General features: G+C 39.5%; 1 protein-coding gene across 1 annotated transcript; it reads right to left on the bottom strand.

Moving 5' to 3' along the window:
• Nucleotides 1–19,902: 19,902 nt before the first annotated feature.
• On the bottom strand, nt 19,903–125,439 carry Zc3h6 (zinc finger CCCH-type containing 6). The gene is made up of 12 exons (XM_045147271.1): nt 124,991–125,439; nt 83,975–84,146; nt 82,650–82,772; nt 78,635–78,905; nt 74,750–74,883; nt 55,791–55,907; nt 54,679–54,790; nt 31,160–31,269; nt 29,874–30,127; nt 26,960–27,456; nt 25,981–26,214; nt 19,903–22,370 (listed from the first exon to the last, which is right to left on the bottom strand). Exons 1-12 carry the CDS (start codon nt 125,020–125,022, stop codon nt 20,887–20,889), a joined length of 3,540 nt encoding a protein of 1,179 aa, XP_045003206.1. The 5' UTR covers nt 125,023–125,439; the 3' UTR covers nt 19,903–20,886.
• Nucleotides 125,440–131,421: the final 5,982 nt, after the last annotated feature.

Here is a 131,421-nt window from a genome sequence, read left to right as displayed (position 1 = left end):
TCTTTTAGCTAGCTTCCTCCCTGGATCTTAATTCCCCCTACAATAAACCTCATAATTTATAATTTTAAAAAAACAGGGCTGGAGAGATTGCCTAGTGGTTAAGGTACTTGCCTAAAAAGCCTAAAGACCCAGGTTTGATTCCCCAGTACCCAAGTGAGCCAGGTGCCACATGCATCTTGAGTTCACTTGCATCTTGAGTTCATTTACAGTGGCTAGAGGCCTTGGCACATCCATTCTCCCCTCCCCCCCCACACACCCCAAGTAAATAAATAAACTATTATTTTTAAAAAGAAGAAAACATTAAGAAAAAGAAGAAGAAGCCGGGCGTGGTGGCACACACCTTTAATCCCAGCACTTGGGAGGCAGAGGTAGGAGGATCACCATGAGTTCAAGGCCACCTTGAGATTATATAATGAATTCCAGGTCAGCCTGGGCTAGAGTGAGACCTTACTTTGAAAAACCAAAAAACAAAACAAAACAAAAAAAGTGAATGGGTTACAATTTCTGAAGAGAGGCATGTCCTTTTTGTTTCCTACTTGTTATATCCAGTCTTGATCTTTATCTCTTTTCTCCTTCACTTTGTTTTAAGCATTTTGGTAATTTATATATATAATGCATACACTTAAAGTATATACTCCAGTGCTGGAGAGATGGCTCAGTTGTTAAGATGCTTGCCTGCAAAACCTAAGGACCCAAGTTTGATCCCCCAGTACCTATGTAAAGCCAGATACACAAGGTGGTGCATACATCTGGATGTTTGTGGTGGCTAGAGGCCCATTCTCTCTATCTGTCTCTTCCTTTCTCTCATAAATAAATAAATAAAATATTTTTTAACAGCCATATGTTCCAGCCAGGTGTGGTGCCACATACCTTTAATCTCAGTACTTGGGAGGCAGATGTACAAGGATTGCTGTGAGTTCAAATCCAGCCTAAGACTACATAGTGAATTCCAGGTCAATCTGGGCTACAGCAAGACCCTACCTTAAAAAGAAAAAAAAAGTGTGGGCCTTGAGAGATGGCTTAGTTGTTAAGGCATTTGCCTGCAAAGCCAAAGGACCTAGGTTCCATTCTCCAGGACCTACATGAGCCAGATGCACAAGGGGGCCCACGCGTTTGTAGTTCACTTGCAGTGGCTAGAAAGTGGTGTGCCCATTCTCTCTCTCTCTTTCTCTCTCTCCCTCTTTCTCTCTCTCAAATAAATAAATAATAATAAAATATATACTGCAGGGGCTTTTATATAGTTTTATGCAAACATCACTACCATCAATTTCAGAACATTTTATCACACCCAAAAGAAACAGTTTAGCAAGAATCTCCTCCTGCTCCTGGCCTGAGTTACTTTCCTCGTTGCTATGACTAAATACCATAAAGTAGCTTAAGTGGATGCCTTTCCTTGGCTCTGTATTTTCCTCAGTAGATGTAATACTTGAGTAATTATCCTTCTCCTCCTTCTTTCATTTAATTCTTTGATTTGGGAGGTGGAGCCTTGCTGGAGGAGATGTGTTGTTGGAGGTGTGCTTATGGATGTTTTAACCAGTTTCCCCTAGCTAGAATCCAGGTTAGTCTCCTGCTACTGTTTTCCAACTGTTGTGGTAGCAAGAGATGTCCAGCCTCTGCTCATGGCATGTTTTCCCCTGCCATCATGAAACTTCTTAAGACTGTAAGCCAAAATAAAAGTTTCTTCCTATCAGCTGCCTTAAAAAAATATTTTATTTATTTATTTATTTCAGAGAGAAAGAGGTAGAGTGAGAGAGAGAGAGAGAGAGAGAGAAAGAATGGGCACACCAGGGCCTCCAGCCACATCAAACAAACTCCAGATGCATACACCTCCTTATGTGTCCAGTTTACGTGGTCCTGGAGCATTGAACTGGGGTCCTTAGGCTTCACAGGCAAATGCCTTAACAGCTAAGCCATCTCTCCAACCCTTTTTGTTTTGTTTTTAAGGTAGGGTCTAGTTATAGCTCAGGCTGACCTAGAATTCACTATGAAGTCTCAGGGTGGCTTTGAATTCATGGCGATCCTCCTAACTCTGCCTCCAAAGTGCTGGGACTAAAGGTGTGTGCCACAAAACCTGGCCCAGAACCATCAACTGCTTTTGGTCCTGTGCTCTGTCCCAGCAACAAGAGGATAATTACAACAGATAGAATGTGGGAGTGTGATGGGAGATAAAAGCCTGGGAGTGGGCTGTTCATGTTTTTCATGTAAGGGAACCCTATAGCCTCATGCTCGTCCAGGGATGGCATTGGTTGATTCCATGATGCTAGGCACTGATCACAACCCCTTTTATCCCATCATGTTGGGTCTACTGGGGAAACGATGACTCCTGTTTTGGCATGGTTCCAAGGAACAAAGTCAACCACTTTCACCATTTTGCTTCTCCTCAGTTGAATACCCTTGGGTTTCCCTGGTTTCTGCTTAGTGGTCATTTTATCCCATCATCAAGGGCATCTATGCCAGTGTCCAGGAGAATCAGGACATCATGCACAAATACTCTCATGTAAGCCTACCTGTCAGCCATGGGGCTTTTGCACCATCTCCTCCCAGAACCTCTTCAGAAGCAAAGTCCTCATTGTTTGCCACATTGAGAAAAAAAATTATGGATAACTATATCATCAATCTGTTCTTATTCTTTTTTTTTTTTTTTTTTGAGGTAGGGTCTCACTCTAGCTCAGGCTGACCTGGAATTCACTCTGTAGTCTCAGGGTGGCCTTGAACTCTCAGTGATCCTCCTACCTCTGCCTCCCAAGAGCTGGGATTAATCTGCTCTTATTCTTTTCTTTTTTCTCTCTTTCTCTCTCTCTCTTTCTTTCTTTCTTTCTTTTTGAGATAGGGTCTCACTCTGGCCCAGGCTGACCTGGAACTAACTATGTAGTCTCAAGGTAGCCTCAAACTGATGGCAATCCTCCTTCCTCTGCCTTCCGAGTGCTGGGATTAATCCATACCCAGCTCTCTCTTCTTTTAAAAAATATTTATTTACTAGTTAGAGAGAGAATGAATGGGTGCATCAGGGCCTCTAACCGCTGCAAATGAACTCCGGATGCATATGCCACCTTGTACATCTGATTTATGTGGGTCTTCTCGAATTGAACCTGGGTCCTTAAGCTTTGCAGGCAAGTGTTTTAGCTGTTAAGCCATCTCTCCAGCCCCATTCTTCTTCTTCTTTTTTAATTATTTATTTGCAAGCAGAGTGAGATAGAGAGGGAGAGAACTACAGAATGGATTCTCCAGTGCCTCCAGCCACTGCAAATGAACTACAGACCCATGTTCCACTCTGTGCATTTGGCTTTATATGGGTACTGAGGAATCAGACCCAGGTTTTTAGGCTTTGCAAGAAAGCACCCTTAACCACTGAGCGATCTCTTATTTCTTTTTTATTTTATTTTATTTATTTATTTTAAATTTTTTATAGCATTTTCCATGATTATAAAAAAAATCCTATGTTAATTCACTCCTCTTATTTCTTTTCTCTCAGTACTTTCCAAGGATAAAAAGGACTTCCATCCTTTAGCACATTCCATTTTGCTTAGTCTCCTTTAAGCAAAGTTCTGACTGAGATATACTGAAAGGGGGACAAACGAATTTACATAATCATTTCAAGCCAGGCTATGATCTTATTACAAGGTCAGTCCTTCAGTCCTGTCTCTGAGTATCAAAGCTGAATGTTACTTTCATTCTTTTTGAATTTTTTATTTATTTTTATTTTTAAATTTTTATTAACATTTTCCATGATTATAAAATATATCCCATGGTAATTCCCTCTCTCCCCACCCCACACTTTCCCCATTGAAATTCCATTCTACATCATATTACCTCCCCATTACAATCATTATAATTACATATATACAATATCAACTTATTAAGTATCCTCCTCCCTTCCTTTCTCTACCCTTTATGTCTCCTTTTTACCTTACTGGCCTCTGCTACTATTCTCACGCAGAAGCCCAATCATCTGTAGCTAAGATCCACATATGAGAGAGAACATGTGGCACTTGGCTTTCTGGGCCTGGGTTACCTCACTTAGTATAATACTTTCCAGGTCCATTCATTTTTCTGCAAGTTTCATAACTTCATTTTTCTTTACCGCTGAGTAGAACTCCATTGTAGAAATGTGCCACATCTTCATTATCCACTCATCTGTTGAGGGACATCTAGGCTGGTTCCATTTCCCAGCTATTATAAATTGAGCAGCAATAAACATGGTAGAGCACGTACTTCTAAGGAAATGAGATGAGTCCTTTGGATATATGCCTAGGAGTGCTATAGCAGGGTCATATGATAGATCAATCTTTAGCTGTTTTAGGAACCTCCACACTGTTTTCCACAATGGCAGGACCAGATTGCATTCCCACCAGCAGTGTAGAAGGGTTCCTTTTATTCCACATCCCTGCCAACATTTATGATCATTTGTTTTCATGACGGTGGCCAATCTGACAGGAGTGAGATGGAATCTCAATGTAGTTTTAATCTGCATTCCCTGACGACTAATGACATAGAACTTTTTTTAGATGCTTATATGCCATTCGTATTTCTTCCTTTGAGAATGCTCTATTTAGCTCCATAGCCCATTTTTTGATTGGCTTGTTTGATTCCTTATTATTGAACTTTTTGAGTTCTTTGTATATCCTAGATATTAATCCTCTATCAGATATATAGCTGGCAAAGATTTTTTTTTTCCCATTCTGTAGGTTGCCTCTTTGCTTTTTTCACTGTGTCCTTTGCAGTGCAAAATCTTTGTAATTTCATGAGGTCCCAGTGATTAGTCTGTGGTTTTATTGCCTGAGCAATTGGGGTTGTATTCATAAAGTCTTTGCCAAGACCAATATGTTGAAGGGTTTCCCCTACTTTTTCCTCTAGCAGTTTCAGAGTTTTAGGTGTGATGTTAAGGTCTTTAATCCACTTGGACTTAATTCTTGTGCATGGTGAGAGAGAAGAATCTATTTTCATCCTTCTGCAGATATATATCCAGTTTTCAAAACACCATTTGCTGAAGAGGCTGTCTCTTCTCCAATGAGTATTTTTGGCATTTTTATCGAATATCTGGTGGCTATAGATACTTGGGCTTACATCTGGGTCCTCTATTCTGCTCCACTGATCTACATGTCTGTTTTTGTGCCAGTACCATGCTGTTTTTGTTACTACGGCTCTGAAGTATAGGTTAAAATCAGGTATAGTGATACCACCAGCCTCTTTTTTGTTGCTCAGTATTATTTTAGATATTCAAGGTTTTTTGTGATTCCAAATGAATTTTTGGATTGTTTTTTTTCTATTTCCATGAAGAAAGCCTTTGGAATTTTGATAGGGATGGCATTAAATGTGTAGATTGCTTTAGGTAAGATTGCCATTTTCACAATATTGATTCTTCCAATCCAGGAACAAGGGATGTTTCTCCACTTTCTAGTGTCTTCTACAATTTCTCGCTTGAGTGTTTTAAAGTTCTCAATGTGGAGATTCTTTACTTCCTTGGTTAGGTTTATTCCATGGTACTTTATTTTTTTTGATGCAATTGTGAATGGGAGTGATTCTCTGATTTCATCCTCTGTGTGTTTGTTGTTAGTATATATGAGGCTACTGATTTCTGTGTATTTATTTTGTATCCTGCTACATGGCTATAGGTTTTGATCAGCTCTAACAGTTTCCTAGTAGAGTTTTTAGGGTCCTTTATGTATAGAATCATGTCATCTGCAAATAATGATAACTTGATCTCTTCCTTTCCAATTTGTATCCCTTTTATGTGTGTCTCTTGCCTTATTGCTATGGCTAAGACTTCCAGAACTATATTAAATAAAAGTGGGGACAGTGGACACCCTTGTCTTGTTCCTGATTTTAGTGGAAAAGCTTCCAGTTTTTCCCTGTTTAGTAATATGTTGGCTGTAGGCTTGTCATAAATAGCTTTTATTATATTGAGATATGTTCCTTCTATTCCCAGCCTCTGTAGGACTTTTATCATGAAGGGATGTTGGATTTTGTCAAATGCTTTCTCTGCGTCCAATGAGATGATCAAGTGATTTCTGTCCTTCAACCCATTTATATAATGTATTACATTTATAGATTTGCGTATATTGAACCATCTCTGCATCTCTGGGTTAAAGCCTACATGGTCAGGGTGAATGATCTTTTTGATATACTCTTGTATTCTGTTTGCCAATATTTTGTTGAGAATTTTTGCATCTATGTTCACGAGGGAGATTGGTCTGTAATTTTCTTTTTTTGTTCTATCTTTGCCTGGTTTTGGTATCAGGGTGATGCTGGCCTCATAGAAGGAGTTTGGTAGAATTCCTTCGTTTTCTATTTCCTAGAAAAGCTTAAGAAGCAATGGTGTTAGCTCTTCCTTAAAAGTCTGGTAAAATTCAGCAATGAATCCATCTGGGCCTGGGCTTTTTTTAGTTGGAAGATTATTGATAACTGTTCGGATCTCCATGTTTGTTATAGGTCTATTTAAGTGATTAATCTCATTTTGATTCAATTTAGGTAGGTCATATAACTGAAGGAAATCATCCATTTCTTTCAGATTTTCATACTTTGTGGAGTATATGCTTTTATATTATGACCCTATGTTTTTTTTAATTTCTCTGGAATCTGTTGTGATGTTACCTTGTTCATCTCTGATTTTATTAATTTGTGTCTCTTCTCTCTTTCGGTCAGATTTGCTAAGGGTTTATCAATCTTGTTTATCCTTTCAAAGAACCAACTCTTTGTTTCATTAATTCTTTGGATTGTTCTTTTTGTTTCTATTTCATTAATTTCTACCCTAATCTTTATTATTTCTTCCCGTCTACTGATTTTGGTTTGCCTTGTTCTTCTATTTCCAAGGCTTTAATGCGAAGCATTAGGTCGTTTACTTGCGACCTTTCTAATTTCTTAATATAGGCACTTAAGGCTATAAATTTACCTCTTAGAAATGCCTTCATTGTGTCCCAGATTGTGGTATGTTGTGTTCTCATTATCATTTGACTCTATAAATTTTTTGATTTCCTTCTTGATTTCTTCATTGACCCATTCATCCTTTAGTAGAGTTGTTTAGTTTCCATGATTTTGTGTATGCTCTATAGCCTTTCTTGCTACTGATTTGTAGTTTAATTCCATTGTGGTCAGACAGAATGCAAGGAATTATTTCAATTTTCCTGAATTTGTTAAGATTTGCTTTGTGTCCTAATCTATGGTCTATTTTATTTTTTATTTTTTATTTGTTTTTTATTTATTTATTTATTTTTTTTGTTTTTTCAAGGTAGGGTCTCTGGCTCAGGCTGACCTGGAATTCACTATGTAGTCTCAGGGTGGCCTCGAACTCTCGGCGATCCTCCTACCTCTGCCTCCCAAGTGCTGGGATTAAAGGCGTGCACCACCACGCCCTGCTTAGGGTCTATTTTCGAAAATGTTCCATGTGCTTTTCCTTTTCTGCAGCCTTTGGATGGAATGTCCTGTATATATCTGTTAGGTCCATTCCTTTTATGACCTCATTTAGTCCAGATGCCTCTTTGTTTATTTTTTCCCGGGATGACCTGTCAGTTGATGAGAGTGGGGTGTTAAAGTCACCCACCACCACTGTGTTTGGTGTTATCTGTGAACTTAGTTCTAAAAGTGTTTGTTTAACGAATTTGGGAGCCCCCATGTTAGGTGCATATATGTTTAGGATTGTAATGTCCTCCTGTTGGTGTGTGCCCTTAATCAATATAAAGTGTCCTTCCTTATCTTTCTTGACTAACGTTGGACTAAAGTCTACCTTGTCTGATATTAGGATAGCAACCCCTGCTTGTTTTCTAGGCCCATTTGCTTGAAACACCATCTTCCAACCTTTCACCCTAAGATAATGTCTATCCTTTGTAGAAAGGTGAGTTTCTTGGAGACAACAAATTGTAGGATCCTGCTTTTTAACCCAGTCTACGAATCTATGTCTTTTCGTTGTGGCATTGAGGCTGTTGATATTAAGAGATATTATTGAAAGGTGTGTATTTATGTTTGCCATTTTTTTTTTTTTTTTTTTTTTTTGTGGTTCTGGTTCTACCTGTGCTCTCTTCTGTTAACTAGTATTTGAGTATTGCTTGTTTTTTCTAGGTTCCTTATATGTGTGCTTTTCCTTTTCTTCAGCATGGAGAATTCTATCAAGTATTTTCTGTAGAGCTGGTTTTGTCTTCAAATACTCCTTTAACCTGCTTTTGTCATGGCATGTCCTTATTTCTCCATCTATTTGAATGGATAACTTTGCAGGATAAAGTAACCTTGGTTGACAGTTGTTATCTTTCAGAACTTGGAATATATTACTCCAAGCCCTTCTGGCTTTAAATGTTTGTGTTGAATAATCTGCTGTAATCCCAATGGGCTTGCTTTTGTAGGTAACATGATTTTTCTCTCTAACTGCTTTCAATATTTTTTTCTTTGGTGTGTGTGTTTGGAAGTTTGATTATAATATGGCGAGGAGAGGTTCTTTCCAGGTTTTGTCTGGCTGGGGTTCTAAAGGTTTCCTTTATCTCTATTGGCACCTCTTTCCCAATTTGGGGAAATTTTTCTTCTATGATTTTGTTGAAGACACCTACTATGCCTTTTGAGTGAAATTCTTCTTCTACTATGCCCTGAATTCTAATATTTGATCTTTTCATAGTGTCCCGAATATCTTGAAATTCCCACTCATACTTTTCTATAAGTTTGTCTTTCTCTTTGTTGGCCTGTATTAGATCTGCCACCTGGTCTTCTAGCTTAGATATTCTGTCCTCTCCTTTATCCATTCTACTGGTGGGATTTTCTACAGAATTTTTTATTTCTTTAACTGTGTTCTTCATTGCTAATAATTCTGACTGGTTTTTCTTTATTATTTCTATTTCCTTATTTATGTCTTGTATTGCCTTCTTTATTTCATAAAATTGGTGTCCTGCATCTTCTTTGATTCCTTTGATTTCCTCTTTAAGTTCCTCTTTGACTCCTTTGATTTGTTGTCTGACTTCTTTGAACATATTTACAATCATTCTTTTGAAATCTTTTTCAGGCATTTCCTCTAACTCGTTCTCACTGGAGGTCATTTCTGATGCATTATTACTTTTAGGTGGATTTATATCATCTTGCTTTTTAGTGTTTCTTGTGTTATAATGTATATATTTTTGCATCTTGGATTAAGTTAATGCTTGGATTTTCTAGCTAGCTGTGTATTCTCAGCTGTATCAATTGATTTGATGTTATATATTTTCAGGGTAGGATCTTAAGGTGTTAGATGTGGCTCTTAAGACTCTGAGAGTATCTACAAAGGTGCTCCTAGGGGTTGAGTTTCCCTGCTATGGGAGTATTCAAGTAGGCTGAGTGGAATAAAACACAGGTAGATTCTAAAAGTTAACTAAACACTCTACCCCTTCAGTCAAAAACAGCCCCAAGTATGTATGCCAGAGTAGTTATTATAACAAGCAGATCCTTTATCAACATAGAGGTTAATATTTCTGGTCTGTTGAGGGATCCCAGTCAGCTTGTGACCAAGTGAGACCCTTCCCTAGTGCAAACCCAGTTACCTTGGATGAGTTTGGTTTCAGTCCAGTTGCTGCCTGGGTCGTCGGGCTGCTGTTCTGATTTCTGGAGCTGGGCACTGGCTTTTCCTGGGGGGCAAACCAAGCCTGGCAACTGTGGCCCTGCAGATCGGCACCCCCACTGCTGGAAGTCCTGCTGCGAAAGCTGCCTCTGCTGAGTCTTTCAGCAGCTCAAGCTGCTCCTGCTGGGCCCACTGCTGCTGTTGCCTCTGCTGCTGCTGCTGCTGTAGCTGCCACTTCTGGAGCCACTGCTGTTGCTGAAGGTGCTGCTGCTGGGCGTGCCGCTGCTACCGCTTCTGGGTCTGCTGCTGCTGGGGCCGCTGGGACTGGTTCCGGAGCCACTGATGTTGCTGCCGAGCTCTGCTCCTGCTTGGGTCCCGCTGTCGGCTCAAGTTGGCGTGGCCAGATCCCGGGATGCTGCTCTGTTCAATGGAGGTGGGCTCAGGCGGTAGGTGAGGGGAGGGATCTGCAGTTGTTCTGGTTCTCTCACTGTTCCACGTGTTCTTCTATCTTGTGGTCTGCTCCTCCATTGCTCACTGCCACTCTCCCTTCACGTTTCCTGAGTTGTGGAGAGCCTAAGTTTTTATTTATTTGAGAGAGAGAGAGAAAGAGAAAATGAATGGGCACACCAGGGCCTTTGGCTGCTGCAAACAAACTCTAGATTTGTGTGTCCCCTTGTGCACCTGACTTATGTGGGTCCTTAAGAATCAAACCTGGGTCCTTGGGCTTTGTAGATCTTAATTGCTAAGTCATCTCTCCAGCCCTACTTTCATTCTCTTTGTACTCGTGGTAACAAATAATCATTAGTCTCTTTCCTTACTTTCCTCCACCATCCTTATTGAACAGTTGTCACAAGCTAATGAGGCTTCTTTTTGAAAGCTCAAAGAGAAAGGACTACTTACTAATAAGTTTTAAAGATGGCACACCTTTTAATGCCTATTCTAATGCTATTTAATGATATGAAGATTTCACAGATGAAGGGAAGGTTGTTTCACTTTTGGGAAAAATGCTTCCAGTGACAATTAGAGGCACTTTGGGTATCCTCAAAAGACCCAATGAATATTGCTGAAGACCGCACATACCTGGGCTGCAGGATCACTGAGAAATCCTGTTGGAACTAAACTGAAAGCCTCTTCCTCCATGTAAAGCAGCTGACAGAAAGCTGGAAGACACCATTCTGCAAGCAGTTTAATGGGAGAGAGAGAAATCACCAGTGAAGATACTCCGCAGTGGACACTGAAAGCCTTATATTTGGCCAAACAGGCTAAATGAGCCAATGGGTGCAATGGTGGCACATCTGTTTGGGGGAAACCAACTGCCCTCTAACTTGACTGGAGGAGATAATATATTCCTGATTCTGAAAACCTACAACAGGGGTAGTCATGAGCCCTAGGGGTGTAACATCTGCTGCTGTCTGGCTAAATGTATATACTATGCTCATCAAACTGCCCAGTAAGCACTTCTCTTAATGTTCATACCCATATGTTAATGCTACTCTCACTTTTTTCATTAGAGAACTTTTTCTTTTCAGATGGCAATGACCTTGGGATGACTCAGAAGGCATTACGCTGCTGAGAAGAAGTGACAGAGGAGTGCTCAGCATTGCAATATTTCTATCACACCTTCCAAGGCTTAGGGTCCATTGCAGAAGAGGTAGCGGAAATAATGTAAGAGCCTAAGGAAGGGTAGGACTCCTTATAACGTGCTCCTCCAGACACAAAATGGCTGGGATATGCATGACCTCACAGTGCCTGACACTACTTACACAAGACCATCATAACAGGAGGAAAAGATCATGACATCAAAATAAAAGAGAGACTGATTAAGAGGGGGAGAGGATATGATGGAGAGTGGAGTTTCAAAGGGAAAGTGGGGGGAGGGAGGGAATTACCATGGGATATTGTTTATGATAATGGAAGTTGTTAGTTATAAAAAATAAAAAAAAATTAAAAAGACCCAGTGAACTGCATACTTGTAAAATAAATGGCAACACAGCAGTCTTCAGTCGTAGCCAATGTATTCCACAGTGAATATCTTCTCTGCTTTATAGGAACATCTTGTCCCCACCCCCACTTTTGTAGATACCATCAGCTTTACAGTGGCATCCATAATTAATTGCTCTAATCCATGTGAGCAACTGGTTGATTTGAAAACCTCAAAGATCAGTCAGCATTCCTTCTTATTCACTCTATGTACTCAATGTACCATAGAAAATCATTACAATTATGTGAGCCTTCCCAAAGTCTCATTTTTAAAGTCTAAGTTGGAATTATTCAGTTACTAAACACTTAATTGGTGGGGGTTCCCCTAGTTATAGTGGGAAAAAAAGTAACTTGCATGCACATTTCGTGTTATCTAGTCTTTTATAATTGCGTTATATTTGTTTAATTCTGATTGGTCCCTTACCTTAGCATAAGTAAAACATAACCATCTGTGAGTTGAGCTGAGTAGCAAGTGCTACTTAAGACGCTGAGGCAGGTTGATCTGAAGTTCAAAGTTGGCCTGGGCTATATAGTGAAACCCTGTCTCCAAAAGAAAGCACAATCACTTGTATATACTTGGCTTATTTTTCCTAATCTTCCATTATCAGAAAAAAATGGGCCAGATGTGGTATGGGCCAGGTGTGATAGCACACACCTTTAATCCTAGCACTTGGGAGGCAGAGGTAGGTGTTACGTCAGGATAAAATGGAGTCGCCAAGGACAGCAGGAGGGCAACAGAGACATAAGGAAGTGGGTCATCCACATTCCTCAGGGAACCACCAAGCCATCAGCCCTTCCTTGCCTAACAATGCCCCAGGTCTAGCTTTCCTGCCCACTTCTCTCTCAGGTTACCTGGTCCATGCTAGCTATTTCCCTTCCTTGCCTTCCCCCAACTGAAGAACTCTATATAGCCCACTCTCTGTAATCTCGAAGTTGGCTGTACTCTGCTCTTGGGAGTCAGTCCTGGCAGCTTGTGTTTTTCCTGAATAAAAGCTTACGTCTTTGTCTGAGTGGTCTCCGTGGTTTTGGTCACTCTTGAACCTTACAGCAGGAGAATGTCTGTGAGTTTGAGGCCGGCCTGAGACTACATAATTAATTCCAGGTTAGCTTGGGCTAGACTGAGACTCTACCTTAAAAAAAAAAAAAAAAAAAAAAAAAGGAAGACTGAAGAGTTTGGTAAGAATATCCCTCACTTTGTGAAACCTTAGAGCATTGTTGAGAAATCTTGTTGCATGGGCAAAATCAAACTAATTTTGAACTAATGATATGCAAACATCCATTAAAAGGCGCTTGCCGACCATGGAGTATGGTCCTAAGAGTTATAACTGAAGTTGGTAATCACCTATGACTGTAAGAAAGCATTCCGTCATACAGTAAAGAATACTGGTTTGGGCACAGATATAGTGTGACCCTAGGCAAACCGCCTCTCCTCAGCACACTGTTTGCTCACTTTTGAAAGAAAACAAGGCCTGTCTCACTGGATTATCCTGAGACAAAGTAAATAGGTCCTGAGGACTATGGTTTTAATGAAATGATGCATACAGGTCCTGGAACACGTGTTTAGCATACATCCAGGTTTTCTTATAATTCTCTTAAATATCTTGGGGCTAAAGAATGCTGAGCAGCTTGATGCAACATTGCAAAGGTTGAAGCAAGAGGCAGAACCACTGCCAGTGTGAGGATGTTAGGAGACAGGCATGGCTATCTACCATACTTGTTTCTAGTCTCTCACTGTTTCTGAAACACACCTTTGAGTAGTTGCCATTTGATGTTCACCAACAAAGCAGTGTCACTTGTCTGTTTTAAGTCATTTTAAAAAAAGCAATACATCTTCTCCAGGATCTCTGGAACTCAGTATCTAATAGAGCAACTGTTCTAATGTGAACGAATGAGTCTGCATCTTGTAGATGGGGAACGTGATGCTCAGTGAAGGCTAGACCTGTCCAACATCACACTGCTCAGAAGTACCAGGATTAGCCCATATTGGCTTGAAAGAAGCTTCTCATGGTCAATTGCTGAATGATTAAAATGCAAGAATCAAGCAGGCTCCCTGAAGGCAGTGGGCTTCTAACCCCTAAGAGCAATTATCATGATGCTCCCTGATCTTGGAGAAGCCTGAGCAGCAGCTTCTCCTGAGATGAGATCCCATTTTGATTCTAATGAATTCCTGCTCTGCTTTAAGCAGCTCATTTTCTAGTAACCTGTCTGTCAGACCTTTTTGTACAAAGTTAATTTAAGCTAATATGAGAGTCTTCCTAAAAGTAATGTCAAGAAATGGAGCCTTAAGGGCTGTGGATCTATGTAAATCATAATCTCTCTGCACTAAGGACAAGATGAAGGGTGGTTGTGATGCTCCTCTTTGTTTTAGGCTCTTATAGGAGCACATGACTCCTCCGCATTCTATCCTTAAGTTCTGAAGACTCACTGAAGCAAAGCAGCACACTGCCAAGCATATGCTATTAGAAATGTTTTTAATTTAAATTCATACAATAGAAAAACATCACAGAAAAAGAATTACAGAAACTCACAATAACAGAATGCCACTTGGAAAATGTATTAGTAAATGAAAGCAAGATAAACCTGACTTTACCAGTCATTTGTTAGTCTTATAATTGAATAATTGGTCCACTCAGCAAAAGATAGCCTTGCTGGCATTTTTTAAAAAAACAAACTAACAACGTCATTAACCTTGTAAATTATCATATACTAATACCTTCTGAAATAAAATAGTTTAGGCAGAATTTCCCCTAGATGTGAGATCCAACTTAGGGAAATAAAATGACACTAGAAAATTAAAATAAAACCAACCACTTCCCAAGTAGTAACCTAGATCTCCACAGACAGTGCTTGTGGACCAGACAGGAAATAGTAACCACGCCTGGACACCTTGCTCCCATGACAGATCCCTGGGGTACTAGGGCCTTATGCAAGCACAGAATTCTGAACAGAAAATGATCTGGGCCCTGAATTTTGGATCTATACTGAGCCCCTTCTCTGGATCCTAGGTGGATGGGCAGGTTTGGTATAAGGAATGTAAAATTGTCCTGGAACTTTGGTAAGTATACAAACAACTATTTCTTGATTGTCACTTATATAAAGAAACATTACTTCTTGAAAAAAACATTCTTTTCTCCTATTTAACTTCTCTCTCAAGCAACTGGAGGGAAAAGTCCTATAAAACAGAGGTAGACTAAAACCTCTTACCTGTACTCATGGGTAGCAGCTCACTCTCTGTCTTCCTTGCTTATAAAGCATATAAAAGGTATAGTGCATCATTGACAACCCCAAGATATTGCTGGTCATGGAGGTCTGGATACAATGTTGTTGTTTTTTAAAAATTTGGTCCTTATTATTTTTTCTCTATAATAAATTATAGATCAGATCTCTGATAAAATATTACCAAATGCAAATTTAACTACTTCTTTCAACCTTACTATCTTCATGAAGGTACTATAATCAGTAATGAAGGGTTGGGAGCATAGCTCAGTGGTAGAGTGCTTGCCTAGCCTAGCACACTGAGGCTCCAGATTCAATCTCCAGCATTACAAAAACAATTGTATATAAAACCAGTAATGAGCCATGAAGTGTGATCATTAGCAATGTGTAGAGCTGATTTCTCTCTAAAATGTTATATATAGTGTATATTCACTTTTTTCTAAGCTCTTAAGTTTAACAAAAAGCAACTTAAGCATAACCAACACTATAAAATATTAGGGACAAACAGTCTTCTTTAAATAGATTTTCCTTATGGGTACAATGATGAACTATAGACCATTATTGTTCAGTTTAAAGTGCAATGAAGGTTGTTTAAAAACTAGACATAAGACCTTATGATTCAGTCCAGTCATAACTTAAAAGGGTGGGTTGTTTTTTTGTGACATTAGGATACAAGGAATTTGACAATTCATTGGGTCAAGCCTATCTTTATTGTTCTAGTAGATATTTTTGAGGTGGGTAGGAAAAAGAAAAATAAAAAACAAAATATGAGATTCCAGTTATACAGGTTCTTTTCTGGTTGCAAAAGAATACTTCATAAGCCTAGAGGGAAAAGTTATTGAGCTATCCAAACTTTCACTGTGGAGTAAAATTTATTCTTTAAATTGGAAGGCATCTTACAGTCATGTGCCTCATAGAAACGCTTACGTGAAATTGTCATAACCCTGCCTTCACATTGCCCAGGGCGCTACAATGACCAAGCTGCTCTTTTTGAATATAGTCATGGACCGCTATGCCACACCTGCTCCAAAAGTGGACAGCAACTGTAAAACTTATGCCTGGCGGTGTCCAATCAACAGTTAACAAAGCAACCACTATTTGCTCAGAACTATACCTTTTGCTACAGGAAAATTAAAAAAAAAAAAAAAAAAAAAAAAAAGAGACAGGTGGGTTCCACTTCCAAAAGCATAAAATACAGTTTAAAATGTACATTTTATTTCTTATTTAAAAATGCAAACTTCTAAGTCCTGTGCTAGTGTTAACCTAAAGCCCTCTCCATCTAAGAAATGCAGGTCAATCTGGGCTTTCTCATGACTGCAGACAGTGCTGGTGGACAGCACATTCAAACACAAACCCCAGCAATACAGTACTTAGTAGAAGTTGAAACTAGTCTACAAATTACATTACAGTGCTTTCGGGAAATGTGTCACATAAATGCTAAATCCTAACACAGTGAGAAAAACAGCTGTAAGTACATTTTGTCAAAGTTTTCTTAAAGTCTTATATAAACTAATTGTAGTTTCCTAATGCTTATATATTCTACTGCACTTAATTTTAGACATTACTATCAAGTACTGACAAACTACTACTGGAAACGTAATTAGGCCTGGGTTTCGAGGTGCATAGAAAGCTCACTTAAAAAAACCACAGTGGCCCTGCTTGACTACAGACCGACTAGTTCTCCAAGGCACAGTCTTAGAAGGATGAACTCCAGGAAAACATCTTCACCGAAAGATTCTGTGCCCCTTTGATACCTCACCTTTACATTCTTAGGAACTGCCTAATTTCCAATTGTCCCCAAAGGAAAATATCTTTTCAAACTAGTGTCCACTGAGAAACACCATGGTCACAGAAACAGGAATTCGTGTATCTGTTTCTGTCTGGAATGAACTGGCCACTGTTGTGCTATGAGTTAAGCAAACACGCCACACAAAGTAGCCTGTCACATTTAAGCCTCCATTAACATCCATCCTGTATTAAAATGGGCAGCAAGTCAGATCTTTCAGAGATACTACATGTGTATACACTTCTATAGTAGGAAGTTCTTTCTCACCCACCAAACATTTAAGAAAACTGCGAAGTTGATGAAGTCTTTGAAACAACTTCCAGGTAATTTCACTTAGGATTTCAGTGCATATCATCTGAAACTTCGCAAGACTGGCAAATCATGCAAACCATTCAACTATGCACAACTTAATATACCTTAATGGAAACATAAGGACTATGTTTGTCAAAGCTACAAAGCAACTTTACGTTTATTTATAAATACTATAGCAGACCTGTGATTTCTCAGGATTATCTATATTTCAGACATGGAATTAGACACTGAAACAACCAACTCAGAGTAAGAATATAAATTGTCTTTAAATTTCCAGCCCTAGAAAGTTCTTTCTTTCTTCTTTCTAATAAACTTAGCCTAAGCAAAATTTCTTAACTAATCAACAGTTCTCACTCTTAAAATAAGTAGGACCAGGGCTGGAGAGATGGCTTAGTGGTAAAGTGCTTGCCTATGAAGCCTAAGGACCCGGGTTCAAGGCTCAATTCCCCAGTACCCATGTTAGCCAGATGCACAAGGAGCCCATGCATCTGTTCACATGCTGTGGTTAGAGGCCCTGGTGCACCCATTCTCTCTCTCTGTATCTGCCTCTTTGTCTCTCTGTGGCTCTCAAATAAAAAAAAAAAAAAAAAAGTAGGGGGCTGGAGAAATGGCACTGTTAAGTGCTTGCCTGTGAAGCCTAAGAACCCGGGTTGGAGGATTGATTCCCCAGGACCCACGTTAGCCAGATGCACAAGGGGTGCACACATCTGGAGTTTGTTTGCAGTGGCTGGAGACCCTGGCGCACCCATTCTCTCTTTCTCTGTCACTCTCAACTCAATAAATAAAAATGAACAAACTTAAAAAAAATAAGTAGGACCAGTAAGAATCATATGATTTGAAGTCCTACGTCAAGTTAAAAGCTAAAAACCCAAGCACATGTCATTTCACAATAACAGCATTCCATAATCAACTGCTGCCCACTTCTGGGGTTCAGAGCATTGGCCAAAAACCACAAAGGGTCCATAGAGAAATAGATCCAATAACCTAGAAATTGGCAATCACCCTAACGTTTTTGTTTTCAAAGTTCAAAGTAAATCCTAGTCAAGATATGAAAGAAAAAAAAATTGCTAAATCTAAATGTCTTTTGGTGTCCCAATTTTATACTTCAACATATCCCATCCTTCAACATGAAAGTAAGCAGGTATAAAATATCTGTTGAAAGTCAGCATGAATACTTGAGTGATAGCTCAACTGATAAGCCTAGATGTACAGCTTTTAAGAATAATGACATGACTTAATTTTCAATGTGATAGTGTAAATTCTATGAATTCTAAAACACAAATATGTCTTACAAAAGAGCTTACCCACTGGGGGAAATAGCTACTTGTTAAATTTTTATGAGAAAATAGGGGAAAAATACTAAAAGAACCTGTTGACATGAACTGAAAGACATCCCTTATGCTAATATTGTCTCAATTTTTCAAAACTATGTGATAAATAAAACAACTACTTTAAACATATAACATTTTCACCCAAAATATATTGTCAAACTTGAGACTAAGACCAACATGCTTGTAAAAATGAAAGTATTCAGGGGGCTGGAGAGATGGCTTAGTGGTTAAGCGCTTGCTTGTGAAGCCTAAGGACCCTGGTTTGAGGCTCAATTCTCCATGTGCCTGGAGTTCGTTTGCAGTAGCTAGAGGCTCTGGTGTGCCCATCCTCTCTATCTGCCTCTTTCTGTCAGTCTCAAATAAATAAAAATAAACAAAATAAAAGCATTCAGGACAGTAATTAATATAACAGATGCTCAGGAATGCCAAATCAATGAATATATCACTTACAAAACATTATTTTTCTTTGTTTGTTTTGGTTTTTCAAGGTAGGGTCTCATTCTGGCCCAGCCTGACCTAGAATTCACTATGTAATCATAGGGTGGCCTTGAACTCACTGTGATCCTCCTACCTCTACCTTCCGAGTGTTGGGATTAAAGGTGTACGCAATCACAACTGGCCAAAGCATTACTTTCTAAATACTCTCCCAACATCCTATTTTTATAGTTAAAAAGAGAACTCCTGTTAAGAGTTTGAACAAGTCAAATTATCTCTTTTTTAAAATATGATATTAAAGTGTCAGCTGCTGGGATTATAGAAGCCCATGATGCCTTCTGGCTTTTTATGTGGGGTCTAGGGATTAAACTCTGGCACTCCAGCTCGATCTGGGAGCACTGAATCCACTGAGCTATTTTCCCAGCACTGTCTGATATTTAAAATGTAAACACTATTACTTAATACAATACTGATAAATGCATGAGCACAGCTAAAGATTTGCTAAAATTTTTGATTTACTGAAAACCAGCAACTAAACTTATTCATTTTTTTCATTTTGATAAAAAAAAAAGTAAATTAGGGCTGGAGAGATGGCTTAGCAGTTAAGGCATTTGCCTGCAAAGCCAAAGGACCCCGGTTGGATTCCCCAGGACCCATGTAAGCCAGATGCACAAGGGGGCACATGGTCTGGAGTTTGTTTGCAGTGCTTGGAGGCCCTGGCACACCCATTCTCTCTCCTCTCTCTGCATTTCTCTCTCTCTCAAATAAATAAACAAAAATTTAAAAACTAAAAAAAAATTTAAAAAACACAAATTATATTCCTTTGGAATTCATTTTCCTGTCACTTTTATCTATTTCATTGATTTTTTAAATTAACAGTAAAGCTCATTTGGATAGTAAGTCAGAAGATACTTTCTATGGTGGCATTAAGCAACATCCTTAGCCCCAAAATGTCATCCAGAGACATTTTAGGCACCAAATAAAAGCAAAAACACTTTGCTGTGTATTGTTAAAAGCACTTCTCAAGGGCAACTCCTTTTATCAAGGACTGATTTTGTTACCTAATTTATGTTTCATAATGAAATGCTGCTCTTCAAGCCACTTAATTGAGTTGTTGCCAGTAAATATTGTCATATGCCTGAAGTTCAAGGTATGTGTAGCAGTGTAATACTTTGTTATAAAGTATATGTCTAAAACAGAGTTGTCATGCAATCAACACAAAAGGATGAATATAAGTCATTTTATAAAAAAAATATGATTTCTAATTAGTTTGGAGTTATCAATTATGAGGATGGTGAGTAGAACACCATGTGATTCCCGTTACAGAACCAGTCAGGTAAGATCATGAAGATTGTTTATTGTAACCTTATACAGTTAACTACACCTGCCATCTGTGTTTTCTTGCTATGTACGAAAAAATATAGGGCCTAGAATTTAAGCATTTTCCATGTAATAACCACTACTGATTCACTGGATATTTTATGATTTTTGTTAAAAATAGCCAGTCATGATCAGTTATTACAGTTACATCATTTGAAAAATATAAATTATGCTGCTAATGACAAAAACACTTAAATACATAATCATCACAATATAACACAGAAGTAAACTCATACTATTCCATATGAAAAAAAATATTTAAAAGTTATGCTAGAAGACTTGGAAAATTTTCACTTTAGCAAAACATTTTATTTATATACCTCCAACGTCTATGATACAGTATACGATAAAATACTTTTAAAAGCTATGACATTTGAATGCTTCATTTACACAAATGGTATTGCCAATACTAATAAAAGTGATGCCCTTAAACATGAACTGTGCTGCTAATTATGATTAAAAATGTTCTCTTTATTTCATTACATGTTAGTGGTTGGCATTACATACTAATCAGTCCTTTGCTGACAAATAGGGTCCTAGTCAAAATACTGTTTCTCAAAAGTAACGTGTATCATCATATTGCTTGAATCTAATCAATAATATATAAAAGTGGTAATTATTTATATCTAAACATTAATTACAAAAGACAATTGGCATATATTCAGGCAGAGCATTGAATTCATGATGAATTATTTACAATAAAAGTACTTTTACTGAAGCTAGCATGATAATGTGTTTCTATACTACAGTCTTTTAAAGTTATAAAAATATTATATAAAATACCACAGGCTTTAGAGGATATAATTTCGTGTGGTTCTGATACTAGCAGCTGAAAAATGTTTATAATTTAAAAATAAATAAACTATAGAGGTAAACCTGTTACAAAACAGTAGAGAATTGCGAGTCACAGGAGGGAAAAGAACTGCTTGATTACATAATAGCTAACAAAATGGTGAAGCTGTTGGATCAAAAGTTTTAAAAACCTCTTTCAGAGACTTGTCGTCTGTTTCTCTACTGGGATCATTATCTAGAGTTGGGCTTACCTGCCCTGGCTGCCTTGCCTGTCTTGGATCACCATATGGGGGTCTAATTAAACCTGCCAAGGCTTGAATAGGAAGACTATGCACTGCTGGGACCTGAACCTTACTGGCACTCCTGAGTGTATCTGCCTGCATGTCAGCTGGCCCATCAAGGGGGACTTCCAAGTTTGGAGTGGCTTTCTGCGGTAGAATTGATTCTCCAGGAGAAGGTTCATTTTTGTCACTATGTTTTAAACCACCACTCTGTTTCTGGTTCTCTACATTTTCTCCTAAAGAAACTGTTGCTAGCTCTGCAGTAGATGATGAACCCTTCTCCCTAGGGTCATACAAACTAATACCACCAATTACAGAACTCGGAGTTCCCAGTGGAAGGCCAGTGGAAGAGGGGAGTTTAGGGGCATATGGAGGCAGAGCCCCAGGACTAGCATTACTAGTCACTGCTGTTGAGGACTGGGATGAGCTAGGGTTGGGTCTCGCTAAATGAGGGGCACTCTTTGATGTATGTGAGTCCTTCATAACTGGTTGATGAGACTCTGTGTTAGGCAGTCTGTGAAGCCTAGGATCAAAAGTTTTCTGAAGCCTTGGATTTCCTAATTTACTTCCTGAACTATGTAGGTCTCCAAATTGTTCTAAACAGCCTTCTCTGTTTGCTGGATTCATTTTGGCTTTAGCTGCTAATTTTGAATCAAGGGACAGGGTGCTTTGATGAAGATCACTTTTTGTATTCCATAACCTATTGAGCCTCTGGTCTGCTATAAGAGGAGGCAGAGGTAAATTGATTGAAGATACTGGATCCGGTTTAGGTAAAGGTACTGGAAGTAAGTCTTCTGGAGCCCACACAATGTGTTTTGCAAAGTTGGGTTTGGTTAGGATAATGTCCATTTTGATGTGACTGAACTGTCTTAACTGCGACCTTGGATCCTGGAGCACTACACCAGGGGAAGCATCAAAAGGTATTAAGAAGGCTTTTTCTCTCAGTTCCCTTTCTGTGTCTTCATCATCATCCTCTCCTTTTCTGTGTTTGAGACTTGTGCCAGAATTTGCATGGTGTCCATCAAGCTTGGCTCCACCAGCTGCAGAGCCTGTGTGTCCACTTGCATTTCCTCTTAGTTTCCTTGGATCCCACGCAAGTCTAAGATCCCCCGGGACAGACTCAGAAGGCTTTCTAACATCTTGCCTTGGGATGGTCCTAAGTCTAGGATCAACCACTTGATTTCCTTTACTTTTTTCTTTAGCAAGCCTTGGATCCGTAGGAGTGCTGAGTTCTGTGGAAGGCTGTTGCTGATTCCGTAAAGTTCTGGTTTGTTTCTGTAATGTCTTCAGTATTGACTTAACACCGCTTCCTTCTTCCTCTTCACTACTGGAATACCAGTTCACTGTATCATCTAAATGTAGACAAAAACTTACGGTAAAGAGCAAAGCATTCATATTTTACCTTTAATTAAGGTTAAAACAGATATTATTTTTGCAGTAAGTGTAATCTAACTTCAAGAAAAAACTATATAACCTTGAACTATAGTTTAAGGTTAGCCTGGCTGCAGAGTGAACCCTGGCCTCTAACTAATAATAATGATAATAATAATAAACCTAAAACAATAAAGTATCATATCTTAGGTTTTAATATTAAAATGTCTTGAGGTTAATTATCAATTCAGCTGCTACACTCTATCAAGGAAGAGGTAAATTATTAGAATATGTGTAACATCTTTCTACACAAAAAAAATTAGGGCTTTTGTTTCAGCTGGCCAAAGGGAACATTGAAATGTATGTGGTATGTGTGATAAGAGTTGCAGGGAGGAGGGAAAATACTCTTGTAAAGGCATCCAAAATGTTTTTTTTTTTTTTTTTTTTGAGGTAGGGCTTTGCAATAGCTCAGGCTGACCTGGAATTCACTATGTAATCTCAGGGTGGCCTCAAACTCATGGTGACCCTCCTACCTCTGCCACCCGCCCGGCTTTATTTATTTATTTATTTGAGAGCGACAGACACAGAGAGAAAGACAGATAGAGAGAGAGAATGGGCACGCCAGGGCTTCCAGCCTCTGCAAACAAACTCCAGACGCGTGCGCCCCCTTGTGCATCTGGCTAACGTAGGACCTGGGGAACTGAGCCTCGAACCGGGGTCCTTAGGCTTCACAGGCAAGCGCTTAACCGCTAAGCCATCTCTCCAGCCCTTTTTTTTTTTTAATTCAAGCAATCTTTGAACTTCATAGTTCTAAATTTATGAAAACAGGAAGGTACTGTAAAGAAAACAAATTAATAAGCACTGTTAGGGGAGCAATGTAAATTGAGCAAATGGACAAAATGGCAGAGGCCCTATTTATATTTTATTGTATTTTAGGTGTTTGATTTCAGTGAATGTATTATATAGAGTTCATTTGCAGCAGCTGGAGGCCCTGGTGCACCAATTCTGTCTTTTTCCTCCTCCCCTGCCCCCACTCTCTGATTGAAAAGAAAAAAAAAAGAAGAAACAGGCAAGATGTGCCCACTGATGGTATTGTGGCATGACTGTTGTGAGAGTAACCAACTGCTTCATGTTTCCTGATTGGATTTGAGGTCTGCTTCATTGAAGGGAATCTGTAACTGGTACTGAACAAAAACCCATGTCTGGGGAAAGGTTATAGGACCTAGTAGGGAAGCTACTAGTATTTCTTTTTTAAGAAAAATTATTTAAAATATTTTATTTATAGGTTGGTCATGGTGGTGCACGCCTTTAATCCCAGCACTTGGGAGGCGGAGGTAGGAGGATCACAGTGAGTTCGAGGCCACCCTGAGACTCCATAGTGAATTCCAGGTCAGCCTGAGCCAGAAAAAAAAATATTTATTTATTTATTTGTTTTGTTTTTTTGAGGTAGGGTCTCACTCTAGCCCAGGGATTAAAGGCATGTGCCACCACACCTGGCTTTATTTATGTAGTTATTTATTTATTAATTTTTTTGGTTTTTCAAGGTAGGGTCTCACTCTAGCCCAGGCTGACCTGGAATTCACTATGGAGTCTCAGGGTGGCCTCAAACTCATGGCAATCCTCCTACCTCTGCCTCCCGAGTGCTGGGATTAAAGGCATGTGCCATCACGCCCGGCTTATTTATGTATTTATTTATTTGAGAGAGAGCGATGCAGATAGAGAGCGAGAATGGGCACTCCAGGGCCTCTAGCCACTGCAAACAAACTCCAGATGCATGTACCACCTTGTACAGCTGGCTGACGTGGGTACTGGGAAATCAAACCTGGGTCCATGGCTTCACAGGCAAGCGCCTTAACCACTAAGCAATCTCTCCAGCCCTAAAACATTTTAAACTTATTTATTTTGCAAGGAGAATGAAAGAATGAATAAGAATGAGAAGGGTGCATCACATCCTCTTGTCACTGTAAACAAGCCCCAAATGCATGCACCACTTTGTGCATCTGACTTTATATGGGTACTGGGGACTTAAACCCAGGCTATTGAGCTTTTTTCTTTTTATGTTTCTTTAAAAATGGATTTGGAGTGCCTATCATACTGCCTCCTAAATATTTTTTTTGCCCATAGATCAGTGCTGGTTTCAGCTATGGTCAGGGAAGCTTTTTTTTTTTTTTTTTTTTGCAGTGAGAAGCAATTACTGTGGAGACTCAGAATTTGTCATTGTGCTGAGAATAATTGACTATTGAGTGCCAAGCCCTAGTTGGGATATGTATCTATCTCCCTCCAAGGCTAGGAAATATTGAGGAACAGAGGGCAAAAAGAATGTAAGAGCTGGAGGATAGAAAGGAGGGCTATGGGATGCTGTTTCTCAACTGGACATGACATGGCCATTGCAATCATAAACTCACAGAAACTATGGTTATTCTGCATAAGATTGGGCCTGTCAATATTCCATCATGGATGGTGGAGGAGTTCATGAGTACCCACCCTCCCTGAGGACTTGCTGGCAGTTAATGGTTGCTGGGGGAGGGCGAGACTTTTTTTTTCAGTGGAGGAGCCACTGCTCTGATAAATAATTCCCAACCCATGTAAGAACCCCATAAGAAAAAACATCAAAGTAGAAGCAGGGCTAGTTGGAGAAGAAATGATCCAGTAGACAAGATAACAGGGAGAGGTGAATATGATCAAAATACATTGTGTGTGAACAAAAACAAGAGAATAAGCAGAGCATCAGCATCCATCTCTCTCTGCTTCCTGACAATGGACTAAAAATGTGATCAGCTGCTTCATGCACCACATCTTCCTGACCTTGATGGACTGTATCCCCTTGAACTACAAGCCAACTCTTCCTCCTTAAATTGCTTTGCTCAGGTATTTTTTCATAGCAATGAAAAAGTTAACTAATGCACTTTTTTTTTCAAGGTAGGATCTCACTCTAGTCCAGGCTGACCTAGAGTTCACTATGTAGTCTCAGGGTGGCCTCAAACTTACCGTGATCCTCTTACCTCTGCTTCCTGAGTGCTGGGATTAAAGGCATGTGCCACTATGCCCAGCTAATGCACTTTTATATTATGAATAATATTTCTTAATAACATAGAAGAAATGTATACACTAGCCCATAAAATTGTTTTCTAGTAACTGAATCCTTTTGAACAAAAGCTCCTAGCTAAAAGGTATTCCTTTCCTATTCTTTTCTTTCTTTTCTTCTTTTTTTTTTGAGGTATGGTTTCACTCTAGTCCAGGCTGAGCTAGAATTCACTATGTAGTCTCAGAGTGGCTTCAAACTTAAGGAGATCCTCCTACCTCTGCCTCCTGAGTGCTGGAAATAAAGGCGTGTGCTACCGCACCTGGCACCCTTTCCTATTCTTTCTTCCCTTCTTGAATAATGAAAAATTTCAATTGCTTGCATGTCTGCTCACCTAGGCCTACTCGCTGGAGAAGTTAGACTTTTACAATTAATTATTACTAAAGAATTCATGTCATTGAAACCACAGACAATCCTCTGATGATGCTACAAGGTAAAATGGAAATTGGGTAGTTCAGAGGAATTCATTTTCACATCAAACCTATTCAATAGGTAAGATGCTGATATACCTTCTTCTTTGCTAGGTGCTCTGTGAGGCTGGGTGCTAGCAGGCTCTTCATCATCTTGGTGTCTCTGAGTCAGTCGGACAAAAAGCGCTCTCTGTACTGCAGGGAGGAGCCCTGCAGCAGACAAAGGGCAGTGGGCTGTCATGCTGCTGCTGGTGTCAGGCCCACTCCCAAGATTAAGTGAGTCCTGAACAATGGGAGGCTGCTGCTGGGCAAATTCCTCGTGCCATATCTCATCTACAGACATAAAGGAGAAGAGACTCAGAAAACATAAAGTCCACCAAATTATAGAAACAGAAACTCTAAAAAATTATCACATTGGATTCCTATGTCATAATTTTTCAAAAACTGTTGGTGTTTTTGTTGTTGTTGTTTTGTTTTTTGAGGTAGGTTCCCACTCTAGCCCGGGCAGGTCTGGAACTCACTCTGTAGTCCCTGGCTGGCCTTGAAACTCACAGAAATCCTACTCTGTCTCCCAAGTGCTGGGACTAAAGGCATGAGCCACTGTGTCCGGCAATTTTAAAGTATTTTTTAAAACTAAAGTTCTGGGCTTGAGAGATGGCTTAGTGGTTAAGTGCTTGCCTATGAAGCCTAAGAACCCTGGTTCAAGGCTCAATTCCCCAGGACCCATGTTAGCTAGATGCACAAGGGGGCACACGTGTCTAGAGTTTGTTTGCAGTGGCTGGAGGCCCTGGTGTGCCCATTCTCTCTCTCTCTCTATCTGCCTCTTTCTCTGTTTGTCACTCTCAAATAAATAAATAAAAATAAACAAAAAATTTAAAACTAGAGTTCTGTGATTTCAAAGGCTAGTATTTTGAAAATGAATATAAGGTTTTTTGTTTCTACAGCTTTTGAAGCTACTGAAAATATTTCAAGGTTTTAATTTTGTCAATTTTACTAAATTTAAAACATATATTTTATATAAAAGTGGCACTTTAAGTATTTTCAATTAGAAATGAGTTACTTCAAAAGGTAAACTTACCACCACAGTTGCTGGATGACTGAAAATTATGTACCACATGCTGTGAGTAGTAATCATTATAAAACTCAGATGGGTTTTGCAGGGACTCATAATTGGTGTTGAGCTGTATTTCACCAGGCATTTGCTGGTATGAAGAACCTGGAGAACAGTGATTCTCTCTGGGGACTTTCATCACATGTCCTGGGAAGCCTGGAGAATAACCTCCACCCATACTTGGTGGTGTATCCAGCTGAACAAGTCCTCCAGACTGACTGTGAGGGACAATTTCAGGTGGGCCAGTTGGCAAAGGTGGGCTGTGTTGTACTGGTAGACCAGAAGGTCCTACACACGAGTGATGTCCAGGGGAACCTGGGTGCATTTCAGGACTACTGCATCCCTGAGGCACATTAGGTCCAGGACCTGGACTTGACTCAGAACTGTACGTATGTTGTGCACATGGGCTGCTTTCCTGAAACTGTGGTCCTGGTGGTGAGGCACTATTATAAAATGCTGGTGGCCTGTAGAAAGAAAGATTAATATTTCTCAGTTCAAAGGGGAGACAAACAAGAATGTTATACTCCTAAATTGATATTTGTTAAGTATGACTTTTATATCTGATCAGATTCTACATATTTAAAAACGATTTCATGGGCTGGAGAGATGGCTTAGCAGTTAAGACGCCTTCATAGCCTACCGGCCAGTGTGTTCAGTTCCCCAAGTGCCCACATAAAGCCAGATACATAGTGGCATATGCATCTGGAGTTTGTTTGCAGTGGCTGGAGGCCCCTTGTGTGCCCATTCTCTTTTTGTCTTTCTTCTCTCTATCTCTCTGCTTGCAAATAATTAAGTAAAAATATTTTTAAAAAACTATTTCATATCATCTAAAGGTAGACATACACATCCTTTTCTTTCATTTCAGCAATAGTTTTCTTTCTTCCTCCCTTCCTTCCTTCCTTCCCTCCTTCCTTCCTTCCTTCCTTCCTTCCTTTCTTTTTTTTTTTTTTGTTGTTGTTTTTTGAGTAGGGTCTTACTCTAGCCCAGGCTGACCTGGAATTCACTATGTAATCTCAGGGTGGCCTCGAACGCACAGTGATCCACCTACCTCTGTCTCCCAAGTGCTGGGATTAAAGGTGTATGCCACCACACCCAGATAGTTTGCTTTTTTTTATTTAAAACTTTATTTTTATTTATTTGAGAGAAAGAGAACGAGGCGGAGAGAGGGAGAGCGAGACAATGGACATGCCAGGGCCTCTAGCCACTGCAAACGAACTGCAGATGCATGTGCTCCCTTGTACATCTGGCCATTGTGGATCCTGGGGAATAGAACCAAGGTCCTTTGGCTTTTCAGGCAAACACCTTAACCACTAAGCCATCTGTCCAGCCCTTATAGTTTCCTTAATGTTTCTACCAGGTGTTCTAAAACTCATTATAATATTTTGGAAAATGCTGAAAATAAATAAAAATCAGCTTGAATCCTATATGGAGAGAGAAATTTAATATTGCCTTTTTCCTAGCCCCCTCTTTAAGGTATACATAGACTTTTTTAAACAATAAAATCATAATCATACTATATAAATGTAAAATCTTTATTATAATACCAATGGGTTATCATACCACTGACATTTCTAGTAGTTTTGTCAGTTGATTTATTTGGATTTATTGAGGGAAATGGTCCAATAATGAGCCTCTCTTCCATTTCTAATCTTTATACTTTTTCCTCTTTCTCTTATTTAACTGACTAGGCTCTGACATAGGATATTAGCAAACAGTGGCTATACTTGTCTTAACTTTTGTGGGGCGGGATAAGGTTTCACTATGTTGCTCTGACTGGCCTTAAATTGCACAGTTTTATCTCAGCCTCCTGCTGGGGTCACAGTTGCATTTGTCTATGTGCCTGGTTTTCTGCTTAACTTTACCAAAAATACTCTTACTGGTTCACATGAACTGTGATGTTTACTGTAAGTTTCTCATCTGTCAATAGCTCATTGCTTCCCTGAGCATTGAGTGTTAAAAGAGCAATCAACAACAGTGGTCTATTACATATAACCTAAGGTCTGGGCAACAGGGCTGGAATGACATGGATAGAAAATTGAAATCTGGACCCAGATTACCCAAAGCTTTTCCTTTAATAGCCTAAGCAAGTATTTTTCAAAAAGAACCACTCATACTTTAATCCCAGGAGGTTGAAGTAGGATAATCAATGTCATCCTGGACTACAATGAGACCCTGGTTCAAAAGAACAAGCAAGCAAGCAAGAACCAAATGTACTGGGGACTTATTAGTCATAATTTGAAGACATCATCAATAAAATGCAAACCCATAGCCAGGCCTGAGGAATGCCAAAGCTATCCACTTAGCAGTATACTTCAGGATTACCATAAAAGGTATGCAAGAGCTATGTAAGGATTCTTTAGAGAAAAGTACTGATGGTGGGAAGTAGAGCCAGGGGGAAGCAATAATTGGAGTGCATTCCAGATATCTGCCATCTCTACCCAAGGTGTTTTTATTTGGGGAGGAGGGGTGTAAATTATATGTATGTATGTGTAGAAGTCTAAGGGCGTACATGCCATGGTGCACGTGTGACGTCTGAGGATAACAAGTATGTGGAGGTAGGAGGACTACACTGAGGATTGGTCCTAGCCTTCTACCTTGTTTGAGGCAAGGTCTCTTATTCACTGTGCGTTCTCCAAGCTAACTGGCCCATGAGCTTCTAGGGGGTTCTCCTCTCTCCAACCCTTCATCTAGCAATTGGCATGGTAGAATTAGAGCCATTTGTGTTACCACATCCAGCTTTTCTATAGGTTATGGGATCAAAACTCAGATGTCCACACTTGTAGTGAGCGGCAAGTACTTTATCCACAGAGCCATTTCCCTAGTCCCTTTACACAACTTTTTAGGGAAAAAAACTGCTGCTATTTTGAAAGTTTTCACTTACTTCTTCCCAATTTTATGTGCTAAATCCACAGTAGGTTTTACAACTATTTCAAAAAGAGATGGTATTTTCTTGAAATCATCAGAGAGATCTGTCTGAAAATCATCTTCAGGATCAGAAAAGGGGCAATGCTCTGGTGGGGTTGGCAGAAGCCCAACTCCTGGAGGTGGTTTAGGGAGTGGAGCTATGCCACGCTTTCTAAGTTCTTCTAATTCTCTTTCATCTTCATTGATGAGTTCTTCATCAGCATTCAACACCTAAAAAAATTGTAAAGATTACTATTTCAAAACAAACTTTATTCCTCACATTTAAAGCTTTGAAGACTTTAGCAAGTTAGTTTTGTTATTAGAAAAAATATTAAATATAAATGGATCAGAGATAATTCTATTAATAAACATGATAAAGCTTAAAGCCATTAAAAGTATTGTTCAAAATAAATTAGTTATTCTTTTTGTTGTTGTTGTTGTTGTTTTTCGAGGTAGGGTCTCACTCTGGCCCAGACTGACCTGGAATTCACTATGGAGTCTCAGGCTGGCCTTGAACTCATGGCGATCCTCCTACCTCTGCCTCCCGAGTGCTGGGATTAAAGGCATGCGCCACCACGCCCGGCTAAATTAGTTATTCTTAATTGTAAATGAGGGACATGAGCAAGATTCCTAGTTTCTACTCTAATAATAGTATTTTTAATATCTTAATTAGAATAAAACCTATGACTTCCTCAAATTGTTAGATTTTACCAAATGTATTTTTTTGTTTATTTTTATTTATTTGAAAGTGACAGAGACAGAGGCAGACAGAGAGAGAGAGAAATTGAGAAAGAATGGGCGTGCAGGGCCTCTGGCCACTGCAAACAAACTCCAGATGCATGTGCCCCCTTGTGCATCTGGCTAACGTGGGTCCTGGGGAATCGAGCCTTGAACTGTGGCCCTGAGGCTTCACAGGCAAGTACTTAACTGCAAAACCATCTCTCTAGCCCACCAAATGTATTTTATATATGACTCAAGTCAAATGAATCTAGGAGAGACATAATAAATGATGAAGATACAAAAATAAAACTTACAGGGTATAGAGAGATGGGTTAGCAGTTGAAATGCTTACCTGCAAAGCCTAAGGACCTAGGTTTGATTCCCCAGTACCCACATAAACCAGATGCACAAGGTGGTGCATGCATCTGGAGTTTGTTTGAAGTGGCCGGAGGCCCTGGTGCACCCATTCTCTCTTTCTTTATCTGCCTCTTTCTTTCTCTCTATCAAATAAATAAATAAAATATTTTTAAAAATTCTACTTACTTTGTCTAAAAGTTTCTTTGTTTCCTTGGTCAGCTCATCATGAGAAAATTTACAGTTGTCTCCTTGGTAACATTTTGCTCCACTGTGGTAAAACTTACATGGAAATTCACATGAACAAAAATATTAAGGAACAAAGTAAATTCAACATCTCATTATTTTTCTTTGAGGTAGGGCCTCATTCTACCCCAGGCTGACCTACAGCCCACTCTGTAGTCCAAGGCTGGTCTGGAACTTACAGCGATCCTCCTACCTCTTACCTAGTGCTGGGATTAAAGGCATGTACCACCATACCAGCTAATGTCTCATTTTTTATTTAAAAAAACACAAAACCATTATAAGGATAGTTAAGTTACAGATATCTGCTGTGTATGGCATTGTGTCTATAGTCAACATTACTGTGTTGTTTCTTTTTAAACATTGTTAAGAGAATAAATCATATATTGTTGTCCTACTGTTGCAGTCCGGATCACATGGCTGGTAGAAATCACCCAACCAAGAGCAGCTTCTGGGAAAAAAAGATTTATCTTGGCTCATAGGCTTGAGGGGAAGCTCCACGATGGCAGGGGAAAACGATGGCATGAGCAGAGGGTGGATATCACCCCCTGGCCAACATAAGATGGACCACAGCATCAGGAGAGTGTGCCAAACACTGGCATGGGGAAACTGCCTAAAAGACCCACAAGCCCACCCTGAAAAATACACTCCCTCCAAGAGGCATTAATTCCCAAATATCCATCAGCTGGGAACCTAGCATCCAGAACACCTAAGTTTATGGTGGACACCTGGCTCAAACCACCACATTCTACCTCTAGCCCCCATAAAGTGATAACCATACATGATATAAAATGCAATGCATTCATCTAACTTTAAAAGTCCCATAGTTTTAATCAATTCCAATGATGTTCATACATCCCTGTTACAGTCCGGTTCGCATTGCTGTTAGAAATCACCCAACCAAGAGCAGCTTCTGGGAAAAAGAGATTTATTTTGGTTTACAGGCTTGAGGGGAAGCCCCACGATGGCAGGGAAAAACGATGGCATGAGCAGAGGGTGGACATCACCCCCTGGCCAACATAAGGTGGATCACAGCAACAGGAGGGTGTGCCAAACACTGGCATGGGGAAACTGGCTATAAAGCCCATAAGCCCACCCCCAACAATACACTCCCTGCAGGAGGCATTAATTCCCAAATATCCATCAGCTGGGAACCTAGCATTCAGAACACCTAAGTTTATGGGGGACACCTGAATCAAACCACCACATTCCGCCCCTGGCCCCCATAAACTGATATCCATACATGATGTAAAATACAATGCTTTCAGTCTTACTTTAAAAGACCCCATAGTTTTTATCAATCTCAATGATGTTCATACATCCCCATAGTTCAAGATCTTTTAACTGAGCCATAATACCAAAATATAACCTCAAAAAACCCAGAATGGCACAGAATAAATATTCACACTGCAATAGATGGCATTGGGCATAGCAAAGAAACATTCAACCAATACAAGATTTAAAACAACCAGGGCACACATCAAACTCTGTAGCTTCAAGTCCAGCAACTCTAGCCAGTGACAAATCTTCAAGTCCGATCATTCTAACCAGCAACAAGTCTCTGGCATTCCATTTCCACCCCTCCAGCTAGGCTACTCACAGTCCTGGGAAACTTCATCGGGGCCAGCAGCTCCTCGGCAGCCATCTCATGGTCCCGGCATCTCCACTGGGTCTCCACTGCAAGCCACGGTTCATCCTCATGGCCCCATGGGGTCTCTATGCAGGCAACCAGCAAACCCGCTTCACAATACCCATGGCCATTTGCAAAACACAAGACCGTGTTGCAAACTCAATGACCCTCTTTCCAGCATTTCTTATACACCACGATACCAGGTAGGGTGCCAATTTGTTAATCCAGGGGGGAATAAAGCAGACTTTGAAGAACAAGACACTCCTTGAGCACTCAGGCTCCTTCAAAAGAGTCAACATTCTTTCTGTTGCCCCAGCACAGGTCAGCTAGCCCAGTCTCAAAAGTTGTAATCTCTCAGTTGCAGCTGAACGGGCAGTAGTTCACCCAAAGATTTTTCTTTCTGTGCCATATTCCTCTGCTCACATCAGTTCATTTCTACGCAAAGCAACCCTGCACAACTTCTCAGGACACGGGCACAAGAGCAAGCTTCTCACACAAACTGCTAGCCCAGTCCAGGCAAAAGCTCTTTCTCACCCTCATAAGCCAAACCTCACAGTCCATAGTTCTTACTGCATTCAGGTCTTGCAGCTCAGACCAGAACAGTCCATCAAGCTGTACTTACAGCACTGCAAGGCATCTCTTAGGTCAAGGTTTCAACTCCTTCCACATTCCTCTTGAAAACAAGCTCCAAAAGGCCAAAGCCACACAATCAGGTGTCTAGCAGCAACCCCACTCCTGGTACCACTTTACTGTTGCAGTCCGGTTCGCATTGCTGTTAGAAATCACCCAACCAAGAGCAGCTTCTGGGAAAAAGAGATTTATTTTGGTTTACAGGCTTGAGGGGAAGCCCCACGATGGCAGGGGAAAACGATGGCATGAGCAGAGGGTGGACATCACCCCCTGGCCAACATAAGGTGGATCACAGCAACAGGAGGGTGTGCCAAACACTGGCATGGGGAAACTGGCTATAAAGCCCATAAGCCCACCCCCAACAATACACTCCCTGCAGGAGGCATTAATTCCCAAATATCCATCAGCTGGGAACCTAGCATTCAGAACACCTAAGTTTATGGGGGACACCTGAATCAAACCACCACAATCCCTATAGTCCAAGATCTTTTAACTGAGCCATAATACCAAAAAATAACCTCAAAAAACCCCAAATGGCACAGAGTAAATATTCACACTGCAAAAGATGGCACTGGGCTTAGCAAAGAAACATTCAACCAATACAAGGTTTAAAACAACCAGGGCAAACATCAAACTGTAACTTCAAGTCCAACAACTCTAGCCAGTGACAAATCTCCAAGTACGATCATTCTAACCAGCAACAAGTCTCTGGGCATTCCAATTCCACCCCTCTAGCTAGGTTACCCACAGTCCTGAAAAACTTCATCGGGGCTGGCAGCTCTCCTTGACAGCCATCTCAAGGTCCCGGCATCTACACTGGGTCTGCACTGCAATTTATGGTTCATCCTCATGGCCCCATGGGGCCTCCATGCAGGCATCCAGCAAACCTGCTTCACACTGCTTTCCAAAAACACAAGACCGTGTTGCAAACTCAATGACCCTCTTTCCAGCATTTCTTATACTCCACAATACCAAGTAGGGTACCAATTTGTTAATCCAGGGAGGAATAAAGCAGACTTTGAAGAACAGGACACTCCTTGAGCATTCGGGCCCCTTCAAAAGAATCGACATTCTTACTGTTACCCCAGCGCAGGTCAGCTAGCCCAGTCTCAAAAGTTGTAATCTCTCAGTTGCAGCTGACGGGCAACGGTTCACCCAAAGACTTTTGTTTCTGTGCCATATCCCTCTACTCACATCAGTTCATTTCTACGTAAAGCAGCCCTGCACTTCTCAGGACATGGGCATAAGAGCAAGCTTCTCACATAAACTGCTAGCCCAGTCTAAGCAAAGCTCTTTCTCACTATCAATAAGCCAAACCTCACAGTCATAGTTCTTACTGTATTCAGATCTTGCAGCTCAGACCCGAATAGTTCATCAAGCTGTACTTACAGCACTGCAAGGCATCTCTTAGGCCAAGGTTTCAAATCTTCCCACATTCTTCTTGAAAATCAGCTCCAAAAGGCCAAAACCACACAGTCATGTGTCTAGGAGCAATCCTGCTCCTCGGTACCACTTTACTGTTTCAGTCTGGTTCACATTGCTGGTAGAAATCCCCCAACCAAGAGCAGCTTCTGGGAAAAAGAGATTTATTTTGGCTTACAGGCTCGAGGGGAAGCTCCACGATAGCAGGGGAAAACGATGACATGAGCAGAGGGTGGACCTCATCCCCTGGCCAACATAAGATGGACAGAAGCATCAGGAGAATGTACCAAACACTGGCATGGAGAAACTGGCTATAAGATCCACAAGCCCGGCCCCAACAATACACTCCCTCCAGGAGGCATTAATTCCCAAATATCCATCAGCTGGGAACCTAGCATCCAAAACACCTAAGTTTATGGGGGACACCTAAATCAAACCACCACAACTACCAAATATTACATTATTTTGAAACAATAAGGCCATGTTAGTTCCAATAATCACATCAAGTAATTTATATTTTAAGATCAAATCCTTTAGTTATAGGGCTAGATAGATGGCTCATCACTTAAGAGCACTTGCTACATGAGGATCTGAGTTCAATCTCCAGGACCCCCACAAAAAACCAGGTATGGTCACATATGCCTAAAACTCCAGTGCCGGGGTGGGGGTATGGAGAAAGGAGGAAAACTAGGGCTCACTGGTCAGCCAGTCCAACCAAAAACCTACAAGCTTCAGGTTCAGAAAAAGACACTGTATCAAGAAAATAAGATAGGCCAGGCATGGTGGTGCATGCCTTTAATCCCAGCACTTGGGAGGCAGAGGTAGGAGGATCGTCATGATTTCAAGGCTACCCTGAAACTACATAGTGAATTCCAGGTCAGCCTGGGCTAGAATAAGACCCTACTTCAAAAAACCACAAAAAAAGGAAGTGCAATAAAAGACATCCAATGTCTCTGCAATGTGTGCATACAAGGCATGCATATCTGCATGTGCATATGCGCATACAATGTACACACACACCAAAAAACTGAGACAGAATTTAATTTTAATTACATTTAAAGAGCTGGAGAGAAGGTTTAGTGGTTAAGGTGCTTTCCTATGAAGCCTGAGAACCCAGGTTTGATTCCCCAGTACACACATAAACCAGATGCATAGGTAGCACATGCATCTGGAGTCTGTTTGCAGTGGCTGAAGGCTGTTATGTACCCATTCTTTCTATCTGCCTCTTTCTCTCTCTCTCAAATAAACAATTAAAAAATACCCCCAAGGGTCTGGGAAAATAGCTCAGTTGAAAGGCGGACAGGTGGATGCTTGGAGCTCACCAGTCAGTCTAGCCTAATTGATGGGTTTCAGGCCAATGAGAGACACTATCTACTAATAAGAGGGGATGGCATCTGAGGAACAAGACCTGCTATCCTCTGGCCTCCACATGTAACCGTTCACATGTGCATATACACATGTATACACAAATATGCACATAAAAATCTTTTGGCAAAGCCAGGCGTGGTGGCACATGCCTTTAATCCCAGCACTCGGGAGGCAGAGGTAGGAGGATCGCCGTAAATTTGAGGCTACCCTACCTCAAAAAACAAAAACAAACAAACAAAAACAAAAACAAAAACTCTTGACAAAATATCTTGATTTTTTTGTTTTGTTTGTTCAAGGCAGGGTCCAGGCTGGCCTTGAACTCACAGTGATTCTCCTACTTCAGCCTCCTGAGTGGTGGGATTAAAGGCATGCGCCACCAGGCCTGGCAGATTTTAAAAAGATTTTTAAATTTTATTTATTTATTTATCAGCTTGGCACGGTGGTGCATGTCTTTAATCCCAGCACTTGGGAAGCAGAGGTAGGAGGATGGCCAAGAGTTGGAGGCCACTCTGAGACTACAAAGCGAATTCCAGGTCAGCCTGGGCTAAAGTGAGACCCTACCTTGAAAAAACCAAAATATACATGTGCGCGCGCGCGCGTGTGTGTGTGTGTGTGTGTGTGTATTTGCTAGTAGAGAGTGGCAGAGAGAGAAACAGAGAGAATGGGTACACCAGTACCTGTAGCCACTGTGAACGATCTCCAGATGCATGCCCCACTTTGTGCATCTAGCTTAATGTGGGTCCTGGGTAATTGAAACTGGGTCCTTTGGCTTTGCTGGCAAGTGCCTTAACAATTAATCAATCTCCAGCTCAGATATATATTTTTAAATCAAGTTAAGGGCTCGGACATGGTGGCACATGCTTTTAATCTCGGCATTTGAGAGGCTGAGGCAGGAGGATCAATGTGAGTTAGAGGCTAGACTGAGACTACATAGTAAATTCTTGGTCAGTCTGGGATAGAGTGAGACCCTATCTTGAAAAGTCAAAAAATAAATAAAATCTACTTTAAAATTAGAGCCACAAGGTTGGGCATGGTGGCCCATATCTTTAATCCCATCACTCGGAAGGCTGAGGCAAGAGGACCATTGTGAGTTCAAGGCCAGCCTAAAGCTACAGAGTGAGTTCCAGGTCAGCCTGGGCCAAAGAGACCTCATGTCAAAAAAAAAAAAAAAAAAAAAAATTTCTGGGCGTGATGGTGTACGCCTTAAATCCCAGCACTTGGGAGGCAGAGGTAGTAGGATCACCAGGAGTTTGAGGCCACTCTGAGATTACCTAGTGAATTCCAGGTCAGCCTGGGCTAGAGTGAGACCCTACCTAGAAAAACTAAAAAAAAAAAAAAAAAAAAAAAAAAAAAAGAGCTAGAAAACAAATTATTAAAATATATTATATCTTTTATAATCACTATTACTTAACATTACTATTACAGTGTGCCCAATACAATTAAAATTAAATACAAAGTCTAGCCAGTCATGGTGGTGCACTCACCCCTATAAATCCTAGCACTTGGAAGGCTGAGGGAGGAAAATGGAAAATTTAGGCCACCTTTGGCAACAAATTGAGTGAACTTCAAAAACAGTATAAATATTATGAATGAAATAAAATTAGCACTATTTACAGATGTAATCAGTAAAAGAATAGACTAAAAGCTTTTAAAAGAGAGTTTGGCACCTGGTGTCTAAGTACTGCTATCAAATTTTTAAGTTATTTTTATTTTCTTAACTAAGACACATTTATCATAACCCTTTGACAAATAAAGGAGGTGTGTTTGCCACAACAAATATCAAATGTACTCATATTTTTTGTTTGGTTTTTTAAAAAATATTGTATTTTTATTTGACAGAGAAAGAGGGAGGGAGGGAGAGAGAGAGAGTGTGTGTGTGAGAGGGAGAATATGAATGAATGGGTTTGCCAGGGCCTCCAGCAACTGCAAACAAACTCCAGATGCGTGAACCCCTTGTACATTTGGCTTACGTGGGTCCTGGGAAATTGAACCTGGGTCCTTTGGCTTTGCAGACAAACACCTTAACTGCTAAGCCATCTCTCCAACCTTTCTTTCTTTCTGTCTCTCTTTCTGTCTCTCTTTCTTTCTCTCTCTCTCTCTCTCTCTCTCTTTCTTTTCTTTTCTTTCTTTATTTATTTTTTGAGTCAAGGTCTCAATCTGACCTAGAACTTACTTTGTAGCTGCAGGTTGGCCTTAAACTCACAGTGATCCTCCTACCTCAGCCTCTCAAGTGCTGGGATTAAAGACAAGAGCCACCATGCCCAGCCATAAACAATCTTTTAGATGGAATAGCCAAACAGTACAATAGATAAGAAATAGAATAATTAGAGCCGGGCGTGGTGGCGCACACCTTTAATCCCAGCACTTGGGAGGCAGAGGTAGGAGGATCGCTGTGAGTTCAAGGCCACCCTGAGACTACAGAGTTAATTCCAGGTCAGCCTGGACCAGAGTGAGACCCTACCTCAAAAACAAACAAAAAAACAAAAAAGAAATAGAATAATTAAAAGAATGAAGGAATAAGAAAAATGGAGGATCTATAAAGGAATCTCTTTTAAAATATTGTTTGTTCTATGTTTTCAATTTTTGCTTACTTGCAAGCAGAAAGAGACAGAGAAAAGAAAGGCAGAGAGAGACCAGGCATACCAAGGCCTCTTGTCACTGCAAAGGAAATATCCAGATGCATATGCCACTTTGTGCATCTGGGTTTACATGAGTACTGGGAAATTGAGCCAGGGTCATTAGGTTTTGCAGGCAATTGCCTTAACTTACTTAACTTCTGAGCCATCTCTCAAGCCCTGTTTTGGTATTTTGAAATAAGGTCTCATATAACACATAGTCAATGACCCTGAACTCCTGATCCTGCAGCCTCTCATTCCCAAGTGCTGGGAATACAAACATGATCCACTGTGTGTAGCTTCTTTTGTAAGTTTTTTTTTTTTAAATTTTTTTAAAGGTAAGATCTCATTGTGCACTTTAGGCTATACTTGAACTCACTAGTCACCTGCTTTAGCATCACAAACAGCTGGGTGGCCAAAGGTATTGTTTAAATCAATAAAGATGAAACAATAAGGCAACCACTTGGCAAAAACAAATCAAAAGAACCAAAAAAAATCCCACTAAGTTCCTAAGTTATTAAAACAGAGCCCCTATAAAATATAGCTCTAAATGTTAAGCGAAAAATTAATTTCAATGATCATAGATCGATCTCATTTTGGTAAAAATGTGTTTATATATTTATACATATACATACATACACACATTTTATCATATAATCCATAACTTAATACAGAAAAAGTCCAAAAGGTTTTATATAACATTGCAGACACAGTTATCCCTGAAGGATAATATTTCTTAGGATTCTTATAAGTTACATTGAAAAATTATCAAATGTATATCAAAGTGGTTATAATGAACTCCCTCATACTGACAATTGGAGATTCAAAAATATTCATCATTTGGCAATTTTGAGTGATCAGTATTTGTGGTGGTTTGGCTCAGGTGTCCCCATAAATTTATGTGTTCTGAATGCTAGGTGCCCACCTGGTGGCAATTTGGGAATTGGCGCCTCCTGGTATTGGGAGTGGGCTTATGGGTGTTATAGCCAGCCAGCTTCCTCTTGCCAGTGTTTGGCACATTCTCCTGTTGCTGTTTTCCACCTGATGCTAGCCAGGAGGTGATGTCCACCCTCTGTTCATGCCATGTTTTCCCCTGCCATCATGGAGCTTCCCCTCAAGTCTGTAAGCCAAAATAAACCCTTTTCTCTCATAAACTGCTTTGGTCAGATACACTCTGACAGCAATGTGAGGCTAAGCACAACAATATCACTTCCACACTTCATGACTCATGCCAAATACTGGAGTGCTTCCATATCTATTTCAAATGGATAAGAGACACTTTTTCTTACCAATCATAATTGGATTACCTACCTGACAAAAACAATGCAATAATTTTGACTAGTACCCAGTCAATATCCAACATTTCCAGACTGTTTTTTAGTGTCTTTTTATGACTGTTTTACTCAGATAAGGGTCCAAAAATTTTCCACAAATTATATCTATTTATATCTGTCTTTTATCTCTAGAGGTTCTCTTTAATTTTTGTATCATTTTATTATTTTATTTATTTGTCAGAGAAAGAGGGGGAGAGGGAGAGAGAGAGAGAGACAGACAGACGGAGAGAGGCATGCCAGGGCCTCCAGCCATGGCAAACAAACTCCAGACATGTGCACCCCCCTGTGCATCTGGCTAATATGGGTGCTGGGGAATTGAACCTGGGTCCTTTGGCTTTGTAGGCAAATGCTAAACCATCCCTCCAGCCCCATTTATTTATTTTAATATTGGCCATAAATAGTATTTAAATATTTTCTGTTGCATCATATCAGAGGCACTATCTAGTTGCTTTTTTTTTTCTTCCTGTTTTTGATTTTCAAGGTAGGGTATTGCTCTAGCCCAGACTGACGTGGAATTCACTATATAGTCTTAGAGTAGCCCTAAATTTACAGGGATCCTCCTACCTCTGCCTCCAAGTGCTAGGATTAAAGGTGTGCACCACCATGTCTGTCTAGAGAGAGAATGGGAGCTCCAGGGCCTCTAGTCAATGCATACATACTCCAGACACATGGGCTATCACGTGCATCTGGCTTAACGTGGGTTCTGGGGAACTGAACTTGGGTTGTTAGGCTTTGCAGACAAGTGCCTTAACTGCTGAACCTTCTCTTTAGCCCTCCTGTTGTATTTTTAAAAATTTTTATTATTTATTTATTTATTTGAGAGAGAAAAAGACACAAGGAGAAAGACAGAGAGAGAAAGAGAATGGGCACACCAGGGCTTCTAGCCACTGCAAATGAACTCCAGATGCAGGTACCACCTTGTGCAAGTGGCTTACGTGGGTCGTGGGGAACTGAACCAAGATCCTTTGGTTTTTCAGGGAAACCACCTTAACTGTTAAGCCATCTCTCCAGCCCCTCCTGTTGCATTTAAAAAAAAATGTTTTTATTTATTTATTTGCAAGGACAGAGACAGACAGACAGACAGAAAGAATGGGCACGCCAGGGCTCTTAGCCACTGCATACACACTCCAGACACATGGGCTACCATGTGCATCTGGCTTTATGTGGGTTCTGGGGAATTGAACCTGGGTTCTTAGGCTTCACAGGCAAGCACCTTAACTGCTAAGCCATTTCTTCAGCCCCTTCTGGATTTTTCATTGATGTTAAGACCAATCTTTCAGGTGTTGTCAGCTGTTATTCATCTATTAAAAAGTTCCTCATCACCTAATGACTTTAGAAGCCATCAATACTTCTTGCCTAGATCTGTTAATTGATTAAAGTGTGTAAAATATTGTGATTTCTAGGTTAATACACATGTAATTTTGCTAGATAGATGAGCAACCCTCTATAAAAGTGTACTGTGTGATCTTCCCATCAAGAAGACAAGAGAGGGGACTGAAAAGATGGTTTAGTTGTTAAAGAGCATTTTCTATGCAAGCATGAGGGCCTGAGGAGGCCTAAGAGACCACTCAAGTTCCATCTTTAAGACCCACACAAACAGCTAGGCATGGCCACATTTCCAGCCCCAGTCTTGTAGGGGAGCAGAGATCTGAGAATCTCCAGACTCACAAAACAACAAAAAAATCTGGAAAGCTTTGAGATCAATAAGAGACTCTGGCTCAAAAAGCACAGGGTGGCTGGAAGTTCCAGCCACTGCAGGTGGACACATACACCGTTTATACAGCACACATGCACACACACAAACGCAACAAAAAGAAGATATGAGTGTTTATCTTCCCATAGCCTTGATAACCAACTTGGATACTTATAAATCTGATAACTACATGAAATAAGAGTAACTTTTGTGTGCACGTGTGTGTGTATCTCTTTATCAATCTTCCATCTTATTTCCTTGAGATAGGTTCTCTCAGGGAACATGAAGCTCATCATTTTTCATTAGATTAGCTGACCAGTGTACTACAGAAGTTCTCCTGTCTTCTCCTATGTCGTCTCTAGGGTTAAAGGCTTGCAGACATATCTGGCTTTTTACGTAGATGCTGAGGATTGAACTTGAGTACTCACATTTACACAGAAAGCACCCTGACCCACTGAGCCATCTCCCCAGTCTTCAGTGTAGCTTTAATTACATTCCTCTTCTTATGAACAGGACTAAGCATCGTTCTATTTGCTTTAGAAACAGTTACATTTCTCTTTCTGTGAATTCTCTTTCTCCTGTCCTAATTGATACTTCTCAACTTTTAGGAAACTCATATTGCTTCATAAGTTATATAAATATACAATTTTCTACTTTTTGTGCCTTTACTTAGCTCAAATATTTTTGTTATGAAAAATGTAACTTGATTTTTAATCTTTTTTCTTACTGCTTCTGGTTTTGAGTCATAGATAGGTTTTCCATTTTCCTTACTTGTAAAGGCATTCATTACTGTATTCCAGTATTAGGCACTTGTATGATTCTTTTGTTTGTTTGTTTGTTTGAGGTAGGGACTGACCTGGAATTCATTAGATAGTCTCAGGGTAGCCTTGAACTCATGGCAATCCTCTTATCTCTGCTTCCCAAGTGCTTGAACTAAAGGCAAGTACCACAACACTCAGAAATATGATTCCATTTTTAACAATGAATTTTATGATAACAGAAAGTTTTTATGTTTTATTTTATGCACTTTGTCTTATTTTCCAATGACACTATATAAAACTTCATCTAGAACAATCAATGTGAAGCTGATTGTGATGGCTCATGCCTTTAACGCAGCATTCAGGAAGCTCAAACAGAAGGATCATTGTGGGTTTGAGGCCAGACTGGGCAACAGAGTAACAAATTAGCCAGGGCTAGAGTGAGACTCTGCTTTAAAAAAATGTGATAATGTCAAAACAGCTAAGCAATACAGACCTACAAGGCAAATAAATCCAGAGTCTAACAGAAAGTCTAAAGGAAAAGGCATGTATATTGAAACATTCTATCTATTACAAAGGCAAGAGTGCCTCAACTCCCAGATCTCCTGTGCTGGAGATGTGCATGCAGAGTGATTAGACTAGAGTTCCCAGTTAGTTCCCTCTCAGTTTCCTGACCCTGGGACCCCTGCTGCAGGGGTGGGGCAGCCTGGACCCTGCATGAGTGCTACAGAAGCAGCCTTTTTCTCTGGCTTCCTGACTGACCAGCCCTTGGGTTCCCATTGCCCAGTTCCCCTATGCTGGAGGGTGCACTAGCTGAGTGAGTAGGCCAAAGCTCCCAGTTAGTTCCCAACCTCCCAGTTCCCCAGGTACCCTTGATGAACTTGCAACCTCCATATTCTATGCATCTGCAGTTATAATCCCATCCTACTCCAATCCTGTTCAAATTTAAAACTGAACACTCACTGAAGATCCTACAAGGACAAATACTTTCTTCCTTCTAAATAAAATAAGATTTTTATGATGGAGAATGGAATTTCAAAGGGGAAAGTGTGGGGGGGGGTAATTACCATGGGATTTGTTTTCTAATCACAGAAAATGCTAATAAAAATTTAAAAAAAAATAAAATAAAATAAGATTTTTATACTGAGGTGGGTACACCACAATAAAAACAAAGAGTCAGAAAACAGAGATCTCCACCAAGGATGCCTAGTACCACAATGGAAACCTCCAGTGAGGGCTGATTTCTTGATGCTTCCTAGAATTCATTCTTGCATTTGATAATGTCTTCATTAAGCTTAATCAGGTGATAACTGAGGTCTTTTATTTGTTGACTCATCTTAAATTCATTTATCTTTCTTTGGAGGTCTCTCTGGGGTTTCTTCAATTAAATTAAGCCTAGTGACAAAGTTATGTGATTATATGAACACAAAGTCAAATCTACAGGGAATACTTCAGGGAATTCTCCACACAGAAGAGTCAAACAACCAATCTCAAGAGCCTACAACAAGATCACAATAACCAAAAGTAGACAAGGCTAAAAAAGGACAAAATTAAAAAAGCATCAAGCCCCACAAAGCACCCCATCATGGCAGGGATTAAATCACCCATCAAAAGATACAAGTTAACAGGGAAGATCAGAAAAATGGGCCCTTCTATCTGCTGTCTTTAAGAAACCCCCCTCACCACTAAAGACAAACACCTCCTCAGAGAGAAAAGATGGAAAATGATATTCTAAGCAAATGGAAATAAGAAACAAGTGAATGTTGCCATATTAATATCTCATAAAACAACTTCAACCAAAAGTAATCAAAAAGGACAAAGAAGGCCATTTCTTACTACTAATCAAGAATACAATCCAACAAGAGGATATCACAATCATAAATTTATATGAACCGAACACAGTTACACCATAGTTTATAAAACAAAACACACTTGACAACAAAACAGAAATAAACACCAACACTATCACAGTTGAGGACTTCAATACTCCACTATCGTCAATAGACAGATCATCAGAGCAGTAATTAATGAATTGGAAACTAAGAAAACAATTAAGAAAATTGATTAAATGGGGCTGGAGAGATGGCTTAACGGTTAAGCGCTTGCCTGTGAAGCCTAAGGACCCTGGTTCGAGGCTCGGTTCCCCAGGTCCCACGTTAGCCAGATGCACGAGGGGGCGCACACGTCTGGAGTTCGTTTGCAGAGGCTGGAAGCCCTGACACGCCCATTCTCTCTCTCCCTCTATCTCTCTTTCTCTCTGTGTCTGTCGCTCTCAAATAAATAAATAAATTTTAAAAAAAAAGAAAATTGATTAAATGAAGAACTTTTTCTTTGAAAATATGAATAAGATTGATAAATGCTTAGCCAATTTATCAGGCAGAAAAAAGGGAAGTCTCAAATAAACAAAATCATATATGAAAAGGAAGCAGTCACAACAGACATCAATGAAATTGGAACAATCATTAGGACATACTTCCAAAACCTCTACTCCACAAAATGGGATAATCTGGAAGAAAACTAGGCACGTACCACTTACCAAAACTAAACTCAGAGAAGATTAATCTGCTAAACAAACCTGTTACATCCATTAAGACTGAAAAGGTAATCAAAACCTCCCCCAAAAGAAAAGCCCAGGATTGGAGCTTCTCACCTGAATTCTTCCCTTCACTGAAGAACTAAAACCAATTTTTTTTTCAAAGTATTTCACATAATCAGAGAACCGGAAATGATCCTCAACTCCTCTTATGAAGCTAGCATCACCCTAATACCAAAACCAGACAGAGATACAAGAAGAATGAATTTAGATGCTAAGATCCTGAACAAAATCCTTGCAAACTGAATTCAACAACACATCAAAAGAATTATCAACCTAGATCATGCAGGATTCGTCCCAGGGATGCTGGGATGGTTTAACATGTGGAAACTGGTCAATGTAATACACCACATAAATAAACTTAATCACAAGAACCACATGGTCATCTCAATACATGCAGAAAAGGCCTTTGACAAAATACAATATCACTTCATGATCAAAATTATGGAGAGAATAGGCTTGGGGGTGGTGGCTATAAATCAACAAAACAAAGGTTATATATAAGCACCTAAACCCCAAATAATACTTAATGGAGAAAGACTCAAAGTGTTCTCATTGAGATCAGGAACAAGATAGAGGTGCCCACTCTCACCACTTCTCTTCAACACAGTACTAGAAGTTCTAGCCCAAACAGTAATAGAGGAGAAAGAAATATAAAGGATACAAATTAGAAAGGAAGTATCCAAGTTAGCCCTATTTGTAGATAATATGATCCCCAAAAATCTCCACTTCAAAACTTCTGAAGGTGATTCCTTCAGTAAAGTGGCAGGATACAAAATCAACACAGAGAAATCAGTAGCTTTTCTATATGCAAAGGACAAATATACAGAAAAAGAAATTAATGAGGCTGTTTCATTTTCTTCTTCTTCTTCTTTTCTTTTTTTTTTTTTTTTTTTTTTTTGTTTTTTCAATGTAGGGTCTCACTCTAGCTCAGCCTGACCTGGAATTCACACTGTAGTCGCAGGGTGGCCTTGAACTCACGGAGATCCTCCTACCTCTGCCTCCTGAGTTCTGGGATTAAAGGCGTGTGCCACCACACCTAGCTAGGCTGTCTCATTTTCAATAGCCATTAAAAAAAAATCAAATGCCTTGGAATAACACAAGTCAAGGATGTGAACGATCTAAAACATATAAATACCCAAGAAAGGAATTGAGAAGGACATGAAAAGATGGAAAGACGGCCTATGCTTCCAGATAGGTAAAATTAATATTATGAAAATGGCAATTCTACCAAAGCAATATACAGATTTAATGTAATATCAATAAAAATTCCAGCATCATTCTTCACAGAGAAAACATGATGTCAAAATTCATATGGAATGGCAGCAGGCCTCAGGTATTCAAACATACCCTCAGCAAAAGAAACAGTCCTGGAGGTATCACCATATCCAATATAAACCTATAATATAAAACCATAGTAACAAAACCAGCATGGTTCTGGCATAAAAACAGACATATAGACCAGTGGTATAGTACTGAAGACCTGGCCCTGAGGTCAAGTAACTACAGTTACTTGATCTTTGACAAAGGTGCCAATAACATAAACTGGAGAAAATACAGCATTTTCAATAAATGGTGCTGGACAAAGTGGATAACTACATTGTAGAAAAATGAAACTAGACCTACTTATCTCACCATACACAAAAATCAACTCCAAATGGATTAAAGACCTCAATATAAGACCTGAAACTCTTCAACTGCTGGAAGAAAAAAATAGCAGGAACTCTCCTCGATGTATGAGTAGGGAAGGACTTTCTGAAGAAAACCCCAGCAGTGCATGAAAATAAATAATCTCATGAAGCTAAAAGTGTTTGCACAAACATACCAGAAGTACAGCCAACAGATTACCCACAGATTGGGAGAAATTTTTCACCAGTTATACCACTGACACAGGCCTCATATCTAGAATCTACAAAGAACTCAAAAAACTAAACAATAAAAAAAAATATCAAACAACCCCCTCCAAAAATGGGGTATAGAATTGAATAGGCAGTTCTCAGAGGAAGAAATACAAATGGCTAATACATACTCAAGTAAATGTTTAAAAACACCATCAAGGAAATGCAAATTAAAACAACTATCAGATTCCACATTAAGAAATCAAATAATAAATGTTGGGATGTGGGGAAAGAGCCACACTCATTCACTGTTGATGGGAATGTAAACTTTTACAACCACTATGGAAATCAATATGGAAATTCTTTTATTTTTATTTTTATTTTTAAATTTTATTTATTTATTTATTTGAGAGCGACAGACACAGAGAGACAGACAGAGGGAGAGAGAGAGCATGGGCGTGCCAGGGCTTCCAGCCTCTGCAAACGAACTCCAGACGCGTGCGCCCCCTTGTGCATCTGGCTAACGTGGGACCTGGGGAACCGAGCCTCGAACCGGGGTCCTTAGGCTTCACAGGCAAGCGCTCAACCACTAAGCCATCTCTCCAGCCCTGGAAATTCTTGAAAAAGATGAATATACAACTACTAAGAGACCCAGGTATTCCATTACTTGGCATTTACCACGAAAGCTCTATGCTTTACTACTGAGATATTTGCTCAACCATGTTTATAGCTGCTCAATTCATAATAGCTAAAAACTGGAATCAACCCAGGTGACCACCCTGGACAAATAGATAATAAAAGTTATGGTACATTTACACAATGGAATTCTACTTAGCAGGGGAAAAAAATGATATAATGAAATCTGTAGGAAAATGGATGGACTTAGAACAAATCATCCTCAGCAAACACACACACACACACACACACACAAATGCCACATGTTCTCACTGATCTTTGCTTCCTAACCTAGATCAGCTTGAGTTGCTGGAATACCTGAAAGGCAACTTGAGGCCTAGAAAATGGGGATGGAAGGTGTTGCAGTCAGTTTTGCACTGCTGGCAGAAATCACCTGACCAAGATCAGGTTGTAGGGAAAAAAAAAATATTTATTTTGGTTTACAGACTTGAGGGAAAACGATGGCATGAGCAGAGGGTGGGCATCACCTCCTCACCAACATCAGGTAGACAATAGCAATAGGAGTGTGTGACCAACACTGGCATTGGGAAACTAGCTATAAAAACCATAAGCCTACCCCCAACAATACACTGCCACCAGGAGGTTTGAATTTCCAAATGCCATCAGCTGGGAGACTAGCATTCAGAATACCTAAGGTTATGGGGAACACCTGAATCAAACCACCACATTCTGTCCCAGGTCCCCATAAACTGATAACCATCCATGACGGAAAATTCAATGCAGTCATCCAACTTTAAAAGTCCCCACAGTTTTTATCAATCCTACTGATGTTCAAAAATATTCCCACAGTCCAAAATCTTTTAGTTGATCCATAATACCAAAATAATCCCCCCAAACACCATACTGGCACAGAATAAACATTCACTGCAACAGATGGTATTGGGCATAGCAAAGAAATATTCAACCAATACAAGATGTAAATAGTGCAGACAACTTTGAACAGAACACATTTTGAACACTCAGGCCCCTTCAAAAGAGTTTACATTCTTCCTGTTGCCCCAGTGCAAGTCAGCTGACCCAATCTCAAGGACTGTAATCTCCCAATTGCATATTAATGGCCAGAAGTTTCAGCTCCAAGATTTCATTTCTGTACCATATCCTTCCGCTCACACCAGTCCATTTCTATGCAAAGCAACCCTGCACAAATTCTCAGGACACGGGCATAACAGCAAGCCTCATCACACAGGTATGGTGATGCCTCCAGAGGTATTTCTTTTCCTGAGGATATGCTTGGATATCTGAGGCCTTCTGTCTTTTCATATGAATTTTGAGACCATTTTTCTATCTCTGTGATGAACAGTGTTGGGATTTTAATTGGAATTGAATTGAATCTGTATATTGCCTTTGGTAGGATTACCATTTTTACAGTGGTAATTCTGCCTATCCAGGAGCATGGGAGGTCTTTCCATTTTCTCAAGTCCTCCTCAATTTCTGTTTTGAGTGTTTTTATGTTTTTGTTGTATAAATCTTTCACTTCTTTGGTTAACGTTATTCCAAGGGTTTTTTTTTTTTTTTTTTTTTTTTTGCTGCTATTGAAAATGGGACTATGTCCCTTATTTCTTTCTCTGTATCTTTGTTATTTGCATATAGAAAGGCTACTGATTTTTGTTCATTGATTTTGTATCCTGCTACTTTGCTAAAGGAGTTCATCACCTTCAAGAGTTTTGGGATGGAGTCTCAGACCTCTTATGTATAGAATCATGTTGTCTGTGAATAGAGCTAATTTAACTTCTTCCTTTTCAAACTGTATCCCTTTTATTTCTTTCTCCTGTCTTATTGCTTGAGCTAGGACTTCCAGTACTATATTGAAGAGCAGGGGTGAGAATGAACAGTTTTGTCTTGTTCCTGATCTTAAAGGGAATCCTCCAGTCTGTCTCTATTTAGGCTTTAGGAGCTTTGTATATAGCCTTTATTATGTTAATATATGAACTGACCATGCCAATTCTCTCCAGTATTTTGATCATGAACTGATGTTGTATTTTGTCAAAGGCCTTTTCAGCATTTATCAAAATGATCATGGGGTTTTTGTGTCTAACCTTGTTTACATTGTGTTGCAGTCCAGTTCACATTGCTGGCAGAAATCACCCATCCAATAGCAGCTTTTGGGAAAAAGAGGTTTATTTTGGCTTACACACTTGAGGGGAAGCTCCATGATGGCAAGGGGAAATGATGGCATGAGCAGAGGGTGGACATCACCCCCTAACCAATGTAAAGTGGACCATAGCAACAGGAGAGTGTGCCAAACACTGGCATTGGGAAACTTGCTATAACACAGATTAAGCCAGCCCCCAACAATACACTCCCTCCAGGAGGCATTAATTCCCAAATCTCCATCAGCTGGGAACCTAGCTTCAAAACAACTAAATTCATGGGGGACACCTGAATCAAACCACCACATATGGTGTATTACATTGACAGATTTCCGTATGTTGCACCGCCCCTGCATTCCTGGGATGAATCCCTCTTGATCAAGGTGGATAATGCTTTTGACATGTTGTTGGATTCAGTTTGCAAGGATTTTGTTCAGGATCTTTGCATCTAAGTTCATCAGGGAGATAGGCCAGTAGTTTTCTTTTTTTGTGGCATCTCTGACAGGTTTTGGAATTAGGGTGATACTAGCTTCATAGGTAGTTGGAGAGCTTTCCCTGATCTACAATTTTGTGGCACAGTTTGAGAAAGATTGGTTTGAGTTCTTCCATGAAGGTTTGACAGAATTCAGCTGAAAAGCCATCTGATCTTAGACTCTTTTTGGGGGGGAGTTTGTTTTTATTACCTCTTCAATCTCAATGAGTGTGATAGGTTTGTTTAGGAGATTAATTGGCTCTGAGTTTAGCTTTGGTAGATGGTATGTGTCCAGGAATTTATCCATTTCCTCCATATAATCCAGTTTTGTGGAGTAGAGGGTTTTGAAATCAGTCCTGATGAATCTCCCAGCTTCACTTATGTCTGTTGTGATCTCTCTCTCTCTCTTTTTTTTTTTTTTGCTTCATCAAATTGGCCAAAGGTTTATCAATCTTGTTTACTTTTTCAAAGAACCAGCTCTTTGTTTCATCAAGTTTCTTGTTTTCTTAGTTTCCAATTCATTAATTTCTGCTCTGATCTTAATTATTTCTTTCCATCTGGAGCTTTTTGGGTTGGATTCTTCTTGCTTTACCAGTTCCCTTAGGTAGATGGTTAGGATCTCTCTGTCTTTGAAATGAAGACATTTAGTGCTATGAATTTCCCCCTAAGGACCACCTTCATCATGTCTCATAAGTTTGGGTATGATGTTGTCATTCATTTCTAGAAATTTTGCAATTTCATTCACTACCCATTTATTGCTTAAAAGTGTGCTGTTCAGTTTCTAGGAGCTGATGGGATTCTTGGTGGGTCTTTTGTTGTTGATTTCTAGCATTATAGCATTGTGATCTGAAATCATGCAGGGAATTATGTCAATCTTCCTAAATATGTGGGGGCAGTTTAGAGAATGTTCCATGGTCTGCTGAGAAGAATGTGTAGTCTGTGGATTTGGGATGGAATGTTCTGTAGATGTCCGTTAGGTCTAAATGTCGTATGGTTTTGTTGAGCTCTCTTACTTCCCTGTTGAGTTTCTGTTGGGATAATCTATTTATTACTGATAATGGTGTACTGAAGTCCTCAACTATGATGGTGCTGTTGGTTATTTCTGTTTTATTGTCAAATGGGTTTTGGTTTATGAACTGTGGTGCCCCTGTGTTTGAGGCATAAACATTTATGATTGTGGTATCCTTTTGATGGATCATTCCCTTGATAAGTAGGAAATGGCCTTCCTTGTCTTTTTGGATTATTTTGGTTTGAAGTCTATTTTATCCAATATTAATATAGCTACACCTGCTAGTTTCTTATTCCCATTTGCTTGGAATATTGTTTTCCACGCTTTCACCCTGAGGAGGTTTCTGTCTTTAGTGGTGAGGTGGGTTTCTTGAAGACAACAGATTGAGGGGTCTAATTTTCTGATCCACCCTGTTAGCTTGTGTCTCTTGATGGGTGAATTAAGGCCATTAATATTTAGGGTAATGACTGTGAGGTTTGATTTGATCCCTGCCATATTGTGTTGGCTTATGTGGTTTGGTGTTTTCATGGACTTTGAAGTTGTTTGTGCCTTCTCTGAGTTTGATTATTGTGATCTGCTTCTTGTAGGCATTTGAGGTTGATTATTTGATTCTTTTTGTGGAGAATTTCCTGAAATACTCTCTGTAGGTTTGGTTTGTGTTTATATAATTGCAAAGCTGAGTTTTGTCATGGAAAGTTTTTCTTTCACCATCTATCATGAGGGATACTTTTTCTGGGTAAAGTAATTTGGGTTGGAAGCCATAGGTTCTTACAGAGTTTGCAGTGTTCCATTCCAGGCCCTTCTGGCTTTCAGGGTTTCCATTGAGAAGTCTGAAGTAATTCTGATGGAATTACCTTTAAAAGTGATGTGCTGTTTTTCCCTAGCTGCTTTCAGGATTTTCTTTTTGGTGTCAATGTTTATAGTCTTAATGACAATATGTCTTGGAGAGTTTCTCCTTTGGTCCAATCTGTTTGGAGTTCTGTTAGCTTCTTGTATCTTGATGAGCCTTTCTTTTGAAAGAGTGGGTAAGTTTTCTTCAGTTATTTTGTTAAATAATTTTTCCAAGCCTTTGGTCTGTATTTCTTCCCCTTCTGGTATTCTGGTATTCCCATGATCCGGATGTTAGGATGTGTAAGGGTATCCCACAATTCCCTCATGTTCTGTTCACAGAACTTTTTGAACTTATTGAAACTTTTGAACTCTTTCTTCTATCTTGTTTTCCGTATCTGAGTTTTTATTCTCCACATGGCTGACTCTATTCTTGACAGCTTCTAAATAGTTTTGGGACTTGTTCAATTAGGTTTGCATTTTCTACTACTTTTCTATGTGTGGTTTCCATCCCTCTGTCAAGTTCCCTTTTCACATCATTTTCTGGTTTTCTTGATGCTTTTTTGAATTCATCCTTGCATTTCTTTATGACTTCATTTAGTATCACCAGCTGATTTTGAGGTCCTCTTTTATTTTTTCACTCTCCTTCATATCTCTTAACTGTCTTTGAACTCTTTCCGTTTTCTTATCTATTAGGTCTAGTCTAGTGATGGCGCATGATTATCGGTACTTTGTTGCTTTTCTGCAAGTTCTACCAGTAGCTTGGTCAGGGTTGCATTGCTTACAGCTTCATTTTGGTGTTCTGATCCTAATGTCTCTTCTATGTTTTGATTAGAGACATCGATTGTAGGACTGGGTGATCTTACTGGATTTACTTGCATTTGATTTTTCATGTTATTTCTTTTGTGCTGTGGTCTGCCCATCACAGTGTCCAGTCAGGGAGAGTAGGATTGTGGTCTTGATGTGCGGATCACAGGCAGCAGACAAGGGGATTGGGCCTGAGCTCACATGGGCGGATGGGCAGAGCTGGCTTGATCTTGCACGGCGGACAGGCAGAGCAGGCCTGAGCTTCTGCCAGTCCGGGGGGTGGAGTGGCCTGAGCTCGCATGTGGTGGGCAGACGGGGGATTAGGCTGAGCTTGCGTGTGGGCTGGTGGAACAGGCCTGAGCTTGTGCATGGATGGGTGGCTGGAGCAGCAAGTGGGCAGATGGATGGATCAGGCCTGAGCTCAGCATGGGCAAGGATAGCCAGGTGATCACTCCTGCATAGTGAGGCAAGTGGAACTATGCTGGCCTGGGTCTCCTTTCCTGCACTAAGTGTGGGAGTATCCTGAGACTGGGGCTATGGCTAGGGTGGCTGCTTGAGGGGATTGGGTGACTGGTGGGCTACCCCAAATTGAGGGAATCAGCCGATTCCCCTTTTTTTCCCCCTCTGCATCCTCCCACTGACAATCTATTAGAGATTTCTGTCACCTAAATGACCCAGTGAACCCTGAATGCCTTGCCTTTCCTTCCCGGGGAGGTACGGTGTGGTTAGGTTGATGCCATCTTGACCAGAATTCTGAAAACCCCATTATTTATAAATGGTAGTAAACAAACAGCTAGAAATTGGGGGAACTAACATGGAAAAAAGCATAGTATATGCATATTTTTTAAAGAAGGACTACTACACTATATATAACTAAATCTATATCTCACTGGAGGCAAGAATACAATGTAAATGTATTTATTTCTGAAGGAAAAACTATATACAATGCTTATTACATTTATTACATTAAATATAAAATTCCTTTATTTCATAGTTTTGTTCCAAAAGGTAGTTCATTTCCCTATAGCATAAAAGTTAGTTTGCCTCTTAGAAGTACAAAGTCTCACAAGACTAGGTTTATATAATATGTTGTTTTTAAATGTAGAGCCAAGCTAAGATTTCTAGGTTATATTTACCCTATTTTTAAAACTGGAAGCTAGGCGTGCACACCTTTAATCCCACTCAGAAGGCAGAGGTAGGAGGATTTCTGTGAGTTCAAGGCCAGCCTGGAACTGCAGAGTGAGTTCCATGTCAGCCTGGGCTACAGTGAGACCCTGCCTCAAAAAAAAAAAAAAAAAAAAAGGACTGGAGTGAAAAGATGACTCAGTGGGTAAAGCATTTGTGACTCAAGCCTGACAAGTTCAGTTTGGATGCCCAGGTCTCCAGACCGGAAACTCAGACAACATAGTGTATATCTATAATGCTAGTTTGCCTGGCAGAGATAGGAGAATTTCCTGAAGCTCACAGCCAGTTAGCCTGGAGTGCAAAGGCAGTGAACACAGTGACGGGTGATGACCAGCACCTGAAGCTGTCCTCTAACTTCCACAAGATGTCCCCCCCCCACCCGCAAGCTATCCTCTGACATCCACAGAATATTCCCCCCTCACACAGTAAGACACACACAAAAGATTTAAAATAAAACCTTAGTATTATGGCTAACACACACATTTTATAAAGGATATTATGCATATAGATGCAGTTCTCTCCTTTGGTACAAAATCCCTGTAAATAAAATTTGCAGATCTCTTTTCTCTTCTCCAACTCAGCATCATGATCAAATTTGCAGTGATCTCCCTGTTCAAAAGAAAAGAAAATGAAAGAACTGGAGAGATGGTTTAGCCGTCAAGACACTTGCCTGCAAAGCCTAAGGACCCAGGTTTAATTTCCCCCATGTAAGCCAGATGCACATGGTGGTGCATGTGTCTGAAGTTCATTTGCAGTGGCTGGGGGCCTTGGCATGCTCGTTCTCTCTCTCTCTGAAATAAATAACTAAATAAAATATTTTTTTAAAGAAAAGAAAAATAATTGTATTTTCTTCATGGCACTTCACAGTGAAATTCTGGTCATTGTCCTTAAATAATGAATAATCCCTTGGAATTCCTGCCAAGCAGTGGGTGTGGCTCCATATAGTAAAGCAGCAGGGGATTCTAGCATCATTCATTACTTTTTAAAATTTAATTTAATCTTGTTATTTATTTATTTACATATAAGAGAGAAAGAGAGTCAGAAAGAAAAACAAGGACAAGAAGAGAGAGAAAGAGAGAATGGATATACCAGAGCCTCCAGCCACTGCAAACAAACTCCAGGTGCATGCACTACCTTGTGCATGGGGACTGGGAAACTGAACCCAGGTTCTTAAGCTTTGCAGGCAAGTGCCTTAACTGCGAAGCCATCTCTCCAGCACTCATTCACTATTTCTACCAGAGCTTCCATGGGAACTTATTTACTCTCTTGGTATTGTGTATAAAATAGAAACAATAATAGTAATTACTCAGTAGGGCAGCTATAAGAATTAAATTATTGCATATCACTTGCACTATAAACAACATCCATCAAGATGCTAACATATTTGTTAATCAAAATTTTACTTCTACAAATTACATTATTGTCCCAGAATATAACTGAATGAGTTACAATATAGAGATACAAGACATATTTTACAGAAATAGCTTTATTACAACCTAGTATGAACAATGAAAGAAATTAAGCACTAACCCCCGCCAAAAAAAAAAAAAAAAAAATCGAAAGATATTCTGGAAGTCAAGACTAATTGGTGATACCCTGATACATTTACCTTAATACATCTCCCTTCCAGGAAGTACTTGCAGATTTGTTTTCCTTTGTGTTCCACTGTGTGCTGGTTAATAAACTCCTGAGTCATAACCTTCCATTTTTTCATAGGTTTACTATACTGTAAGAAAAAATTTTCACTTGAATGCAACATTAACATATTAATGTATTAATAGGGGTTGTTTAAATGGATCTGGAAAGCAGTACAGTTTGACTACTAAGAGTTATCATAATTAAGATTATACATCCTGCCATTCTCTCTATCTGCCTCTTTCATTTGATTCATTTCATTTTATTATTTTATTTAAATAAATAAATAAATAAATAATACATTTAATAAAGAAATTTTTTAAAAAATTAAAGGGCTGGAGAAATGGCTTAGTGGTTAAGGTGTTTGGCTGTGAAGCCTAAGGACCATGGTTCGATTCCCCAGGATCCACATAAATCATATGCACAGTGGGTGCATGAGTCTGGAGTTCCTTTGCAGTGGCTGGAGGCTCTGGCAAGCCCATTCTCTCTTTCTCTCTCTGAAATAAATAAATAAATAATACATTTTAAAAAATATTTTTAAAAAATGATTTGACATTATGGGTTGGGTGTATTGATGTATTGAGTCCAAGGTAGGAGGGAATCACTGTGAGTTCAAGGCCAGCCTGAGATTCCAAAGTGAAAAGGTCAGCAAGACCCTACCTCAAAACAAACAAGCAGACAAAAAAAAAAGAAAGAAAAAGAAAAGATTATAGACACTCTGATACTATCCATTCAAAGAGAATGTATAATTACATTAAAATTAAGATTACAGGGCTGGAGAGATGGCTTAGTGGTTAAGGAGTTTTCTGCAAAGTCAAAGGATCTCAGTCGACTCTCCAAGACCCATGCAAGCTGGATGTACAAGGGGGCGAATGCATCTGGAGTTGGTTTGCAGTGGCTGGAGGCCCTAGTACATGTGCCCATTCTCTCTCTTCCTCCCTCTCCCTCTTTCTCTCTCTCAAATAAATTATATATATATAAATTACAAAAGGCTGGGCTGGAGAGATTGCTTTGTGGTTAAGGCCTGCAAAGCCTAAGTACCCAGGTTCAATTCTCCAGGTCCCATGTAAACCAGATGCACATGGTGGCACATGCATCTGGAGTTCATTTGCAGTGGCTAGAGGCCTTGGCATGCCCATTCTCTCTCTCTCTCTCTCTCTCTCTCTCTCTCTCTCTCTGTGTGTGTGTGTGTCTATGTCTTGATAAATGAATATGAAAAAATAAAATCTTTTTTAAAAGGATTACAAAAGGCTCAAAACGTCATGATACTCAGTTTTGGCAAAGGTGTTGTGAGTTATGCACTCTCATGCCCTGTTGATAGTTATGCTATAAATAGCACTGAAAAATCCACATTAGTGCCTGGGGCACAGCTCAATGTTTCAGTGCCTCCCTTGCAGTATTCAAGGTCCTGGGATCAAGACTCAGCACCAAAAAATAAATTAATAAACACATAAAGACATTAATAAATATGTAAGTTGATACAGAATTTATACTTTTCAGAATTATTCTGAAGGAATTCACATAGAAGCATACAAAGCTTCATTTACAACTACAATTACTGTAGAATTACTTACATGATAAACAAAACTGGAAATACTTAACACTTGTAAAACTAGGAAACCAATCAAAAGTATCATGATCAATTAAGGTGGGAGAATATCATACCATCATAATAAAATCACAAGACAGAAAGATACCTTTAGCATATGAGAAGTACTTAATGGGGTTTTCCTATTTCTGGGGCTCCTTCCCTACCTCTTTTTCCCTAATGACATTCCCATTCCCATGAAAGAACCCAGACTCACCATATGGTTGTCCTAAGACCCCCTCTTGCTCTACAGGAGCTCAGCCTTCTTTCCTTCTCTGCAATTCTATAATAATAAAATCTTTCTAAACTTCACTTTCCTTGTTTTGTGAATTTCATTCTTGGAATTCATAAAGTAAACATCTGGAGGCCACTGACTTAGTGACAGTTTGGCATGACAGTGACCCTAAATGCTGGATTGAAAACTAAACAAGAGCAAAGAATGGCTCTATTGATCACAAAGACACCCTAAAATCCCCTATCATTTTCTTGGAGCCTTGGCTGGGAAGCTAGAGGAGGATGAATACATAGGCCAGTGTTCTAATTCTCCACCTTTAAGTTTACCTCATCTATCCTCCATCTGCCTGCCTTCCTCAGCTACTGGCAGGGGGTGTGATCTGTTCTATCTCCTAATCTCCATTTTCTTCTTTGCACTCCATTCCACTAGGGAACTGGGCACATTTAAAAGTAGGGAAATGATAAATGTCTTTGTGAGACATGTATTAAACCTTCTATTTAATCCCTTTGTGCCTGCTTATAAGGACAGAACAGGATGTGCACGTATACAATCTGTGTCACATTGAATGAGCTTGTGCCTTAGGGGTGGGGTGGGGAAATGCATGCTCTGCATTGGCAAGTGGCAAGAGAACTAAGTAGTGTTTTTTTGATGACTAGTCCTTAGAGGCCCATGCAGATTCTCAGTGGCCAGACACTGAGTCTAAGGGAAGCACAGATCACCTCTGTGAGTGCTGTATGTTAGACCAGCCACAAAGGCTGGATAATCTTGCTCAAGATTCAGGCTCCAATGGCCCTGATGACTGCCCCTGCCTGATGTCTTTTGGTCTGCCTTTGTTTTGGCTGAAATAAAATATTTTACTGTAAATATTTTTGTTTTCTGTATTGCTATTGAGTGATGAATGGGTCATTGAAGAAATAAAAAAGGAAATCAATAAATTCAATGAATCAAATGATGATGAGAATACAACATACCAAACCCTTTGGGACTCAATGAAGGCAGTCCTAAGAGGGAAATTTATAGTTCTAAGTGCCTTTCTTAAGAAATTAGAGAATTCACAAATCAACAATTTATTACTTCACCTTATGGCCTTGGAAAAAGAAGGAAAAGGCAACCCAAAAATCAGTAGATGAGAAGAAATAATAAAGATCAGGGCAGAAATAAATGGAAAAGAGACCAAAAACACAATCCAATGAATCAGTGAAACAAAGAGCTGGTTCTTTGAAAGAATAAACAAGATTGATAAACCCTTAGCAAATCTGATCAAATGAAAGACAGAAGAGACAAAAATAATAATAATAAAATTAGAAATGAAAAAGGCACCATTACAACAGATACCAAAGAAAATCAGAAAATCATAAGCATATACTTCAAGAATACATATGACTCTAAGTTTGAAAATCTGAAAGAAATGGAAGATTTCCTTGATTCATATGGCCTACCAAAATTAAGTCAAGATAAGACTAACCACTTAAATAGACCTATAATAAGTATGGAGATCTAAGCAGTTATAAAAAGTCTCCCAACTAAAAAAAGTCCAGGCCCAAATGGATTCATCGGTGAATTTTTTTTTTTTTTAATATTTTTTTGTTCATTTTTTATTTAGTTATTTGAGAGCGACAGACACAGAAAGACAGATAGAGGGAGAGAGAGAATGGGCGCGCCAGGGCTTCCGGCCACTGCAAACGAACTCCAGATGTGTGTGCCCCCTTGTGCATCTGGCTAACGTGGGATCTGGGGAACCGAGCCTCGAACCGGGGTCCTTAGGCTTCACAGGCAAGCGCTTAACCGCTAAGCCATCTCTCCAGCCCTCATCGGTGAATTTTACCAGACCTTCATGGAAGAACTAACACCACTGCATCTCAAACTTTTCCATAAAATAGAAAAGAAAGGAACTCGACCAAACTCCTTCTATGAAAACAGCATCACCCTGATATTAAAAGTCAGACAAAGATGGACAAAAAAAAAAAAATTACAGACCAATCTCCTCATGAACATAGATGCAAAAATTCTCAACAAAATATTGGTAAACAAAATACAAGAATATATCAGAAAGATTATTCACCCCGACCAAGTAGGCTTTATCTGAGATGCAGGGGTGGTTCAATATATGCAAAATGATAAATGTAATACACTATATAAATGAACTGAAGGAAAAAAATCACATGATCATCTCAATATGTGCAGAAAAGGCATTCAACAATTTCCAACATCCCTTCGTGGTAAAAGTCCTACAGAAACTGGGAATAGAAGGAACATATCTCAATATAATAAAAACTATTTATGACAAATGTACAGCAAACATAATACTAAATGGGGAAAAAACTTGAAGCTTGTCCACTAAATCCAGGAACAAGACAAGGGTGTCCACTGTCCCCACTTTTGTTTAATATCATACTGGAAGTCTTAGCTATAGCAATAAGGCAAGAGACACTCATAAAAGGATTGCAAATTGGAAAAGAAGATATCAAATTATTATTATTTGCAGATGATATTATTCTATAAGTAAAGGACCCCAAAGACTCTACCAGTAAACTGTTAGAATTGATAAACACTTTTAGCAATGTAACAGGATACAAAATAAACACACAGAAATCAGTAGCTTTCCTATAGTCTAACAACAAACATGTGGAGGATGAAATCAGGGAATCCTACCCATGCACAACTGCCTCAAAAATAAATACATAAATAAATTACCTTGGAATAAACGTAACTAAGGAAGTGAAGGATGTCTACAATGAGAACATTAAAACATTCAAGTGAGAAACTGCAGAAGACACTAGGAAATGGAAAGACATCCCATGTTCTTGGTTTGGAAGAATCAATATTGTGAAAATGTCAATCTTCTCAAAAGCAATCTACACATTTAATGCAATCTCCATTAAAATTTCAAGGCCATTCTTCACAGAAACAGAAAAAACAATCCTAAAAATCATTTGGAAGCACAAAACACCTCGAATAGCCAAAACAAGTTTGAGCAACAAAAGCAAGGCTGGTGGTATCACCATACCTGATCTTAAACTATATTACAAAGCCATAGTAATAAAAACAGCATGGTACTGGCATAAAGACAAATACCTAGATCAATGGAAGAGAACAGAGGACCCAGATGTAAATCCAGGCAGCTACAGCCATCTGATTTTTGCCCAAAAATGCCAAAGGTATTTATTGGGGGAAAAGACAGCCTCATCAACAAGTGGTGCTTGGAAAATTAGATGTCTATATTTAGAAGGATGAAAGTAGATCTTTGTCTTTCTCCATGCATAAGAAGCAAGTCCAAATGGATCAGGGACCTTAATATCAGACCTGAAATCTGAAATTGCTAAGGGACAAAGTAGGAGAAACCCTTCAACATACTGGTATAGGCAATGACTTTCTGAATATAACCCCAATTTCTAAGTAAATAAAGCTACTAATCAACTACTGGGATCTCATGAAATTATAAAGCTTTTGTACAGCAAAGGACACTGTGACTAGAGCAAAGAGACAACCTACAGAATGGAAGAAAATCTTTGCCAATTATACATCTGACAGAGGATTAATATCCAGAATATACAAAAAAACCCTCAAAAAACAAAATAAGAAAGCAAACAACCCAATTAAAAAATAGGCTATGGAACTAAATAGAGAGTTCTCCAAGGAACAAATATAGATGGCATATAAACATCTAAAACAGTGTTCTATATCCTTAGCCACCAGGGAAATGCAAATTAAAACTACTCTGAGATTCCATCTCACTCCTGTCAGAATGGCTACCATTAAGAAAACAAATGACAATAAGTGTTGGTACGAATGCAGAAAAAGGAGAACCCTTGTAGACTGTAAGTGCCATTGTGGGAATCAGTGTGGAGGTTCTTGAGACAGCTAAAATAGATTTACCATATGATACAGCTACAGCACTCCTAGGCATATACCTGAAGGACTCATCTCATTTCCTTAGAAGTACATGCTCAACCATGTTTATTGCTGCTCAATTTATAATAGCTGGGAAATGGAACCAGCCTAGATGTCCCTCAACTGATGAGTGGATAATGAAGATGGGGTACATTTACACAATTTACAAAAGTAAAGAAAAACGAAATTTGTAGGGAAATGGATGGATCTGAAAAGGATTACACTTAGTGAGGTAACCCAGGCCCAGAAAAGCCAAACGTCACATGTTCTCTCTCATATGTGGATCCTAGCTACAAATGTATAGACTTGTATGTGAGCTAGAACCAAAAATTGGTAGCAATGGCCAATAAGCTAGGAAAAAGCTATAAGGGAAGGAAGAAGAAGGAAGGACTTTAGAGGATGGTATTTTATATATGTATGTAGAAGAACAGATTACAGGGAGTTAAATGGCCTAAGTAAGGCCAGGGGAAGACAGTGTAAAAGAAGGGTGGGGAAAGGGTCAATCAAAATTCAAGATATTCTGAAGAAGATATATGAAAGCCTACTTATTTGAATAATGGCAGATCCAGAAGCCATAGATTGCTGCTAGAAAAATTTCAGTGCCAGGGATGGGACACCTTCCAGTGAGGTGTTGGCCAGGGAGGTTCCTGTTGCTTCCAAAACATTACAGGCTATTGCCAAGGCCCTTGGTTTTCTACAAGATGATAAGACCCTATTGCTAAAGATTTCACATGTTTGAGTGGAAAGGACACTAAAAAAATCAAGCTGAGCTGAACCTTCTCTCTGTGGACCAGCTAAGTGAAAGCTGGAAAAAACTGCACTGCATGTATCCTTATGGGAGATAGAAGTCATCAGGGGTGAAAACAGTGGATGCTGGAAGCCTCAAGTTTGGCCAGACAGGCCAAATGACTGACTGAGTGCAAAAGTGGCATGTATGCTCTGGGGGAAACCAACTGCTTCCTAATTAGACTGGAGGCCTGCTCTATGGGAGGGACTACATGCCTGGTACTAAAAACCTATGGCAAGGGAGGTCATGTGTCTTAGGGGTATAAAGCCTGCTCTTGTCTGGCTAAATGCATGTTGTATTACATATATTATTCTCACCAAACTGCCCTGAAAGCACTACACTTAATGTTCATATTCACATATTAATGTTACTCCCACTTTTAGTTAGCGAAGCTTCTCTTTTCTGATGGCAGTGACTACTGGGATGACCCAAAAGGCAATTTAGTGCTGAGAAGAAGAACCAGCAAGTGCCCAGTACTGAAACATCTCTATCACACCTTCCAAGGCTCAGGGTCTAATGTGGAAGAGGTGGCAGAAAGAACATAAGAGCCAAAGGAATGATACAACTCCTTACAATGCAACTATCCAGACAGATATTCGCCTCATTATCCAAGACCTTGCAGTGCCTAGCAATACCTTCACAAGACCCTCAACATAGGAGAAAAAGACAATGACATCAAAATAAAAGAGAGACTAATGGAGAGAGTGAGGGGATATGATGGAGAGTGGAGTTGTGAAGGGGAAAATGGGGAAGGGGAGCACAATATCATGGTTTATTGTAAGTATAGAAGTTGTCAATAAAAAAAAAATTATTTGATTTCTGCTGGCTTCCAGGTGGGGTGACAAATGCCTTTAATCTCAGCACTTAGGAGGCAGAGATAGTAGGATTTCCATGAGTTTGAGGCCACCCTGAGACCACATAGTGCATTCCAGGTCAGTCTGGGCTAGGGTGAGACCCTACCTCAAAAAACAAAAACAAGCAAGCAAACAAAACAAAAAAAAAAACAGGACTTCCGGCTAAGATGGTGACTGCCTAGCTACGCTGCAAATACTGGAGAAAGAAAGGCAAGAAATTAAGGGTTATCAGGGTCTTCTTGCCAGTGGGAGGGCACAGAGTGGGGAAAAACAGGGAATCGCGGATCCCCTCTTGGGTGGGTAGTCTACCCTCTCATATAGCCACCACACCCCGTGCCCCAAGCGGCTGTGCTCCCATCGTGCACGTGCCTGCCAGCCCACTGCGCTGTGCTCTGATTGCACACCCGTGGGGACCCAAACAGCAATGGCACCATAAAATTCTACTTCCTAAAAGGCAGACCAAATGGCTGAACCTTCACTAGACCCTTACAGGAAACACCTGAACCACAAGACACTGGAGAGGGTAGGATCAAGACTAACCTAAATCTTCTACATCTTCCCTCCCTCCCTCTCCCCCTCCCCCTTCTCTCTCTCTCCTCTCTAACTCTTGTATATTAGTTATGTTTTTCCTCATTTTCTTAGTGGACACTGACTTATAACCCCCACTACCAGCATGGGGCTATCATCCACAATGAGCTTTTGATCAGAGAAACCTACAAGGTTTCCTAAAACAATGACAGACTTTTGTCAGAGTACTTGATGACCCACCAAAGGTCAGTGGTAAGACTCTATTGCTGAATACTCCATACGCAGCTAACACGTAAAATCAAATGGCATGGCTGGAAGCCAGGAGAGAATCAGTCCCCAGACAGTCAGCGTGTCTAGTGCCAGGTGCTACATGGGTGACTGGGGAAAATGACCAATATCTGTCCAAGCAACTCATGGTCTAACCTAATTAGCAACAAATAACCTGGTGTGATGCCCACACAAGTGCAATAGTGGCACACAGCCATGGTGGGGAACCAACTGCTCTTGATTTGGCTAACTGATCCCCTCAGTGGTATGGGACCCATAGCTGGAGCTGGGAAACAAGTCAGAACCATATCCAACCATAAGCCCACTCTCCAATATCAAGCTACCATCAATCATGGGCTACAAGAGGGCCTACACCTATCAAACTCTCTATCAAAAAAGTAAGTGTTATCTCAATTTTCCGGGTGCTAACTTACTCTGCGTTGGAGGATCTGCTTCTCTTTTTCAGATAGATGCAGATCCTAAGGAGAGAGCTGCCCCAACAAACCTCAAAAGGGGCCCGACTGAAACTAAAGAAAATTGGTGAAACAAGCAAGGGTGCTGTTTTCCTGATGAACCGGATACCAGCACAAAGGGGAAGGAGACCAACTCAGAGAAAAATCAACTCCTACCAAATCAGAGAGCCAGAGCCTCATAGGCCCCTAACACCTCAGCACTGAAGCAGACCAAAAATGAACCCAACATGGCTCAGAGAAATTTTGCGGAAGAGGGGGCAGAAAGAATGTCAGAGTCACATGTTGGGTCATGATTTGCAGAGACATTTATTGTACCAATAACTGTGGACTAACTCCACAATGCACGACCCATTTACATCAACAAGGAGGGTCCACTGGGAGGGGGTAGATCATGGATGAACCTAAACAATGGTACCAAACTGCCTGTATTTGCTGAAAAGAAGAAAACTAATAAATTAAATTTAAAAAAAGAACAAAAAAAAAAACCCAAAAAATAAAAAAACAAAGAAACTATTTAACTTCCCTGACATATAAGGTTCAATATTTACTCCAGAGGTTTTTTTTTTTTTGCCAGTACTGCCCTGATGGTTGGGACATTTCTGGAGACTAAGTGTGATATGCCATAAGCATAAGTCCAAAGGAACATACAATAAACTTGCAATATGGAGGGTTGAGCAACTCTGAAAGGGATCAATTACGGATTACTCTGTAAATGGAAATAATGGGTCCTGTACAGGCAGGCTGAGATTAAGCAGGCAAATTCGGGAAGATGTTATCTGGGTCACAGGGTGTAAAGAGGTACATGGAGCCATAATGATAAGAGATCACCTAGTCCATAGTCTCCAATCTCCTCCTCATCGCTAAGGAGAGGAAAGATCATACAAAGCACCATGACCACAATGTTAAGACTGACTCGTCCATAGGCACTGGCTTTCTCTGTGGCTGTACACAAAGAAAAAGAGGAGTCTCCAGAGGATGCTCTGAAGAAGGAAGGAAGAGCTATGGAAGGTATTCCAATATACTGTCTTTTGTCTTTAGGCTGTATCCTTACCATTGGAATCTCTTTGACCTGAAAACCTTAAAAAAGAAATGACTGAAATTTGTCTGCATTTGATCCTGGCTTGAATATAAACTGAAGGAAGGAAAAATGGCCTCTAAAGGGAAGTATAAATTTTGATATGATTTTACAATTTGATTTGTTTTATAAAATGAAAGGTAAGTGGTCAGAAGTGCCTTATGTACAGACTTTCTTTGTTCTAACAGACAACCTAAATTTATGCAGGAAATACAACAGCAACTTAGCACTCAGGCTGCTATGGGACCATGTGTCCTGTCCTCCAGCTGGAGTACGATTCCAAGGTCCCCAGGCATTTTTTACTGACTAAATAAAAGTGCCACACAAAGCTACTCTCCCTTTCCTCAGCCCTAGATTGAAAAGGAGCTGTACAGGGACTGTGTCCCCAATATTCCCAAGATGATAAAGAATGGGACTTTTCATAGGGACATGCTTTACAACTCACAGGGTAGCTCTAGACAGAGAAAAGAAAGTTGCTCTTACCTAAGACTAATCAATGAAAAATTCTTAAAACACAGATGGCAAGACTTTATCCTGTTTTAGTTGCTTTTTAACAAGAATAGTTTGGGGTGTTTACTAAATATTTATCGAACTTATTAATTTAAATTTGATTATAAAAATCATTTCCAGCCCTGTTAGCATGTTTCACCTATACTTACAAATGCTAGGCATTTAAATATAAGATATATATGATTTCTATTTTTTGTTTGTTTTTTTTCGAGGTAGGGTCTCACTCTAGCCCAGGCTGACCTGAAATTCACTATGTAGTCTCAGGCTGGCCTCAAACTCACTGCAATCCTCCTACCTCTGCCTCCCAAGTGCTGGGATTAAAGGCATGCGCCACCACACCCAGCATTTCTATTTTTTTTTTATATGGCTTAACATGTCGCCAGGTAACGTAAGATGTTAGACAAAATAAGCTTTTATACCATCCTTTAACTATATCTGTTTTGCTAAAGGCAAAAGATGATTTAGATATGCCTTGTATCCACACTTTTCTTCAAGACTGGTGCAACTGTCCTTATGGGAGTTCAATTACCACACATACATGCAAAAACCCATGAGAATATTCAGTTCAGGCTAGTCAATATTTTGGTCCCTACCCCCAGATCAAACAGAAACCAGGAGATGATAGGACATTCTCAAGAGTCCACAGCTCTGGTAAGTCACCTGTCCTCTTGATCAGAGATGTCAAGGAGACCCAGATGTTAGACTTCAACCAATGTATAGTCTACAAGAGGAGGGTCAAAACAGAGGAAAAGATCTTCAGTACTTCCAGGGAAGTCAATGGTCAACAAGACTCTTATCCCAACAAATGGCAAAATGCTGACTAAAATAACATGCCTTTAAATTTTAGTGTTTGTCTTGAGATCTAAAGATTATAATTTGTATTGTGTGCAGTTATTTTGTAGTTTCTTGAGAAAAAAGTACATTAGCTGGGCATGGTGGCGCACGCCTTTAATCCCAGCACTGGGGAGGCAGAGGTAGGTGGATCGCCTTCAGTTCAAGGCCACCCTGAGACTCCATGTGAATACCAAGTCAGGTCAGCCTGGACTAAAGTGAGACCCTGCCTTGAAAAAACAAAACATTAAAAAAAAATACATTAAATACATTTAGTGAAGAACAAGAAATTTTACAGCTGGCCCTACTGGTTTTCCTTAGCTCTCACTCCCCTACTCAACTTTTGCTATAAATATAGATAGAACAGAGACAAGATGATGCTGAGCCATGCTAAACGTAATGAATTTTAGTTATAAACTTTATAAAACAGTATTGTTTTTCAAGCATCTAGTTGTACTATGCCTTGTTCATATTTATGAATGCAATAAGTACTTACTCTTCTGATTGGATTGGTCTCTTAATTTTCAAGCAGATAGAGCAAACAAAGCACAATCTACTGAAAACAGGAAACTGCCTTAGGGCTAATGCTTTCAGCATCAGATAGCATATTAAAATGCAATCCTCAGCGGCTGTATTAATGGCTTACTGGTGAAGGCACTTGCCTGTGAAGCTGAAGGATCCAGGTTCAATTCACAATTACCCACATAAGCCAGATGCATAAGGTGGCACATGCATATGGAATTCATTTGCAGTGGCTAGAGGCCTTGACATGCCCATTCTCTTGTTCTCTTGTTCTCTCTCTCAAATAAATAAGTAAATAAATAAAATGCAATTCTCTGGACTTATAACCAAAACTATACTTTACAATAAGTACAAACACAAAAAGTGTAAGAATATCAAGTAATCATAGGTCTTTTTAAAGATATAATAATACTCAACTTGTACTAGGACATTACAATGAAATTACTTACACTCTGACAAAATTATTTAGGATGTCTTTAATGTGCATAAATTTGACTTGCAAATGTTTTATGCCTATATATAGACTCATTTAAAATGAATGAATATAAATTACCACCTTGCATATGCCCTCTGTACAAAGACTTGTGGCTATAATAAAATAAGCAGCCATAAATTGCTAATGAGTCAACTTGAGAAATGAAATTTAAAAGGCAAAACTTGGCCACATGTGTAATCACATATACAGAGGTGTTTCATTAATAACTCACCCTACCAAATTTACTAATAATGTGTTATTATTTTAATGAAGTATTGGGGAAGAGGCATTTTGCTTTGCAGTTTAGTTCAGTTTAAACAAACAGAAAATCTGTAGTATTCGTAACTACGGGATCTTGATGTTAATATTGTAATTGAGGTACTTTAGAAAATCTAAAGAAACTTTAAAAGGGCTGGAGAGATGGCTTAGCAGTTAAGATGCTTGCCAGCAAAACCAAAGGACCCAGGTTCAATTCCCCAATACCAATGTAAAGCCAGATGCACAAGGTGGAACATGCATCTGGAGTTCATTTACAATGGCTAAGCCCTGGTGCACCTATTTTTCCTCTTTATCTCTCAAATAGCTATTTTTTTTTTTTTTTTTTTTTTGGAGATAGGGTCTCACTCTAGCCCAGGCTGACCTGGAATTCACTATGTGGTCTCAGGATGGCCTTGAACTCATGGTGATTCTCCTACCTCTGCCTCCCGAGTGCTGCCACCATGCCCGGCTTAAATAAATTACTTTCTTAAAAAAGAAACTAACAAATAGAGCTAGAACCATGGACATTGTGGTGGTTTGAATTAGGTGTCCCAATAAGCTCATATATTTTGAACATTAGTTCCCCAGCTAGTGGCAATTTGGGAATTGGAGCCTTGTTGGAAGAGGAATGTTCTAGGGTATAAGCTACGGGTTGTTAAAGCATCCCCTTGCCAGTGTTTGGCTCACTCTCTTGCTGCTCTTTTCCATCTGCTGTGGTGGAGGTGATGTCCAGCCTCTGCTCATCCATGCCTTTCCCTTGTGTGATGGTTTGATTCAGGTGTCCCCCATAAACTTAAGTGTTCTGAATGCTAGGTTCCCAGCTGATGGAGATTTGGTATTTAACACCTCCTGGAGGGAGTGTATTGTTGGAGGCGGGCTTATGGATGTTATAGCCAGTTTGTTTGGCACACTCTCCAGTTGCTATTGTCCACCTTATGTTGGCCAGGAGGTGATGTCCCTCTGCTCATGTTGTTTTCCCTGACATCGTGGGGCTTCCCCCTCAAGCCTGTAAACCAAAATAAACCTCTTTTTTTTTTTTTTTACCACAAGCTGCTCTTGGTTAGGTGATTTCTACCAGCAATCCGAACCTAACTGCAACACCTTGTTATCATGGAGCAACCCTTTGAGACTATGAACCAAAATTAACAACTTTCCTCCCATCAGCTACTTCTGGTCAAGTGCTTTGTGCTAACAACAAGAAGGTAACTGTAACAGAAGTAATGTAGCCAATCTACCTCCTCAGACAAATATAAAAGCTATTTATTATAGAAGTCAATGTCTTATCTTGTTAGTGATGTGGCAAATTAGCAGAATCAGGACAGAATTCTGGAACTGTTCAGCTCCATGACATCTTCTTTGTAATATATCACATTACTTCTGATAAAACTCAGTGTAAGTAAGGACAGAAGTGAGGGATACAGGGAAGAAAAACCAAGCTATCTATTAGCTTATTTAAAAACCTACTTGCTCCAGAAGACATATTGCCAAGGTACAAAACTGTAAAACATTCAAGTATATACAAAGTAGATGAAATGGAAGAACCAGGAAAATAAAATACATTTACAGAAATTTTAATGGCTACTAACAACACTAAAAAAGTTGAGCTTGGGCGGACGAAATGGCTTAGTGGTTAAGATGCTTGCCTGTGATGCCTAAGGACCCAGGTTCAATTCTTTAAGTCCTACATAATCCAGATGCATATGGTTGGTGCATGCATCTGGACTTTATTGGCAGTGGCTTGAGACCCTGGTGTGCCCATTCTCCCTCTCTCTCTAATAAATAAAAATAAATTTTAAAAAAGTTTTTTTTAAGAAGTTGAGCATTATGGCCAATAGAATGATTAATTCTTTAAAACCTGGCAAAAATTTACTTGGCCTATGACAACCCTTGAGTTTTCAACAAGAATTAGAGTGAAGCTAGGCATGGTGGCACATGCCTTTAATTCTAGCACTTGGGAGGTAGAGGTAGAAGGATCCTTCTGAGTTCAAGGTCAGCCTGAGACTTCTAAGTGAATTTCAGGTCAGCCTGGGTGAGACTGAGACCCTACCTCAAGAAAAAAAAAAAAAAAAAAGAAACAGAGAAGGAAAATTTGAGTGAATCAGACAGTACCTGTGACATATGTAGTCTTCAAAGAATCACATAGTGCCTAAAAGGGTAGAATGGAACTATATCTATGCTGGCCACTCTAGTGAAGCTGCTTGATCCATGTGCACTGGACAGGCCAGAAAACTCCCAAACATGAGCTGCTTCTTTGCTCCTGGTAATTTTTGGAATCAGAAGAAATATCTCTTATGACTACCAACTAGCTACATTGTTGATAAAGTATTTAACCTTGACTTTTCTATTATATGATAAAGAATCTTTTAGTTGTAATATATATCAACAAACATCTAAAATGGTAGTGCTTGAAGGTATCCTTTCAGTTGATTTAATACTATACCTTCATTTGCAGCTTGCAGTACAGAAATAGATATTAACCTACTCAAAAACACACATTTTAGGCATAGTATGTAAGTATCAGGTATAGATTAGACCTACTTATAAAGTCTTTATATTAAAAAGTATTTATAGTTTTTAAAAAGTATTTATATTAATTTGGATTATAAAAAGCAGCAATTTTAGAAGCCTACTGATGTCTAGGAAATTATCAGATAGAAATGAAAAATAGTGATGGGCTGGAGAGATGGCTCAGTGGTTGCTTGTAAAGCCTGAAGACCTGGGTTTGAGTCCCTAGCACTCACGTATAACCAGATACACAAAGTGGCACATGCATCTGGAGTTCATCTGCAGTGACAAGAGGCTCTGGTGCACCCAATCTCATTCTTTCTCTCCCTCCCTCTCTCTTTCTCTTCTCTTGAAAATTAATAATTCTGGGGGGGAGGTAGGGTCTCGCTCTAGCCCAGGCTACCTAGAACACACTGTAGTCTCAGGCAGGCCTTGAACTCGGAGAGATTTTCCTACTCCCCAGTGCTAGAACTAATTAGGACCTGGCCTAATAAAAATATTTTTTTAAAAAAGAAATGAATGATAGTGAAAATTTAATCATACTAAAGCTGTTATCCATGGGACAGGAGTGGTTCAGTAAATGTTAACTGAATAGATTTGCTGCAGTGGGGGGATGACCAAGTACAATTTGAAAATGATAGAATGAACAAAGAATATGAAGCTTCCTTATGCCTAACCTGCACAGAACCTTTAAGACATTGATGCCATCTGAAAATCCCCAAAAGAAAAAAAAAAAGTATGGGCAGGGGGCAGCAAAGTAGCATGTACTAGATTTCACAAACTTATCTAGGCCTGGACTATCTTTAGATCAAGTTGTGAACACTTCTTTAAACAGTACTGAACTATTTCTTTTTTAAAAAATATATATTATTTATTTATTTATTTATTAGAGATGTAGAAATTGAGAGAGAATGGGCATGCCTGGGCCTCTAGCCACTGCAAACAAACACCAGATGCATGCACCCCCTTGTGCATCTGGGTGGGTCCTGTGCTTATGTGGGTCCTGCAAAGTCGAACTGGGAACCTTTGGCTTTGCGGGTAACTGCCTTAACTGCTAAGCCATCTCTCCAGGCCCCAGAACTGAACTATTTCTAAGAAATACATATTAATAAGCCCCCTTCCCATGAAGGAATATATGCCTGGTACAGAAAACTTAAGTCAAAAGCCTATGGCTGAGGCCCTAGGGGAGTAACACCTACTGCTGTCTGGCTAAATTCATATGTTATGCTCACTGTTGTAGTCCGGTTCGCATTGCTGGTAGAAATCACCTAACCAAGAGCAGCTTCTGGGAAAAAGAGTTTTATTTTGGCTTATAGGCTCGAGGGGAAGCTTCACGATGGCAGGGGAAATAGATGGCATGAGCAGAGGGTGGACATCACCCCCTGGCCAACATAAGATGGACCACAGCAACAGGAGGGTGTGCCAAACACTGGCATGGGGAAACTGGCTATAAAGCCCATAAGCCCACCCTCAACAATACACTCCCTCCAGGAGGCATTAATTCCCAAATCTCCATCAGCTGGGAACATAGCATTCAGAACACCTAAGTTTATGGGGGACACCTGAATCAAACCACCACATTCTGCCCCTGGCCCCCATAAACTGATATCCATACATGTAAAATACAATGCATTCAGTCTGACTTTAAAAGTCCCCATAGTTTTTATCAATCCCAATGATGTTCATACATCCCCATAGTTCAAGATCTTTTAACTGAGTCATAATACCAAAATATAACCTCAAAAAACCCATAATGGCACAGAATAAATATTCACACTGCAAAAGATGGCATTGGGCATAGCAAAGAAACATTCAACCAATACAAGATTTAAAACAACCAGGGCAAACATCAAACTCTGTAGCTTCAAGTCCAGCAACTCTAGCCAGTGACAAATCTTCAAGTCTGATAATTCTAACCAGCAACAAATCTCTGGCATTCCAATTCCTCCCCTCCATCTAGGCTACTCACAGTCCTGGGAAACTTCATCGGGGCCAGCAGCTCCTCGGCAGCCATCTCATGGTCCCAGCATCTCCACTGGGTCTCCACTGCAAGCCACGGTTCATCCTCATGGCCCCATGGGGTCTCTATGCAGGCAACCAGCAAACCCGTTTCACACTGCCCATGGCCATTTCCAAAACACAAGACCGTGTTGCAAACTCAATGACCCTCTTTCCAGCACTTCTTATACTCCACGATACCAGGTAGGGTGCCAATTTGTTAATCCAGGGGGGAATAAAGCAGACTTTGAAGAACAGGACACTCCTTGAGCACTCAGACCCCTTCAAAAGAGTTGACATTCTTTCTCTTGCCCCAGCACAGGTCAGCTAGCCCAGTCTCAAAGGTTGTAATCTCTCAGATGCAGCTGAACGGGCAACAGTTCACCCAAAGATTTTTCTTTCTGTGCCATATCCCTCTGTACACACCAGTTCATTTCTACACAAAGCAACCCTGCACAACTTCTCAGGACACGGGCATAAGAGCAAGCTTCTCACACAAACTGCTAGCCCAGTCCAAGCAAAGCTCTTTCTCACCCTCATAAGCCAAACCTCACAGTCCATAGTTCTTACTGCCTTCAGGTCTTTCAGCTCTGACTAGAATAGTCCATCAAGCTGTACTTATAGCACTGCAAGACATCTCTTAGGCAAAGGTTTCAACTCCTTCCACATTCCTCTTGAAAATCAGCTCCAAAAGGCCAAAGCCACACAGTCAGGTGTCTAGCAGCAACCCCACTCCTGGTACCACTTTACTGTTGCAGTCCGGTTCGCATTGCTGGTAGAAATCACCTAACCAAGAGCAGCTTCTGGGAAAAAGAGTTTTATTTTGGCTTACAGGCTCGAGGGGAAGCTTCACGATGGCAGGGGAAATCGATGGCATGAGAAGAGGGTGGACATCACCCCCTGGCCAACATAAGATGGACCACAGCAACAGGAGGGTGTGCCAAACACTGGCATGGGGAAACTGGCTATAAAGCCCATAAGCCCGCCCCCAACATTACACTCCCTCCAGGAGGCATTAATTCCCAAATCTCCATCAGCTGGGAACCTAGCATTCAGAACACCTAAGTTTATGGGGGACACCTGAATCAAACCACCACACTCACCAAACTACCTTTTAAAGCACTAGTTTTGAAAATATTCATGCCCATACAGTAATATTACTCTCACTTTTGGTTAAAGAAGCATTTTCTTCAGATGGTGAGTGACCACTGGGATGACTCAAAAAATCACCTTAGTGCTGAGAATTGACAATGAAGTGTTCAGCATTGAGACATCTCTATCATACCTTCCAAGGCTCAGGGTCCATTGTAGAAAAGGTGGCAGGAAGAATGTAAGAGCCAAAGGGTAGGAGTGTTTACAATGCTGTCTTCCAGACACAAAATGGACTTACAGTGCCTGGTACTACTTATATAAGACCTTCATAATAGGAGGAAAAATGATGACATCAAAATAGAAGAGAAACTAATTGGAAAGAAGAGGTTTGATGGAGGGTGGATTGAGAGGGGGAGAATGGGACTGGGGTGGAAATTTATCATGGTTTATTATCTATACTTATGGAAGCTGTCAATAAAAAGCTAAAAAATAAATTCTTATAACTTAAAAAAATAATGTTGTGGCTTTAAATGGCCTACCCTTGTCTCTGTTTAGTCCAAACTCATAAAAATAGTGGTAGATATAGGAACTGAATCTCTCTAATCCAGAGTGCATATTCAGATTCAACATGTGTTTACTGAATAATGAAAGTGCATAAGTTCCTCTTTCTAATCATTTATATTCCCCCTTCTTTCAATGCTCCCAACTCTAATAAAGAAGTTAATTTGCCATTCCCTCCCTTCTTGGCACTGATGCACATTGGGCTGGGGAAGTTGATTTCTGGAGTGTGGTGAAAGACTAGTAGGGGATATGTCTGCTCACCAATTGGAGGTTGCTTCACGTATACTGATTTTATTTCTAGGTCATTTAAAATTTCACCTCTACAATAATACCATGACTAAATAAAACAATTCTTTTGGAGGAAATTTATGTCCATTTGACTTGAGCTAAAAAGTGGTATTAAAATCACAATACTTTCTTTACAATAACATGAATTTAAAAATGGAAAAGCTCTTTTCCTCTGTACATAAAAATTCTCAGTACCTCTTGAAAGTCATCCATTCCTGAAAAGACATTAGGCCCTTTACTGACTCTTCCTCCACGGTCTTTTCGTTTGATTTTTTTCGGCATACCACGCCCATGACCAATATTAAAGCTTTTAACCCGATATTCAGTACCTAAAAAAGTTAAAATGTATCTTATATATAGAAAAACAGCATAACTTATTAATTTACTAGTTTACAAGGAACAGATTTTTTAAAACTTTTTGTTGCTAGCCTCCATACGTATACACAATATAACATTATCATAATCTCCTCCCACCACCCTCCTTTGTCCCTACTCCCTTATACTTCCCCTCCAGTGAATCCCTTCTCTCCGATTAGCCTCCAGAACAGGATATTTTTTACATCATTCATTTATTCTAGAGAATGAGAATGGGCACAACAGGGCCTCCAACCATTGCAAACAAACACCAAATGCATATGCTAGTTTGTGGATCTGGCTTTATGTGGGTACTGGTAACTTGAATCCAGGCTTTGTAAGCAAGCGCCTTTAACCACTGAGCAATTTTTCCAACCCCTGGACCAGTGTATTTTTATGTGGTGAAATTCTGTGAAAAGAGTTAACTGAATCTTTACATTGTAGCTCCTGGGCCCTTCTTCCTATTCTGAGGATAACACATGTTAACTGCATAGGAAGCAAGGAACAGAAATATACACAGTTAGAAGGAACTCAATGATGTAGTTTCCATAAGGATGCCATCCATAATGGGGTGGAACTTTGGGACAATAAAAATGTTTTGGGGTCACCCATGCTCCTGTACTTAACCCCTTGTACATGCTCCATGCTGTACAAATAAAACCAATAAACTCATGGGTTGACCGCAAAAGGAAAAAAGTTGATAGCTAGGGAAGGCAATTCTAGTTTTTTTGTGTGTGGTTTTCTTTTTATAAATCTTTTAAATTTTTTCTTAGGGCATGATAATGAACAAGCTTCTCTGTTTTTAAAAAAATATGTACTATATTCATATTTAAGGAAGATAATCATAAATATTAGTAATTAATTTGTAGCAAACCAGATTTCTATTAATAATTTATACAGATCTATACATACATATCTCCAAGTTAAAAAAATCATACTGGACATTTGCTTCTGAAAAATTTTACATTTAAAAGTATCTTCCCAGAACTGGGGTATTTGATCCTAGAACTAGGAGACTGAGGCAGGAGGATTATGAGTTGAGTTCAAAGCCAGTGGGGGCTACATAGATTTTTGTCTCAAAAAAAGTGTCTAAAACAACGTGCCATGGAAAAATTGTACAGTGCTTGCTAGCATGCTTGAGGTCCTGGATTCAATCCTAAGTACTGCAAAAATAAAATAATAAAATAATACCCAGTAAAAATTGTATGCCAACACTTAGGAAGCAAAGGTAAGACAACCATGAATTCCAGACCCCATCTCAAAGCAAACAACAGTTAATGATAGTAAACTACACAGTAAAATACACAGTAATTTCTCATTTTACCAAAGTCATACTTAACTAGTAAGTTTTCTAATAACCTAAAAGAAAACAAATGTGAAAAGTTTCACTTTATCAAAAATTAAAAAATTTTAAAGAACATACCAATTTTTGCCTTACTGTTGGTAGGGATTTAGACAATTCTGCATTTTACACATTGGAGTAGCTTAGTTACAAATATTGTTATATCATCTTCTTGAATATCCATTCGAAAGATGAATTAACAAGCTTCAACAATTTTTTTTTTTACAAATCTACTTTTCATAATTTTTTTGTTTGTGTTCTTGAATCAGTCTCACTCAATAGCCTAGGTGGCCTGGAACTCCTGGCAATCTTCCTGCCTTAGCTTTCCAAGTGCTGGGGCTAAAGAAATGAGCTCATAACTTATTTTTTTTAAAACAACTGCCAAGGACTTGAGAGATGGCTTAGCGGTTAAGGTACTTGCGTGCAAAGCCAAAGGACCCAGGTTCGATTCCCCAGGACCCATGTAAGGCAGATGCACAAGGTGGCACATGGATATGGAGTTTGTTTGAAGCAGCTAGAGGTCTTGACGCCCCCATTCTCTCTCTCTACCTTTCTCTCTCTCTCAAATAAATAAATAAATAAATAAAATATAAAAAATAACTGCCAAGATACATATGTACAAATATGGTTACTGCAGGATCAGTAACAGAACTGAAAAAAACTGGGTGCAACTTAAATCTCAAATACTTACTGTGTTACCAAACCAATGTGACAAGTTGTTACAACAAATTGTGGCATATCTCCTAATTTGGTATACCTACTAATTCAATATAATGTAGGTATTAAAAGCTTTATGTTAAAAATAACTGAGATAATTATAGTTGAAGAACAACAAGTTACAACACATATGTACCTTTTTCTGAAAAAAAGTGTTTTATTTATTTATTTATAAGCAGAGAGAGAGAGAGAGAGAGAGAGAGAGAGAGAGAGAGAGAGAGAGGGAGAGGGGGGAGAGATAAAGAGAATGGGTGTGCTAGGGTCTCCACTAGGGGCTGCAAACAAACTATAGATGCGTGTGCCACACTGTGCATCCGGCTTTATGTAGGTACTGGGGAATTGAACCCAGGTCATTAGGGTTTGCAGGCAAGAGCCTTAACTACTGAGCCATATGTCCAGCCTCATATACAGGTTTTGTTGAAAATAACTGTTAGGAAAAAATCCAAAAGAATGTATGTCCCAAATATTAATAATTATTATCTCTGTGTAAGAGATTTCAATTATTAATATTTAATCTTTGATCTTAATGGACTCCTTTATTCAAAGGCAATTACAAAATAGTTACATAAGGGGTGGCAGCTCATTACTTCACCTCAGCCCCCTCTTGCTTCTGTTTTCTTGAAGCAGACATACTGACTAGTTAATCATAAAGGTTAAGTCTATGTGACTTTCTTCTCCTGTTATCATAACAATTTTGTTCTTATTTTTATTCTTAAAAATGTCCATAAAACCAATGTACATTTGCACAGCAAAGATAAGTGTTGTTTTAAAGCTTAAGGAAAGAATAGCTTCCCAATAATCTGTCTGTACTGTTCTAAAGTATAAGGCAATATGTGCAGTCACAGAGATATCTATAAATGAACATTAAGTAACAGAGGAGAAAATATAAGAAAGTTTTATTACACTTCTATGTTGATTTAAAATATAATAATTACCTTTCTATAAATATCAAGATATGAAAAAGGGACTGGGGACATGGCACAGTTCCCCAGTACCCATGTAAAGCCAGATACGCAAAGTGGCACATGCACCTGGAGTTAGTTTGCATCACCAAAAGGCCCTGGAGCATCCATTCTCTCTGTGTTTGGTGCTTCCTCTTTACTCTCTTTTTTCTTCTTTCTCTCTCTCGCCTTCCTTCCTTCTTTTCTTTCTTTCTTTCTGAGGTAGGGTCTCACTCTAGCTCAGGCTGACCTGGAATTCACAATTCACTATGCAGGCTGTCCTGAACTCACAGTGATCCTCCTACCTCAGCCTCCCAAGTACTGGGATTAAAGGTGTGTGCCACCATGCCTGGCTTTTTTTTAAATCTATCTATCTGTCTTTCTTTTTCTCTTTCTCATATGTATGTGTGTGTGTGTGTGTGTGTGTGTGTGTGTGTGTGTGTACTTAGCAACTAGATTAATATAATTTTTAAAAGATATTAAAAAGATTGAAATAATTGCATATTTTTATCCTTAAGTCTGTACAGTCAAAAACATAATTTAGATATAGGCACTACAATAATTAGCTGATCTTGAGAGTGTTAAGAAATTCCTAAGTATTTATCCTATACCTATTTTACTTTGTTTTTTAGCTTTTGACAACTTCCATTCATCTAGACAATATCCCATGATCTATATCCAGTTTAATTTGGTTCTTACATTCCAAAAGACTAATTTCTAACTTACCTTGCTGACTTCCTTTTGTTCTCTGTTTTTTCCCTGCATCTTTAGAATATGATGACCCTGAAGTACTATTTGAGGATTCTTTAGCTTGTCTGTAGTGTTTCAGACTGGAAAAATCTTCCTCTGCTTCCTGGATGTAGCCAAAGTTGTCATCACTGTAGTGACCAAAGTTGTCATCACTGTAGGTGCTGTACTCATCATATTCCTTATTTTTAAACTTTTTGTTATGTGGACTCTTCTTCAGTGACCCATGGCTCCCTGATATATGTCCATGCTAAGTGAAAATAGACAAATTTTTATTAGGATTGTCTAACTAGTTATAGAAGTTGTTAGTAACACGGGGCAGCTTTCTCTCCCAGGAAGTTGGAAGAACAAAGGAGAAAAGATAGTCAATAATTGTGACTTTTTAATGTATTTGCTTGTTTCCAGAGAAATCATAATTTGTGAGGTTTATTTAGGGGAAACTGATTTGTTATCCGCTTGCTGCACTTTAAATGTGATATAATTCTAATATTTGTCTAGTTAGATAAAATTATTAACCACAAATTTTAAAAGTAGACATTTCCATTAATGGTCAGCATCAATTATAAAGAAGACAAAAGAGAGCTATTTAGATTATAAAAACAATTCAAACAGAGTGATTTGGTTTCTAAACCCACAAGAGATTGGCAATATAAAATTAGAAAAACAAAGCTCTTACAGACAAGAGCAACATCGTTACACTTTTAAAATAAAATATTAACATTTATGATGAAAACTTTGCTCATCCAGGACAACATATTTAAGAATGAAGTAAGATACATGTTGTTTTAAAGATGTTTTCTTTTTTTTTTTCCTAGTGCTGGGTATGGAAACCAGAGCCCTGTGTATGTTAGGCACATGGCTTACCACTGAGCTACATTACCAACTTTGTAAAAATCTTTTATTTTCAGCCAGGGAGGGTGGCACATGCCTTTAATCCCACAACTCGGGAGGCAGAGGTAGGAGGATTGCCCTAAATTTGAGGACACCCTGAGACCATATAGTGAATTCCAGGTCAGCCTGAGCTAGACTGAAACCCTACCTCAAAAAAAAAAAAAAAAAAGCCAATGTCACATATTTTCAAAACTCAACACTACCTCATTTCCAAATGATAATGAATAAAGTGCTGTGGTGTGTTATAGGTTGAGCTGTAGCCCTCTAAAATTTCTGGGTGGAAGCCCTACCTCCTAGTAGTTGAAAATGTGATTGCATTTGGCCACAAGGCCTTTTAAAAAGTGATTAAGGGAGCTCTAATACAATTTGACTGGTATCATCAAAAGAGAAAATTTAGACCTCCAAAGAGATACTAAGGCTTCCTTACGCACAGGAGTGGGACCTGTAAGGACAAAGCAGTGAGAGGTATCCATCTAGAAACCAGAACAGACCCTTCCCTTATAGCTAGTGGAGGAAATCAACCCTGCTGGCAACTTGCTCTTGGACTTCTGACTATGAGCAAACAAATTTCTGCTATATAAGCCAATAGCCTGAGCTATAAATGCAGCCCTAGAAAATTTAACACAAGATGTATTATTTGCTTTCAAAGATTTGAAATTGGTAATATTATTTGACAACTATGTTACTATAACAAACACATTTTTTTGGTATTTGTGGAAAGCATTTAACTGAAAATTAAGTTAATTTCACGTTAACACCCATTTTCTATCTTTACATCCCCCAAAGTAGAAAATAAAAAAGTGTTGGCAAGGATGTGGAAAAGATACAAGTACTCCTGATGGTATATGAAATGGTAAAGTTTCTAAAAACAAACAAACAACAACAACAACAAAAACAACCTGGTGGCTCTTCAGAAAGTTAAACAGAATTACCAGTAATTGCACTCATGGTATAAACCTCAAGGAACTAAAAGAAGGGGTTTGGAGACAAGTTTTTCACCCATGTTCATAAGCAGCAAGCATTAATGACAGACTTCTGTCAGAGTACTTGATGACCCACCAAAGGCCAGTGGTAAGACCCTATTGCTGAAGACTCCATACGCAGCTGACGCATAAAATGGAATGACATGGCTGGAAGCCAGGAGAGAGTCAGTCCCCAGACAGTCAGCGTGTCTAGTGCCAGAAGGTGCTACATAGGTGACTGGGAGAAATGACCAAGATCTGTCCAAGCAACACATTGTTTAACCCAATTAGCAACAAATAACCGGATGTGATGCCCACACAAGTGCAATAGTGGTACACAGCCATGGTGAGGAACCAATTGCTCTTGATTTGGCTAACTGATCCACTCAGTGGTACTAGACCCATAGCTGGAGCTGGGAAACAAGTCAGAACCATACCCAAACACAAGCCCACTCTATAATATCAAGCTACCATCAATCACGGGGTATAAGAGGGCCTACACCTATCATACTGTCTATCAAAAAAGTAAGTGTTATCTCAATTTTCCGGGTGCTAACTTACTCTCCGTGGGAGAATCTGCTTCTCTTTTCCAGATAGATGCAGATCCTAAGAAGAGAGCTGCCCCAACATACCTCAAAAGGGGCCCAACTGAAACTAAGGACAACTGGCGAAATAAGCAAGGGTGATGTTTTCCTGTTAACCGGATACCAGGACAAAGGGGAAGGAGACCAACTCAGAGAAAAATCAACTCCTACCAAATCAGAGAGCTAAAGCCTCAGAGGCCCCCAACACCTCAGCACTGAAGCAGACCAAAAATGAACCCAACATGGCTCAGGGAAATTTTGCGGAAGACAGGGCGGAAAGAATGTCAGAGTCACATGTTGGGTCATGATTTGCAGAGACATTTATCATACCAATAACTGGGGGCTAACTCCACATGCACGACCCATTTTCATTAACAAGGAGGGTCTAATGGGAAGGGGTAGATCACAGATGAGCCTAAATAATGGTACCAAACTGCCTGTATTTACTGAAAAGAAAACTAATAAATTAAATTTTTTAAAAAAAAGCATTATTCAGAATAAACCAAAGATCAAAGCAACCCAACAGATGAAAGGAGAAACAAAATAAGGGGCATGGGGGCTGGAGAGATGGCATGCTGGTTAAGGAGCTTGCCTGCAAAGCCAAAGGACACAAGTTTGACTCCCCAAGACCCATGTAAGCCAGATGTGCAAGGGGGTACATGCATCTGGAGTTCTTTTGCAGTGGCTAGAGGCCCTGGTGTGCCCATTCTCTCTCTCTCTCTCCCTCCCTCCCTATTTCTATCTCTCTCTCAAATAAATAAAATATTTTTTAAAATAATGGGGTGTGATATGTATAACTCAGCTTTAAAAAGAATAAAAAATCTAATACTTACTACAACATGGATGAACTCTTGAGATGTGCTAAATTAAATAAGCCAGACACAAAAGGATAAATACTATACAAGTTTAATTATATAAGATTCCTGAAATAGGCAAATTCACAGATACAAAGTGAGAATCAAATATAAAATAATTACCAGAAATATGGTGTGGTGGTTTGAATAGATGGCCCCCAATATAGTCAGTTCTTTATTGTTTGTCGTTTGCATCTGCTGGCTACCTGGCTGGAGGCAATGTCACTGGGTGGATCTTTAGGTGTGGTGGTGGGTTACAGATTTCAATCTAAAGATATACAAAGTGTACCTAGCTGGAGTTCCTGAAGTGTGCTGTGCTGTGTGGGTTTTTTGGTTTTTGGCTTGTGCTTCTCTCTCTCTCTGCTTGGACCTGTGAAGGCAGGCCAGCTTCTTTTGCCATTTATGGAACTTCCCCTGGATCTGTAAGCTTCAATAAATATCCCTACCTCCATAACTGTGCCTGGTCTGGAAGTTCATCTCAGTGAACCCGAAGCTGTCTACTACATATGGAAAAAGAAGAAATGAGGTGGTACTACTTAATAAGTATAGAAGTTCTGGTTACAATAAGTAAGCAGTTCTGGAGATGGATTGTGGTGATAGTTAAACATTGTTAATATACTTTATGTCACTAAATTAGATACTAAAATAGTTTAAATGGCAGGTCTTATATTAAATATGTTTTATTGCAATAAAAAGGCAATACCTGAGAAAATGGAATGTCATAATCCCTGTAGAAACCAGATCTTTTTCTATGGAAACTTTCTGTATGTTCAACATCTGAATCAAGACTGTAGTCTGAACTACCATCACTAGATGGGGAGTTATGCTAAAGGGAGGAAAAGAAAAATGTGTCACATTTGCAAGAAAGAAATTTAATTTGTAATTAGATAAGTTTGTTTCAGGTATAAGTGCCTACCAGTAGGCTATATTATTCTATTAGACTCATAATACTAAAAAATTCTTGATTCAAAGACCACTATCCTTCCAACTTGTCTGGGTTTTTTTTTTTTTTTTTGATAAAAGCATTTCTTCCTTTCTGCTCAGAGACTTTACACAACATGTTTCTCATAGCTTTGGCCAAAGGACTTAAAATAGAAGTCATTTGGCCTCTAAAAAACAAACAGGGATAATTTAAATGTAAGATTTTTTGTTTAGACAGGGTTTCAGCCCAGGCTGAGCTCAAATTCATTGTCCTCCAGCCTCTGCTTCTCTAGAACTTAGATTACAGGTATGTAAACTACACTTAAGGATTAAGCTACACTTAAAGAATTGGCTTCTTGTTACAAAAGAGGTTCTAGAACATGAGAAGGGAATGATGAATTAATATAATTTTACTTAAAATAGTTTTGAGGTTCTTCCACAGTAAGCATGGGCTAATACATATGATATGAATGGACAAATAAGTAAATAAATAAGTGGGGAGCACCCAGGTTGTTGATCCGTATGCATAGAGACTAAAACTTCCCTGAAGCTTCTTACATCCTCACCTTGTCTAACCATAAATATTATAATTGTAATCTTTCTCTCCTCACTAATAAATATTTTTTTTAAAATATGTGAGTTACTTAAACAAAAATATCTAAATCAAACATTTTACTAGACAATAGGTAATAACTTATACTTTCTAATTCTTAGTACTTCATATTTCACAGAAGTTTGCCAAATACAAATGGGCCAGCCATAGTTGCTCATGTCTGTAATTCCAGCATTTAAGAAGTAGAGGCAAGAAGATCAGAAGTTCATGATTATCCTTTTCTACATGAGATCCTGTCCCCATAAATTAAAGGGCTGGTGAGATGACTCAGAGGTTAAACATTCTTGCTTGCAAAGCCAGTAGGCCCAAGTTCAATTCTCTAGTTCTCATGTAAAGCCAGATGCACAAAGTAGAACATACATCTGGAGTTTGTTTGCAATGGTAAGAGGCCCTGGGGTGTCCACAGAACTAACTCTCTCTCTCTCCCCTTGAAAATAAATATTTTTTTAAAAATCAAAAAACAAAAAAGAAAAGAATAGCAAGATGATTCAAACCTTATGTTTTCTTTTTTTTGATTTCTTCTTTTCTCTTTCCTTCTTGTGTTTTTTTCTTGATTTTCTATAGGCTTTCTCATTTTTCTGCTTTTCATTCTCTTTTGCTTCCTTATCTTGTGTTTCTTCAAATCCTGTATCGTCTATTTCACCATCTTCTAATTCACCATCTTCTCTGTATAAAACAAAGAAACTTTCAAATTTTAATTATCAATTCTAAACTAAATTTTATAATGTATTCTGAAAACAAAAAGTATGTGCCAATAATTTAAATTATCATCATATAAATATAAATAGAGACTGAAAAACTTTTTATGTAAAGGGTCAGGGTAAATATTTTAGATTTGCAGACCATTTATGGTTTCTCTTGCAAATTCTTCCTATAAAATTTTATTTATTTGCAGGGGGCAGAAGGGGAGGTTAAGGGTGGGGGTGCAGGACACAAAACTGGACCCAAATGGCAATGGCACCATAAAATTCTACATCCTAAAAGACAGACTAAATGGTTGAACTTCATCAGGTCCTTAGAGGGAACACCTGAATCACACAGCCCTGGAGAGGGTATGATGAAGACTGACCTTAATCTTCTGTCTCTCTCTCTCTCCCCCCCCCCATCTTCTCTCTCTTCTGTCTATCTCTTTTATATTACCTATCTTTTTCTTCCTTTTTGTTTCCTTGGCACTGGCCTGCAACTCCCAGTACCAGCATGTGGTTAACATCCACAATGAGCTATTGATCAGAGAGAACTACAAGGCTTCCCAAAAGAAGACAGATTTCTGTCAGAGTACTTGATGAATCACCAAAGGTTAGTGGTAAGACCCTACTGCTGAAGAAACTATATGCTGTTGGTATGGAACATGGAGTGACCTGGCTGGAATCTAGAAGACAGTCAGTCCCTAGACAGCACATATGGTGTCAGAAGGTGCAACATGAACAACTAGGGGAAAATGACCAACATCTGTCCAAGAAACTCACGGTCTAAGCTACTCAGCAGCAATCAACCTGACATGATGCTCACATAACTGCAATAGTGGCACACAGCCATGTTGGGAAACCAACTGCTCTTGATTTGGCTAACTGATCCATTCAATGGAATGGAACCCATAATTGGAGCTGAGAAACAAGTCAGAACCATGTCCAAAAAATGAGCCTGCTCTCTGTCATCAAGCTTCCACCAATCATGGGCTATATGGAGGGCCAACACCTATTAAATTGTCTCTAAAATAATAATGGTTATCCTATTTATCTGGTGCTGACTTTACTCTCTGTTAGAGAATTTGCTTCTCTTTTTCAGATGGACACACATCCTGAGGAGAGAATCAGCCCATCACACCTCAACAGGGCCCCAGCTGAAACCAAGAGTAACTGGGGAAATGAGCAAGAATGCTGCTTTCTTGGTGAACCTGGTACCAGCACAAGGGTGAAGGAGATGGACACAGAGAACAATCAGCTCCTACCAAACCAGATATCCAGAGACAGAGAAGCTCCCAAGACCTCATCACTGAAGTAGACCTAAAATGAACCCAACGTGGCTCAGGGAAATCTGCCCAAGAGGGGGCAGAAAGATTGTTAGAGCCACATGTTGAATCATTATGCACAGAGACACTGCCTCTTACCCATAACTGATGGCAAATCCCACAATACACAACCCATATTCCCCAAAGAGGAAGGTCCCTGCAGAGTGGGGAGGACAGGGAGTAGGATAACAATGGTACCAACATGACTGTATACACACTATGTACATAACTAATAAAAAAGAGCAACAAAAAAATAGTTTAAAAAGTTTTCTTACTCTAAAAAAAGAAAAACACTCTGCTTCTCTCTCTCTCTTTTTCTCTCTCTCTCCCTCTCTCCCTTCCCCCCCTTGCCCTCTTCCTCCCTCTCATCAGGTTAAAATAAACTTTTGAACTAAAAAAAAAAGTATTTTGTTTTTTCCAGGTATGATCTTGCTCTAGCCCAAGCTGACCTGGATTTTACTATGTTGTCTCAGGCTGGCCTCAAACTCAACAGCAATCCTCCTACCTCAGTCTCCCAAATGTTGAGATTAAATGCACGGGTCACCATACTGGCCTACTTAAAATTTAAGAATCATTCTTAGAAACCAAAGCTTTCTAATCTCTAATTTAGGGTCAGATCACTGACTCTCCCCAAAATTAATGAATCAATGAATGAAACAGTGAATACAGTGTTATCCCAAAGGCAAAAGCTATCAATGAATAAATATTTTTCAAAAAAAAAGAAAGAAAATGGGCTGGAGAGATGGCTTAGCGGTTAAGCGCTTGCCTGTGAAGCCTAAGGACCCCGGTTCGAGGCTCGGTTCCCCAGGTCCCACGTTAGCCAGATGCACAAGGGGGCGCACGCGTCTGGAGTTCGTTTGCAGAGGCTGGAAGCCCTGGCGCGCCCATTCTCTCTCTCTCCCTCTGTCTTTTTCTCTGTGTCTGTCACTCTCAAATAAATTTAAAAAAAAATTAAAAAAAATACTTAGGGAGGGTTTTTTGTTTTTTTTTTTTTTTTTACCTCTGCCTCCCGAGCACTTGTATTAAAAGCATGCACCCGTTGGGCATGGTGGTACATGCCTTTAATCCCAATCTCAGCACTTGGAAGGCAGAGGTAGGAGGATCGCCATGAGTTCAAGGCTGCCCTGAAATTACACAGTGAATGCCAGGTCAGCCTGGGGCTAGAGTTGAGACCCTACCTTGAAAAACAAAACAAAACAAAAGGCGTGCACCACTACACTCAGCTCTTCAGGAATTTATTTTATTTTATTTTATTTTATTTTATTTATTTTTTTTTTTTTTGGTTTTTCAAGTGAGGTAGGGTCTCACTCTACCTCAGGCTGACCTGGAATTCACTATGCAGTCTCAGGGTGGCCTCAAACTCATGGTGATCCTCCTACCTCTGCCTCCTGAGTACTGGGATTAAAGGCGTGCACCACCACACCCAGTTTGGCCTGGAAGCACTTTTTATTTATTTATTTATTTTTATTTATTTGACAGAGAAAGAGGGAGAGAGAGAATGGGTGTGACACAGGGCCTCCAACCACTGCAAACAAACTCCAGACATATGTGCCCCCTTGTGCATCTGGCTAACATGAGTCCTGGGGAATCGAACCTGGGTCCTTTGGCTTTGCAGACAAACACCTTAACCACTAAGCTATCCTCCAGCCCTTGGAAGTATTTTTAATTTAGAGGCAGCTCTAAGTAACATTAAAATAAAACTATCTATAGTATTTTTAACTATCAAAGTAAACTTCAATAAATAGATAAATTTTAATAAATAAGCGGTCAAACTCAAACCACAACAAATTATAAATTCATCATTTTGAATTTTATAAAGTATATAAAATTATACATCAAATCTACTTTCCTTTGCTAGTATAAAAATTGGATCCTAGAAACTGACTTTTATATTGTCACATTTTTCTAGGCACAGAAGCCAAAATGTTCCTTAATCATATTTTTAAGTGTAAATAAACAAATGATACACATGGGAAGATGAATACATGAAACAATCTTAATATTTTAACAAGTAACCATACTTCCACAACAATGCAAACCACAAGAAAGACAGATGTCTTTGTATAACTGGTAACAAATGAGAAACCCCAAACTATGAGTGCATTTTAAAGGTAAGTTTGAATTACTGGGAATGTTTGATTCCTCCAGTGCAAAATCGGTCATGTCACTGAACTGTTAAAAATCTTCAGTGAAGCTGGAATTGGTGGCACATGCCTTTAATTCCAACACTTGGGAAGCTGAGGTTAGGAGTACTGCTGTGAATTCAAGGCCAGCCTAAGACTACATAGTGAATACAAGGTCAGCTTGAGCTACAGTAAGACTGTCTGTGAGTTGGTAATACCGAATCACTCTATCATTGTTTAAAAGTCTTCCATGATAAAACCATTCTTTAATGATCCATTTCTGGCCTCAGGATGCAATCAAACCTTTGTTTTACCATACTGTCTGTATAATTGAGTTCCTGTGCTTAGCAAGTTACTTTCAACATCTCTGCAAGCCATAAACATTGTCTAAAGTCTCATGGCCATGCACACCTCAGTAACAATACCCATCTCTGTCACCTGGCTAATTTCAATATACTTAGGACACAGTTTAACTGTCATTTCCTCCAAGGTGCTTTGCCTTACCACAGTGGTTAAATAAGATGTTTCATTGTAGGTACTCCCCTGATAATTCTATTAATTTTTTTCAGTCAGCACACTCTTAACATTATGTTTCAATGACGTGTTCACTGCTTAGTGAGAGCAGGGCAAGTGACTCTCTTTCATAGCATCAAGCATGATACCCTACTGTTTACTGAATGATAAGTCTTGCCTTACCTGAGCTGGGTGTGGTACACGCCTTTAATCCCAGCACTTGGGAGGCAGAGGTAGGAGGATCACCTTGAGTTCAAGGCCACCCTGAGACTACATAGTGAGTTCCAGATTATCCTGGGCTACAGTGAGACCTTACCACACGCATACACACAAATTTGGGCTGGAGAGATGGCTTAGCGGTTAAGCACTTGCCTGTGAAGCCTAAGGACCCTAGTTCAAGGCTCAGTTCCCCAGGACCCATGTTAGCCAGATGCACAAGGGGGCACATGCATCTGGAGTTCATTTGCAGTGGCTGGAGGCCCTGGCGCACCCATTCTCTCTCTCTCTCTCTCTCTCTCTCTCTCTGCCTCTTTCTCTGTCTGTTGCTCTAAAATAATATTTAAAAAAAATTAAAAATCATAGAATCACATATGTTACAGAGTCCCAGTTAAGATAGTGGCATAGGAACCAACAAAACAGCCGAGGGGAGAAAAAGCAAAACCAAAAACCAAAAAACAAAAAAAAACCCAGCAAAAATACACTCTTCTACTAAAAAGGTAAAAGTGTGTAAGAAATTATCAAGTACAGCAGAGAAGTAGAAGAGATCCAGAGAATCTAAAGACTGCAGAAGCAGACAGAAGCAGCTCCAGCACTGGTGGCACTAGTTCTATGTGGCTGTGGTCCCCAGGCTCTGCCTGATCCAAAGGAAAAGCTAGGTGAGGAGATTTTCCACTCACACCAATCTCCTCCAAAACTCAAGAAACATGAAGGGTAGGACAGCAGGGACCAGTGGAATGGCTAGTGAGGAAGAGGATTGCAGGGACCAGTGGTACAATTTCAGCCACCATCACAGCCTCTCCTCCCCCCACCATCACTAAAAACACCAGCAAGCATCAGAGACCTGGGGAAAAAAACTTAACTACACAGCACATGGCAGCAACCCATCAACCCAACTAGCGTACCTGAGCTCACAGCACAGCAAAAATGGACCCAAGTGGGTGCACAGCATAGCTGAGACCAAAGCCATTGCAAAAGGTAACTGGGCCCACACAAGGTAAGTACTCACCAAAAAAATGTGGTATATAGGCTTGCAATGGAAGTGATAATTGCACCTTCGATGTCAGGGTAAATTATGTGTTAAATCTGATGCATGGTCAGATTTACCATTCTTAAATAAGCTATATTTTGGGGTTGTCATTTGTTGCTTCCTGATTTATAGTGCCTTTGTTTCTTCTGTTGTTTGTTGGGGCAGGGTCTCACTCAGTCACAAGCTGACCTTGGAACCCTCAACAGAACAGAAATCTCAGGCTCCCAGTTGACAAGATTAAGGGTATGGGGGCAACACAAATCCCTAGGGACTTGGACTTTGTTAGAGGATCTGTTTGTTTTAATACTTACTCTTACATAAATACACTGGGATGGTTTTCATTGAATGTGTATATCGTTCAGGTAAATTTCAGAATTTGCCAGTATTTTATTCTATTTAGACTACTAGAATACTTGCATAGCAAGCAAACTCATCACCCAGAGTCACTTTTGTGGTTACTCTGAGAGTCTTTTAAGAGCCACACCTAGCACCTTAAGCTCCTATCCTGAAGATATATAGCATCAGATTGAATATTGCAGATAACTAAAAATCTGAGCATCAAATTAATCCAAGATGCAAAATTCTCTACATTATAAAACAAGAAACACAAAAAATCAAGACAATATAATTCCACCAAAAATTATAAGTCCATCAGAAATGACTTCCAGTGAGACTGATTCAGAGAAAATGCCTGAGAAAGATTTGAAAAGCATGATTATAACTATGCTCAAAGAAATCAAGAGGAAATCAAAGGAATAAAAGACAAAGACAACACAGGAAACCAATTTAATTGAAATAAGGAGGTCAATACAAGACATAAATAAACAAACAGAAATACTAAAGAAAAACCAGTCTGTAATATAAGCAATGGGGGCTGGGGAAATGGCTTAGTGGTTATGGCATTTGTCTGTGAAGCCTAAGGACCTGGGTTTGATTCCCCAGGACCCACATAAACCAGATGCACATGTGTCTGAAGTTCATATCCAGTGGCTAGAGGCCCCTGCATGCCCATTCTCTCTTTCTGTCTCTTTCTTTCTCATAAACAAAAAATATTTCTATTAAAAACACAGTAAGTCAAATAAAAAAACTGTAGAAAGTCACACCAATAGAATAGATGGAGAGAACAGAATATCTAAACTAGAAGACCAGGTGGCAGTTCTAAAAAGTCCAACAAAGAAAAAGGCAAGCTAACAGGAAGACATGAATGGGAATTTCAAGATATTCGGGACACTATGAGAAGATCAAACATAAGAATTCAGGAAATAGTAGAAAGAGAAGAATTTCACTCTAAAGGCATAGCAGGCATTTAAAAACAATATCATAGAAAAATAAATTTCCCCCAAATTGGGAAAGAGATGTCAATGCAGATATAGGAAGCCTTTAGAACACCAAACAGATAAAATCTGGAAAGAACTTTTCCTACCCATATTGTAATTAAACTACCAAGCACACAAACCAAAGAAAATATTTTGAAAGCAATTAGACAGAAAAAGCAAGTCATTTATAAATGTAAGCCCATCACGATCACAGCAGATTACTTAACACAAACTTTAAAGACCAGAAGGGCTTGGAATGATGTATTCCAAGTTCTGAAAGACAACAACTGTCAACCAAGAATACTTTACCCAGCAAAGCTATCCATCCAAATTGATGGAAAAATAAGGACATTCCACAACAAAAACATGCCTTAATATATGACAACTAAACCAGTTCTACCGAAAATGCTTGAAGAAATCTTCCACTGAAGAGAAAGGAAAGTACACATATGAGGAAACAGGAAAAATAAATGATACTCAAAAAAAAAAACCACTTAATACAAGAGAGTAAAGGGGGAAAAGGAAGCACTACAAAACAAGAAGAATGGTAAGTAGAAATACATGCCTTTCAATAATAACTCTTAATATCAGTAGCCTCAATGCCCCAACCAAAAGACACAGGCTTACAGACTGGATTAAAAGGCAGAATCCTGTTTGCTGCCTCCAAGAAACTCATCTCTCCATAAAAGACAGACACTATCTTGGGTGAAAGGATGGAAAATGCTATTCCAAGCAAATGGGCCTAGGAAACAAGCAGGTGTTGCTATCCTAATATCTGACAGGATACACTTCAATGATAGTGAGGAAAGATAAAGAAGGTCACTTTATATTGATTAAAGGAAATATTCAATAGGAAGGCATTACAACTCTAAACATATATGTACCTAACATGGGTGCTCCCAATTTCATCAAATGCTATTAGACTTAAGGACACAGATAACATCAAGCACAATTGTAGTGGGTGACTTCAATACCATACTCTCATTTATTAAGAGATTATCCTGGCCGGGCGTGGTAGCGCACGCCTTTAATTCCAGCACTTGGGAGGCAGAGGTAAGAGGATCGCCATGAGTTCGAGGCCACCCTGAGACTCTATAGTGAATTCCAGGTCAGCCTGAGCTAGAGTGAAACTCTTACCTTGAAAAACCAAAAAAAAAAAAAAAAAAAAAAAAAAGGGATCATCCTGGCAAAAAAATAAACAATGAGACATCTGGATTAAATGATGTCATAGAATAAATGGACCCAACAAATATCCATAGAACATTTCATCCAGAATATACATTGTTCTAAGCAGCACATGGAACATTCACTAAAATAGACCACATATTAGGATATAAAGCAAATTGTAACAAATACAGGAAAATTGAAATAATTTCTTATACTCTATATGATCACAATGGGATTAAACTACAAATCAGCAAGAAGAAAACCTAAAACCTACAAAGCATACAGAAATTCATTGAGATTAAATATACACTGCTGAATGATGATTAGGTCTTTGAAGAAATCAAAAAATTCATAGAATCAAATGATAATGATAATACAATATACCAAAACTTTTGGGACACAATAAAGATAGTTCTAAGAGGAAATTTTATAGCTCTAAATGTCTATGTTAAGAAATTAGAGATGGGCGTGGTGATGCATGCTTTTAATCCCAGCACTCAGGAGGCAGAGGTAGGAGGATTGCCATGAGTTCAAGACCACCCTGAGACTACATAGTGAATTCCAGGTCAGCCTGGACTAGAGTGAGACTCTACCTCAAAAAAAAAAAAAAAGAAAGAAATTAGAAAGATCACCAGTAAACAACTTAATTCTTCATGTTAAGGTCTTGGAAAATCAGTAGATGGGAAGAAGTAATAAAGAGTAGTGCAGAAATTAATGAAATAGAAACAAAAAATACAAAGAATCAATAAAACACAGAGTTGGTTCTTTGAAAGGGTAAATATGATTGATAAACCCTTAGCAAATCTGACCAAAAGAGAGAGAGAGGAGACACAAATTAAGAAAATTAGAGATGAAAAAGGCATCATTACAACAGATACCAAAGAAATTCAGAAAATCATAAGGACATACTTTAAGAACATATACTCTACTAAGTTTGAAAATCTGAAAGAAATGGATGATTGTCTAGTTTGTATGACCTACCAAAATTAAATCAAGATGAAATAAACCATTTAAATAATCCTGCAACAAATACAGAGGTCCAGGCAGTTATTAAAAAAAAAAAAATCTCCCAACTAAAAAAAGTCCAGGCCCAGATGGATTCACTGGTAAATTTTACCAGATCTTCATTGAATAACTAATACCAATGCTTCTCAAACTTTTCCATGAAACAGAAAAGGAAGGAATTCTACAAAGCCAGCATCACCCTGATAACAAAACCAGATGAAGACAGGACAAAAAAAAGAAAATTATATACCAATTTCCCTCATGAACATGGATGCAAAAATTCTGAACAAAATACTGGCAAACAAGATGCACAAGGTGGCACATGCATCTGGAGTTCATTTGCAATGGCTAGAGGCCCTGCCACACTAATATTTTCTCTCTTCCTTTCTCTCTCAAATAAATAAAAAAATTAAAAATATTGGCAAACAGAATACAAGAGTATATCAAAAAGATATTCACCTTAACCAATTTGGCTTTATCCCAGAGATTCAAGGATGGTTCAACATATGCAAATCGATAAATGTAATACACTGTATAAATGCACCGAGGGACAAAAATCACATGATCATCTTAATAGATGCAGAAAAGGCATTCAACAACAGTCCTTCATAGTAAAACTCCTACAGAAACTTGGAATACAAGGAACATATTACAACATAATAAAAGCTATTTATGACAAACGTACAGCCAACATAATATTAACTGGGAAAAACTTGAAGCTTTTCCACTAAATTCAGGAAGAAAAGAAGGGTATCCACAGTCCCTGCTTTTATTTAATATAGTACTGGAAGTCTTAGCTATAGCAATAAGGCAATAGACACTCATAAGAGGGATACAAATTGGAAGAGATCAAATTATCATTATTTGCAGATGATATTATTCTATACATAAAGGACCTAAACACTCTACCAGCAAACTGTTAAAGCTGATAAACACTTTTAGCAAGATAGCAGGATACAAAATAAACACACAGAAATCAGTAGCTTTCCTATATAATAAAAATAAACATATGGAGGATAAAATCATGGAATCTCTCCCATTCAAACTGCCTCAAAAAAAAAAAAAAAAAAAAAAGTACCTTGGACTAAACCTAACCAAGACAGAAATTGCAGAAGATACTAGGAAATGAAAAGATATCCCATGTTCTTGGATTGGAAGAATCAATATTGTGAAAATGTTGATCTTTCCAAAAGCAATCTACACATTTAATGCAATCCCCATTAAAATTACAATGCCATTCTTCACAGAAATAGAAATAACATGGCTAGAGAGGTGGCTTAGCAGTTAAGGCACTTGCCTAAGGACTCAGGTTCAATTCTCCAGGTCCCATGTTAGCCAGATGCGTATCATGGCACAGGTGTCTAGAGTTTGTTTGCAGTAGCTAGAGGCCCTGGCATGCCCATTCTCTCTCCCTCTGTACCTAATAAGTAAATAAATAAAATGATTACATTTTTTTTAAAAAAAGAAATAGAAAAAACAATCCTAAAATTCATCTGGAAGCACAAAAAAACCTTGAAAAGCCAAAACAATTTTAAGCAACAAAAGTAAGGCTGTGGTATCACCATACCCCATTTTAAGATATATTATAGAGACAGTAAGAAAAACAGCATGGTACTGGCATAAAAACAGTTAGATCAATGGAACAGAATAGAGGACCCAGATGTAAATCCAGGCAGCTATAACCATCTGATTTTTGACAAAAATCTCAAAAATCTTCACTACAGAAAAGACACCTTCTTAACAAACAGTGCTGGGAAAACTGGATATGCAGAATGATGAAAATAGACCATTATCTCTCTCCATGCACCTGAATCAAGTCCAAATGGATCAAAGACCTTGATATCAGACCTGAAACTCTAAAACTGCTACAGGAAAAAGTAGGAAAAATACTTCAACATATTGGCCTAGGCAATGACTTTCTAAATATAACCCCAGTTGCTCAGGAATTAAAACTATGAATCAGGGCTAGAGAGATTGCTTAGTGGTCAATTGCTTGACTGTGAGGCTAAAGGACCCTGGTTCAAGGCTCGATTCCCCAGGACCCACGTTAGCCAGATGCACAAGGGGGCACATGCATTTGGAGTTTGTTTGCAGTGGTTGGAGGCCCTGGTGTGCCCATTCTCTCCCCCACCCCGTCTCTCTCAAATAAATATAAGTACCAAAAAAACATTTTTTTAAACCCCATGAATTAACCACTGGGACGTCATGAAATTAAAAAGCATTTGGGACTACCAGGTAAGATGGTAGCATAGGAAACATGCCAAAGCAGCCTGGGGGGGGGGGGGACAAGCAAACAAATAAATAGCCAAATACACTCTTCTAATGGAAAGTGGAGGTGTATAAAAAATTATCACTCATAGCACAGAAGCATGGAGATCCAGAGCATCCAGAGACCACAGAACCAGGCAGAAGCTGTGCAGCCAAGGTTGTCAGTCTCTGCATGAGCAGCAAGAAAAGCAAGGTGAGAGGATTTTGCACTCAGACCAGCCTCCTTGAAAACTCAAGAAACCTGAAGGGAAAGATAGCAGGAACAAGCTGAGCAGTTTGTGAGGAAGAGGATCGTGGGGACCAGTGGTACAACTTCAGCCACCATCCACAGCTCCCCACCCCCACTGCCAGCATACATGCCAGAAAGCCTTGGAGACCTTGGGAAGGGTACTCACCTACACCACACCCAGCACAGGCTATCCAAGCAGCGACCTACCAACCCAGCCAGCCTACCTGAGCCTACAGCACAGCAAAGAGGGACCCAAGCAGGCATGCAGCATAGCTGAGACCAAAGCCATCGCAAAAAGTAACTGGGCCAAAAAGGCCTGGTATATAGGCTTGCATCAGAAGTGCTAATTGCACCTTCCATGTCAGGGCAAACTATGTGTTAAATCTGATGGATGGTTAGATTTGCCATTCTTTTTTTTTAATTTATTTTATTTTATTTTATTTTTTTATTTTTATTTATTTATTTGAGAGCAACTGACACAGAGAGAAAGACAGATAGAGGGAGAGAGAGAATGGGCGCGCCAGGGCTTCCAGCCTCTGCAAACGAACTCCAGATGCGTGCATCTGGCTAACGTGGGTCCTGGGGAACCGAGCCTCGAACCGGGGTCCTTAGGCTTCACAGGCAAGCGCTTAACCGCTAAGCCATCTCTCCAGCCCAGATTTGCCATTCTTAAATAAGCTATGTTTTGGGAATTGCCATTTGTTGATTCCTAATTTATAGTGCCTTTGTTTCCTCTTCTGTTGTTCATGGAGGAAGGGTCTCACTCGGTCACAAGATGACCTCGGAACCCTCTACAAGACAAAAATCTCAGCCTCCAGTTGACAGGATTAAGTGTGTGAGAGCAACACACATCCTTAGGGATTTTGACTTTCTTAGAGGACCTGTTTGTTTTCATACCTACTCTTGCACAAATATTCCATGCTAGTATGACTGAATGTGTATATTGTTGAGTTTTAGAATTTGCCTGTATTTTGTTCCACCCAGCCTGCTAGAATACTTGTATAGCAGGCAAACCCAACACCTAGGGTCACTTTTGTGGCTACTCTGAGAGACTTTTAAGAGCCACACTCAACACCTTAAGCTCCTACCCTGAAGCTATATAAGATCAAATTGATTGATACATCAAAGAATACTGCACATACTTAGAACACTCAAGCAAAAAATTAATCCAAGATTCAAAAATCTCTACATTATAATACAAGAAACACAAAAAATCAAGACAATGTAATTCCACCAAAAATTATAAATCCATCAGAAATGACCGAGACTGATTCAGAGGAAATGTCTTAGAAAGATTTCAAAGAAATGATTAAAGCTATACTCATAGAAATTCATAGAATCAAATAATGATAAAAATACAAATACCAGAACTTTTGAGACACAATGAAGGCAGTTCAAAGAGGAAAATTAATAGCTTTGAGTGCCTATATTAAGAAATTAGAAAAGCTGCAAGTAAACAACTTAATGTTTCACCTTAAGGCCTTGGAAAAAGAAGAACAAGGCGAACCAAAAATCAGTAGATGGGAAGAAATTATAAAGATTGGAGCTTTTCCACTAAAATCAGGAACAAGACAAGGGTGTCCACTGTCCCCACTTTTATTTAATGTAGTTCGGGAAGTCTTAGCCATAGCAATAAGGCAAGAGACACACATAAAAGGGATACAAATTGGAAAGGAAGAGATCAAGTTATCATTATTTGCAGATGACATGATTCTATACATAAAGGACCCTAAAAACTCTACTAGCAAACTGTTAGAGCTGATCAAAACCTACAGCCATGTAGTAGGATACAAAATAAATAAAGTAGTGTTAATATATGAATATGAACATTAAGGTAGTGTTTACAGGGTAGTATGGTGAGCATAATATATGCATTTAGCCAGACAAAAGCAGGCTTTACAACCCTAAGGCTCATTAATTATATAAATTAAAAATTTTTATTTTAACCATCTAAAAACATGTTCTACATCTTTAGCCATAAGATAAATGTAAATTAGTACTACTTTGAGATTTTATCTCACTCTTGTCAGAATAGTTATCATCAAGAAAACAAAGGAGACTTCCAGTTAAGATGATGGCATAGGTACCATGCCAAAGCAGCCTAAGGGGGAAAAAGACCAAAAAAAACTCAGCAAACTACACACATATACTAAAAAGTGAGGTATATAGGAAATTGAAACAGCAGCAGAGAAGTAGGAGAGATCCAGAGCATCCAGAGCCTGCACAGGCCAACAAAAGCAGCCCCGGTAGGTCCACTGACCACGGCATCGGCAGCGCACCAAAAAGCCGCCAGGCTCGGCTCCAGCCACAGGAAAAGCCAGGTGAAGGGAGCTTCCACTCACACTGGAGCTCTCTGCAATTCAAGAAACGTGAAGGGAGAGTGGCAGTGAACAACGGAGGGGCAGATCACAAGGTAGAAGAACAGATGGAACAGTGAGAAAACCAGAGCAGCTATGGCTCCCTCCTCTCTCCCACCGCCTGTGCCCAGCTCCAGCAAACAGAGCAGTGGTCCCGGGACGAGGCCACACAAACTTGAGCCGACAGCGGGACCCAAGCAGGAGCAGAGTCCTGCAGCAACATCAGCGCTCCGACACCAGCAACAGCAGCCCCAGCAGCAGCAGATCCAGTAGTGGCAGCTTCAGCGGCAGCAGCAACAGATCCAGCAGCAGCAGCTCCAGAAGCAGCAGCGGCAGATCAAGCAGCAGCAGCAGCGGTTCCAGCAGCCGGGGTGCTGATCTGCAGGGCCACAGTGGCCCGGCTTGGTTTTCCCCACAGGAAAAGACAGTGCCCAGCTCCAGAAATCAGAACAGCAGCCCAATGACCCAGCCAGCAACTTGACTGAGATGAAAATCATCCAAGGTAACTGGGATTGCACCAGGGAAGGGTCTCACTTGGTTGCAAGCTGACTTGGATCCCTCAACAGACCAGAAATCTTAACCTCTATGTTGATAGAGGATCTGGTTTAATAATAACTACTCTTGCATAAATACTTGGTGCTGTTTTTAACTGAATGTGCACAATGTTTAGTTAAATTTTAGAATCTACCTGTATTTTAGTCCACTCAGCCTACTTGAATACTCCCATAGCAGGGAAACTCAGCCCCTAGGAACACCTTTGTAGATACTCTGAGAGTCTTAACAGCTACAACTGAGAGTCTTAAGAGCCACACATAACACCTTAAACTCCTACCCTGAAAATATGTAACATCAAATCAATTGATACAACTAAGAATACCCAGCTAGCTAGAAAATCCAAGCATTAACTTAATCAAAGATGGAAAAATATATACATTATAACACAAGAAATACTAAAAAGCAAGACAGTATAAATCCACCTAAAAGTATTAATGTATCAGAAATGACTTCCAGTGAGAACAAGTTAGAAGAAATTCCTGAGAAAGATTTCAAAAGAATGATAGTAAATATGTTCAAAGAAGTCAAAGAACAAATCAAAGTAATCAAAGAAGAAATCAAAGAGGAAATCAAAGAAGACTCAGGACACCAATTTCATGAAATAAAGAAGGCAATACAAGACATAAATAAGGAAATAGAAATAATAAAGAAAAACCAGTCAGAATTACTAGCAATGAAGAACACAGTTAATGAAATAAAAAACTCTGTAGAAAAATCTCACCAGTAGAATGAATGAAGGAGAGGACAGAATATCTAAGCGAGAAGACCAGGTGGCAGATCTAATACAGTCCAACAAAGAGAAAGACAAACTTATAGAAGAGTATGAGTGGGAATTTCAAGATATTCGGGACACTATGAAAGGATCAAATATAAGAACTCAGGGCATAGTAGAAGGAGAAGAATTCCACTCCAAAGGCATAGTGCTCAACAAAATCATAGCAGAAAACTTCCCCCAAATTGGGAAAGAAGTGCCAATGCAGATACAGGAAGCCTTTAGAACCCCAGACAGACAAAACGTGGAAAGAACCACTCCTCGCCATATTATACTCGAACTACCAAACAGAAAAACCAAAGAAAAAATATTGAAAGCAGTTAGAGAGAAAAATCAAGTTACCTACAAAGGCAAGCCCATCAGGATTACATCAGATTATTCAACACAAACTCTTAAAGCCAGAAGGGCTTGGAGTGATATATTCCAAGTTCTGAAAGATAACAACTGTCAACCAAAGTTACTTTATCCTGCAAAGCTATCCATTCAAATAGACAGAGAAATAAGGACATTCCATGACAAAAGCAGGTTAAAGGAGTATTTGAAGACAAAACCAGCTCTACAGAAAATACTTGATAGAATCCTCCATACTGAAGAAAAGGAAAAGCACACATATAAGGAACCTGGAAAAAAACAAGCAATATTCAAATACTAGTTAACACAAGAGAGCAAAAGTAGAACCGGAACCACAAGAAAAAGATGGCAAACATAAATACACATCTTTCAATAATATTTCTTAATATTAACAGCCTCAATGCAAAACCAAAAGATATAGGTTTGCAGACTGGGTTAAAAAGCAGGATCCTACAATTTGTTGTCTCCAAGAAACTCACCTTTCTACAAAGGTTAGACATTATCTTAGGGTGAAAGGTTGGAAAATGGTGTTTCAAGAAAATGGCCGAGGAAACAAGCAGCAGTTGCTATCCTAATATCTGACAACGTAGACTTCAGTCCAATGTTAGTCAAGAAACATAAGGAAGGTCACTTTATATTGATTAAGGGCACACTCCAACAGGAGGACATTACAATCCTAAACATATATGCACCTAACATGGGGGCTCCCAAATTCATTGAACAAACACTATTAGAACTAAAGTCACAGATAACACCAAACACAGTGGTGGTGGGTGACTTCAACATCCCACTCTCATCAATTGACAGGTCATTCCGGGAAAAAATAAACAGAGAGGCATCTGGACTAAATGAGGTCATAGAAGGAATGGACCTAACAGATATATACAGGACATTTCATCCAAAGGCTGCAGAATATACATCCTTTTCAGCAGCACATGGAACATTCTCTAAAATAGACCATAGCCGGGCATGGTGGCGCACGCCTTTAATCCCAGCACTCGGGAGGCAGAGGTAGGAGGATCGCCACGAGTTCAAGGCCACCCTGAGACTACAGAGATAATTCCAGGTCAGCCTGGACCAGAGTGAGACCCTCCCTGAAAAACAAAAATAAATAAATAAATAAATAAAATAAAATAAAATAAAATAAAATAGACCATATATTAGGACACAAAGCAAATTTTAACAAATTCATGAAAATTGAAATAATTCCTTGCATTCTGTCTGACCACAATGGAATTAAACTACAAATCAGTAGCAAGAAAGGCTATAGAGCATACACAAAATCATGGAAACTAAACAATACACTACTAAATGATGAGTGGGTCAATGAAGAAATCAAAAAGGAAATCAAAAAATTTATAGAGTCAAATGATAATGAGAACACAACATACCAAAATCTCTGGGACACAATGAAGGCAGTTCTAAGAGGTAAATTTATAGCCTTAAGTGCCTATATTAAGAAATTAGAAAGGTCGCAAGTAAACGACCTAATGCTTCGCCTTAAAGCCTTGGAAAAAGAAGAACAAGGCAAACCAAAAAACAGCAGACGGGAAGAAATAATAAAGATTAGGGCAAAAATTAATGAAATAGAAACAAAAAGAACAATCCAATGAATTAATGAAACAAAGAGTTGGTTCTCTGAAAGGATAAACAAGATCGATAAACACTTGGCAAATTTGTCCAAAAGAAAGAGAGAAGAGACACAAGTTAATAAAAGCAGAGAAGAAAAAGGTAACATCAAAACAGATTACAGAGAAATTCAAAAAATCATAGGGACATACTATAAAAACATATACTCCACAAAGTATGAAAACCTGAAAGAAATGGATGATTTCCTTGATTTATATGACCTACCTAAATTAAATCAAGATGAGATTAATCACTTAAATAGATCTATAACAAGCATGGAGATCTGAACAGTTATCAATAATCTCCCAAATAAAAAAAGCCCAGGCCCAGATGGATTCACTGCTGAATTTTACCAGACCTTCAAGAAGAGCTAACACCATTGCTTCTTAAGCTTTTTCAGGAAATAGAAAAAGAAGGAATTCTATGAACTAGGAACTCCTTCTATGAAGCCAGCATCACCCTAATACCAAAACCAGGCAAAGATAGAACAAAAAAAGAAAATTACAGACTAATCTCCCTCATGAACATAGATGCAAAAATTCTCAACAAAATATTGGCAAACAGAATAAAAGAATATATCAGAAAGATCATTCACCCTGACCAAGTAGGCTTTATCACAGAGATGCAGGGATGGTTCAACATACACAAATCGATAAATGTAATACATTATATAAATGGGTTGAAGGGCAAAAATCACATGATCATCTCATTAGACGCAGAGAAAGCAATTGACAAAATCCAACATCCCTTCATGATAAAAGTCCTACAGAGACTGAGAATAGAAGGAACATATCTCAATATAATGAAAGCTATTTATGACAAGCCTACAGCCAACATATTACTAAATGGGGAAAAACTAGAAGCTTTTCTACTAAAATCAGGAACAAGACAAGGATTTCCAATGTACCCACTTTTATTTAATATAGTACTGGAAGTCTTAGCCATAGCAATAAGGCAAGAGACACACATAAAAGGGATACAAATTGGAAAGGAAGAGATCAAGTTATTATTATTTGCAGATGACATGATTCTATACATAAAGGACCTTAAAAACTATACTAGCAAGCTAGTAGAGCTGATCAAAACCTACAGCCATGTAGCAGGATACAAAATAAATACACAAAAATCAGTAGCCTTCATATATGCTAACAACAAACACACAGAGGATGAAATCAGAGAATCACTCCCATTCACAATTGCATCAAAAAAAATAAAATACCTTGGAATAAACCTAACCAAGGAAGTAAAGAATCTATACAATGAGAGAACTTTAAAACACTCAAGAAATTGCATAAGACACTAGAAAGTGGAGAGACATCCCTTGTTCCTGGATTGGAAGAATGAATATTGTGAAAATGGCAGTCTTACCAAAAGCAATCTACACATTTAATGCAATCCCTATTAAAATTCCAAAGGCATTCTTCATGGAAATAGAAAAAACAATCCAAAAATTCATTTGGAATCACAAAAAACCTTGAATATCTAAAATAATACTGAGCAACAAAAATAAGGCTGGTGGTATCACCATACCTGATTTTAACCTATACTACAGAGCCATAGTAACAAAAATTGCGTGGTACCGGCACAAAAACAGACACGTAGATCAGTTGAACAGAATAGAGGACCCAGATGTAAGCCCAAGTATTTATAGCCACCTGATATTCGATAAAAATGCCCAAAATACTTGTTGGAGAAAAGACAGCCTCTTCAGCAAGTAGTGTTGGGAAAACTGGATATATATCTGTAGAAGGATGAAAATAGATTTTTCTTTCTCTCCATGCACAAGAATTAAGTCCAAATGGATTAAAGACCTTTACATCAGACCTGAAACTCTGAAACTGCTAGAGGAAAACGTAGGGGAAACCCTTCAATATATTGGTCTTGGCCAAGACTTTCTGAATACAACCCCAATTCCTCATGGAATAAAATCAGATTAATCACAGGGACCTCATGAAATTAGAAAGATTTTGCAATGCAAAGGACACAGTGAAAAAAGCAAAGAGGCAACCTACAGAATGGGAAAAAACCTTCGCCAGCTATATATCTGATAGAGGATTAATATATAGGATATACAAAGAACTCAAAAAGTTAAATAACAAGGAAGCAAACAAGCCAATCCAAAAATTGGCTATGAAGCTAAGTAGGGCATTCTCAAAGGAAGAAATACAAATGGCATATAAGCATCTAAAAAAGTGTTCTACATCACTTGTCATCAGGGAAATGCAGATTAAAACTACATTGAGATACCATCTCATTCCTGTCAGATTGGCTACCATCATGAAAACAAATGATCATAAATGTTGGCAGGGATGTGCAAAAAGAGGAACCCTTCTACACTGCTGGTGGGAATGCAATCTGGTCCAGCCATTGTGGAAATCAGTGTGGAGGTTCCTAAAACATCTAAAGATTGATCTACCATATGACCCAGCTATAGCACTCCTAGGCATATATCCTAAGGACTCATCTCATTTCCTTAGAAGTACATGCTCAACCATGTTTATTGCTGCTCAATTTATAATAGCTGGGAAATGGAACCAGCCTAGATGTCCCTCAACTGATGAGTGGATAATGAAGATGTGGCACATTTATACAATGGAGTTCTACTCAGCGGTAAAGAAAAATGAAGTTATGAAATTTGCAGAAAAATGGATGGATCTGGAAAGTTTTATACTAAGTGAGGTAACCTTGGCCAGAAAGCCAAGTGCCACATGTTCTCTCTCATATGTAGATGCTAGCTACAGATGATTGGGCTTTTGCGTGGAAGGAAAATACTTAGTAGCAGAGGCCAGTAAGTTAAAAAGGAGACATAAAGGGAAGAGAAAGGAAGGGAGGAGGGTACTGAATAGTTTGATATTGTATATATGTAAGTACAATGATTGAGATGGGGAGGTAATATGATGGAGATTGGAATTTCAAAGGGGAAAGTGTGGGTGAGGGGGAAGGAGGGTATTACCATGGGATTTTTTTTTTATAATCATGGAAAATCTTAATAAAAATTGTGACAAAAAAGAAAACAAAGGAAATAAATGCTTGCAAGGATGTGAAAAAAGAGGAACCCTTCTACACTGTTCGTGGGAATATAAATGTAAATATGGTAGGGCCATGTGGACATCAGTGTGGAGGTTCCTGAGACAGCTAAAAGTAGATTTACCATATGGCCCAGTTATACCACTCCTTGGCATATATTCTAATGACTCTTCTCATTACCTTAGTGATCGTTGCTCTTCCATGTTTATTGCAATTCTATTCACAATAGCTAGGAAATGAAACCAGCCTAGATGTCCCTCAACCGATGAGTTGATAATGAACACGTGGTACATTTATACAATGGAGTTCTATTCACCAGTAAAGAAAAATGCAATTATGAAATTTGTAGGGAAATGGATGGACCTGGAAAGGATTATACTAAGTGAGGTAATCAAGGCCCAGAAAGCCAAATGTTGCACGTTATCTCCCATATCTGCATCCTAGTTACAAATGTTTACATTTGTATGTGAGCTGGAATAAAAGTCAGTAGCAGAGACCAATAAGCTAGAAAGGGGCTATAAGGGAGAGAGGAGAAGGTAGGACTTAAGGGGATGGTATTGTATACATGTAAGTAGATGAACAGATTAGAGAGGGTGCAATGACCTAAATGAAGTCAGGAGAAGGGATTGAATAAAGGTAGGGTGGAAGGAAGGTTAATCAAAATTTAAGATGTTCTGAATAAGCCATATGGAAACCTACTTCTTTGGCTAATGGCACACCCAGAAGCCATAGATTGTTATTAAAAAAATTTTCAGCACCATGGATGGGATACCTCCTAGTGAGTTGTTGGCCAGAAGGTTCCTGATGGCCCCAAAATATTACAGGTCATTGCCAAAGCTATTGGTTATCCACCAGAACTAGATGATAAGACCATATTGCTGAAGACTACATACTCGGGCTGCAGGTCACTGAGAAATCTAGCTGGAGCTGAGTTGAAAACCTCCTCCCTGTGAACCAGCTGACAGAAATCTGGAGGGGGGGGGGAAGGTATACTGCATGTAGCCCTATAGAACAGGGAAGTCATCAATGGTGCTAAACAGCTGTGGACATTGCAAGCCTTAAAACTGTCCAGCCAGGCCAAATGTGCCAACTGGTGCAATGGTGGCATGTCTATTATGGGGGAGACCAACTGCTCTCTAATTGGACTGGAGGTCTGCTCCATGGGAGAGAATACATGCCTGGTACTGAAAACCTACTTAAAAATCTGTGGCAGGGGAAGTCATGAGTCCTCAGGGAGTAAAACCTCGTCTGATTAGATGCTTATCTTATGCCTACCAAACTACCCTATAAGCACTTTTTAAAATGTTGATACCCACATATTAATGCTACTCTCACTTTTTATTAGAGAAGCTTCTCTTTTCAGGTGGCAGTGACCACTGAGATGGCATCTCTAGCACACCCTCCAAAGCTCAGGGTCCACTGCAGAAGAGATGGTGGAAAGAATGTAAGAGCCAAAGGAAGGGTAGAACTGCTTACAATGCAATCTTCCAGACACACAATGGCCTGGATATTCATGACCTCACAGTGCCTGGTACTACCTACACAAGACCCTATTACAATAGCAGGAAAAAAGGATGACATCATAATAAAAAAAGAGACTAATTGAGAGGGAAAATGATATGGGGGAGGGTGAATTATGAGGGGGGGAGTTGGGATGGGGAGGGAATTATCATGGTTTATTGTCTATAACTATGAAAGCTGTCAATAGAAATGTTTAAAAAATCTTTTTATTTATTTATTCCTTCTTTTATTAATTTATTCCTTTTTTTTTTTTTTACTATTTTTCCTGCATAATTTGAGTGCTTTTAGCATGAAAAACTGTTGGAAATCAATAATTCATACTTAGCTATAGCTCTTTAAAAACCAAAAAGCAGGCATGCTAAAGATACAATATATGAATGTGTGTTCTACTTCACATAACTTCTATTAAGTGTGAAATACTGGCTGCTGTTATTTGTTGTTGGACATAAAATACTACCTGTGCCACTAGCCTATTTATCATTTCAGCATTCTTTCAATAACAGATCTAAACTTGTAGATTTGTGTGGCTATAAAAATGGGAAAGAACGAAGAAATAAAGAATAATATTCACTCCTGTGGAACTGCTTCTAAATGCTTTTAAAAGTCAGCTTTGAACACAGATGGAAAATGTGTGGCATACTGCAAAGAAGGAGGAAAGTTGGATTTTAAATCCTCCTCTGTTGTCTAAATAAAGCTTTCTTGACTAAATACCTCATCATGCATCAGATACTAACCTAGTTCGGCAATCCTGAGAAAATCAGTAATCAAAGACAATTAGGAGATTTAAGTATTACCTAGATTTTGAACTTATTAGCACTATTTTAAGAGTGTATTTATTTACAACACCCAAGACAGCTTTTTAAAGCTTAACAAGCCAGGTGTGGTGGCACATGCCTTTAATCCCAGCACTTAGGAGGTGGCAGAGATAGGAGTATCACTGAGTTCAAGGCCACGCTGAGACTACATAGTGAACTCCAGGTCAGCCTGGGCTAGGGTGAGACCCTACCTCCAAAAATCATATATATATATATATAAGTTCCTGGGTCAATTATATATAGGTTATATCAATGATTTCTATTTGGTATAGAAATAGTATAGTGGTAATAGTTTTTGTAGGAAAGTGGCATGTTCACACTCATGTTCATGTATCAAATCCTGGCAAATAACTGTCTAGTTAATAAAATTGTTTTTAAGAGTTAATCTCTTCCACAAATTTACAAAAGAAGAAAACAGAGTAGGTGCTGCCAGGTAGATGAGAGGGAAGCACCAACAGGCCTGTGGTTCCTTTGTGGAATGAGAAAAAACAATTCTAGAATTTAGTATTGGTGATGATTTGCACAACTCTGAAAACATTTACTATCAATAAACTTTAAATGAAATGATAGGACTATATTACATTCAGTAAAGCTATTATTTTAAAATCTTTTTCTTTAGATTTAGATGTCTAGGAGCTTAGTGGTAGAATACTTGCTAAGTATGTGAATGGCTCTAGGTTCAATTCTCAGTACCACTCCCTACACTCCCTTTAAAGAAGAAAAAGAAAGAAAGAAAAAGATTTAATTATCTAGATTGAAGACAACTGGGAAAAGGCCATAATAAAGTATGGTATAAATTGAAGACTCTGAAACTGGTCAGTATCCTCATTGTCCATGATACGTTGTTATTCTGAAGTTAATTGTTTCAAGAGCTGGGCATGAAGAGAAGAGATGCATGCCTGTAATCCAAGCATTTGGGCAGCTAAGGCAAGAAAATCATGAGTTTGAAGTCAGCCTGTGCTACAAAGTAAGATCCTGTTTGGGGGGGAAAAAAAGTTTCTACTTTTCTCTATTCCAATTTTTTTTCAACTGTTGTCATTTTTTATTTTCATTTATTTATTTATTAGACAGACAGAGAGAGAGGGAGAATGGGCATGACAGGGCCTTTAGCCACTGCAAAAGAACTCCAGATGCATGTACCACCACAGGCATCTGGCTTATGTGGGACCTGGAGAATCGAACCTGGGTACTTAGCCTTAACCGCTAAGCCATCTCTCCAGCCCCATTCCAATATTTTTGGCTATTAATTTAAGGGCTGGGAAGATGGCTCCTGGGTTAAAGGTGCTTACTTGTAAAGGCTGCCAGCCTAGAGTTCAAGTTCTCAGTACCCAAGCGAAGCCCATGTATCTGCTATTCATTTGCAGTGGCAGAGGCTGGAGCACCCACATTCTGCCTCTCTCTGAAATAAATAATAAAAGTAATTTTATAAAAGATAAATCAGAGCTGGAGAGATGGTTTAGCGGTTAAGGCATTTGCCTGCAAAGCCATAGGACCTCAGTTTGATTCCCCAGGACCCACGTAAGCCAATTCACAAGGGGGGGTGCATGCATCTGGAATTTGTTTGCAGTGGCTGGAGGCCCTGGTATGCCCATTCTCTCTCTCCCTCTCTCTGCCTCTTTCTCCCTCCCTCCCTCCCTCTCAAATAAATAAATAAAAATAAAGTTAAAAAAAGAAAAGATAACCAGAATCTTTTGAGCTTACCTCTAGGTAGTTTCTGGTTTTCTTTACAATTGTCTAAAGGCTCTTTATACAAGCTACAGATCAGAAATTGAACCTTCTAGAAGGACAAAAGGCCCAGTAAAGGACTAGATAAGCACTCCTAAAGGATTATATTATAGCTATCACTCATTAATACAAACTTTCTGAGAAAAGCTGATATGAAGGCCACAAAATGGATACTTTTATGGATTTGTTTAGAATGTACCAAGTGACTATGTCAAGATTTCATCACAGTGCAGGAATAAAAAAATTTAAAAATACTTGGAAATATACTGTTCATTCTAAAACCAATAGTGTGAATTTCCCAAATATCTGAACTACTTTTTAATACTTTCCTTTTATGCTTTTGTACTAGTTAATGCTACTATTTTTCTTTGACCCCTTGATGAGGTAGGGAACCAACCAGTCTATGCTGGTGCCTTGTGACCTTGACATCTTCACAGGCCACTTAGACACAGCTTAGCTACAGGCCAGACTAAACCCTGCCAGCATGCCTGTCATCTTCCCCAATAGGGAGTGACATTCATGTCCAGGAGATGATGCTGTAAGGCTGTTTCTCAACCACCTCCCTATTTTGTGGGGGACTGCAATAAATCAGGTTCTTATTCACCTTCTCAGATTCCAATGGGGTCAAATTACTACCTTCTCTGTTCCTTAGAATACAGTTTCAGGCTAAAAATTTTTTTCAATTGCATTGCAACTTTAGGTTTCCTCTACTTACTTGCCCTGACCCACCTGTCAGCCCAGAGTAGTGAGGACAACAGGGCAAAGGCATATTAATCTTCACTCATGAGAAGACTGAGACTGTGTGGAAGAAGGCATATGCCGTCAAGTGCCTGGGGCTGCCTGGGATGTTAGTTAAGGGACAGCCTTCAGAAACAGGATTCAGATAAAGTGGTACAGGCTCCCTGTCCTGTCTAGCCTCCAGGACAGATCCATCCAAGGCTCACTTGGCACTGGGTGCTATTTTGTTTCAAAAAGGAAATAGTGCTGGGATGTAGTTCAATGATGGAGAATTTGCCTAGCATGTGAGAGACCATGGTTTTGAGCTGGGCACTGCAAAAGCCAAACACACAGGGCTGGGAATGTAGCCTAGCAAGCACTAAGCCCCAGGTTTAGTCTACACCACCACATAAACGGGTGTGGTGATGCATGCCTGTAATCCCAGCATTAAGGAGGTAAAGGCAGGAGGATCAAAACTTCAAGGTCATTCATCCTCTGCTACATTTTGAGCTTGAGGCCAGCCTGGGGCACAGGAGATCTTCTCATTAGATTGATAACATACATGCAAGTCCCAGCATGGTGAAACACACCTACAATGCCAGGTTTAATCACCCAGGTTTAATGACCCTGATTTGATTCCCCAGCATCTATGTAGAGCCAGGTGCACAAAGTGGCACATGTATCTGGCATTTGTATGCAGTGGCTGGAGGCCCTGTTGCACCCATTCTGTCACTCTGTTTAACTGTTTCTCTCTCTCTCACCTTGTAAAAAAATAAAAATAAAAAACAAAGCAGACTTGGAAAGAATCTTGAGATTTAACCTCTGCTCAAGTGAGGCAATCTTTGGTCATCAACCTAAAATGCCATCTAGTTTCTTCATAGAATAATCATGTTATTATTTTTTAAGATTTATTTTAATTTATTAGAGACAAGGAGAGAGAGAGAATGGGCATGCCAGGACCTCTAGCCACTGCAAACAAATTCCAGACGCATGTGCCACCATGAGCATCTGGATTACATGGGACCTGGAGAATAGAACCTGGGCCCTTGGGCTTCACAGACATGAGCCTTAACCACTATGCCATCTCTCCAGTCCCAGTCATGTTATTTTTATGTCTCATAGTTTTCTAATAGGCCATTGCAAGCTGTTATTTTATTGATAGTACAAAATATACTTTGCAACAGAAGGAAAGTAGGAACTCTGGCCAGCCTTCTGTAAGAATTCCTACAAAGGTCATAAGGTATGAAATCTGCCTCTGTATCTATAAGGGAGGCTCCAAAGCAGAGCTGTTAAGATGAAGTCAAGTTCCCAATGTGTGTGTGTACAAAAGTACTGACTGTGAGTCTTACAGCCTCACTGACCTCCTTGTTCAGCAAAGCCTGTACTTTTTGTGAAATAAACAGAAAAAAAAAATCAAAAAGTAAAATTGCTAGTCTCTAAACAAAGCAATTAAAACTTTAATATCTAGAATCCTTTCCAACATGTAAGAAACTTTATTTTTCTTCCTTAATAGTACTATTTTCCATACAGACAGACATACTGAAGTTGCTTCATCAGCAAGCAGTTTTCTTTTTTTATAAAGCTCTGGTAGCATTTATTGTCATAAATATATTTATAATCTTTTATTGAATCAAATATAAACTATATAAGTAAATCACAGTTAATATTCTAAAGTTTAGCCAGATATGGTAGCTCACACCTTTATGCTTAGCACTTTGGAAGCTGAGGTAGAACCTTCTTGAGTCTGCAGCCAGCCTAGGCTACAGAAAGAGTTCCAGGTCAGCCTGGGCTAGAGTGAGATCCTATTTAAAAAATTCTAAAGACTAAGATGAGGGTAAAATAAATTACTTTATACTGAGGCTAAAACTGAGATTAATTTGGCTGGTTTGGTAATAAATGCCTGTAAATTACATCTACTCAGGAGGCTGAGGCAGGAAGATTTTAAATTCAAGGCCTAGAGTAAGCTCAAAGCTGGCTTTATCAACTTAGCAAAAACCTGTCTTAAAACTAAACTTTTGTTGTTGTTGTTGTTTTTTTGTTTTTTGAAGTTGGTCACACTCTGGCTCAGGCTGACCTGGAATTCACTCTGCAGTCTCAGGGTGGCCTTGAACTCTCGGTGATCCTCCAACCTCTGCCTCCAGAGTGCTGGGATTAAAGGCGTGTGCCACCACGACCAGCTTTTCTAAAATTTTTTTTTTTTTTTTTTTTTGGTTTTTCGAGGTAGGGTCTCACTCTAGCCCAGGCTGACCTAGAATTTATTATGGAGTCTCAGGGTGGCCTTGAACTCACGGCAATCCTCCTACCTCTGCCTCCCAAATGGTGGGATTAAAGATGTGTGCCACCACACCCGGCTTTAAGATTTTTTTTTTTTAACAAAAGGGCTGAGGAAATAGTTCAGTTGTAAAGCACTTGTCCAGCATATGAGAGGCTATAGATTCAATTCCCAGTCCCACAAAATAAAAGAGGGAGAATAATTTACAACGGGGAAACTGGGGAGATGGTTCAGTGGTTAAAGGCACTTCCTTGCAAAGCCTGGCAGCCAGGGTTTAATTCCCAGTACCTATTAAAGCCAGATGTATAAAGGGACTTATGAGTCTGGAGTTCATTTACAGTGGCAGGAGACCCTAGTGAGCTTACACTCAATCTCTCTTTCAAATAAATATATAAAAAGTGTCTATTAAAACATAAAGGGGAGCCAGGCATGGTGGTGCATACCTTTAATTCCAGCATTCAGGAGGCAGAGGTAGGAGGATCACCATGAGTTCGAGGCCACCCTAAGACTACATAGTGAAATCCAGGTTAGCCTGAGCTAGATTAAAACTTTACCTTATAAAACAACAACAACAAAAATAATACAAAGGGGTTGGACATGGTGGTACATGCCTTTGATCCCAACACTCAGCAGGCAGATGTAGTTGGATCATGGTGAGTTCAAGGCCACCCTGAGACTATACAGTGAATTCCAGGTCAACCTGGACTACAGCAAGACCCTACCTTGAAAAAAAAATTTATAAAGGGTATGTGAAAAACTCCTAATTTGGGGCTCTAAATTCAACTCTGGGCATCAGAAAACAAGGATCAGGCCTAATACTTCCAAAACAAACATATTAGCTGATGGATAACTTAATAGAAATATAACCAATTTGCAATAAGTTTATATATTTAAGCTCCCAATAAAACAAATACAAATTTTTAAAAAATCTATTTGCTCAAGCAGCACTTTTTTTTTCTGAAAAGGATCAAAGAGAAACCTCCTCTGAGTCCTCATAAATATTAACTGATACAATGGACAGTACTCAGTACAACGCACACTGTCTTCAAGAGTACCATAAAAATATGACAAGTTATTAACTAACTACAGTTTACCCTAATATGAGCCAAGGGCAAACTGCCAAAATTCGATTTAGCAAAACCACTAGGAAACAAAGTAAAATTGTATAAGTACACATTGGCTTACTGGCTTACTCCAGGAATGAAAATCACAACATCCAGTGTAGCAGTTCCTAACAACTATGTGTATAGAATTGTGTCTTGCCAACTTGAAAAAAAAAAAAAAATTAACATTTATTCAGCACCTTCTCATTAGTGAAATAAATGGTAAACAAAAACAAAGACATGGTTCCTTCTCTAAGTATTTGGGGTTTTTGTTTTGTTTTTCAGTATGTACATGTGTTGCTAGAGTGTGTGTGCCACAAAGCATGTGTGGAAGTCAGAGGACTTTGGGGTCCAGTCCTCACCTTCCACCTCTTTTGTGGCAGGGTTGTACCATTTGCAAGTTATTTTGTGGGACAGGATGATGACTCAGTGGTTCAAGACCCTTGTTTGCAAAGCCTGCCAGCCCAGGTTCAATTCCCTAGTACTCTGTAAAGACAGATGCACAAAGTTGTATACACATGGAATTTGTTTGCAGTGGCAAGAAGTCCTGCAAGAGGCCTCCATGTCTCTCTCTGCTCACAAATAAATAAAAATACTTTTAGAGCCAGGTGTGGTGGCACATGCCTTTAATTCCAGCACTTGGAAGGAAGAGGTAGAAGGACTGGCATGTGGCCACCCTGTGACAACATAGTTAATTCCAGGTCAGCCTGAGCCAGAGCAAGACCCTACCACAAAATAAATAAAGTTAATGTGTGTAAAAAGAAATTAACTAATAGCCTAATGATTTTTTTTAAAAGGCTACAAAGCAGAATGTAGATTATATGTCATAATTCTGTTCATTGGAATGCTAATTTTTAAGTGTATTTACTTATTTGTGAGAGTGATAATAGTATATGGGCATTCCAGGACCTCTTGTGTGTTCATATGTGTATGGGTACATGTGTACACATGGTCAGGAGGCAGTGTCACTCTCCACTTCATTTTTTGTTTTTGTTTTCTGAGGTAGGGTCTCACTCTAGCTAAGGCTGACCTGGAATTCACTATGTAGTCCCAGGGTGGCCTCAAACTACAGCAATCTTCCTTCCTCTGCCTCCCGAGTGCTAGGATACAAGGCATGCACCACCATAGCCAGCTTCCACCAATTTTTTTGAGACCAGGGTCTCTCACTGTACATGGAACTCACCTACTTGGCTAGACAAGCTAGCCAGCAAGCCCCAGAATTATAGGCATGACCACACCTGGTTTTTTACATGGGGATCTGAACTCAGGTTCTCATGCTTCTCCAAGCACTTTATCAACTGAGCCCATGTTCCCAGACCCCAGAAAGATAAAATTTTATTCCTCACATCTTTGTTTTTTTTTTTGTTGTTGTTGTTGTTTTTTTTAAATGAGCACTGGAGAGATGGCTCAGCAGTTAAGGTGCTTGTCTACAAAGCCTAGGGACCTGGGTTCAATTTCCTAGTAACCATGTGGAGCCACATCCATAAAGTGGTACATGTATCTGGAGGTCACTTGCAGTGGCTAGAGGCCCAGGTGCGCCCATTAATTCTCTCTGTCTCTCCTTGCCAATAAATAAACACATTTAAAAAATTATTTATTTGTAAGAAGAAAGAGAAAGACTGAGTATGGGCACCAGGGCCTCCTTTATGTAGGTACTGGGGAGCTGAACTTGGGCCAGTTTTGCCAGCAAATACCTTTAACCACAAAGCCATCTCCCCAACCCAATTCTTTACCTTTCATGGATTAATTAAAAGCAGAATCATAACTTTGTCACCTCAATAGTTCATTAAAAATTTACAAAGTTATACATAAAACATCGCTTTCACCCCATATATCATATATGTGTACACATACACAGAGACATTACAAGAAGAAAAGTTCTTCCAACCATCTGGTATCCTGTACTGAATGATCCTATGAGGTGCACTTAAGCAACTACAGGAACAATCTAGCAACAGGCAGTGCTGAAAACTGCTATTACTGCACCTTAATGCACAACTTTTAAAATGAGACTACTAAAATTCTTTCTTTCTTTCTTTCTTTCTTTTTTTTTTTTTTTTGAGGTAGGGTCTCATTGTGGCCTAGACTGACCTGGAATTCACTATGTAGTCTCAGGGTGGCCTCATACTCACAGCGATCCTACCTCTGCCTCCCTAGTGCTGGGATTAAAGGCATAAGCCACCATGCCCAGCTAATAGCAAGTTTTATGAACTTCAGGTATAACAATTTCTATTTTTTTCACATATGGATAGAAGTTTACTCTATCATGATAAACCTGGCTCCCACTTAACCACATAATGTTTTTCATGGCCATCTGGCATTCAAAAAAAAAAAAAATTAGGGGACTGGAGAGATGGCTTAGCAGTTAAGACACTTGCCTGTGAAACTGATGGACCCAGGTTCAATTTCCCAATACCCACATAGGACAGATGCACAAGGTGGCATATGCATCTAGAGTTCATTTTCAGTGGCCCTGGCGTGCCCATTCTCTCTCTCAATCTCTCTCTCTCTCCCCCTTTCTCTCTGTCAAATAAGTAAATATTGTTTAAAAATTAAAGAAATATTTGGTCCAGCATTTTTATAGAAAAAAACACGTTACTATTTCTTTTTTACTGGATTGTTCACTTCTATTTTGATTTCCTAATACAAAATATAATTTTAAAACAGTACCATAAATTTCAAGGATGTAGAAATCAACCTGTAACTTCCATTATGGGTCTAAGAGCAATGGTTGTAAAGAACTCAACCTCACACACAAGCTCCAGTGATCTAAAATATTTTATTGTCAACTTCCAGGAATTAATACTTAAAACAAAAGAAACAATCATTTTTCTTTATGCACTTTCAATGAATTCTCTCAATAAGTTGAAACCTACACGTAATGGAAAAACTCTTATTTCCTACAGCTAAAATTTTTCAGAGCTATTAGCTAGGTTTAACTGCTTTCACATACACACATACATGTGCATTCATGCATTTACATATATTTTTGTGTGTGAGTGTGTACCTGTGCTACAGTAAGCACATGCAAGTTAGAGGACAACTTTTGGGTTGGTACTCGCCTATTTACTTCATTTGAGACCAGTTTCCTTATTCTGGACTCTTACAACATTGTTCTGAGAAATTCACCTATCTCATTGTCAGTGTCAGTGTGCTGAAATTATAGAAGCCTGCTAAGGCTTCTGACTTTTTACCTGGAGCCTGGGGACAGAACTTAAGTACGCAAGCCTAAGTGGTGAGCACTTGCCATCTCCTCAGCCTTTCATCTATTTTTAAAACATCATGTGAAGATTATTAGTATTCTATATAAATTGAATTTTTAGTATTTTAATTTTTAGGAAAAAGATATATATATTTTAGGACTTAAATAAAGATGTCACAAAGGATTACTTTATAGCCAGGGATCGTGGTGCATGCCTTTAATCCCAGCACTAAGGAGGCAGAGGTAGGAAGATCACCGTGAGTTCAAAGCCACCCTGAGACTACACAGTTAATTCCAGGTCAGCCTGACCTAGAGTGAGACCCTACTTTGAAAAACCAAAAAAAAAAAAAGGATTACTTTATAATTAACTAGGATAAAATGTGTGTGTGTGTGCGCGCGCACGAGAAAGAGAGCGAGAGAGAAAAAGGGGCAGAGTGAGGGAGCTCACAAGGGCCTCTAGCCACGCAAATGAACTTCAGATGCATGCGCCACCTTGTGTACCTACCTGGCTTTATGTGGGTACTGGGGAGTTGAACCAGATCCTGAGATGTTGTAGACAAGCATCTTAGCCACTGAACCATTTCTCCAACCCCTAAATTTTTATTTATTTATTTATTTGCAAGCATAGAAAGAGAAAGGGGATGAGTGAGCCAGGGTATCTTGCTACTGCTAATGAACTTGACACAAGCACTTTGTGCATCTAGCTTTATGTTGGTATTTGGGACTTGAACCTGGGCCATCAGGGTTGCAAGCAAGTGCCTTTAACCACTGAATAATCTCTCCATAACTAACTTTTGTAAGACTACAATATGCCCGTCCAGTATGTGATACCAGAGAAACTATCATGTTGAAGCAAGGGAAAAGATAACTGCAACTTAATGCCATGGATAAATTGTGGTTCTCACTCACCTTGGACAGTATTATTTCCCCTTAGTCTGTTGCCTAAATTTTTTAAAATTATTTATTTATTTGAGAGCGACAGACACAGAGAGAAAGACAGATAGAGGGAGAGAGAGAATGGGCGCGCCAGGGCTTCCAGCCTTTGCAAATGAACTCCAGACGCGTGCGCCCCCTTGTGCATCTGGCTAACGTGGGACCTGGGGAACCGAGCCTTGAACCGGGGTCCTTAGGCTTCACAGGCAAGCGCTTAACAGCTAAGCCATCTCTCCAGCCCCTGTTGCCTAAATTTAATGATAATAAAGATATGTATACCTGGTTCTATCTATATGTAACATATATAAATCAAATATGTAAATTATAAAGTATGCTTTATGTGAAGTACTAAAGATCATTGAGAGTTCCAAATCTAAACTCTTTGATTTTATACCAACTTTGTGAATCAATTCTGACTGTCTTTATGTAGTTTATGTAATACTTTTAATGATAATTATCTTAGGACTCTTTTTAAAAGGTACCTGGGACTTGCTTTGGCTATTTATTTTCCACTCAGAATATAGGTGATTTATGAAAACTTAAGCATGAAAACAGTTATCTGAAGTGTTAATGCTTATTCAAAACATTAAAAACAAAGCACACTAGGGCTGGAGAGATAGATTAATGGTTAAGGAACTTGCTTGCAAAGCCTAAGGACCTGTGTTCAATTCCCCAGTACCCATGTATGCCAGATGCACGAGGTGGCACATGTGCCCAGAGTTGGTTTGCAGTGGTTAGAAGCCCTGGCATGCCCATTCTTTCTAACTACCTCTTTCTCTCAAATAAATAAATAAAATACGTTTAAAACACACACATAAACTGGGTGTGGTGGCACACATCTTTAATCCCAGCAGACAGAGGTAGGAGGATCACCATGAGTTCAAAGCCACCCAGAGACTTCGTAGTGAACTCAAGGTCAGCCTGGGCTAGAGCAAGACCCTGCCTTGAAAAACAAACTAAAAAGCACACATAAAATCATTTCTAATAGAAAAAGCCTACTTTTTGCCAAGAGTAATAAGTAATACTCTGTTGGGGCTGGAGAGGTGGCTCACTGGTTGTAGCGCTTGCCTCTGACTCCTAAGGATCCGGGTTCAATTCCCCAGTACCCAATAAAGCCAGATGCAGAAAGTGGTGCATGAATCTAGAGTTTGTTTACAATGACTGGAGCTCCTGTTATGCCCATTCTCTCTCTCTTTCTGCTTGCAAATAAATAAACTTTAATAGTTTCCATGTTAAAGTCTTTTTTTTTTTTTTCAAGGTAGGGTCTCACTCTAGCCCAGACTGACCTGGAACTCACTTTGTAGCCAAAGGCTGGCCTTGAACGCACAGCAATCCTCCAACCTCTGCCGCCTGAATATTGGGATTAAAGGTGTGCACCACCATGCCTGGCCATGTTAAAGTCATTTAATGACCACAATCTTGATCTTGATTGGTATGTGTCAACAATCCAACTCCCCACTCTCTCTCTCTCCCTCCCTCTCTCTCTCTCTCTCTCTCTCTCTCTCTCTCTCTGTGTGTGTGTGTGTGTGTGTGTGTGTGTCAGAGAGAGAGAGACAGAGAGAGCGCGAGCATGCATATATGGTCAACCAAAAGATTAAACCATAGCAGATTGTGGACCAAGTGTGTCAAAGATAGCAACTAAAGTTAAGATATTGACATGCAATTAAAAAAAAACATATTTACCACCACAAAGAGGAGCTGTTAACAATGGGAGCAACGAAAAAGTGTAATGACAAATGTACCTAGTGCTCTATACTGAGGAGAAAAGGTATCCTATAAGGCAGTTATGAACTGCTTGACAGGTATGCCATGGAAATGTGAATATCACTTTATCAAAGCCTAATGCCATTTAACCAATCTTTCATTTAAAAAAAAAAATTATTTGGGGGTTGGGGATTTAGCTCAGTGGATGAGCACTTGCCTAGGAAGTGCAGGGCCCTGGGTTCGGTCCTCAGCACCTAAAAAAAAATAATAATAATTTGAACATGTGTGTGTACGAATGCCAGACTTTTGCACTCTTTTGCATCTGGCTTTACATGGGCAGTATGGGAACTGGACCTGGGCAGGCAAGTACCTTTAAACACTGAGTTTTCTTCCCAGTCCATATCAGTCATTTACAACCAACTTCCTTGTCCTAATTCCATGTTGTTCATGAGGTAATTTGATAATTTGGCTTTCTGTACAACATCCCACATGGAGAGAATGTACTCTCTGATGCAAATGTTAGTCTTCACTGTATATGAATAAAATGACATTCTCATGTAGATACAGTCTCTTGAGATAGAGATAAAAGAGTAAGATCTGCAATTAGATTACTTGTTCTTACTAATCTACTTAGTACTTAGCAATTTGGGGAAATTTAACTCTTCATATCCATTTCCTCACTTGGAAAAAGGGAGAGCAATAATAGGACCTTCTTCTTAGGGTTGTTAAATGATTAATGTAAGCATTTTAAACAGTGCCTGTCACATAGCAAGAGACAAACGTTGGCTACTATGATTAGTTTAAGTATGAATTAACATTCAGTTTGGACAGCTCAGAGATGGATCAGTTTCAGAATCTGTAAAACTAACCCAGGCCACTGTATTGCACAATGAAGAGTGTACAGTGGTGCACAACGTGCTGCAGCCTGGGCTGGAGGCTTGCCCTGGTCTGGTGGAGTCAATGTCAACCATCGTGCGAACCTTGCTGGCAGCTAGTCTGTCCACAGGGGAATTTTGCTTTAACACATAGCAAAGGGTCACAGACACACATGACTACAGTAGCCCACCAGGTTACCCAAATCAGTGAAGCACACCTTGAGTGGTATATCTGCACATGCAGACTCATTAAGACTGTAGAGATAGAGAACATAAGTCAAGCTTTAAATAATTTACACACAGCTCTCTCTAAAGATCCTGTCAATGGCTGGGTGGTAGGGCACAACCCCAGCACCTGTGAGGCCCTAACTTCAATCTCCAAAATGGCACACGGAGGAGGGAGAACTTGCCAAGCAAACAAGTATGTGCAGTTCTTCAGCCTGAAGGTCACCAGTTTGAAACACCCTTTCAGTCAATATTAGAATGTCCTAATTTAAGATAATATCTATCTTGGGACTTGTCTTTAACCTTTATTTTTCTTCACTGCTCTATGATCATGCTCTTGAAATGTTCTTTGTTCTTAAAACTTCCTGTCCTTTTCTCCATTGCCTCCAACAGACATAACTATGACTTCATTCATTTTAAATTACATCTCAACTAAGAACTCCCAGTCATCTCTAATTCTATCAACACTAAGAAACCTTGTGAATTTTGCCATATGTCTGCTTATCAAAGTTTTTGGTCAGGTCTTCCTTCAACAAACAAACTTCTAGATTTTTACAACAGCACTAACTCATTTCTCCCTCTTATCATCCATGTCCACCTGCCAGCCATTCTCATTAGTTCTACTTCCAGTCAAACCATGTTCAAACTCAACCATTGTCATCTCCCTTAACATCTACATTACTACAGTAATTTTCTTTTCTACTCTTTTCCCATAACATGATCCCATTTCTCTGTTCAAATCACCCAGTAGGTCCCCACATCACTCAAGTGAAATGAAGGTCCTTTCAATGACCGACCGAGTCTCTATTCATGCACCTCATCACCCCTTTAACTTCATGTTCAATACTATCTCCCTTGCTTACTCCTCTTTAGTCACACTGCTTCCTTCCTTCCCCCTTCCTTCTTTTCTTAATCTTACCAGACTCAATCCTAGTTCCGGATCTTTTTTTTTTTTTTTTAATCTCTCATTCCCTTGTGTGGAATATTTTTCCCCCAAATGTTCCAGGTCTGAGCTATTTCTTATTTTAGGGCTTTCCCAAATACTACACTTTCAGTATTTTCCCTAAAACCCTGCTGAAAATAGAAACATACCACAGGACTAATCTCTTTTTCTGATTTATCTAATATGTAAGATTTTGATATATTTTTCTCTCTGCCAATATTTAATTTAAATTTAATTTTTTGCTGGCAGCATGGTCTCACTCTAGCCCAGACTGACCTGGAACTTCCTTCCTCTGTAGCCCCAGGCTGGCCTCAAACATATGACAATTCTCTTACCAGCCCCTCAAGTGCTAGGATTAAATGTGTGTGCCACCACACCCAACTAAAAATTTAATTTACTGCTATATACCCAATGTCAAGAACAATAAATATTATGTTCAACGAAATTATAATCTAGCCTGTCTTTACTGTATAACTCATTTCTTCTATAGTCAATGTTTTCTAGCACTCAGGTAGCATACCAAGAATATCCAACTGATCATTATCCCACTTAAAAAACCTTGATGGAAGCCCCCCCGACAATCCTCTTAGGAATTGATCTGGTTCCAAATTTATTCATGCTTTTTTTCCTACTTTCCAAGACAGATGTATACTGTTCACATGCTAACACTTAATTATCCCTATCGTTGTCACTTCATTTCTATTACCTTCTATATGGACACTTCTACCTCTACTCATCCAGTCTTGAGGCAAGACTTCAATCCATGTGGGAGGCTGTAAGAAGTTGTTGCACTACTACAATTCTGACTAGGTGGGAGGTTTGTTATTTTCATTTATTACAATAGTTACTTATAATCTCAGAATATTTATTATTTTAAGTTGCTTGGAGAATTTTTTTTTTTTTCATGGAGTTTTGTTACTTTCTTAAAAGGGAACCAAGACAATAAGGAAAATAAGAGCTGAGAATAATTACCAACCCAGGAAAAGTATGGTCCACACCCCTCTCACCCAAGAAAAACTTTGGGAATCACAAATTCTTATACTGGTTCATGTCAAAATTATCTTTTCTCTCAGTGTAGGCCCCAGAAAACCTTTTACCATTGGCATATTTTATGAAATTCGGTAATACTTACTTGGGAATTGGTATCTTTTCCTACTGTTTTAGATATGTCCAAAGCAGGGACTTAGTATTTAACCTTCAGAAGTTGTTTGTGGGAGTGGGGATATAGGTCAGTGGTAGAGCTCTTGCCTAACATGCAAGAAGTCCTAGCCTAGGGTTTGATCCCTAGCATTACAAAAGACAAAAACCTTATTAACTATACTAAATTAACATCTAGCTGAAATGCAAAGCTAAATGGTTAGAGTTGAGCCTGAAAAAAAGTGAGTAAAAGAAGTGAATGAACATAGAAAAATATTACATCTCCCTTTGTTTTTCCCCAATTTCTTTCTATTTATTTCTAAAGGCCTTAAAAAACTAGACTCCGGGATTATACAAAAGTATGGTATGAACATTTTAATATATGCATATATATTCATTTATATGCATTATTATATTTGTTTTTATTGTCTTTGCTCAAGGCATGACGTTATTAAAGTATATTAAATGCATTTTTTTCTTTATTCTCTTAAGACATAATCTCTCTATGCAGCCCAAGCCAGCCTTGAATTCATGGCAATTTTGCCTCAGTCTCTAGACTGCATCAGAGTACTGATCCCCCAAACTGGTATTTCCAAATGCTATTCATGTGGCAAACAAAACATTTACAATATAAAACACCTATAAGAAAACATTTTATGAAGAAAAATTATGTGCTGTGAATTCCACTTACATTTAAATTTCATTCTCCTGCAAATTATAAATGTGTTAACTTGTATAAAATCTAGAAGTTACAAATATAAGTGATTTTTTCAGCTTCCCCTACACATATAAGATACTTTAATTTTCAAGTATCAGAAAAAGCATTATGAAAATATTTAGCTCTATATAACATTTCTCGAATCAGTTCATGTAACTTGCATTGTGGTATAAAATTGCTGTTATATAGAAACACAGAATATTTAAGGAGTTCACAGATTAATCCACTTTCTCCAAAATTTCTTAAAAATCAACTACAAACTTGATGAAAATGCAGATTACCAGTTTTAATTTTGATTCTATTGCTCTGGGCAGTACAAAAATCCATAACTTTGATCAAAGTAGGTCTGGTGATTGAAACAGGAAAATGAAGCAGGATTTGTGGCACACACCTTTAATCCCAGCACTCAGGAGGCAAAGGTAAAAGGATCACTGTTAGTTTGGGGCCAGCCTGACACTATATAGAGAATTCCAGGTCAGCCTGGGCTAGAGTAAGACCCTATCTCAACCAAAAAACAAAAAAAAGGTGGGGGGGAATACTAAGTAGTTCTTGATTTAGCACAGATTAGAATTTCCTGGGGAGTTTTTAAAAATTAAAATCAGGCTGAGGTCCAAGGGCAGTTGAAAAACACTGATTTGGTAAATTTGAAAATTCTCAAAGAACCTTCTTACTAAGAAAGAAGCTGGGTCGTTGGAAGTTTACAAAGCTAAAGTTCAAAGTAGTTGCAACACTGGAGCAAGAACCAATTACTTGACTCCTATCTCCCTGAATTTTATTTTGTTAGCATCATTCATTCATTTTTCAGACAGGGTTTGAGGCTGGCCTGGAACTATGTAGCCCAGGCTAGGCTTGAAACCACAGAAATCCACAATGCTACAGTTACGCCTGTGAGCCACCATACCCAGCTAATTTCAAGGGTTTTGATTCATGTGAGTTGACAAAGAAAAGAAAGAAAAAAAAAAAACTAACTCTTTTTATCCTCAGAATAACAGCATCATTTAAAACTGAGCTAATTCCCAGGTCTTGTGGTATATGCCTTTATTCCCAGCTTTGGTAGGGGGAGGGGGAGAGGATCACTGTGAGTTTGAGGCCAGGCTAGCATGGCACTACAGAGTGAGTTCCAGGTCAGCCTAAGCTACAGTGAGACCCTACCTCAAATAAAAATAAATTAAGTTAAATTGAGCTAACTATAATCTTATAAGTTAAAGTTTAATTTTAACTTCTAAATCATATCTTAAACTTCAAGTTCTAAGATGGAGAGATGGCTCAATGGTTAAAGGAGCTTGCTTGCAAAGCCTAACCATCTGGGTTCAATCCCTAGTACTTACACAAAACTAGATGTACAAAGTGGCACAGGCATGTGGAGTCACTTTATAGTGGCACAAGTGCCTAGTGCATTGTGGTGCACTAATTCCCCACCCCCTTTCTACTTACCAATCAATTAAAAAAAACCAAAAAACAAAAAACCTTTAAATTCTATTTTTTGGGAAAGTCTTGTAGTGTAGCCTAGGGTGACCTGAATTCACCATTCTCCTACCTTAGCCTGACTGCTGAATTTACAGGTGAGCACCATATTGGCCTCAAATTCTTTCAAAAGCCTGTTAGCACAATTTCTTTGTAACATTGTCTTGATTCCAAAATTTGGTGGCATGGTTTCTTCCTTATGAAAGATAACTATTGAAGTCACTAACAAAAAACTTCTTTTTTTCATATTAAAGAATGAATCTTGGGGTGCATTAGCAAAACCCAATCATAGGATTGTCAATAATAACTCATTCTAAGAATTTTGTTTCTTATAAAAGGAGATAATATGGGGCTGGGGCTGTAGTTCAGCATTACAGTGCTTGTCTAGCATACAAGAGGCCCTGGTTTAAATTCCAGCACCAGACATACAAAGATAATGGTTAAAAAATCATGAAAATCTGTCAAGTAGCAACTTATGCATCTAGCTCTAGGAATGTATCCTATTTTTCTAAAAATTACACGTTTGACATCGCTCCTGGGCAATTTTATTATCATAGTATAGAAGTTGTTTCACATTTCTTAAGTTTTCCAAGTATTTAGATATTTCAAATTACTATATTTTAGCTTATGGATTTAGAATAGAAAAAAAAAAGTATACGCAATGCTTTGCCAAAAGTAGGTATTATGGCACAGGTTGAGAACTTCAGCAAGGTCTACACTAGAATACAACGTATATTTTCTTTACTACTTCTATTCACAAAAGCCTACTTGTGAAGTTAGATTTTCAAACTGATACTCAGATGCAAGGGATTTTTGTTCCAGGAATTTTAATGAATAAAAGTCCCCCCTTTGATGATTTAGATAATGAATGTAAACTTGAAATCAATCCAAAGTATGTTCAAGTATAGTTTCTAAGTGCCCCAGGCCGTTGAATGGAATCAAGTCTGCCTCTCAAGGCACAGCAAAACTAAAAGAAAACAGAAAATCAAAATCTCAGTTAAGTGAGCCAGTGATACACAGAATCTAAGAAATCGGGCTAGGCTAGAGTCTGTGGTCTACTTAGTGTTAACGTACTGAGCTTGAAATTTGCCATTTCAAATTCCAAGGGAATAGGCTTGAAGCTTACACGTGGCCTGGGGTGGGGTGGGTAGAAGTTTCAAATTTTTCCTTAAAAAAAAAAAAAAAAGGACGTTTATTTTTAGAGGTGTCCTCGAGGAGTAGGTCAATAGCAACACGCCAGTTACTGAAACTCCTTGGCTGGTGCCAGCGGGCCGCGCTGGCCCGGAGGCGGAGGGAGGGCCGCAGCACGAGGTCGGGACGCCGCAGGCGCCCGGCCGGGGGTGGGGGGCTCGCACGTGCCCGGCGGGGGCGGGGCAGCGGCGACCCCGGCTCGGGGAGGCGGGCGAGGCCGAGCCGACCTCCCCCACGGCCGCCAACCTTGAGTGAGCTTTCCGAAGATGCGCGTCATGGAACCGATGGAGCCACACAGAGACGTCTAAGTCATGCAGGAGGCGCCCGGCCCCGGCCCGCTCCCGCCGCCCCGACCCCTCCTCTCATCCGACAGAAAGACAGACAAGAAGGGTTCCCAACCTGTCGTGCCCTGCATGTTCAGAGTCTGTCATGTTTGGTCAAGAACGGGGCGGGGCTGGAGGGCAGGTCTGGAGGCCGGCGGCGGCGGCGGCGGCGGGGCACGGGGAGGACCCCTGCGCCGCCGGCAGGTACCTGCTCCCGGCCGCCGCCGACGGGTGCCGAAGTGGTAAAAACTCACGGTTACTAGTGAGCGACACAGACACAGACTTTCCAGTCTATTAACAAGCACGCCAGAGAGATGGGGCTCTAACTGCAAACACTGGGCCACGGCCCCGCGCTGCCGCTCTAGTCTCTATTCACCGCCGGAGGCTGTGGCGTGGGAGCGGGCGGGCGGCAGTGCAGCGACGAGGGGATTTGGACTGTGGCAGTAACGGTGATTTCTCCTCACCAACATGGCGGCACTCGAGACAGGCGGCTCAAGAAAATGGCGGCGGCCGCAACACTTTGCCCGGGACTAAAGGACAAGTGAGATTCCTCCGCGATCCGGGGGTCCTTGCCCACCCCGCCGGGGCCAAGCGCATTACCCATTGGACAGACTGCCCGTCAATCACGTCCAGAGGCGGGTCTATGTCTTGCCAGCCGCCACGGCGGAGGCGGCAGCCTGGGGGAGGAACGCGATGCGAGAGACGCGACCGGATGGAGCTTGCAGTGGCCTCGGGAGGGGCCCGAGGTACGGGGTCTACTGCGCCTTCCCGCTCGGGCCGTTCTGTTCCTGTGAGACTCCCGGGGCCCCAAAACGTTTGCAGGCCTGGAATACTCAGTCATATTTTCAAAAATTAAATCTTTGATGCTGCATACCTGAAAAATGTCGTTTAGTCCTCCAAGTTGTGGCAGTTGTCTCTAATGTTTAGTGCTCATTCACATTTTAAGGAAAACTGCTTGGATGCAACTTCTGTTACTTAATATTAAATTTACCGAACCGTGTATGACAAAATTAAAATGGCTTTGATATTTGATATTGCTTTGTAAAAAATTACTATTTTATGTGAAATGTATACGAATATCTCAAGCTTTACATTTCTTTTTTTCTCTCCCCCTTTAATCCCTACATTTCCTTACATGTATATATATGAACATATATACGAACGTGGCCTCCAGAAGTAATTTCTACATGACTTTTGGCCTAGTACTGAAGAAAATTTATGCCGGGCGTGGTGACATAAGCCTTCACTTCTAGCCCACCTCGGCCACTAGGGAAGCTGAGGTGGGAGAATCGCTGTGAGTTTGAGGCCAGCCTGGGATTACAGAGTGAGTTCCAGGTCAGCCTGTGCTAGAGTAAAACCCTGCCTCGAAAATACAACAAAATTTTTTTTTAATTAAAATCATGAACTTAATCTTCCCAAATACCTGACTGACTTGTTTGTGTGCATTCTACTGCAGAACAGATGTGCATTCAGAAGCAACTTCAAAGAGATTGAAAGAGTTTAGGATATTCACATTGAAAGAAATCATGTTGTTTTTTAAGTTAAATGCAACTATTCCTAAAACAGTGATTCTGCGGGCAGCCCATATATTTTACCATAGAACATTTATAGGAAACTTGAAAAGAGATCTCTTTTGTCTGGAAGAAGTGTCAGCTTTTGAAACTAGACTCAAATGCTGGTCCTTTTCTGTTGTAGCTATTTCACTCAGTTAAAGCCTTCCTAAAGATAGCTGATTTTTTCAAAGTTTTCCAAATGCTATTTGAGCTCTAGCAGTTTTTGTCCACAACTGCATTTTCTGTTTACCAGAATAGGGGCTTAAGGTTGTATTTCATTTGGAAAAGTAAGAATTAAGAAAAAAATCTTGGTATACACTTGAGGCTTGCTTGAGTATTTGCTTTATTCACATTCACTGGAAAGTGTAAACACCAAACTCGAACAATCTGGGCATTAGCCCGGAACGACTTTAAAAATCTTATGTCTAAAGAAATTTAAGATCCTGACACAGTTGTCATGTTCCATCATCAGAAAGACTGGTGTTTCTTTATTTCTCTAGTTCCATTCTGATGGTGTTAGAATGGAAAACACCTCATGGTATCCTGGTTCTGCTCAGCTCCTTGCCCTTAAACTTAGTCTAAAATATAATTAAAAAGAAACCTCTTTTGAGAATTTAGGGCTTAATACATGTTATAGTTACCTTGTCATTGCTGGGATAAAGCACCTGACCAAAAGCAGCTGATGAGAGGAAAGGATTTATTTTGGTTTACAGTCTTGAGGGGAAACTCCAAGTATCATTCCCTTCTGTCTAGAGAACATCCTCTAGCACTTCATCAGTACAGTTTCACAATGAATTTTCCTGGTGTCCCTTGATCTGAGAGTATTTTCATTTGTTCTCTACTTCTTAAGGATTTTTCAGGTATAAAATTCAAGAGCAGGGCTCTTGCCTCCAGTACTTTACCAGTGTATCTGCTCCTTCTGACTTCTGGTGTCTGATGAGAAATTCATTTGGATCACAGATCCTACTGAAAGTATATTATTTTCCTCTTGAATGTTTTTGAGATTTTTTTCTTTATAGTGTTCTGCAGTTTGATCATGATATTTATATTTGCATATTGCTCTCAACTTAATCCTGTTTGATGTTCACTAAACTTGCATGTGCAGGTTTGGTTTTTGCTAAATTTGGGGAGGTTTCAATCATCCTTACTTCATTCCCCCCCTTTGTTATCCCTTCCTAGAACTCATTGAACAATATTAAACCTTTCATTACAGAGGAGAGGAAGCTGGGATAGAGCATTTGCCTAGTATGTATGAGATCCTAGGTTCAATCCCTACCTAGTATGACAAAAAAAAAAAAGAAAGAAAAATCCCCCCCCCCCCCCCGGCTTTTTAACTGTTTGTGTGTGGGGGGGGAAGAGGGTGGGAAGCTGGGACCTCTGGCGGCTGCAAATGAATGCCAGACACGGACCACTTTGTGAATCAGGCTTGGCTAATAGGCTTTACAAGCAAAGCAAGTACCTTTAGCTACTGAGTCAACTTCACAGCCCCCAAAAGTTCTTTGTTTTTAGTTTTTCAAGGTAGGGTCTTGCTGTAGCCCAGGCTGACCTGGAACTCATTATGTAGTCTCAGGGTGGCCATGACCTCACGATAATCCTTCTACCACTGCCTCCCAAGTGCTAGGATTAAAGCCATGTGCCACCATACCTGTAGCCTACTCTAGCTGGAAACATTAGGACATGGATCCTGGAAAACATGGCTCGGTGTAGCTAAAATGAAATATTGCAAAATCACCAAGTATTCACTTCCTGATTTGGCACCCATAAGTTCTCTAATGGGTACCAAAATTCCAGGAAGAAAATAGTAAAGTTATACTTCTGCCTACTGTGATGCAACTATCCTGTAGTCAACCAAAACTAGGCTAACTTTTTTCCTCTAAGCAGAATAAAAAGTCCCTTTCTACCTTGGGCGATGCTTATTCTTACTCTCATTTTGAAAAAAAATTTTTGATGTATGTGTAGGTATGCATATTTGTCTCTCTTTTTCTTTCTCTCTCGCTCTCTCTCCACAGCATGTCTGTGAAGGTCAGGTAATAACCTTGAAGTATCTCTACTCCCACCCTCTTTGAGTCAGGGCCTCTTGCTGCTGTGAATTAACACTGGTTTAGCTGGCCCACTAGCTTAAGATTCTCCTGGCTCTGCCTTCCATTATCACAGGCCTGTTGGGATCATTACATCCAGCTTTGCAAGAAGAAAGAGAGAAGAGAGACAAAAGAGAATGGGTATGCCAGGGCCTTTAGCCTCTGCAAATAGAACTCAAGAAGTATACACTTTTGTGCATCTGGCTTTACATAGGTAGCAGGTAAGTGCCTTACCCACTCAGCCACCTCTCATCCTTATTTTTTTCTTTTTCTTTTTTCTTTATTTCTTTCTTTCTTTTTTTTTTTTTTTTTTTTTTTTTTTGAGGTAGGGTCTCACTCTAGCTCAGGCTGACCTGGAATTCACTATGTAGTCTCAGGGCTTCCAACTCATGGTGAACCTCCTACTTCTGCCTCCTGCATGATGGAATTAAAGGCATGTGCCACCACCATGCCTGGCTCCTCATTCTTTTCTCTTTTTTTAAAGCTCAGTCTCAGAAGCCGGGCATGGTGGTACACACTTTTAATATTTGAGAGATAGAGGTAGGAGAATTGCTGTGAGTTCAAGGCCAGCCTGAGACTACATGGTGAATTCCAAGTCAGCCTGGACTAGAGTGAAAACCTACCTCAGAAAACAAACAACAAAAAAAGAAAAGCTCAGTTTCAGACCTTCTTTTAAGAACTATAATATTAATAATAAGATATAAAGTTGAATGTTATGAAACACTTGTATTAGCTGGTAAGAGAATGAGAATGAGAATGGAGAAGAGATCAATAGATAGATAGATGACAGATAATGTGGAATTTAATAGCAGAGATGGTCTAATAAATCTGCTAGGTGGTTTGCTAGTTGGGTGAACAATATTTTTACAGAAATCTAGATGGTGTATGTCAGTCACTCAATATGGCCTCTTGATGTACAAGGTACATGAAGGGTATGAGGCTGGTAGTAGTATAACATGGCATTCTGCTAGAATCAACTTTATTTATTTATTTATTTATTTATTTATTTATTTATTTATTTGAGAGCGACAGACACAGAGAGAAAGACAGATAGAGGGAGAGAGAGAGAATGGGCGTGCCAGGGCTTCCAGCCTCTGCAAACGAACTCCAGACACGTATGCCCCCTTGTGCATCTGGCTAACGTGGGACCTGGGGAACTGAGCCTCGAACTGAGGTCCTTAGGCTTCACAGGCAAGCGCTTAACCGCTAAGCCATCTCTCCAGCCCTAGAATCAACTTTTTATGTATTAGTAATCATATATTCAGATGAAAGTAAGTACACTAATCACATAGTCACTTATTATCATTGTCATCAAGTATTATGAACTAGACATAATTGTATATATTATGCTTTTTTTGAGCAATGTTTCATGTATTCCAGACTGATCTTGAACTCACTGTGTAGCCAAGGATGTAATTTTTTGCCTCCATCTTTCAAATGCTTGTATTACAGGTATGTACCACCACATCCAGTCTGATATACTAGTGATCAGACCCAAAGCTTTCTGAATGCTAGACAAGCACTGTACCAACTGAGCCTCATTCCCAGCCCCTGTGCTACTCACATGTGACCAGTTGCACAGTAATTTTCTTTATACCAGCATCACCACAAACACATGAGTAATGTGCTACTCTTTGATGTTATAGAAGCTTCAGTGTCACCATATAGTGGGGTGGTTGGGGTCTAGGGAAGTCCTTGAACCACAAACCCTAGGTTTGTTTTTAATTTTAATCAAAGAATTGAATGAAAAAAGGCTGAGAAGAATGATTATTAAATTATCATATTTATTGAAGGAAGTACAGAGGCAAGGAAAGGCACCCAAGTGGCTAGAGATCCCACGTGGAGGGCCTCGGAAAAGAGTAAAACAACAACAACAACAAAAAATTCAAGGAGCTCCTGCCATGTGGGGACCTGGAGAGGTTAAAGATCCCATGTGGAGAGTAAGGACTTGGGGGCCCTCCTGGTCCAGGCCCAGCTGAAGGAAAACTTCACCCACAGCTGGAAGTTCTCAGTAGTCAGAGAGCTTGCCCTCCCCTTGCAAAGGTATTTATAACCTTTATGTGTTATAATGGTGGGCTGTCTTCTGGTTCAGGTGAACCAGAGGGACAGCTGGTTGGGTAGGGCTAGGGGCTGTCTCAGGAAGAGGTTAGCCCTGGTACCAAGTTCCAGTGGCTGAACTTGATCAACCACACTGTTTAAATCCTATGAAAGACCTTCCTTCCAGAAGGGGTCCCGATTTTTTGTTGTTGTTGTTGTTAAGAAACAGGTCTAGGGGGCTGGAGAGATGGCTTAGCGGTTAAACGCTTGCCTGTGAAGCCTAAGGACCCCGGTTCGAGGCTCGGTTCCCCAGGTCCCACGTTAGCCAGATGCACAAGGGGGTGCACGCGTCTGGAGTTCGTTTGCAGAGGCTGGAAGCCCTGGCGCGCCCATTCTCTCCCTCTCCCTCTATCTGTCCTTCTCTCTGTGTCTGTCACTCTCAAATAAATAAATAAATAATTAAAAAATATATATATATTTAAAAAAAAAAGAAACAGGTCTAGGGCTGGAGAGATGTCTTAGCAGTTAAGCACTTGCCTGTGAAGCCTAAGGACCCCAGTTCAAGGCTCAGTTCTCCAGGACCCAAGTTAGCCAGATGCACACGGGGGCGCACGCATCTGGAGTTTGTTTGCAGTGTCTGGAGGCCCTGGAGCACCCATTCTCTCTCTCTCTCTCTGTCACTCTCAAATAAATAAATAAAAATTAAAAAAAAAAAAAGAAACAGGTCTAGAGAACTAGGCAAGTGATAAGAAGTCAGATCATCTTTGATTTCTAGCAAGTGCAGACTTTCCTGCCTTTTTTACCTTTAGGGGTCAGATACTGTAACTGTACTGTCCTCT

Source organism: Jaculus jaculus, chromosome 4 (genome assembly GCF_020740685.1).
Source record: "Jaculus jaculus isolate mJacJac1 chromosome 4, mJacJac1.mat.Y.cur, whole genome shotgun sequence".
Classification (NCBI taxonomy): Eukaryota; Metazoa; Chordata; class Mammalia; order Rodentia; family Dipodidae; genus Jaculus; species Jaculus jaculus.
Note: the sequence above shows the minus strand (reverse complement) of the source record. Positions and strands in the feature narration are given on the sequence as shown.

Bases quoted from the DNA above. Each gene is read 5' to 3' on its own strand.
- Zc3h6 (XM_045147271.1), bottom strand. From the start codon at position 125,022: ATGACAGACTCTGAACATGCAGGGCACGACAG. The intron at 27,457-29,873 runs GTAAGTGAAAAC...TTCTTTCTACAG, and splicing joins GCACATAAAATTGGGAAGAA to GCCACCAGCATTTTATAATA. The intron at 22,371-25,980 runs GTATATCAGCAT...GTCTACATTTAG, and splicing joins AGCACCTAGCAAAGAAGAAG to ATGATACAGTGAACTGGTAT.